Consider the following 142,251-nt stretch of genomic DNA (forward strand, 5'->3'; position numbering starts at 1 on the left):
AAGAGAGGAGGAGGAGAAAGAGGAAGGAAGAAGAAGAGGTGTATTTCTGTCTTTAAACACTCTGAAAATCTTTTGTAGAATGAAAGACTCTTCAAACACTGAGCCGGGTTACACGTCATCCAAGAACCATCCTCTCACTTTTCTTCTTATATTGCTTTATCCAGACTAGACATCCATTAGTCCCTCCTAATGTGTGTAACTCCCACAATAATTCATGGCTTTATTAATTTAAAACATAGCTACTAGCTTATATCTTCATTCCTGTGAAACTTAATTGAATTCTAGAATTGATAAATAAAGCCACCTAAACTCAACCGGCCACCCGTGTAAGTGCCTTCATAAACTTGAACATTATCAGACCAGAGCTATTTCTTCCATGCTCCTGCATCAGATCTGAGAGTGTCCCTCTCACTGAAATTTCTTAACATTACTCCATGGGCACTTTCAATTAGCATGGCTTCTTAGGAACTTTAGCAAAAGTTTAAACATTTCAGTGAAGCTTATTTATTATTTTTACCTATCACTAGAGATTAGCTTCAGCAATCACAATTCCCTTTAGTCATAGAAGCCTGGTGGCGAATGCTCAGAGCAGGCTGAGAATAGGACAGTAAGTGTAAAGGTATTTTCAAAGCATAAATGGGGTTAGCCACAATACAAGTGTGAAACCAAACATGTCAGTTGGTCTCAAACACCTCTCTGACTTCCATTTTGTAATCCTGGTTTATGTGTTTACTCTGAGGACAATTGAGTAGCTATGAAGATCTAGAACTACTTTCTAAAGGGATGGGATCCAAAACTAATTGGTTTGGAAGAGGGAAGGTGGTCAGGACTATGGGCCATTAGTGATCAATTGCCATATAAGTTTGGGGGTCCTGGGACTGAGCAAGGGGGAGGCCTAGGGAGCAGGAAGGGGTACGGCAGAGGGTAGGAGAGTTGTATCACTGTTCTTTCCAGGGTTAGCCTATGTCCTGTCTCCAGTCTTTGTTCCCATTACTAGTTTTTTTCTGGTCAGAACCAAAATGCAAAATGTCCACACGCCCTGTGCTTGATGTCTCTTTCTGACTTAGGAGACTATTATCATATGGACCAAAAAACTCTGTTTTTCTTCAGGAAAGCATTTCTAAGAATGCCCAGATCCTGCCTCTTACTGAGTGCACATGAAGAAAACTTCCTTTCCAGCAACTCAGCACATTTTGACTTGAAGAGCCTTGAGGAATGACAAATCAGATGAGCACAACAGACAGCCCCTGCCGCCCCCCCCCCCCATGCCGGGACTTTGGGGCCAGAGCAGGCCTTGCCTGGGGCATGCATTTTTCATCACCATCACGAATTTCAGTGGCTGCTGTCAGACAATAGCAAGTTGAGAATCTACGTAAACCTAGAGAGTATTCAGTCACAAGTTGGAATTTATAAGGCACGTTGGTATATTCCTGCTTTCAAAGTGGAATATAGGATCACAGATTAAGGACATGGTTTTCCTAACTGTTGGCCATAAGAGAACCTCGATGTTTAAGCTCCTAGTTAGTCATCAGGTGTAGAGAGATGAGCAATTAATCCTCACAATGTCATCTTTGAGAAGAACAATATGCATCGTCATTTGGGAGGGAAAAAATTACATGATTTATATGTGTTTACAGTGCTTAGGCCCAATGTTGGATTGAATTTTTATAGATGCTATTATAATACTCTAATCATTGCATTTGATAGGAGGAGTATAGATTCATTCATAATTCAGGCATTTTAAGCATCTATTATTTACAGTGTAAATTATTAGAGTTATAGCTTGGGAAGCTATAACAAATAGTATCAACTGGGTGCTTAAACAACAGAAATTTATTTTCTCACAGTTAAGGAGGCTGAAATTCCAAGATTGAGAGAACACCAATTCTGGTGAGACCTATCTTCCTGTTTTGCAGACAATCACCTTCTCACTGTGTCCTCAAGTTGTGAAGAGGGAGAGAGCAAATTCTGTGGTGTGTCCTCTTATACAGGCATTAATTCCATCAGACCAGCGACCTCCCCTTCTTACCTCTAATCTGGATTACACCCTAAGGGGACCATCTCTAAATACCATCACCCTGGGGACTAGGGCTGCAACATATAAATTTTAGGGGAACACAAACATTTAGTTCACAGCATAGAGCAACACGAGGCTCAAAAATGTGGCCACATGGAATAATGAGAAAAAAATTTTATATACTTAAAAACTTTAGAACCAAAAATTTATATTGTGTGTGTCTCCCTATTTTGTGACTCTAAAATCTACACTTCCAGAAATTTACCTAGAGATGGATTCAGACTTCACACACCTAAAAATGGAAGAAGAGAGTTATATATAAAAAGCACCATCTGCTTCAAGTAACTTAATATTTTGAAACTGAATCATCTCTAAATTATGATTAAAATTTAGTAGATAAAATGGATGACTAGACAGCTCAATAAATAAAATTTAGACAATTACTTATTCTATTTCATCATCCTTATCTGTAAAATAAGGAGAATACATATCCTACCTATAGTAAAGTATTGATACTAGTCTTAAGGGAATTGTTATAGTTGAAAAGGCTTGCCTGAATAAGTGAATGTTACTATGGTCTGATACTGCAAATATTTATGTAGCTGTAGGTGTCTGACACCCCGCCATATTCAAGAAATGCAAAATTAAGTAAAACATGAGTCTCTGCATTAAGGAGGTCACCATATGGTGGCAAAGATAAATCCATTCATTACTCTGAACTTTATATCATACTAATTAGGGTATGATGTAACAAATGTTATAATAAAGCTGTGTATAGGATACTAAGGAAAAACCACACACTGAGAATTTAATATTGGGCTGGGGAGCTCATCATTTGGCATGAAAATCTGACTGATCATTTGCTCAGAACTTCCACTTAGCTCCTAAATTTCTCGCCAAGATTCTCCTTGTGTAGCCTGGATTAGCTGCATTCATTTTAAAGCTCTACTATAGGATGCAATTAATATTTAGGACTGTTACATCATCTTGATAAATTGACTCCTTTATCATCAGCCTTCTTTATCCCTGGTTCTTTGCTACCTTGATATAGTCAGTCTAATAGCTTTCTGTGAATTTGTGTTATATGCTATATACTTTTCAATCCTTTTGCTTCTAACCACTTCATATTTTTCTATTTAAAGTGGGTTTTCTTGTGGCCAGCATATAGGTGGATATTGCTTTATAAAACAGTGTAGCTATTATCTCTATCTTTTAAGTGGAGTGTTTAGATCACTTATAATTAGTATAATTACTGATATGGTTGAGTTAAAATCTACCATCACATTATTTGTTTTCTCTTTGTTTCATCTATTCTTTGTTCATTTTCCCCTCGTTTCATACCTTTTTGCATTGAATATTTTTAATAATTTAATTTTATCTTATTTGTTGGTTTATTAAGTATAATTCTTTGCTATGGTTACTTTAGGGCTTTGATTATACATTTTTATTACACATTTTAACTTTTTACAGTACCCCTTCAAGAGACATTATATATATTCACCATAATGAGAATGTAACAAAATTATACTTCTGTTTCTCCTCTCCCAGCCTTTGTGCTATGATTTTCATGTATTTTATTTCTATATATGTTATAAACCCCACAGTGCATGATTATTATTTAAAGCAAAAATAAATGCAATACATTGTTAACAACACATTGTTATTTTGCTTTAGAAAGTGGATTATTTTTTAAAGAAACTTAAATAATAAGAAAATCATCTTTATATTTATCCATGTAATGATAATTTCTGGTGCTCTTCATCCCTATATGTGAATCTATGCTTCTATCTGGTGTCATAAGGACTTCATTTCAAATTCCTTATAGTATAGATCTGCTGATAAAAAGTTCTTTCAGCTTTTATAGTGCAAAAAAGTCTTTATTTTACCTTCGTTTTTGAAAGATATTTTCCCTGGATAAAAAAAAAAATTATAGGTTAATCGTATTTTTTTAAATCTTTTTTTTAAAAAAGATTTTATTTATTTATTTGACAGAGAAAGAGAGATCACAAGTAGGCAGACAGGCAGGCAGAGAGAGGGGGAAGCAGGCTCCTCACTGAGCAAGTCTTATAGCGACTGAGATAATGACCTGAGCTGAAGGTAGAGGCTTAACCCACTGAGCCACCCACGTACCCAATAGTATTTTTTTTTTTCTTCAGTACTCTAAAGATGTTGCTCCACTGTCTTTTAGCTTACAGTGTTTCCAAAAAGAAATCTGATAATATCCTTATCTTTCTTCCTCTTTTTCTCTGGCTGCTTTTGTGATTTGCTGTCTATCAGTTGGTTTAAGTGAAGATCTCTGCATGTTTCATGGCTTGTGGTCTGTTGGGAGTTCTGGATATATGTGTTTATAGTTTTCATCAAATATGGGAAAGTATTGACCATTATTTCTTCAAATAGTTTTTAGCCTCACCACCATGACTCATTTGAGACAAAGCTAATAACTACACATATATTTGGTTTCTTGAATTTGTCTCACAGTTGAATGATTCTCTGTTTATTTTGTTAAGTCGTCTTTCCCCTCTCTCTCTCCCTCTGCCCTCTGCTGTATCTTCAAGTCCATTAATCTTCTTCAATGTCTTCTTCAATGTTAATTCTGCTAGTAATCTCATCTGGTGTACTTGTTGTCTAAGCCATGGTAATTTTCATCTCTAGATTTTCAACTTGGGTCTTCTTTTTATATCTTCTATCTCTACTTAACACATTTAATCTCTCTTCCAGTTTCTTGAACATAAGGAATACTATCATAACTGCTTGAATGTCTTTGTTGATTAATTCTATCACCTGTGTCATTTCTGGGTATTTTGATTGATTGACTTTTCTCCTCATTATGGGTCATATTTTCCTCTTTCTCTGTATGTCTGGTAACTTCTGATAGAATGTCAGAAGTTTTGAATTTGACCACATTGGCTGCTGGGTATTTTTGATTCCTGTAAATCTTATTGAGCTTTATTCTGAATGTAGTTAAATTACTTAGAAACAATGTAATCCTTCAAGTGTTGCTTTGAAGTTGTGCTGGACTGGACTGAAGCTGCCTTTAGCCTGAGGTCAATTTTTCCCCATTACTGAGGCAACATTCTTCATAGTTCTCTAATTCTATCTGAATTAGAGTTTTTCCTCTAGGGCCTTAGGGAACAGACACTTTTCTCAGGCCTGTGTCAAGTCTGAGGACTATTCCCTCTAATCCTTTCAGGTGACTCTTTCTCTAGTCCTGGGTATTTTCTTCACATGCACACACTGGTTGACACTCAACTGCATACTTAAGGAGGACCTTCTCTCTTCAGCTCTCTTGGGTTTCAACTCTGTGAAGCTCTCTTCTTGCTGGCACTCCACATTGTAAATTCTAGCCATCTCTGTTTCCCTGGATTCTGAGCTCTGTCTCATTAACCCAGCAAAACAGTTGGGCTCTGCCTGGGTTCTTTATCCCTGTGCTGATGGAAAATTTTCTCATGTGGTAGCAAAGTTTCTGGGCAATCATCTAGTTCATCTCACTTCTTTCCCATCTCTCAGTGATCCTTCATTGCCTGACATCCAATGTCTTGAGCATTATTATTTCACACATTTGTTCAGACTTTTCCAGTTGTCTCAGGTAGGAGGGTAAATCTAGTTGCTGTTACTCTGTATTAATCAGAAATTGTAAGTCCTTGTAGAATACATTGTAATCACTTCAATATAAAAGTCACCATGGCAAGCCTTAGCATGGAATTATAAAACAGAAAACTTGACTTTATTATACTGACCAAAGAATGTAAAATACCAAAAGGAAAAAGAAGTTAGCCTTCCTTCTCATCCTCTAAGCCTGTCCTACTGAGCAGCTGAGGGCCATCAACAAGTCTAAATGAAAAACTGATATTCTAACTTCCTAAGAGTTGTGAATGAAAGTGCTGTGCAGTGTTGTTAAGGATTATCATTCTAGTCTTGGGAGGATAGCCAGGGACAACTGGTCTCCCTTTGTAACCCAAGAAGGACATAGTGGAAGGAGTCCCACATAGAATATGCTCCAGAGATATTATCTCCGGCTACTACATGGACAGGGATGAAGCCCCTTTGGCCAGTTGGATTAGACTAAGCAGCCTCGAAAACTCCACCCCAATTGTTCTATCTTTATCGCAGGGACAAAGTCTACTAGCTTTCTTAACCACAAAGGCTTTTCAGTTTCTAGTTCGTGTTAAATTAACACCTTGCAAATTAGAGCTTCAGTTTGGAAAGTATTTTAAGCATACTGGGTACAACAAAGTATAGTTCCAGAATATTATTAATCGTATGTGAGTGGACCAGGTAGAACATTTGAAATTAACAACATACTTTCATGAATATTCCTCAGTCCACTATCCCAAGAACCTGATGTCTTCCTTACTTTGTATATGTTGACACTTGAGATAATCTCTAAAGTCGCTTTAAGCACCACCATTCTATTTTCCTCAGATATTTGCTAGTCTAATCAACTTATGAGGAACTGAAATAAAAAGAAGTGACATTTAAAAGAATCTGAGTGTAGAAAGAACATTGAATTTAAGAACCAGAAAGACTTTCTGAGAAAAAAATCTATATATCTGACAGGTAACCTTGGGACTTAACTTCTCTAGGTTTCATTACTATCTCTGTTTTTTGGGTGAATACATCATCAGTCCAGACTCACCTGTGATGTGAGAATAAGTTCAATAAACATGAAAGCACATTGGAAGTATAAATTGCAATTTTCCAAGACCACCAAAGACGTTTCTAGAAGAACTAAAAAGAAATATTTATTGAAGATTCTAAACGCCAGAAACATCCAAACAACATAAACATTCCAACTCAATTGTTTTTATAATTGCCCATGTAAAAAAAAAATCACATAAAGGTAACAAGTGAAGGTGATTTGCTGTACTGTGTGGCTGTGGGAGATGTTCAGTGAGGTCACTGTGGCCAAATATATACCACAGAGCAGAAGATCACAGTAGCATCCTGTCCGTGATGTCACGACACAGTAATATTCATGTTGAGACAGTTCTTCATCATTTCCATATCAGGCCTGTTGTAAAATATTGCCTGCTATGGTACAACTGTTTATCATGTGATGAACCATTTTCCTGTGATCATCATTCAGTTTCTGTACATTCCAAGTGAATGATCTTCAGGGAACCTTTCGACTGGGGTTTTTCTACCCTTTGTCAGCCACCCTCTGCCCTCGGTTTTCCATCAAAGCAGAAATCTCCTAATTTTCAACTAGAAAGAGATCATGAAATGCATTTTGCATGTATTTTTTTCCCCCACCTCCACCCTGCTGACCAAGGAAAAGTTGTTGGAAAGAAAAGACAGGCGAATGCTCTCATGCAATCGTAACGATTGGTCTAAAGAAGAAAAAACTGAAAATCGTAGATGGTTTGATTGCTTTCTCTTCAGCTTGTTCATGAGGGAGGGATTCTGCTCTAGGGTTCGGGGGTGGGCCACACAGAGGACACCGCCCGCCTGAGAGTGATGGCAGCCTGTTGTCCAGGGAAAGAAGGTACTCCCCCACCACAGCTGGGCAAGAATTGTCATCGGGAACTGAGAGAACAAGCAGGGGATATTGGAGGGCTGGGCAGGCTTGGCAGGAACAAGAGGTTGGAGGGACTTCTGATTTTTTCAGGAAGATGAGATTGTTGGATTTGAATATTTCTGTAGCTGGCAGGGAACTGAAGCCCACTACTCAGGGCTAAGCAGGCACTGTGCCTCGTCCCCATGATAAGGAGGGTTGTTTGGCTAGCGGACCTTATCTGAGGGAGCAGGGTGGGCAGGGAGCTGCAGTCAGGCCATTCAAGGACTTCCCAGTTTCCCAGGGCAGAGCAGGTCTGACACACTATAGAGATGATTGAGACCCACTGACCCAGGTGGGCAAAGAAGCTCCTTGTCTGTAAATTATGAGTCATTGTTATAATCCATACCTCTTACCCCTACTCTTAAGTCAAACAAGAGGTCCTTTCAAAATTAGAGATAACAATTAGGAATGTTGGAAGCATTGTTGGGGCTGTTCCCCACCTTGCTCCCTTCTTTAAAAAAAGTAGAAAGGCCAGGGCTGTGTGATGGCCTGGAGCCTAAGGTTGCCCTATCTGCAGGCAAACATTCTTGTTAACTGTTGAGATATATGACTCAACATGGGACTCCCCGTGGGCTGGCCCACTGGAGTGTCTGGAACAAGGAAACAGAGTCTGTTGGTCTTGTCAGCCACTGGGAGCCATAACTTCGAAAAATAGAAGTCCAGTTGTGAGCACACTTAGTGAAAAATACAAAGTCTACAGTTAAATAAGGCATTTGTAACTGTTCATGGAAAGGAATTTTAGGGGAATGTATTGAGAATTGTTTTAATTGGAGATCCACATGAAAGGAGATACACGACATGCTATATTATAATAAAATTAGTAATATAATATCTGCACTACTTACACACTCTGAATGAACTTGAAACAATGTGAATAAATGAAAATCTTTTTCCTGTGCACAAGAACAGTGATAGTGCCTTATTTTTTTTAATTTTAAATGTTAAATGATGACATTTCAAATATAGTCAAGAGATGAAAATATGAACAGATACTCATAGACTGACCTCCCATATTAACAGATGGGAGTATTTTGCCTTCTTTGCTTCAGAATCAATTTTCTCTCTTCTTAAGAAAAGATTTTAAGAAAACATGAAGGACAGATGGAGCACCCTCCTCCCATCCTAACCTCTGACCACTTACGTATGTTTAAACTTTTATTATATAGATATATCCAAAAATCATATATACCATATTTTGTGCATTATATATTTATATAAACATTTATATAAACATACTCTATCACATGGTACATTTCTTTTTGTAACTTATTGTTCTTATCAAGATGCTTCGACTTCATTCATATTGGTATATGTAGATCGCTTGCTGCACTCTGAATTCTATAGTATTCTATAGTATTTCATTTATAGATCAGTTTATTTGCTCATTGGCCTGCTGTGATACTGTGATTTATACCAAGAAATATAACTAATTTGTTGTGCCATGGGAAGGACTAAGACGGCTGAAATTTAGACCAGAGAGAAGAAATATTATTTAAATGTAAAAAGAGCAATTTAGTTTTCCTTGTGCCTTGTAGAATTATATTTTTCTTGTAGAATTATATCTTTCAAATTATATCTTTCAAATTTCCTTGTTTCAAGAGTGGCTTAAGGTGAGGAAGAACTGTCAATTGTCCCTGACGTACATTTTCCTCTTTTTTCCTTAATAATAGAGCCCACTTTTTTTTTTTTTTTTTTTTTTTGCTGGGCTCATAGCCTCTTGGAATGAGGTTGTGTAGCTAGGTATGGTGAGAAGACTAACTTCTACTAAAGTAGAAGATAAACTTTCTCAGAAGTTTTCTTAAAGTGAGGAAGAGAACTCTTCTTTATTCTCTTTTGCACTGGCTGGAATGCAGACACAGTGGCTGGAGCTTAAGTAACTATCTCGGGCCATGAGGCAATAGCCCATGCTGAGGATGGCATGGAACCAGAAGAATTCTGTAGAACAAGGGTCATCAAAATGTTTCTGTAAAGGGACATATGATACATATCTCCAGCTTGGCAGACCATCCAGTCTCTGTCACAACTAGTCAACAGTGTCATGTTAGAGGGGAAACAGCCATAGATAATATGCAACGAATGAGTTCCAATATGTTCAAATATGTGTTCCAATAAAACTTTGTTTAGGGACAGTGAAACGGAATCACTTATCATTTTCATATGTCATACAAAAGTATACTTCTTTTGATTTATTTTCAACCATTAAAAAATATAAAGTGATTCTTAGGTCATGGGCTCACAAAACAGGCAGCAGGTTAGCTTTGGTGCGGGGTCTGAATTGCCAACTTCTGCTATAGGACCTTGTAGTCTCAGATTGTTTATCTTTAGTCTTTGTTTACAGGAAAGGGACAGTTTTGTTTTGTTTTGTCGTTTGTTTTTAAGATGTATCTGAGGTTCGTGGTGGAGGGCGAGGAAGAGGGAGAATCTCAAGCAGACTGTCTGCTGAGCCCGAGCCCGATATGAGGCTCGATCTCTCAATCCTGAGATCATGACCTGAGCTGAAATCAAGTCGGACACTTAACCGACTAAGCCACCCAGGTGTCCCAGGAGAGAGACACTCCTGCTGTTTCTGGGAGATGGAGTTTGCTGTGACTCAGCAGAGCTAAATCCCGATAATAAGTAGATGCCACAGCCCCTAAGCTTCTTCACTCCCCACCCCATGACCCACAGCGGTCCTGCACCTGTTTCCCTCAAGACTTCCACTGACTCGCCTTGGCTTCCTGTCCCGTTTCCCCTACATTTCACTGGACTCCCCACAGGCGCACTTCCTTTATAATCATTCGAACAGGGACCTGTGTCAGGGTCTGCTTCTGGCAATCCAGCCTTTGCGGTGGTAGCTGTCATGGCTCGAGGAATCCTTTCCTCAGGCTTTAATAAAGAACAGAAGCAGAAGGCTGCTCCTTAGAGAAAACCTAAAACCCAATGTTCTAAGCGTGGCTCGTTCCTAGTGCAGCTTAATGGCTGAGAGCTGGGGCTCTGGAGCCTCCAAGTTAGCTTCTCTGAGCCCCGAGATTCCTTACCTGTAAAATGGAGCTAATATTCCATCCCATTTAGCATGGATGAATGAATACTCGATAAAAGTTAATTATTATTGTCAATAATAACGTGTTGTCCAAGAGACGCAACCACTGCTACTTGTGAATTTCAATACAGCGTCTTCTTTGTAAAAGACAGAACAGCAAGTGGGACGTGCTCTGTGGGAAGCTGAAGAACTACGAGATGAGGGTTCTTTGTAGGGAATAGCTGAAGATTAGGACTTCTAAGTACAGTACAAATATAAAGTGAAAGACATAACCTGCTCTAAAACTTCAGCGACAAGTAAGGCAAATGGTTGCGCTCTGAAACCAGGTGCCCCCGGGGCGTAATCCCGAACGGACCACCCACAGATTCGCTAGAGGCATTACTAATTTATGCAATAGGGCTGCCAATGCTTCTCCGCTAAGGTGACTGGTCACGTTAAACAAAACTGCACAGAAAGCCCAAGCTACTCCCTATGCAGGACTTCGTATGTACCAGGCAACGGGCTATTAAATCCACAACCTGATTTCACAGATGAGAAGCAGGGAGACGCCAAACGGTGCTCGGGCACCTTGGCCCTGATGACAGATGGGGCAGTGGGGCCATTTCCCAGAAAACCTTTTAGGGGTAATCACTGGTTCTTTCCTTGGCCATGGAATTCCACCCTCTTGGGTCAGTATGCTTGAAACCAACACCCCCACCCCCAAACCCTCACTGGGGACCACAACGGAAATAAAAGACCTCGTTGCTGTTGAGAGCAGGGGAAACGCATGTCCTCTGACATGTTTTGCTCTGCTTGGTCCCAGCACGTCTGCATGGCAACCAGCTCCAGCCACACAGTCGGTCATAGGTATCCCTGCATGGCGGCCTGGAAGCTGCCAGTGTTTGTGTATTGCTCCTGGTGGAGACCGTGCTTGCCATAGCACAGAGCCCCTGTGTGGGGAAGGCAGACTGCCAGAATGCCAGGGGAACACAAATCCCTTCTGTATGGCCATGAAACTCACCAAGGAGCCTTTCTGCTCTGCCTAGGGAGGGAGGAGAGAGGAAAAAAGGAGAAACCACACGCTCCAAGGGATTCAATCAATATTTGCAGTCTGCCTGACTCACGAACTTGGTCCAACCAAATAAGAGCTACCCTTATTTAAGTATTTAATAAATGATCGATAGCAGGATTGTATTTCCATGAGCTAGAGGGTTCCAACTTAGTGGCACAGATTTTTTTTTTTAATTCAAACTTTTTTTTTTTTTTTTTTGCCACATTCAGCAATTGCTATCAGATGCTGAATGTCTGTGGTCACACACTCAGCTTCCTGTTTATAAACGCGCTCTGTTTTCAGTGAGTCAGCGGTTTTTTGTTCTGCAGAGGGGTATAACGGCCCTGTCAGGCCAAGGAGGTCAGAAGAGCTTTGTGAAGGGCTTAGGGACACGGGCCTCTGTGTTTCAGACCTCAAGGTTTATATGTTTGTGGCCAAACACAGCTTAAAGTTACTCTGCCCAGTGATTTTGGTAGTCTCTTATCTGGTTTCAAGCTGCACTGTTGTCAGAGATAAAACTAGATGCTAGTTAAAGTGATAAGGACAGATTTGAACCAGTACTAACTACTGCAGTAGGGAAGAGAGTTTGGTGTGAACTCAGCTTGACTCTATGTGTACAGAGGTGACAGGGCTTTTTGGGGAGAGAATGGGGGATGGGGAGGGGTGAGCTGGGCTTAGGGGAAACGAAAACTTACAGAGGGTTTGTCAGTGTGAATGGGATGAGGTCAGCTGGTGTGTTGAGGCAGTGATCCAGGTTAGGAGTCTGTCCTCCCCTCACTCCCCCTGAGACTGGGGGGCAGAGGTCGTATTCATCCTGACGATCTCACTTCAAGGAATGTGGAGAAGACACTCCTAAGTCTTCTGAGATACATGCCTACCGCAAAGGGACCGTGGAAGGACTTATGATGGCGAGCCCTTTTTAGTAAAAGCTCTGAGACAAGGTGGTCAGGATTCGGCTGGAATGAAGGGCCAATGCTTCTGAAAGTCTTGAATTTTCTCCTCTGGCAGGCAATTCAAGGGGACTAAGGTCATCCCAGGGATGTGGCCTTGAGCTATTAGACCCTGTGTTAGTGTCTGTTCAAGTCTTTAGAAGCCAAGGCTGAGGCCTACTTGAGAAGAGGGCTAAGAGGAGCCTACAATTTGGCCAAGGAGGGAATCTTTGTCATCATGAAGCAGGCCAATGTCTTTAGCCTCACTCACTTTCTCTGGTGTGCTACTCCCTACCTAAAAACTGGACCACATGTCACCCTCAGTGTGTCCCAGCCACCAGCTGGGTTGGAACTGCAAATGCCTAATCTCCTTCCAGGGAAACTGAGTTCTGGACTTTTCCGTCCCTCTTCCCCTCCAGCCACAGCCCACATTGCTCTGTCGGCCTGGATGTGGTTCTTGCTACCCTCTCTTTACATAGCTCCCCAGTAAGTCAACTGCAGCCACCTTCTGAGTTCAGTTTATCCCCATCTCTTCCCTGGAAAATCCTTCCCTGGTCGCTGAGAACCAGCTGTGGCACTCCCACACTGGGTGCTTCCCTCTGCAACTTTTATCACTCTGAGCGCAGAGCCGGCTTGAAGTCTTTGTCCTCAAACTCTATGTCATAGGAGGGTGGGGCTCGTGCTCCATTTATCCTTGCCTTTCCAGCATTCAGCTATAGTTGGTGCTTAATAAGTGCTTGCTAACAAGTGGATGGATGGATGGTAGCTGTCCCTCGATGCATCCTCGTAGCACTCTGTTCTTAACGGGATTCGAATCCCAGCTTCCCAACTTGTGTGCTGTGGGAGCTTGGGCAAGTCGTTAACCTCTCTGAACCCAGGTCTTCTGGACTGTAAAATGGATACATGACCACATCCACCCCACAGGGCTGAGAATGGAGTCTGGCACACAGGAAAGCTCAGGAAGTAGCACAAATACTATTGTTTGTTTTAGGGTGCCGTTAGATACTCTCTGCCAGTGATTTGTTGAGTGAATGATGATGCATCCATAATGTCCAGCATCTCAGCTGACCCCTAGTCCCTGCTTTCTCTGCCCTCTGGACAACATTTCAACATTTGCCATTACTGCTTTTGTTTTCCAAGTTAACAGGACACAGTGCTGCCCTGCCCCCCTGCCGGGCCCCACCTTGGCCCTATTGGCTGGTGTTCTAAATTGAAACAGATGTTACGTGGTGATGGAAGGTGAAGGGCATGGTTGGTATCTGGTTGGGACTCTCTGCCTTGAGACCCAGGAGCTCCCGTCCCTCTTTCCTATGTTCCTGTCTCTGATTCTCTCCAAATTGTCTGACTCAGGTCTGGCTTTCCTCACCTACTCCTCAACCCATTCTAATCTAGATTCTCTCTCTCTCTCTCTCTCTCTCACACACACACACACACACACACACACGCACGCACCAACAAAGCAACAGTAGCCAAAACCACCAATGGCTCCGTGTCGGTCAGCAGACCCAGGACCGTTTTAGTCTACAGCAGACCATCAGAGGTGTTGGCCATACCTCGCCTCTCAGAATATTCTCCTTCCTTGGCTTCTATGATCCCAGTTTCTTCTGATTGCCCCCTGCCTCTTCTGTCTCCTCTGCAGGTTTGGCCTTTCTTACCCAACCAGTAGGATCTCTCCCAGGACATGCCGCTCATGGCCAAGACTTCAAATACAACCCACAGGCTCATGAACCACAAGCACCCTCTTTTCTCACTATGTCTTGAGCCTATCACACTTCTAAGTCTCTGTTCAAATGTCACCCTATCAGAGAGAACTCCCCTGACCATTGGAACTAAGAGAGCTCCACACCCCTTCTCACCCTCTCACCCACTTACCCTGTTTTAATCTTCCTCTTAGCACATGGTACCACCCAGGAAATGCTATTTTGTTCATTATCTGTTCACCTGTACCAGTTGAGTAAGCTCTGTGAGACTTTGTGGCAGGTATTATTCTAGGCACTAGAGGCAGAGCAGTGACTAAAACATACTAAGGTCTTAGTGAATATTTGATAAATGGTGTGGGTAGAATTTAGGTTTCTAGCTACAATCCTCCTCCAAGCTCCAGAGTGATAAAATCAACTGTTGTCTCAACAGTTCCTCAGGATGCCCCAAAGGTATCTCAAACTCAGTCTTTCTAGACCAGTGCTGTCCACTATTTCCATGGTGGAAATATTCTATCTCTGTATGGTCCAATACGGTTCTCAACAGCCACATGTGACTACGGAACTCTTGAGATGTGGCAATGCTCTTTAAATTAAATAAAGTTTAATTTAAATAGCCACATGTTGCCTAGGAGCTACCTGTGGGACAATCTAGTTCTGGACTAAGCTGATGATCCTCCTCCCAAAACCTGGTCCAGAAGCCTCTATCTTATCAAATGGCACCACCATCCATTCACATAAGAAAGCAGAAAGGCAAAAGTCATTCTTGACTAGCTCCCTTTCCTATATTAACCAGAGCCGATCCTTCATGAAGTCTTATCTATTTTATCGACTTTTAATTTTTATTTATTTATAGTATTATCTATTTTATCTATTTTTATTTTTATTTATATTATATTATTATGTTTATTTATACTTTTGTTATTTATATTTACATTTTTATGTTATTTTATTTTTTATTTATATTATTTTGCTTCCTAGATTTATATTTTTTAATCTGTCCATTTTTTTTCCATCACTACTGCCACCCCAGAGGAAAATACATAATATCTTACTGTGACTGTTTCACTTCTTATCTTGAGTAAAGCCTCTTAAATGATTTTTCCATCCATTCCATCTTTCTCCAATCCATTCTCCATATTCTACAAGAATGACTCCAAGTGCATGCAGTGTACCCTGATCACATTACCACCACCTCTTTCCTCCCCTGCTGCTTTGGATGGCCTGCAAGTTCCTGCAATGGCTTGAGTCTTGCCCATCTTCCCTGAAGTGTGCCTTCTTGCTGGGCTCTAGCAGCAGTGGGCTTATTTCTGTCCTGCATTTGGGCCATTTTCCTTCCCACTGTAGTGTCAGTCTTCCCTAACCACTAGACAAGGTCAAACCCCTATCACATGTTCCCATAACACCATGTACTACTCCTCAGCCCTTTTATATTCATTTTGTCACTAATTATGTCTATCTGTCCCAGTGAAAAGTAAGTCTCCTAGAGCAGAGACCTCTTATGTCTTGCTGACCACTTAGTAGTATCTGTCTAATAGTAGAGGCTCCATGAATGTTGATGTGTAAATGTGTAGCCAGACCAGACATTCTTTCGAGATAATACAAGTTCTCTGTTAGTATATATTTTCCTGATGCCCCATTGAGTCAATGAGAGTGAATGCAGAATAAAAGAGTCTATTGGGTTTCTCAATGAATGTTTTAAACTCATAGCAAACACAAATGTTAAAGGTGCTTGAAAAGAGCTACTTTCTGAATCTAAAAATTCTAAATTTTCCTTGACTACCAAGGCCCGTGTTCTTTTTACTACTGCTGTGTAACAAAACATCCCAAATTTAATGGCATAAAATGAGAATTATTTTATTATGTTCATTGGTTTTGTTATGGGTTGAATTATGTTCTCTTCAAAATTCATATGCTGAAGTTCTTATCCTCTGTATATCAGAATGACCATATTTAGAGATAGGGTCTTTACAGAGGTAGTTGAGTTAAAATGAGGTCACTAGAGTGGGCCATTATCCAACAGGACTGGTGTCCTTTTAAGAAGAGGGAATTTTGAACACAGACATGTATGGAGTGAAGATTTAGGGAGAAAATAGCTGTTTATAAGCCAAAGAGGAAGGCCTAGAATATATCCTTCCCTCATGACCCTCAGAAGAAACCAACCCTGCCCATACCTTGATTTCAGACAAGATCTGGAGGTTTCTAGCATCCAGAACTCTGAGAAAATACATTTTTTGCTCAAGGCACTCAACCTGTGGTACTTTATGATGGAAGACCTAGCAAACATAAAGTTATGAAGACTTGAAGAACAGAGCACTTACACAGAACTTTCCATGTGGCTTCGCTCTAGGAACTCAGGGTCTTACCAGGGCAGTTTGGGACCTCAAGATCATACATGCTTCAGTGAACAAGGTAGAATTTTTATCATCTTTTTATGACTTAGTTTGAGACATTATCCAATGTCACTGTACTCTGTTATCAAAACACATCCCTAAGTCACCCAAATTCAAAGAGGGCAGTGTTAGACTCCACCTGCTGATGAGGTAAGATAAAGAGCACATGAGAGAGGAGCATGTGAAATGAGAGATATTGGTGCCACCATTTTGGAAAATAAACCGTCACTGCCCAGAACCTGAGGGAGAGCATGAGGCATCAAACAATAGATTGAAACAGACTATACACAAAACTAGTTTTCTTCTTTCTGAGGGAGAAGTTTTTCACCGAGAGGAGGGGAGGTAGAGAAGGAGCTATGCATGTGACTTCCTGAGAGAGGTGGTGAGGACCCCCCTCTTCTGAGGTAAAGCCCTAGTAGTGAAGTGAGAGGAAGAGACCCAGGACAGGAGGATGCTAAGGTAGAGGAGACCTGGGTCTTGCTGCTGATCCTATGGAGAAGCTCTGACCACTACAGTACCAGAGTGGTAGAACAAGAAAGCCTGAATGAGGTTTTGGGAATGTGGGCTGAGGGCAGCTCACATGGAGATCACAGAAATTTCTCTCAAGAAGTGTCTCCTGGGGCCAGGATGTGTGGCTCTACCCCAGTAGAACCAAAGACCTTAGCAATAGAGGCCAGCTCCTTGATATTTCTGAGTTTTTAGTGCCACTAACTGTGGGTTTTACAGAGACAATATTATTCAGAGGTTTACCCTGTTTTTCTTAAATTAACATCTGATTTATAAAGTTTACAAATTTAAAAAACCTGGTTCTACCTGTAGCTTTTAAGTACAGTTTGTAGATCAAGATTACTAGTCTTGCAAATATTAGTTGGGCAATTATTTTTTTTTAAGATTTTATTTATTCATCTGATAGAAAGAGAGAGAGAGAGAGATCACAAGTAGGCAGAGAGGCAGGCAGAGAGAGAGGAAAGCAGGTGCCCCGCCGAGCAGAGAGCCCGACACAGGGCTCAAATCCAGGACCCTGAGATCATGAGCCGAAGGCAGAGGCTTAACTAACTGAGCCACCCAGGTGTTCCATTTGGGCAATTACTTTTTAGGTAACTTCCAAGTGACTATGACTGGGCAATTGCTTTGCTTAATATTTGGTTTCATTTACAAATATTCAAAAAATTCAAATCTCTCCAGTGGCACTTATATTTGAATATGTTTAGTTTCACTTTATTTCCACTTCAGGTTTTTTAACTTCCCAAGAGAAATTGAACCAATTTATATGAATTACATAAACTTCAGTTGGTGAGTCAAAGTTGGGTCTTAACTGTTGTGGGAATATATGGAACAGAAAGATTCTCACTTAAAAATAACAAGTTAAAATCCATTACTTAATTATATACTCCAAATTGGAGTTATAAGGCTGACCTATTATTCTAATAGGCCTAGTTCCCTTAAACATGATGGGCACATGGAATATAAAATATTTTCAAAATACCTTAATGTAAAATATCAACATTATCACTGAGAGTCCTTGAACAGTTTTATCTGTAATTCCAAATCTTTTCAGTTCCACTGAGGAAACTGCTGTCTCACCCCAACCCTATTTAGGACTTGTTTCCTCAGCTCCTGGGTGGTCACCTCAGACCAAACCAGGGCCCAGATGACCTGGTCAGCGGCAGGAGCCCCTGGTGGGATGTATTTAGTTCTACTTGTAGTTGCTATGTAGTAGACATCATTACTTCAAGGAGATGACCTCTACCCTCTCAAGGTCAAGTTACAAATATCCTAATTCTTCCATCTGCCCAAAGAGATTGACATTCTTACTCAGGATTGTCACTTGATTGAAGTCCCTTTAAAAAAGACACTTAGATGGTTTAAGAAGCAAAGAAATGCAAAATCCAAAGAGGAACTAGCATTCTCTCACATTTAGAAGTTCTCTAGGACTAAGATTATAAAAATGCTCTCAAGCTGAGTTTTATACAGGCCTCACAGCTTCTCTGATCAGTCCTTGCAAGGTTTTTCCGCGGACACACGAGTGAGCTGTTTCTGTCTGTTCATGCTAGTCTCTATGGAGGACAATCATGGACCAAGCTGCCATGCCCCCGGAGCTCTGCTAGGCTTTCTGTCCCGGAGCCTTTGTCTGAATTAGTAACACATGCCCTTCTCTCATGCTGAAGCTGCCCCACAAAGGGCTCTAACTTGGAAAGGTGAACAATTTTTGCCTCTGGATCCAGATACCTTATAATGGGTAGAAGACACAATTGCCCATTGTTGTTGTTGTATATATATATATATATATATATATATATATATATATATATATATAAATGTTTTAGGGTTTTTTAAATTCATTTGAGAGAGATACAGAGACAGACACAGAGAGAGCACAAGCGGAGAAGCAGACTCTCCTGCTGAGCTGTGAGCACTACATGGGACTTGATCGCACGACCTGGAGATCATGACCTGAGCCGAAGGCAGACGCTTAACCATCTGAGCCACCCAGGCGCCCCCACAGTTGTCCATTGTAATCGCCTTGCCCCTCAGATTCCAGAACTGAAAATGAGACCCCTGGGCGCTTGGCCAACCCTGCATAAGAGGACAGGGTAAAAGAGTGAGGGACCATCTTGCACTGACTGCTTAACTCAGATAAGACTGAGAAAATCCAGAACCGCCGAGTTACCTTGACTGGGCAGGAATAAGATTTCTTCTACAGAGCAGAAGTCAAAAGCCAGATTCAATGACAGGGAAATAAAGCCAGTTTTGCACATTTACCTCTAAGGAAGGCTCCTTGGTCACATTCCTCACCCTTCCCGGGCCTCGCTTTCCACATCTGTGAAGTGGGGATGTTCTCTAGACCAGTGCTTCTCCAAGGTTGTGCTTGTGGTCACCTGGGAATCCTGTTGAAATGTAGATTCTTTCAGTGGGGATGAGTCAGAGTCTGAGATTCTGCATTTCTAACAAGCTCCGGGTTGTTGCTAAGGCTGCTGGCCCTCGGACTACACTTTGAGAAGCAAAGGCATGGAGGCACCTCTAAGGCTTGTTATTTTATGGTTACGAATTATCCAGGGAGAACAATTAGCTAACTGTCTCCTGCTAGAGACCAGCCCTGCAACACCAGAGCCGGCTTTTAAGTTAAGCCTCACATCTCAGATTGGAAAAGGAGAAATATCTTGTTTTTGAAGAGTAATCCACCTCTCCCTTCCTCCATGGCCTCCCATGGCTCCCCCAACCCTAATCCTGCCATTTTTGCTTTCTTATCAGTTGTATGAAATCCCTGGCAAAAAGAAAAAAAAAAGGACAATGCCACCAGAACCAAAGCTGAATGCATAAAAAGACCTTGAGAAATATGTTTGGGGGAGGGCAAAAATCTCTTTTTTGATAAACTTTAAATGAGTGATTAGAGAGAATGGGTGTGGGGACTCCTGAGTATTTTAGGGAAAACTGGGAAAATGATGAAATCTCAATGACACATGACACTAAACACAGAGACCACATATCCTGTTGACCAGTTCAGAAAATATGTTTCAGCCCACAATATTTAAAATAGAGATCCTCTCAGAAAATCTGTGGCGAAAGGTCTCTGCAAAGTTAGTTTGATGGAAGTTGTCAGTCCACTTCCCCTGGGGTAGAATATGTGTACTGTAAACACACACATATATTTACACACACACATACACATACGCTGTATGCTACACACACATCTACACCCAGATACACACTCATACTATACACTGTACACATGCATGTTTTTTAAACCAGCAAGGAACTAAAGAATAATAATAAAATAGATAACCGAGCAAGGAACTAAATTACATTAAAATTAAATAAACTGGCAAGGAAGTAGCAAGAATGACCAAGGAATGTCCTTTTAATAGAAGCTCCACTTCCTTCCTCACAAAATTATTGTGTCTCTTCAGTTCCCTTCCTTCTGACCACCCCAAGTGAGCCTGTGGGCTGCGATGCGCCCGAGGCTTCCTTCAATAAACCCCCCTTGGTTGGTGTTCCCCGTTAGACTCAGAGGCCCCATTCCAGGGCTACCAGACAAACCTGCTCTCACGATCTGAGCCAGCTCCGGTCAGTGTGAACCCAGACCAAGGTAAGTCACCTGCTCTTTGGATCTTGCATGAACTCTTGTGTGGAGATCACAAACCCATCCACCTAGCTTAGTGAAAGACCAAAGCACCCACACCAGAACTTTCCATGTGGCTCGGCTCAGGCAGAACGCTAGAGTGGGTCCCAAATAGCTCGTATTCGCTAAGGACACACACTTGAATGAGCATGTTCGTAGATTAACTTCTCGAATCTTCGCAATGACTCTGTGAGGTAGGCAAAAGTACTCATTTCCAGAAGTTTGTTCTCCATTAAGAATAAAGAGAGATGCAAGGCAGAAAGGATACATAATTTTCCTGACGTTGCTTCTGACATAAGTTGGACTAAAATCAAACCAACCAACCAACCCAGGACAGTGCCTTAGCACTTAGTAGGGGTTAGGAAAATGTTAACCGTTATTGTGAAATATCCATCCCTACTGGTCAACCAGCCTAGTAATAATGATTCTTTGAGGGAAGTATTGTCCCGTCACTTCCATGTGAAGAAAACAAGGTTCTGAGGAGGCTTATCACCTGCCCCATCACATCCTCCCACAGCGGCCGGATCTTTGAGCTACACTCCAGCATTCCTTCATGGTTCAGGTTGCCCATCTGTGAGGTGAACCTTGTGGCCACTCTTGCACGCTGGTCATCTTCCCGGTCAGATATGGACAGGCCGACATCCCGATTACATTCTGTTTATTCTCCCGGGAGCCATTCCCAAACCTCAGAGAAGAGAAGACTTGGGTTTCTAGCCACAGAAAGCTGTAGATATTTCCTTAATTTTGATTCTAATAGGGAATTAAATCTGGAACACTTGCCAGACTTTTTTATTCTTCCTCTTCTTAACTTTTACTCTTTATTTTCTTGGGATAGAACAATTATGCCTATCTAGCTCCAATCATAGCTGAGCTGAAATAACCTTCTGCCTTGTAACATTTTACCCATGGCCAACCGTCCACCACCTCATGTTCACTCTCTGCAGTGAGATAAGATAACTCACAATGCTCACAGGGCTTAGCCCTTCTGGCCATATCAACCTTTCTCATCTACTGGGATCCGGGATCTCTTGACATAAAATGTGTAGAATTACTGTTTGCAGAGCAAGTGAAATGTCGCTGGCATATTTTAAGGTTTACCCTCGGCTAGCAGAGAGAAAAACAAGTCCTCAGTCTGAATTCACACCAAGAACATTCTAAGGGTTCTGTATTGGTCCTGACAGCAAGTCTGCAGGACTGTACAGCAATGAGTGTGTTGTCCTCTGACCTCTGCTGTCTTGAACATAAGATTTACCTTCTCTGGGTATCAATCTTGTTCATGAAACCAACTCAACCCAAATGTTGCCCTTGAGCGAGGCTGTAGAAGGATGTTGAAGTAGATGATAGCAGAGGTTGCTTTCAGATCTGTTGATAAGTGCAAGATTCTGTGAGTGGGATGGATTGGTAGGGTTCTTTCTCTCTGTCATGTAGATTCCTCTGGGATGTGGTCTTGCTCTGTCACGGAACTGGGAATCATAGCAGGAAACGATGATTAGTTTGGGGGCGTTCTCATCTGCCCTCACTAGTCTTTTCTGGCTTTGAGCCTCACCCTTACTCCCACCACCCTCTGTGCTCTCCTTGACTTGCTTGCTGAACCTCTCCACTGCAAAACCCCTGCAAAGCAAAGGTCGAAACGCAGCTGACCCAAAGTGGTTCGAAGAAACAGGCACGATCTCAGCTCCTTGGCTGAGCCCGTGGCCCTGGGTTGAGCTACTTCGGATCAAATCTGTTTTTATTAAAGTATTAATGTATTTCTCAAGGTGTGCAGTGTGCCGGCAGGACATCTGAAACCGGGTGCAGAATAAGAGGGCTGCGTGCAACCGCATCTGTGTCCCATTATGCTCTGCGAAAGACAAAAATACAGCCCAAGGAGTCTAAAAATATTTCCTAGTTGTTAGCCAAAAATGCATTTATTCTTGGATTCATAAAAATGCAGGCCATGTGAAATATGTAGAGGGCATGCACTGTCATTGAAAAAAAATTGACCAAAGAAAGAGAAGAAAAAGTTAAACTTGAAAATCCTTTATTGAAATTAAAAGGAGAAGGCGGAAATGATAAGTCTTGGAGTATGACTGGGAAGCCCAACACGAAACACTTTGTGCCCATTTCTAAGGACCAGGCTGCCCTCTACTCTCCAGTCCCTCCTCAGGAAGGCCCTGAACCCTAGGCCAGGCTTCCCACTCTCACCACTTTGGGGCAACTAGGAAGGCTAGGCAGGAACCTACCCCAACCCCAAATCTCAGCATCTTGGTCTGTGCATTGCTTCTCAAAGCTCCTGGATTCGGAACCAGTTTTTTTTTCCTCCCCTTAAATCCATGGGGAGCTGGTATTTTTACAAAATAATGTAAGTTAATAAAAATGAAATTAAAAAGACTTATAAAATGAGCCCCACTCCTTTATTACTAGAGTCAACAAACACAAAATTACATTTCAAAAGTATTTTAAAGGGTGCCTGGGTGGCTCAGTTGGTTGAGCAGCTGCCTTCAGCTCAGATTATGATCCCAAAGTCCTGGGATTGAGTCCTGCATTGGTTTTCCTGCTCAGCAGAGAGCTTGCTTCTCCTTCTCTCTCTACCTGCCTCTCTGCCTACTTGTCTCTATCAAATAAATAAATAAAATCTTTAAAAATATATATTTTAAAAAAGAAAAGGACTAGGGGCACCTCAGTGGCTCAGTCTGTTAAGTGTCTGTCGGACTCTTGATTTCGCCTCAGGTCACAATCTCAGAGTCATGAGATCAAGCCCTGCATGGGGCTCCATGCTCACTGGGGAGACTGCTTGAGATTGTCTCCCTTTGCCCCTCCCCCAGCTATTTCTCTCTCTCTTTCTCTAAAATAAGTAAATCTTAAAAAAAAAAAAAAAGAACTAGTATAAAAAGTTTCTGAACACACAGTCACAATATCTGTACTTACCTCACATGGATCAGTCAGAACTGAGTGCCACACTTTGAGCAGTACTGGTCACCAAAGAGCATAGATCTGAGAGGTTCACAGCCCAGTCCAGCTCTCCCAGGTGGTAAAGGTGTACCCTTGGGCATTAATAAGCATTCTGAGCCTCTGATGTCTACTCTGCAAAGTAGGATGATACCTGCTTATAAGGGTAAGGAAGGATAGAGGGAACATGCCTGGAGGGGTGGTGTTTAATAAATGCTCTCATGGGTACCTGGGTGGCTCAGTCGGTTAAGCATCTGACTTTTGGTCTCAGATCAGGTCTTGATCTAGGGTCATGAGTTCAAGTCCTACACTGGGCTCCATGCTGGTAATGGAGCCTACTTAAAAAAAAAAAAGAAAAAAAAATCAAAGGGTGCCTGGGTGGCTCCTTTGGTTGAGTGACTAACTCTTGGTTTTGACTCAGGTCATGATCTCATTGGTCACGGGATTGAGCCCCACATGGGGCTTCATTATCAGTGGGCTTCTGCTTAAGATTCTCTCTTTCCCTCTCCTTCTGTGCATGCTCTCTGTCTTTAAAATAAATAAATGAGACCTTTTTTAAAAATAAAGAAATTTTAAAATAAATAAATAAATAAATAAACAAACAAATGCTACCAGGACATAATATTTCCATTACCACCTGGGTTAGTTTCCTATTGTTGCTGCAATAAATCACGAAAAATTTAGTGGCTTAGCACAGATATACTGTCTTACAGTTCTAGAGGTCAGAAGTCTGAAAGTCACTGGGCTAAACTCAAGGGGTCTGTAGGGCTCTGTTCATCCTGGAAGCTCTAAGGGAGAATCTGTTTTTTATCTTTTCTACTTTCTAGGAGCTGCCTGCGTTCCTTGGCTCATGGCCCCTTCATCTTGCAAGCCAGCAGTGTAGCATTTCAGATCTCTCTCTGACTCTGTCTGACTTCTTCAGCCTCTTTCTTCCTCCTTAAAGGACCTTTGTGATTACAGTAGGCCTTCCTGGGTAATCCAGGATAATCCCCTTATTTTTTTTTTAAGATTTTATTTATTTATTTGACAGAGAGAGACAGTGAGAGAGGGAATACAAGCAGGGGGAGTGAGAGAGGGGGAGAAGCAGGCTTCCCGCTGAGCAAGGAGCCTGATGCGGGGCTCGATCCCAGGATCCTGGGATCATGACCTGAGCCAGAGGCAAACACCTAACAACTGAGCCACCCAGGCACCCCTAAACCCCTTATTTTAAAGTCAGCTGATTAGCAAACTTAACTCTATCCACAACTTTAATTCTCCCTTGCCAGGTGATATCCATATTCATGTTCCTACTGAACATAACTCAAATTCCTGGGGATTAGAATGGTGACATCTTTGGGGGGCATTTTCTGCATATGTCATTTGTTCAACAGACATTTACTGAGTGTCACTTTGGGAAAAGTACAGTGCTGACCTGAGGAATACAACCAGACAGAAGACAGAGGTGGGTCTTGAGTTCATGGAGTTTGTACTTTAGAGAAGACTAACATCACACAAATTATTAATAAATACCAAAGAATTAAAGCATATGATGAGCACATTGTCTGGGAATCCTGATGTCAGTTGAGGGAGAAGTTCATTTAATATATGTCTAAAGATACTATTCCCTGTGTGTTAACAAAGACCTTAATGGAAAGTCTTATAACAGTTGCTTCAGACCACCTATATCAGAAAAACCTGGAAAAATTATTAAAACTGTCAAAATCTCAGACTGCAGAGCCCAGGAATTTATATTTTGTATGCATACTACGCACGTCATGAATACGATGATTCCTTCCCACATTACAATCTGAGAATCAGCATTTCACTTTCCAAACTGGGCTTGATCAAAGCAATCACTGAAGTCTACCACCCCCCTCCAGGCCTTCTGTGTCAGATTCTTCAGGAAAGGGACTTGGGAATCTTCATTTAAAACCAATTGCCTGGGGTGCCTGGGTGGCTCAGTGGGTTAAAGCCTCTGTCTTTGGCTCAGGTCATGGTCTCAGGGTCCTGGGATCAAGCCTCACATCAGGCTCTCTGCTCAGTGGGGAGCCTGCTTCCCCCCTCTCTCTGCCTGCCTCTCTGCCTACTTGTGATCTCTGTCTGTCAAATAAATAAACAAAATCTTAAAAAAAAAAAAATTGCCCTTCCCCCACCCCCAACATAGACACAACGGATTCTTATAATCAGACAATTTTGGGAAACACAAGTGTAGTGGAAAGAAATAACCAGTGGTCTGGGAATCAGGAAATTTAGCTTTTAATCCTTTCTTTTCTACTTTAGCAGATTCCTAGAACTCAAGGATCCACATTTATAATATTCAAACAGAGGTTTTGAATGGGACAATTTTGTCTCCCAGGAGATATTGGACATTGTCTGGATACATTTTTTATTGTCACAACTATGGAGAGAGAAGGCGAGAATGGGAGATGTGCTACTGGGAGCCCAGGGTTGCAGGGAAACCTCCTACAATGCACAAGGCAGCCCTTACAGCAAAGAATTGCCCAGTTCAAAATGTCCACAGTGCCAAAGTTGAGAAATCTTGTATTTAACTGATTTTTTAAGAATGTGTTCCCAGGGAAAATCTGTAGAGGAAAAGGAAGAGGAAAGAGAAGGGTAGAACGCCAGACAAGGGTGAGGAGCCAGGCTACGGCCTGTGGAGAAGCTCTGAAGAAGGCACAACCTCAGAGTTGTCTTGGTCAGAGGCAAGGAAGCTCTAGTATTTATACCCTCATAGGTCAGTCACTAATTGTGGACTGCCTCTATTCTAGTTCTCCACTTGTGGGCAAAGAGAGTATTGGCTCCAGTGTGAGAGCTGCCTTCAGCCAAAGACCCAGATACGGGCTGTTGGGAATGAAAGCATTCAGAAATCCATGGAGAGGAAAACAGTGAAAGATCCTTGAGGTGGAGGTAGACTATTGACAAAATCTGTTACATTAGAGCATGAGTTTCCAAACTTCTTTTTCACTACAAATCTTTATTAGAAAAAAAGCTCTTCTTGGAAGCTCGGTATATAATATTGACAAACACAGGGTTGCGTTGGTTGAGGAAGAGAGGAGTGGAGCCTGTCCCCTCCACCTCAATCCCCACCCCTTGTCAACTCCAGGCTCCACAGAGTTAGAGCTTCCTGGAGAACATTAGTGTTACACTGTGTAATAGTCTATCAGAGCTGCCACAACAAAGTACCACACAGTAGGGGACTTAAACAACAGAAATGTAATCTCTCAGAGTTTTGGAGGCTAGAAGTCCAGGGAAGGTCATGCTCTCTCTGAAGGCTCTAAGGGGAAAAATCCTTCCTTGCCTGTTCCTACCTTCTGGGTTGCTGACAGTCCTTGGAATTCTTTGGCTTGTAGATGACCTTCTTCTCCCTGTGTCTTCACATTGTCTTCCCTCTGTATGTGTCTATTCCCAAATTCCCTCTTATAAGGACATAAGTTATATTGGATTAGAGCCCATCCTATTGACCTCATATGTATTTGAGGTTAACATATTAATCTACAAATTTTGAGAGATGCAATTCAGCCCATTACAGACAAAATCCCTAAAATCATTTTATTATTAAGCTTTAGTGTCCAATATTTCTACATTAAGTGGCTAACTCATCCTTTAATGGTGTTTTTTGAAGATTTTGTGTGTTAAGATTAAGTGACTTGAACACTATCCTCCAGAGTTCTCATCCTTAGTGAACCCCAAGAGCACCTCAAATTGCTACCTCATTCACAAGCAATCCAACAGTCAAGTAAGAAGCCTGAGAGTCACCTACTCAGATGGACTGAGATGAGTCAAGCATTATTCATGAACATGAATAATACCACACACCAGACACGAGTCTCCTCACCGCTATTATCCCATATGATTTTAAACCACTCAGAAAGGTGCTCAGGGTAGGAATGTTATTCCCATGAGTCAGATGGGGAAACCAAAGCTCAGAGCATGACTTGCCCAAGGTCACATGAGGTCCAGCCTTCCACCACTCACTAGTGAAGCCTGGTGCTCTTTTTAATAAAACAAGCTTACCTGGTTTCTTCCAGCTAATAAGGAAAGTTTTTATAAAGAATGAAACCTGTGGCCAATGAGTAGGAAAAGATGATATAATGTTTTTGACTAAACCAAATTTTCCTTTGAAGAAAAATTAGTTTACATCTTTAAGAGTTGGTTGAAGAAATTTAACTTAAATTGAAAGCACATGAACTTAAATAGTGGGCTTACCATGTGCTAGGCACGATTCTAAGGGATTGCATGTATAATTTTTTAATTTTTACAACAAACATTGGAATAAGTGCCATTATTATTCACATCGCATGGATGAGGAACCAGATGAGAAGTCATTCCTGCTGGCACTGCTCCTAAAAGTCCCAGCTAATGGTAACAGCAATAGTAGTAAAGATATCTGAATTTCTTACATGCTTTACATACAGCTTTCCCTCTGAATATTCACAAGGACCCTGAGAGGTGAGTTTTTCATTTCCATTTCATGGATGAATAAATCAATGCTCAGAGTTCAAGTAGAATGGCATGATCCCATGGTTTATAGGTGATAGATCCCAGACAGGTCCATCCAGCTTTTTTGTTCCACTTTCAAAGTCTCCTAAACAGCTGGTCTGACATGAATGGCTTTTGTGTATAAGTTAGACCCCCTGGGAGAGGAATGTTAGCTCCAAGTCTCAAATACCTCTAGGGCAGTAAGTAAAGTATTCTTTTCCAGAATTAGGAAATCCCAAGGGATGGGCATTATAGCTCGACATTCCTTCTAGGCATACTTTCTAAGCTCATGTGTTTCTTTAGTGATTTTCTAGATTAAAAAAAAAAAAAAAGACAATATAATGTCATTATCTTCAGGCAGCAAGATGCTAAAGCATCAAATTGGCTTCTAAGTAAATAAAATCACTTACATTATAATTAACTGAATTTTAAACAACCTATTACTTGGTACATTTTAATATACTTAGAGTGGAAGTGATAATATGCCAGTAGCCACAGTTTCAATGTGTAAAACAATAAATAGAACAGTTTCTAGTAGATAAAAGGCATTCAACATATGCCATTTACGTGTGTTTACATATACTAACTCATTTCATGCGGAGGCTATCCCAAATAAAAAGCAGATATGGTCAGTTTTTTCTTCATTCTTCTTTTAAGCTCCTCCACCCATGAAAACTTTAAAGCTAGAATTTTGATATTTCCATAAAGTACTTTGTTTCTTAGCAAGAATGTTCTGAATAATATCAGCAATATAGGAAATGGATAAGCATGTCAGTGGGGATAGAGATCTTTATCTTATTCAATATTTTAATGGATAACTTGACAATTATTTTAATTAGGCAATAGGGAAACCAAGGAGAAATGGGTCCAAGTTATTTAGGAGAAGCTTATTCAGCTAAAACAATGGATTAAAGATAATTTGGTCAAAAGCAGACAGGTTAACTTGACCATATGGTCAAATGACAATTTGATAGTGAGCAAATATTCCCAACTCCAGAACTCCTTCCTCAGTTGGAGCAAATCTACTTGGTGGAAAACCATAATGTCCTTAGAAGAGAGGAGTTCCCAAGCCTTGTCCAGATGGTTGCTGTCTACTGGAATGGCCCTGGTATCTGCAGACAACCCTGGAGGAGAGTGTCTACTTTCCTGTCCCAGGTCATCAGGCAGGCCACTGTGTCTCAGGGTGCCGGCAAAAAAGATACATCAGAGAACAACAGAACAAAGAGAAGGAGAGGAGGGCGTCACTAGACTTGACATCTGGCTCATTGAAAGTCCTCAGGAAGCAGTTCTATCACCCACACACTCCTTACTTTCTTGAGAAGATGGAGGAATCAAGATTTATGGTGTCCCTGATGTTCTCCAGGACCCACTGGTGGCCAGGGTACATTTGATCCACACTTTGGTCTGCCCAAGAGTGCCAGTATGAACCCCAGACTATTCAGAAATTTGCCAGGGTAAAGCAGCATCCTTTAGGAACCAAAACAAAAAACCAAAAAACTTTAAGCTTTAATAGCAGTGGGATTGCTATTTCAAAACTCAGCATAAATATCAGCAACAGTGATGAAAAATCACATTGTTCCTTTGAAGACACATTTAGAAGCTTGTAAGATTTTCTTTTTTCTCCCTTTGTGGTGAGTAGAGTGACAGAGAACAGAGTCGTCAACTCATAAGCACCATTAATTGATTACATACCTATGAGCTATAAAGGGTTCTGTTTTTCCAAGGAAATGAAGGTCAAGGATCCACAAGATTATTTTAATATTTCACAAGAGCCTTCTCATTCCTCTCTTTCTCAAGAGCCTTCCAGGGGAAGGATTTTTCCTGAAATGGCTCTTCTGAAGTTGGATCAAAGTAACTTGATTTGTAAGTAAGGTTTAGGATTACTTGATAGACACTGTGATATATCAGCCATCTTCAGGAATGAAAACAGCCATTAAAAGTGCTGTAGTTAGAAGCACTCAGTGTCAAGCACTGAGATGAATTATCCAACACCTGACTGGCAAAGTAGACCCCATTGCTGGTGGGAAGTGAGCCACAGGGAAACCCTGGTACTAGGTAGCAATGCAATTGTTAAGACTTTCGGCCAAGATGAATTGGGATGATACACTGGTGGAAAGGAATTCATTAGGTGGAGCTATCATCAGGTATTTGAGAAATATGAGGGAAATAATATTTTTAAGGACAATGGCACTGGATAGCTATTGGTAAGCTCCGTGATCTGGAAAAAAATAATGAAAAGCTGAGTGTGATTAGCAGACAATTATAAGTTAACAGTGAATGTTGGAGAGAATCCTCTGGTAGCAGGTAAAGAGGTATAATCTCCTACGGTGCAGGGCTGAGAAAACTGGGAAGCAGCTGCAGGAATTTGACATAGTAGTTTAGTTTTAAGGAAGGTTAAACTCCCAACTAAGATGGGGCGCTGGTTGAAAAAGAATGGGACTTTGACACATGGAATAGGAACATCTGGGTTGATACCCTCCCTTCCCCACCCAGCACGGAGTCCCCAGATTTCTCCTAACCTTTGGAGACCGCAAATGTGGCACCATTGCTTCCTACTAAGGGATAATGTGCCTTTCTTGAAGGAAATGCAGAAGTCCCTTTCCTGGAAGGTAACATGCAACTTCCTCACTCCACAATCTGCTCCTACTCCCCTCCTGGCCACTAGATCAATAAATAGGATTAGAACATAACATGACTGGGTTTTTGGTTTTACATAGTGTATTCACTCCAGCATGCCCTCTTCTCTGAGACTGTTAATTCCCCTTCCACAGTAAGCCTTGGCAATATCTGGCCTCTTCGCCTCATTTCTTTGGGCCTTCCTAGCATCATGCTCAAAACATCTCCTAGGGCATTTTCCCATTATTTAGTTCTATATTCTAGGAGAGAGCTCCCAAATCAATCAACCCTCCCTCATCTACCTTTCTATTTTTACCCTTTATAGAGGTGACCTTCATCTTATCTCCATTTAATTCACCAGTCTGCCTCCTACAGAAACCAGATGGATCCTGAAGGATAACAGCGGATGGCAGAAACTCAACAAGTAGTAGTCCCAATGGCAGCTGCTGTGACAGCTAAAGCAGACCGATATTGCCCTATGCTCACAGTATATGTTCTATATTCTTTTATAATCTTCTCGAAAAGAGTTTGATGCTTCATAGTCATTTGGAATGTACACTGGTGTGTGTTCACTATCTTGCTCCAGGGTGTGAACTCTCCCATTTTCTCTTCAAATAGAGTCTGAAAAGACCTGTACATCCCCTAGAACATCATATTGGTTTACTCTATGGATGGCATCCTATTAATCAAACCAGATGAGCGTGATGTGGCCAGTTCATTGGAGGCCCTGGTGAGACTCGTGCACTCTAGAGAATGTGAGATAAATTCTTTGAATTCTAGGGTGAGTTATAGTAAAATTTTTAGGTACCCAAAAGCCAGAGGCCAGTGAGAACACACTCTCAAAAGCAAAACAAACAAACAAATGAACAAATACTTCCTGTACCTCCAGCATTAAAAAGTGAGTATAACAACTGATAGGCCATTTCTGATTCTGAAGGCAGACCAGTCCTCACCTGGAAGTGTTGCTGTAACTGGTAGAGCCGGTGACATGAATGGCTGCCAGCTCTGAGTTGGGACCAGAAGGAAAGGGCTTTGTAGTAGATCTAGGCTACAAGGCTAGTCCTGCTCTGTTATGAAGTGGGCTGCATCTCTCCTGTTCCTGTTTCGCTTTAGATGAGGAATTTAACTAACAGGGCTCGGGGAGGCAAAATGTATTCTCCTGCATTTCCTGGCAATCTCTGTGTTTTAAAGGAAAATGGGCCAGAGGATAGGTTCTGTTCTGTGACCACCGTCCCACCGCAGAGCCATGGTCAGCCAACTTCATCTTTTCCCTCCTTCCCAAAGCTTGCCTTTCTCACAAACACAACTTTGGAATGTCTGCTTGGTTTTGGTTTCTTCTTTATAGATGAGCCTCGGTGCTGTGTTACTATTATTCCCTATCTCAGCCCCTAATCTTGAAGCCCCGTTGCTGGCCTCCCTGGAGGCTGTCATTTAAATTGAGTGCGGAGTAAACTGTGTATGTGTGTTGGGGGGTGGGGGAGAGCATATTCTAGATGTCGCTCAATTTATAGTTTCCTCCTCTTTTGTTTTCAGCTTTCAAAATGGGTCTGGATATGGGAATTTTAATCAGAAAGTAATGACACACACTAAAGTTTGAGAATATATTTTGGTAGACTATCTTTAAAAAAGAAAGCAAAGCTAAAATAATGAACAAAACCCATGTTGGAAACCTGGAGAGAGCATATTTTCTCCTGCTAATGAGGAATTAAGGTGTAGCATGCAGTTAAAGCAAATTCCCCTTAATCTGCAGCGGATGCATTGTCGTCCGTTGGGTCAGTTTCTGTGGGCTGGCAGGTGGAGTTCTGGGAGCAGGGGAGCAAATGTGTTCCTGAATAGAGATGTGAATGATAGCTAGGTGGACGAGCCGGAGAGATCCCACAACCCACAGCAATCATCCCAGGAGGAGTTCCTATGACTGTTGCCAAGGGAAGGTGTGCATAACATAAAATATTATAATATAAATTTTATTCTATATACAGGATATATGAATCTATAAGTGAACAGCTGAAGCCAGAGTCATTATTACCAATAGTAAATGAAAAAAAGATCTGGATTTTACTCTCGAATTTCATTTGCCACGTCGTAAGTAGTCTAGTATGACCTAGGTAATATATGTCTATTTGCTCAGATTTATTGCTAAGGCAACAGTTTCCAATTCAGCAAGGTCTAAGAAATGAAATTTTAGAAGTGTTACAAGGAAAGTTTGGGCACAAGTTGAATTTCAGCTATGTAACTCAGGAGGCTGAGTTTGAAGCTGTTTTAATGAGGAGGGTCTTCGGTGTTCTTTAAGGAGCTGCCATGTATAGGAAATATTGTCTGCTGTGGTTGGGCTAGTGGTTGGGGGATGGAAGCAGAGCTGATCCAAATATTGCCTTAGAAAGATTGATAGTATTGGGGAGAAAGACCCTCTTCTTCCCTTCAACATCCATCTATCTGGACTTAGAAGCAAATTGACATAAACAGATTAACAGGAGAAAATCAGATACAGTAGCGTACTCCTCAAAGACATGGAATTCCAAAGACAATGAGGTAATAGGAAGTTTGTCTGAGCTAAGGAGAGGAGTAGGGCCAAGGCAGGCCAGTAGCAGGAAGGTTAAAGGAGATGTTTTGGAAAACAAAAGTTACCCTATTATTCAGTTAAGTTTTAAGTAAAGGCGGGTCTCTGTTAATAGCTTTCTTCCTGGTTCAGGTTCTCCTTTCCAATGTAAATTGAGGCTGTTGGGAACCTAGAGGAGAGCTTTTTCTGCACCTGCTGGGTTTTGTTTACTTTTAACTGAAAATAATGTTCAGGCCAAAATAGCACATATTTGGGGCAACCTGCCCTTGGCCCCTGCACTATCTGCTGAGAGAAAGGCCCCCTCTTTCCTTAGAGTTTGCCCTAGCTGAAGGGTGTAAGTCAGTGGCTGCAGAAAGCAAATTCTCTACCATGTAGTTAAGTTTTTCTAAATGAAAAACTAAGATCCAGTAAAAATAAAGCAAGAAGAGAAATGATCAGAAAATGAGTTCTGGTGGCATTATCACTGTCCCTCCAGAGTCTAGCACCAATGACTGCAAAATAATAGGTCAATAATATTTAGTGGAGGAATAAATGAAAATCTTAACAATTGGAACATATCCTAGATGTCTACGAGTAATAAAAATGAGAGCTCAAACCATGCTTAGGTATCCGTGTGCTTTCCCAGAGCCATGTTGTGCTTGTCCATGTATATACTTGAGTACAGGGCTAAGTCTAAAATCACCTGTCTACCGGACCCCAAGAGATGAGACTTCTTATCCTGCCCCACCCCCCCACTGGGCTCTATCTCTGCAGCTAGAGTACAATTAATTTTATCCACTGACTATTGCTGTGGGGGAACCGCTTTACTCCATTTGTCTACAAAAGAGACATTTATTCCTATACATTGTAACTCTTCCTGGTTTTGTATCCCTCAGTCTTTTAAAACTGCCTATCTCTGCCCCTGGGGATAAAAATATATTATATGTTTATAAAAAATAAAAAATAAAAACAAAAAACAAAAGACAAAACAAAACAAACACACAAAAAAAACAACTGCCTATCTCTTACCTGTGTTCTGCAGATCTCCGCTTAAAAGATTTTTTTCCCTAGGGAGTTTAGAATTCTACCCTTAGGGGAGATTTTGATATACATCCCAGCTGAGGAAATTGGCAAATATAGGAAACACCCTGTGGGAGAATTACCATAGACCTTTCAAACTACATAAATGCTAAGGTCCTACAGTGCTCCTTGCTACTGAGTTAGAATATGTGAGGGGCACCTGGGTGGCGCAGTTGGTTAACTGTCTGACTCTTGATTTCTGTTCAGGTTGTGATCTCAGGGTGCTGAGATCGAGCCCAGCATTGGGCTCCATGCTCCCTGTGGAGTCAGCTTGAGATTCTATCTTCCTCTCCCTCTGCCTGTCCTGCTTGTGCTCTCTCTCTCAAATAAATAAATAAATAAATAAATAAATACATCTTAAAAAGAATTAAGAGTATCTGGGTTTGAAGCATAGTGATTATTTCTAGAAAGCTCCATAGGTGCTTCTAATACATGCCCCAAAACTACTGGGATTTACAGGGTACTTGAGAGTAGAAGGAACCCAAAAGAGTTCCACGTTTCCCCTGCTACCAAACCTCTAATGCACCACTTAAAAAAAAAAAATTTAAATCCTTTTTAAAAAAGATTTTTATTTATTCATTTGAGAGAGACAGAGAGAGTGAGTAAGAGCATGAGCGGCGGGGAGGTTCAGAGGGAGAGGGACAAAGTCCTTGCTGAGCAGGGCGCCTGATACGGGGCAACATGCGGCTTGATCCTGGGAACCCGGGATCATGACCAGAGCCGGAGGCAGATGCTTCACGGACTGAGCCACCCATGCATCCCTAATACCACTTTTTTTTTTTTTTTAAGATTTTATTTATTTCACAGAGATAGAGAGAGAGAGAGAGAGAGAGAGATCGATCAAGTAGGCAGAGAGGCAGGCAGAGAGAGAGGGGAAGCAGGTGCCCTGGTGAGCAGGGAGCCTGATTCGGGGCTGGATCCCAGGACCTTGGGATCATGACCTGAGCCGGAGGTAGACGCTTAACGACTGAGCCACCCAGGTGCCCCTAATACCACTCTTTTTTTTTTTTTTTTTTAAGATTTTATTTATTTATTTGACAGACAGAGGTCACAAGTAGGCAGAGAGGCAGGCAGAGAGAGAAGGGGAAGCAGGCTCCCCGCTGAGCAGAGAGCCCAATGTGGGGCTCGATTCTAGGACCCTGAGATCATGACCTGAGCCGAAGGCAGAGGCTCAACCCACTGAGCCACCCAGGCGCCCCCTAATACCACTCTTAATGTTAAACTCCAGGAGCACAGTTCAGGGGGGCTTGGAAGAGGTGTTTTATCCCTTTTCAGCTGAGCTTCCACTGAAGGGTACAGATCCCAACATTCATTCCCACCGAGGGAAATGCCTTCCTTCCTGGCTGGGGTCCCTCAGAGAGGGAGACAGAGTCCTGGGCGGTTTGTGTGATGCCTGAGCGTTGGGGACAATGAACCCTCAGAAGACCTGGGACACACCTACTGTGCCCTCCTCCCTTCCCTCTCCAGGGCCTGCCTTCAGAACAGATTGCGCCAGTTCCACATTCCACTAGGAGGGAAGGAGGCACGTCTGAAGCTTGAAGCAGATGCACATTACACAGAAATGCAGCCTTACAGCCAACTTTCCAGGATGTTCCTTAGCAAACACTGGAAGAAAAGCCCTTGGCTGGCCTGCTCTGCCCTAACTGGGCTGAGGTGGAAGCAGCATGGAAACTCCAGAGCATACACTGAAGAACGTTTTTCATTTAAACTTCAGGCTTTATTTTAATTTCGTCTGACTGAAAAAGGGCCAACTGGGAAATAGGCTTCTTCTTTCCCCCTGAATATGGCCAGGGAAACTGGGGATTTGGAAGAGCCGGAGGGAGCAGTGGGCACATGGCAGTTCCCCGGGAACGGTTTGCACAGCTGCAAAAGGGAGTTTTCCGTGTGCTCGCTCCAGGGCGAGCCGGAGGGAGGCGAGGGGCTGACGTCAGCGGGGCCTCTGAGCCCGCGGACCGGGTCCCACACCCTCTCCCAGTACTCACAGAGCCCCCCACCACACCCTGGCTTTCCCTTCCAAACGTGGAGCTTCTGAAAGGTGTCAGAGTCCCGGCCAGGGAAAGGGGAACCGCAGCTGGGCAGAGGAGAGGGGGGCCAGCATCAGGGCCTGGAGGAGAGACAGCCTGTCATGTGGCACAGCCGGTTCTGAGGGGACCGGATTGAGTGTGTGGTGGCCGGACTTTTGGCGTCGGACCTTCATTTCCATCTTGCACTGCTTTAAGCTGATTTAGAAAGTCTCTCTTTCTTAAATAGGAATGTATTTTAGATGTGCAAAATCTGCTTACCATATTCTCCTGGCCTATTTGCCTCCAACAGATTTTGAAAGACTCCTTTGTCCTGATGGTGCCAGCTCCTAAGCCATCCAGAACGTCCAGTTTTCCCCCAGATCCGCATCTTGAAAAGCAAAGATTAGCCCAAAAGCATTTTCTTTCAGTGGAGACCGTCACATGGAGTAGACAGTGACTTCACGGGGCTAGTGTCTCTTTAACGTGGCAGTGGGCACGGTGGCAGGGAGGGGGCCCTTCCCGGAGAATGTTCTCAGCACTAGGAGCACAGACGTTTGTCTCCCTGGCCCCCGGGCTCCCCATTCATCTCTTCTCTGTTGCACCTCGGCCACTCATATTCGTTACTGATCTGATCTTCACCCGTTGTTTAACCCGCGAGACTCCCGATTTCCTCCTTTGCAGAATGAGGATAATTTCTCCCGTTACTAAGCTGCTATGAATAGAAAATGATATTGTGGATGTGGAAGTGCTTTAAGACGTTCCAAATGCTAGGTCAATGTCTAAACGTGAGCACAGAGAGAGAAATGCAGAGGCCAAGAGTTCAAAAGCACCGTCCACCACCTAAGTGCTTACCTGAGGTGATTTCAGAGTCCCCAGTCTTGCGGAGAGAAGCAACACCGGCTTGGGACACATCACAAAGTGATAAAGGAAAGATGCTTCGGCAGACATTGCCTCTTTGCGACTCTTACTCTCTGCAACTCACTGGCCAAGGACTAGAAGACCCTGGCTCTGGTCCTGCCTGATCCATTGCTCCCCACCGCCGTCCCCTGCTGTCAGACCTACTGACCTCCCTCATCACTGAAGTCAGGGCTGAGACTGGAAAGGAACTGGGGAGACACATTATCCACCAGCTAGTTGATATTTGTATATGTGGCAAGTATTAATTTCTATGATCTGGACGCAATTTTCTTACCATTTTCCCTCAGAAATCCCGTGCCCCAGTCAGACTGGAATGCAACATATTACTTGAAAATTCTACACGTTTTCAGGACCAAGGAAGGTGGGAAAGGAGGTTGGAGTAGAGGGAACAGCATGGCGAAGGCACAGAGGGAGAAGATAAGATATCCGAGTGAGGTTGGGGTGTAGGCTGGAGAAAGTGGGTTTCGAAAGGTGGTGTGGTTTGGATCGGTGGGGAGGACAGATAAGGGCAGGTATATAGGGTTTTAGAGAAGGGAGAGCTCTCAGAGCCTTTCCAGGCCAATGGCTTTTTGACTGTATTCTGCAAATTGTCAAGAATTGTACAGTGCGGGGCGCCTGGGTGGCTCAGTGGGTTAAGCCTCTGCCTTGGGCTCAGGTCATGATCTCGGGGTCTTGGGATTGAGCCCCACATTGGGCTCTCTGCTCAGCGGGGAGCCTGCTTCCTCCTCTCTGCCTACCTGTGATCTCCCTCTCTCTGTCAAATAAGTAAAATCTTAAAAAAAAAAAAAAGAAAAAGAAAAAAAGAAAAAAAAAGTGCTTTGCCTCCCGGAGGTCACCGTGTAAGGGAGTGGGGGCTTGGGGTAAAGAGAGCCCCAGTATGCGAGAATCTGTACTCTGTGTTGGTTGTCAGTAAAAAACCTCATTTTTCTTAATTCACTCTACTTACAAGAGGTCACATGAAGAGAGAGTTTTGAGTCAAAGAACAAGCAAGCAAAGAAGAATTGTAGGATCAAAGTGTCCAAGCCGGAAAAGGCCTTTGTAAGTGACTGGTGACATTTTAGTAAAATAGGTTAATCTCACGTACATCGCAAATCCTCACCCTGGAGCTCTTCTTTGCAGACCTCTTTCACAAGATTTCTTTCCTCCCATTCCTGATTAATGTCCAAAGATGGCATTCAAAAGGTTGAAAACGTGGATGGGGAAACAATGTTGGTAAGGCAGGGAACTGAGACAAGAAAGACAAAGAAGATGCCCGATGAGATTTAAAAAAAGATAAAATACAGCCCTTTCCACAATAGGAAGGATAACTCAGAGAAGTTCTTCAGAATGTAGACAAAGAGGGGAAAGTCCTGGGTAATTAGCATAATAATTGGACAGGATGGAGAAATCATAAGTATAGCTGATCAAAGAATTTGAAGAGGAAGGTAAACTTTCTCTGCACCATTAAAAATTAATAAGGAAAAACTGGTTGACTTAGTTTTAAAAAATATTATTTAACTCACTTTAGGGAAATAAGCTAATAGACACTGATAGAAACAGAGTCTTACATAGGTGGTTTGCGTGTAGAATAGATAGATACAAGGAAAAAAAAGGAGGAACTATCTTGATCTTTACCATCTCATTAAACACAGTTTTTAAAAAATACTGTATTGTTCTTAGTGAAGGGAGGAAGGGATATGGGCCTAAATGTCAAGTTCAAGTAAAATTACATGACACTTCCCCCTTACCCTGAAATTCTGCCCTCTCACACATACATGCATACATATCAACTTATAAAACTAGTAAGGAAGGAAATTTCCTTTATTTGGCAAAGAGAGTTTGTCAAACAGAGTACACATACCAAATGGAGCTAATGCTAGTGTGGTACATTCTATCGGAAGTAACATAATATGACCAACTTTATACTGTTATCAAATATTTTTGTGAAGGTCCTAAACAATTCAGTAAGACAGGGTAAAATATCAGAAAGGAAGAGACATAGGGTCATTGTTTGCAATATGGTTATACCTCAAAAGCAGAACTAGGAGAGTTTAAAATGTTCAGATAAGAGAAAAATATTTAATTATCAAACAGTTATGCATAAAACTGAAATATTTTAGAAATTCCTAAATAGTTTACAAAGTTTCAATAATAGTCTTATGCTATTGTTTTGGGGTCTTTTAAAAATTTTATTTTTCTAAGGCTTCCATGAAAAACAAAAGACTTAAATGGATTTTTATATTGCATTTCTGCTTAGGAAGAGTCAGTCTCATATAAATTTCAATTCTTTCAAAACTAATCTATAAATGTAACATAATTCTAATAAGGTCTTAAGAGCAATTTTTTTCTCTTTTTTTTTTGGTGTAGGGAAACTACACTGATTCTTTCATTTGGAAGAGTAAATGCATGAGAAGAGTAATGAGTAGAGATCTGCCATCCCAGATACCAAAACATACTTTAAAGCCACAGTAATTGAAACACTCTGGATTTGAATGATATAAAAAAAGAGATCAGTGAAACAGATCAATGACTTCAAACAGTCAGGCTTATCTGAAGCTACATGAATTCGGAATATGAAAGGCTGGCCTTGGACCTGCTGGCACCAAGCTGTGTGTTCATGATCATCCAAAGGGGAGTCACTCCAAAACAAGAGGCCAGGAGGGAGAATGGCACAGGAGACCTCCATCAACGAACCTCCCCACTGTGGATGAGCCAGGTTCAATAGCAGGATAAAGACTACAAGGCCCGTTGACCAGAACTCAACACAGATCCACTTTTTAAATTGAAGTCCCAGAGCCACAAGTCACCCAATGATAGTTATAAGACCAGCAATGAAGCAGGGGGGATGCCCTACCTTTCCTCTGACTTACTTCAGCGTTCCTTTGGAGTCACACTGTGCCTCTCAGGGGAAGTGGTACAAGCTCCCTGTTCAGAGCCATGTCCTGAGAGGCCCACTGCAGGTGGGGACACGAAGTGGGGTCTGCAGCAGAACTTTCACAGAGAAGTTGCATTGACTCAGTTCCTCCTGTAAGTTCCCAGTGCACTTGTGAGAGGGGACGCAGCTGGGCTTGGGCTGAACCGACAGTGTGGCCACAACCCATCCTTGGGTGTGGAAAGAGAACCAAGGTAGAACACACCAGAACTATCTAACTCAGTCTTCTCTACATTTGTGGAAACCTGATTTCCTGAAGAGTGGTCAAGTGATGAGTGTCACAGTTCTGTTGACGTCTTCCAAATGGTGGGCTGTCATTGTCAAACCTTGGTCATGATGTCCTTTTCAGGCAAAATGGCTGAAATAGAAGCCCATTGACTTGGGGTAGTAGATGCTAGCTGTTTCAGATGCCAAACTCCTGCAATCTCAGTTTCTTCCAAGAGCAGTGGCTTATGTTATGCTCACATAACATTTCATATGAGTTGGGAGGCTTTCCTCCATCTTGTACCTTTGCCATATGTATCATCTGATCTCCAAGTTCTCCTCTGCACAGCATGTGAAGGACGGAGAAAGAATATTGATCTGAATTCACTAGAATAGGTGTATACTCCACTTCTACTCACAGTCCAACGCTAGGTGGTCATGTGATCCCAACTTAAAGGTAAAGGAGGCTGGTAGTTGTTAGAGGAATACATGGGACAATCACTCTGTGCCAATCGTCCATGGCACACTCATAATACTGGGAATGTTTCACAAAATGTCAAAATGGAAGGACAGAACAATATAAAGAGCCTTTGAGTGGCAGTGCAAGTACAGGGTTCCAGAGCTATTTCTGCCCCTAGTTAACCCTTTCCTTCTCCATACTTCAGTGTCCTCATCTGTAGAAGATAAAATGGGGTTGGCTGACAAATGTTTTTCCTGGGTCAAGAAGATAAAATTCTATGGGAAGCACATGGATGATCTCTCAGCATTTCACCAAAGATTCTACACCTAGAAAGCCTTAACAGGAGTCTTATAGGAGACCAGAAAGAGGAATATGCCCCCTCAGAAGCCTATCTATAGACTGGTCTGTTGTTCATTCTCAGAGGCCCAGATTCCCAGGCAAAATGCCTAGCATGAAGGATTTCAAACCATTTCACGTTCATTCCTAATGTTACAACTGTAAAAACCTCTAGAAGGAAACTTGTAATTTTGCCTTAAAATGTCTCTGTTAATGCTTCTGAATGTGATCAGCTCTGATCTCTCCCTGGTATATTGGGGAAAATGTTCTAGGTCTTATAAGGCAAGACATTTAAGGGCACTCTGTTCTGAACTTAGCTCCCAAATTCTCCGTATTCTTCAAGGCACTGGAAGACAGTGTCAGGCCTCCCAGAGAAAGCCACAGTCCCTCTTTCTGCAGGGCTGGAAGGTACATTGCTCAGGGAGGGATCTATTCCATGTGTGGACCTAGCTGGCAGACATTCAGTCAGCATCTGCGTTTGGTATGGGCTGTTCGCTTAGGAAGAAAATTATGATTTATGCAAAAAGCCTAAGGCTAGAGAATATGGGGCCTGCAGGAAACACGAGACAAAGCATACACTGGGGGTGAGTATTCTAGTCTTCTTTGTCTAAATAAGATGACCCCTGAAAAGTTAATGGGACCTTTCCTTCTGAAAGTGCAGAGAATATCTCTGTGTCTCCTGTAAACTAGCCTCTCTGTCTCTTCCTTAAAGTGGGGTATGGGAACACCTGTCTCTGACTGACTTGCTCTAAAGAGACTAGAGCTCCAGACTCTTGCTCTGGGCTAACCTTCTGACTGCCCGGATCTGAAACCGTGTTATCACTCTGGAAAGCCACCCAGCATTTCTCACCCTCAACCTATTTTGTCATCAGGGCAGGTCAGATGGAAATTTATTCTACATGGAAACCTCAAATTATTTTCCCGTCTTCTAACCAATAAGCCCCTTTTCCCTCACTGCTCTGACCTAACAACCTTCCCCTCCCCTCCTCAGAACCATGCTGTCCCCTCCCACTCCTTGACTCGTCGCTAGGGTTGGTTCCAGCTCTCTATATGTTTCCGTAAGAACAGTTGTTTTCAATTACATTCCAAAGCCTGGGTGAGCATTTCTGAAAGCAGCTTCCTAGTTTTCAATTGGCCGTGGCAATAGCAGCCTCAGAGAAGAAAACTCTTTCCAGGAAGAATGCAAACCTCACTTACTCAGAAAGTAATTTGAGGCTTCTTTTTCCATCGCACAACAAAAAAATCACTGAGGGTTTTTCCACACTCTGTGTGGAAGTAAATGCATCAGAGGTCCGGATGAAGGGGCCATCACATAGACTTGTGGCTTCCAGAGCTGGCCTGAAAGCCAAGAAAAGCAGTAGTGAAGGTCCAGATCATTTCATACTGGAAAGAGTATGAAATGCAGGCCAAATGAGACCTTACAGTCTTCAAAAGTAAGGTGATCCTTCATCTGTGGCATGAAAAGAAGCTTGGAAGTGCCTGGCCAGAGTGCCGATTGATAGGAGACAGTGAGAAGAAGGCAGCATGATGGGACAGAGTAGGAATGATGGTATGTCAAGAAAGGGGGTCGAGGCCAGGCTCAGCCACAAACCATCTTGTGCTGGAGAACTTCCTTGTGTTTCATCCATTTTCCACCCTCTCCACCCTGCTGTCTGTCTTGAGAGGCTGCTCCCTAAGGGCTGAATCGAGAGCAACCAGGTCCTCCAGCTTCTGGCTGGGGTCAGTTGATGGCAGGTCCGGGCAGGAGATCAGAGAGAGAAGGTGGACCAGGCATTGGTTCCCCAGCTTTCTCCCCTGACCCTAGAAGGTGGACTGCTTCTATCTGCTGGAGGCATAGCGAGACAGCCATGTTCTCCAGCTTCTGGAACCTTGCCTTTCTTTTGTCCGTTGTGTCTGAGGGGAGTGATGGCTCTCAAAGCTCATAAGTCCTGAGGGTATTGACCCATATTTTTCATTTTTCCTGAGTCCTGTTCACATGTAGAGTCCATGATGCAATGCTTCTCAGTGCTGTAGTTTGTGTGTGCCTCCTGGGACCCTGAAGGCTCTATCACCCAGTTCAGCTTCATGGTGTTATTAGGGGTAGGGACTTTGCATCTCCCAGGGCCGCTCCATAGAGTCTCAGAGAGGAGAATGTTCCATGAAAGCAGTGACTTTCCATTCTTGAACTTGAAAACTGAGGTCCAGAGAAGTAGTCCATTTATTGGGTCTACCTCCCTTAAACTGTTCTTTGGCAGCCACCGGAGGGAGGGGGTGAGGGCATAGGATGACACGAGAACCCCCTACCCGTGCATCAATGACAGTAGCTCTGTTTTATCTGTTTAACAAAATCTTCAGCAGAAACAACAAAATGTCAGAGAATGGAGATGATGGCCACAGAGTATTGTGTGCTGAGCAGAAAAGCTGGTACGAAGACTGGAAAGGAATGGGAGCGTTAGTGCCATTTTAGTAGAAGAAACCGTATTCCTGGAAAAGCAGAAGGAAAGTGCAACGGAAGCATTTTGCATTGCCTGCCCGCCACCTGACTTCCTTTTAGAATCAACCAGTTCTTAGAGCGCTAGTGCGGAGGGGGTGCAATGCATCACCGACCACTGCGAACTGCGTTCAAGCAGATGCCTGGCCCAGGAGAAATGCATCCTTGGCTTGGCTGAGAACACGAGCTTCTTTCTCTGGAGAATTTGCGCCAGGTGACCTCCAGTTGTCATCTCATGGTGTTATGCCAGAGAGCAACGGTCACGTGGTACAGGCACAAGGGAGAGGCTTAGGCCTTCTAGAGGCTTCGGCTGGTTGAAGCAGCCGCAGAGAGCATCTTTCTTGGTTTCTCCATGTGGTCCCTTGTCTCAGCTTTTAATATCTGTGCAAACTCTGTCAGGCTTGCTCTTTTTCCTTCTGTTGGACTCTAAGAGATTTCCCGGAAATTTACTAACAAATGCCCTATTCTTCTGCTTGATTAATAAATGAATAAATAAATAGATGGAGAAAGAACAAATCTTCCTTATAGATGAATTCCACATGACATATGAAGATATTTCTCCTTTAGTCAATGAAACTTAAATTCCCTCCTTTTAAGTGTGGGCTGGACTTGGTGACTCCCTTCTAACAAACAGAGTACAGAATGGAAAAACAGAGCCTTTATAGTGAAGAAGCCTTGCAGATGCCACCATAACAGCTGATCAAGGTGAACAGCATGAGCGACAGTCATGTAAAGTTCATGTACTCCTGATATTTACCCCTTAAAGGGAAAAGGCATTTACTTCTGTGGCATTTTTGCTTTAAAATTCATAACTCTTATCAAATAATAAAAAAACAAGTCAGATAAGTCCAACCTGAGGGATATTCTACAAAATGATGGACCAGTCCTCTTAGAAAACAAGGAAAGACTAGAAACCACTCTCACAGATGAGAGGAGACAGAAGAGAAGTGACAACCAAAGGGAAAGTGGTTTCCTGATTTGTATCCTGGAAGAGAAAAGGGACATTGGTGGGAAAGCTAGTGAAATCCACGTAAGGTATTGTAGCTCAGATAGTAGCATCCCACCAACAGTAGTTTCTTACTTTTGATAAATGTACCATGGTTGTATAAGATATTACCATTAGGAGAAGCTGGATGAGGGTATATGAGGACTCTCTGTACTATCTCTGTAACTTTTTTATAAATGCATAATTATTTCAGGGGAAAAAAAAAACTACTGAGAAGTTCAATGAATCTTCAGGAGCACCAGAGGACCAGTTGTGGTGGATACAGATCCAAGAACTGTTGCCAAACCCACAGTGTTTGGCCCAAAGAACTGGACCACCAAAGACTACAGAGCCCATGCCGGGCAGACACGTCAGGCTTCACCACCACCACCAGAAAACTGGGCGCTTATGTGTCATTGCTGCCTCTAGAAACTGGATGTCACTTCTGCTACCACCATCTGTCACCAGAATGGAGTTGGGACAGCCCCTGCTCCCTCCTATTGCTGGCTATGCTTACACACTAGCTGCAAGGAGGTTGGGACTTGAGTATTTGACATTTCAGTTCTATCTCTGGAAAGGAGCTCTATTTCATAAAATAGAAGATTTCCCAGACATAAGTATGCTTACTGGCTGGAAAGAAAGATAATGTCCATTATGGTGAGTTCATCTAACTGGAGTGGTCAGACAAGGTCCGTTGGAGGAAGTAGAATGCAGTTAGGGCAATGCTGTAGTGAAACCAGATTTGAAATAAAACTAAACAGCATTTGGCACTCAGCCCTGTGGCAGAGCTGAGATTCTGATAAACAGAAATGCATCATTCTCACACAAAAGTTGTGGTGAACAAACAGTACATAAAGTATAAGAAGGAAACCACTTTATTTTTGTCTTCCACTGAACCTTTCAATCAACTCTGTGGGTCCATATCTACTACGTTTTCAGTCAAGGGTAGGAGAAGTTCTCAAGAATTTTCTAGTCACTCTTGAGTAATACACACAATTCTAGGGGTCATTTTAAGTCACAAATTATAATTTCAGATTAGCATTAAAATGTCAGCCTTACGTAATAGTCAAAATTTCAAATTTGCTTCTAAGTTGAGCCTTCTTCCCTTCCTCTGGTTTGGGCTTGAAGTCAAGGAAGGAAAGGGTTGCTCTTCCCTCACATCTGTTCTTCTGACTAATTATGTTTCAGTCTCCCTAGGGTTGAAGCACAGTAATGGTAATAGGTCACAGGAGCAGAAAAGTTTCTACTTATCTGTAAAGTTAGATTTTATAGTCTCTGTTTTTGTGCAAGTTTAAACTGACTTTTCTCATGAGCTTTCACGTGGTTCTTCAGAGATTTTTGGAGATCTCTTATCTATAACTCCTTGGCAGGGCAAATGCAAATCTTCTCTGGCTGGTCACTTCCTTTCCCCTTCATTTTCTAGAAATCTAGGAGTTCCTCAGCTTCTCTCTACTCAAGTCTTATGTTTCTAGGCCACCCTCTTGCATAGAACCTAAGATGACCCCAAGCCAGCTTGCTCTCTGGATCCACTTCTAGTCCCAAGAAACACTCATGTATTTACCCATTGACCTGACAGACTCTGGAAGGCCTGACCTCTATCCTCTCATGGGCACCTTTCCATTGTACAACCATAAAAGCAACAGGTAGTCTTTCTCTCATACTTTAGACAATTCTGTTCTCCTCAGATGCAGGGAACATATATTAAGCTCAATGTAGATCTCTTGAAGCCCTTTTTCCTAAGCTTAAGTTGGAAGTTCAGACACTTGCATCCCTTTTCTTGAGGGTAGAAGAAGGGTAAGACTAATGACCAGGAAAAAAAAAAAAAAGTTCTAAAATTCTTCTTCACCTGTTTCCAATTCCTGACTCTTTTCCACCCAAAATATAAAGGAGGAGTTTGAGTTATCTAGCCTCTTTTCTGTCATTTCTTTTGACAATATTTCAGCGTGGTAAGCCTTTTGCTTTCAGCTGTGGCATCTCTTCACTTGGTGTTTTGGCTGAATCTTCCCTTTTAACTTCTTGTGATGTTTGGATATCCATCTTCAAAGCAAAACAAAAAAAAACAAAAACAAAATAACTTGTATGATCCCTCTTGTATATTTCCACTTGCTAGAACAACCTGAATTTCAACAATCATCTGGGGTGTGCTGGGTTAGGGACAGCAGCAGACACAGCCACCTATGGTGTGGAACAATATATGGTCAACCTCTCCAGTGTATTTCTGGTGGATTCTCTTATCCTAGAGGCCTACTCAAATGCCAGTTATCTTTCCAAATGTGATCTGTGTACTACACCAAGACAAAATTTTTCTGCTTCTTCTTCACAGATTCAAACATTTTAAATGCCTAAATTCATTCTATTTCTATTCCATAGTAAAACCAACCTTCCTAGATAAAACTTGTTTGATTTCCATTCAATATAAATTCCTCTGTTCGAGCTCATGCCCCTGAATTGAGAAGCTTCTAGCAAGAGTACTAACAGAATGCAAAATCTTCAAAAAATACTAGCAAACTGAATCCAGCAATATACAAAAAAGATTATACACCACAACCAAGTTGGACTGGTCAGTGAAATATCTTTAAAAAAAATCAATTAATGTAATATATCCTGCCAGTAGAATAAAGGACAAAACCACATGATCATCTCAATAGATTCAGGAAAAAAAATGTGACAAAACTCAACATTCCTTCCTGATAAAAACACTCAACAAACTAGGAATGGAAGGGAACTTCCTCAACTTGATAATAGGTATCTACAAAAACCCTACAGTTAGCAATATATCTACCGACAAGAGAGTGAAACTTTCTCCTTAAGATCAAGAACAAGATAAGGAGGTCCACTCTCACCACTCCTATTCAACATTGTAGGAGATCCTACAAAGGGTAATTAGGAAAGAAAATTAAATAAAAAGCACCTAGCTTAGAAAGGAAATAAAACTATCTTAACTTGCAAATGAAATAATCTTTATGTATCCTAAGGAATCCACTAAGAAACAATTAAAGTAAAAATACTACAACAGACTTTCAGGTTGTAAAATCAATATCCAAAGATCAGTTTTATTTCAGTACACTAGCAATAAACAAAACAAAAATTAAATTAAGAATATAATTCAATTTACAATAGCATCACAAACAATAAAATATTTAGAAATGAATTTAACCAAAGATGTGTAAGACTTGTACATTGAAAGCCACAAAACATAATTAGGGAAAAAATAAAAACTAAAAAAAGACTTAAATAAATGGAAAAACATCCCATATTCATGGATCAGAAGACTCACTATTACTCAGCCATAAAAAAAGAATAAAATCTCATCATTTGCAGCAACATGGATGGATCTAGAGGGTATAATGCTAAGTGAAATAAGTCAGTCAGAGAAAGACAAATGCTATGTGGTTTCACCCATAAGTCAAATTTAAGAAAGAAGACAAATGAACAAAGGGAAAAAGAGACAAACCAAAAAATAGACTTTTTTTAAAAAAGATTTTATTTATTTATTTGACTGACAGAGATCACAAGTAGGCAGAGAGGCAGGCAGAGAGAGAGGAGGAAGCAGGCTTCCTGTCGAGCAGAGAGCCCGATGTGGGGCTCTATCCCAGAACCCTGGGATCATGACCTGAGTCGAAGGCAGAGGCTTTAACCCACTGAGCCACCCAGGCACCCTCCAAAATAGACTCTTATATACAGAGACAAACTGGTGGTTGCCAGAGGGATGGTGGGTAGGGGGATGGGTGAAATAGGTGATGTGGATTAAAGAGTACACATGATGGGCACTGAGTAATGTATAGAATTGTTGAATCACTGTATGGTACACCTGAAACTAATGTAATACTGTATATTAACTATACTGGAATTAAAGTAAGTAAATAAGTAAGTAAATAAATAAATACATAACTTTTTAAAAAGATACAGTAGTCTCTAAATTTATCTACAGATTCAATGCAATCTCTATCAAAATCTTTCTTGCCTTCCTTGCAGAAACTAACAAGCTGATTCAAAAGTTCATATGGAAATTAAAGGAGCCCAGAATAGCCAAAGCTATCTTGAAAAAGAAGAACAAAGTTGGAGAACTCAGTTCCTAATTTCAAAAGTTACTGTGAAGTTACAGTAATCAAACAAAGTGGTACTTTGTATGACTATGTATATTTTATATGTTATATATACATGATATATATGTCATATATGATATATATGTCATATAGGATGTATACATATATATCAACCAATAGAATAGAACTGAGAGTATAGAAATAATCTCTCATATTCATGGTCAACTCATTTTTGACATGGGAGTAAAGATAATTAAATGGGAGAAAGAACAATCTGTTCAATAAACGATGTTGGGACTAATCATGCAAGGCTCGACCTCTACTTCATACCATAGACACCATATATTAAAATTAACTCAAAATGAATCAAAGACATAATTTTAAGACCTTAAAGTATAAAGTCTTAAAAAAAAAAAAACAGAGACCTACATTTTTATCACTTTGAATTAGGAGATGGTTTCTTAGATACAAGACCAAAAATATAACCAACAAGAAAAAAATAGATAAACTTGACATCACAATTAAAATCCTCTGTGTTTTATAGAACATCTTCAAAAAGGTGAAAGGACAATCCACACAATGGGAGAAAATTTTTGAATATCATATATCTGATAAGGATTACTATCCATGATGTGTAAATAATTCTTAAAATTCAAGAGAATAAGAACAAATAACCCAATTTTTTAAAATGGACAAAGGATCTCAGTAGACTTTAAAAAAAAAGATTTTATGTATTTATTTATTCATTTATCAGAGAGAGAGAGAGCACACGCATGAACAAGGGAGAGGGGCAGAGGCATAGGGAGAAGCAGATTCCCTGCTAGCCCAGTGTGGGACTTGATCCCAATCATGACCTGAGCCAAAGGTAGATGCTTAACAGACTGAGCCACCCAGGCATTTCTTTAAAGAAGATCTACAAATGGCCAAGTACATGATTGCATAGCTCCATGAAAATACTACAAACTATTGAATTGTATACCTTGAGTGGATTATTTGGTATGTAAATAATATTTCAGTAAAGCTATTATTAACAAATGCTGAGGTAGTCTTTACCTTGAGAAACCATGAGCAGTGCTGAAATGAAATGCAGAAGAATGTTTGTAAAATATTACAAAATGCAGTAAATCTTGGTCTTGCTACAAGTTGCGGTAGATAAGTTATTGTTTCTTAAACCCAGTACAACCAGCAGAGACACTGCAATGAAAAGTGAGATTTTTAACTAGATGGTGGTTTGGTAAAGCCCTGACTCCTCCTTGGCTGATTTCAAAATCAGTGGGGTTAGGGTCTGTGGCTACTACAAGACCTCCGGGCTCCCAGCTGCAGGCCGACAGCACTGTCCCACCGGCCTGGGCTGTGTGAGATGAGGGGTCCCTCGGGGTGCAGGCCCTCAAGGTGATAACCCAGAACTAACTGTTCCTAAGGGTCCCGTGAGAACCATGAGGCGGCGGACCCCCAGCCACAGGGTCCATGGTCCCAGGGAACATGACACAAGGAGAACTGTATCTTAGCCTAGTGTCCTAGCCTGGGTTTCCTTAACAGCAAAGGCTCCTCTGTGAGCGGGAGCAGGAGTGAGGGCAGGGCTAATACTCGGGGCAGGAAGAGGGTACACACACCCTTATGATTTGTCTTCCACCTGCGGGACATTCTGAGACGCCCCACGGAATGCATCTTAGAAGAGTTCACTCCTGGGATGACAAGAAGACGTATTTAATCCCCAGCTCCTCTTCGCCGTTGGGTAAGGGCTGTCCTGTGGGGAATTAGCCTCCCACTTCTGGGTTGTGCCAACCCAGGTTCCCCACAGGCGTGCTGTGGAGATAGAGGGGCCCGGGAACACTGCTCATTCACTGAGAGCCCAAAGATGCCTGGAATTGGCAGAGCTGGGGGGAGAAGCCAAGCGGAGAGAATCTGAAGGGATGCTTGAGAGGTGTCTGATGCAATCATCCGCTAGGCTCTGTGAGGTCTCGGGATTAGCAGGGCCCAGTGAGGCATGAAACCATGGGTGCTTTGTTCAAAAATTATTGGAATTTCAAGATGGCTACAGCAGAGCATAAGGCAAGCCCAGGGCCCTCTTGAGCCCCGTGTGGCTTCACTGTTTGCCTATGCCCCTGAAGCTGGCCTTGTCTGGACTCTTAAACAGCAACTTACTCCTCATCCCCACGCCTCCCCCGCACCGCCCCATGCACACACACGCGCACACACACACACACACACACACACACCCAGGGACGGCCCGAGTGCATCTTCCTAAAGAACACCCATGCTGAGGAGCTGACTTTCCTCTTCCGTGTCTCTGTCTCTCCCTCAGCTCTGGCCACACAACTGTAAGCTCGGCCTCCATGGGGGTTCCTGACTCCGCTGGGGTGTGCTGAGGTTTTTCCAGGCCACGGTCAGATCTGGGCAAAGCAGAGAAGTTTTCATAAAGCTGCTTAGTATTTTTCCATAAAGTTCTTTATTATAAGGTTTTGTCCTTACTTAAGAAATGAAATTATGGTGATGGCAAATAGCATTTTTTATTTCGGCAAGGTATGATATTATTATTTTCTTTAAGTGGCAGTCTTTGGCCAATGCTGGACTTCAAAAGAAAATTACTAGCCTGTGAATGCCTGAGAATAATGGGATGGGAGGTGGGAGAAGGGGTACGGGTTTAAAATCAAAGACCTGGTGGATGTAGGGATTTGATCGTGTTGGGACAGGAGGGACACAAAGCAGGGTTTTTCACCAACAGTTCAGCACCCCCCATCCCTCACAAGACAGAGAACCGTCAAAACCCCTGAGCTCCAGCCTGGACCTTAGGAATGTTCCTGGTGGGCTCTTTCTTTCATCCAGTTTCTGGCCAAGGCTCTGTCCACCGATGAAGGGGAAAGCACTGCCTGCCCAGTGGGATGCGAGCACTGGGGCAGCTCCTCATCTTAAGAACACATCCCCTATCCTCCACTCACCCACCGAAGTTCCACTATCAGTAATGTGCGGCTTTCGGTAGAATGCGAGCCCTCTGGTTTCTTTAAGTGATTGAGTACATCGGTTCTTTAATTTTTAATTTATTTCCTAAAGATCTATTTATTTATTTGAGAGAGAGCACAAGCAGGAAGGGCAGAGGAAGAGGGACAAGCAGACTCCACGCTGAGCACAGAGCCCGATGCAAGGCTCGACTCATGACCCTGAGATCATGACCTGAGTGGAAACCAAGAGTCCAGGGCCTAACAGACTGTGCCACCCAGGTGCCCTGCATTACTTCTTTTAAAATGCACTAAAACTGTAGATAAGAAAATGTTTCTGTGGCAGTTAGTATGGTGCCTGGAGCACTGAGAATGTTGTACAAAGATGATGATAATTGATGATGATGATATTAACATCACTAAATCCTAGCAAAGCCCCAAAAGATAGGTGCTAATATTATCCCCAATTTTTGGCTGAGGAAACTGAAATTCAGAGAGGTTGAATAAGTTACTCAAAGTCACACTGCTTGGAAGTAGAGAGCCAGGATTAAAATGGATGCGAACTGTGTCCCTAGGCCTGCTGGGGCACCTTGAGGGACCGCTGGTGCAAGATTGGGCTGACAGTGCCTTTACCGGTCCAGTGAACTCCCCCATTCTCACTGTACCACTGGATGGGCATACTAGCTTAAAAGCACTTCAAGTGAAAACACGAAGCCCTTTCTTAACCTCTATTTCTCTTGGTCCTTCTTTTTCCATACCTTCCTCTCTCTTGGCAATCCGTGTGTGGCTCTGGAAGAACCTACTAGAGGAAACAAACCAGAAAGTTCCTCTCAGGACAACATCTTGCATCTGTAATATCTAGAAGCAGTATCTGATATTTAGTCTCATATACACTAGGTGCCTAATAAATGTCCAATCATGAGAAGGCAGCCTCTCTCAGGTATCTGTCAAGCAGTCAGTGGTGTTACTGGAGCTCCCTAGCCAAAGGCTCCATCACTGAGCATGCCCCACAGAGAGCTCTATGCCCACTTTCAACCCTACATCTCTCCCTACACATGGCCAAGCTCAAACTCATTACAATGTTTCTGAAATATGTAGGAGGTATTAGCACAGTCCCGTTGTCAAATTCAGGAAATGTCATCTGATATGTACCATAATCTACCATTACATACCATACACCCTCCAAATGTGTCTACTACAGTCCTGGAAATCTGAAAAACCAGTGAGTAAGGGTAGCACCTGTCCCACAGCATCTAATTAAGGCAGGACTCCAAGGAAGAGCATGAAGGTGGTGGACCAGGGTTCCTGAAAGATTAGAATTGGTCGATGCCTCCAGATATGGAAAAATGTTAGACCCTTCACTCCCAGCCCACCCCAAAGCATACCTTCTTTTAACAAAAATCAGCCATTCTTCTGATATTAACCTTTGACATTCATTTATTAAATCTCCAGTGATTTGTTAAGAGGCAGTGAATTAATTGTGACAGAGACTAGGCAGTTGTAGCTCTGTGTATGGGAGAAACCATTTAAAACTGATTTTCCATTCCCAACACTTTAATTTTCAACACTAAACAAGCATTTGCCAAAACTTTTTATTTCATTTTTTTTATTTGAGCCAGCACCAAATGGTAGGCATTTTTTTTTTTAAATTGAATCCATCTGTAAATCAGAAGAATATTCTAGATGCTCTGGAAGAAAACTTTCCAAGCTCTATTAATTACTGAGTCTTGACATCTGGACCTCTCGCTGATATTCCTGCTCTAGCAGGCACACTCACAAACAATGTGCAATATCATTTCAAAGCATCGGTGTCTGTTTCGTTCCAATATGGATACTAATTTTATTTGTTTGAAGTTGCAGAGTTATCAGGGAAAGAGGATGGGAAATCAGAATTTTTGGCCAGGTTGGTAAACCTAACTTCACAGATCTTATGGTCGAAGCAAGCAAGAGGCCAATGTGGTCATAGAGCCAACTCTATCTGGCTCTTCCTCAAAGAACAGGCATTCTCCTTGCCCAGCCAAGAGAGAATAATTCAGAGTTGCATCGTGATCACACCAACCTTGGGTTAAGGCTCTCGGTCCTCCTCCTTTCTAAAAGGATCAAATACAAAAACACTTGAAAGGGGTGACATATAACTCAGGAATACAGAAAGGTAGGGGAGAATCACTTTAGGAAGAAGAGTGGAGAAGTTTTCTTTAGTACCAGCTGTCCATAGCATTCGATCCAGGGCTCTAAGACAGGGGTAGTTATTTCTAGGCCTAAAGACGCGACGCTTCCTTTTATTCTGTAGATTATGGAGTCTGTTTCCACAAAGATCAGTTAAAATTGGGTTGGGACAGAAGACCAACCTAGAGAAGAAGAAGAGGGAAAGGATGAGAAAAAATTCTTGTGCACATGGAACACATCAGGAGTGTTAGACATCTGGGGACACTTCGACTTCATCTTTACCTTTGTAAATATACTGCCTCACTTTTTTGAATTTCCTCCTGATGTGTCCCACCTGTTAATACAAGGTAAAATCTGTTCCTTTGTCAAGGAATATAAAGAAATGAGGCTGCCTGCAAGTTTTGTTTGTTTTTTAATACAACCTCTTTTAAAAACATTTGCCAATTACTGTTTCAACCACATAATGGAATTTTCACTCTTTTATTCTGTTTTTAGAACATAGTTGCTGCTTAGAGTTGGTAATGGGTTTATTAATCTTTCACTGGGTAGACAAAAAGACCCTTCACTGTGGCATTAACCAGGGTTTCTCAACCCGGGGATTGTCGAAGTTTTAGACCAGAAAATTCTTCGTTGGGGCTGTTCTGTGCGGTGTTGGATTTTGGCAGGACCCTTGTCTTATACCCAGTAGCACCTGTTGTGAGAACAAAAAATGTCTCCAGACCTGTCAACTGCCCCCCCCTTCCGGGGCAATGCTTCCTTCCACCCTAGAAACACTAGCCACTGGCTTTAAGACAATCATTAAAATATGAAAAGGAGATATTAAAGTAGACACCCATCTGAAAGGTCAAAATTCTTATTTCCCAAGTGTTTCATATTTGAAGAGTATTTTAGTAGATCTTATCCACTGCCTCGCCTCCCCTGATTACATGGTGGACTCATCCACTGAAATCTGACTTGGTAGAATCCTCTCCCAGTCCCCGGAGAGATGAGTCATGAAATTCCATTTCCTTTTGCCCATTTCTCAGTTCTGGACTGAGACATAAAAGGGGGAAAATGTTTGAGAAGTCCTCCTTTTGTAAGATTAAAAATAATAGTAATTATAAATAAGTTCCTCTCTAAAAAAAAAGTCTTTTTGCCATATCTGGTTTTTTTCCCCACTAGAATGTCTGTCTTTGAATGTGAATATACTGCTTGGAACTTAAGCAGCCCCTCACAATCACAAGGAACTAAGGAAAAAACAAAAAAGAAGAAAGAAAGAAAGAAAAATTAAATGCCAACAGCTTGAGGAAGGTAAAGAAAGAACAAAAGAGCTTCAGTCCTTGATGATATCTTTGAACCACTGAACCAGCCTTGGAATGTCCACTGTAAGCTGCCTGTTAATTGAAATAATTCAACACTTTTTTTGCTTAGCCAAATCAATAGCTGGCAAACTAGGATTTGTGGAACTAAGAATAGTCTTTACATTTTTAAAAAGGTTGTTAAGAAACAAAGGTTGTTAAAAATAAACAGCCATATGGGACCCACAAAGTCTAAAATGTTTACTATGGGGCCCTGCACAGATAAAGTTTGCCAATCCCCAATCCAAACCACTCATAGCTAATGTCTTGTGATTTGCAACCCAAAGCATTCTTAACTAAAACAAGTACTCATATCTTCATTTTACAATTACAGAAACTGAAGCCTGAATCTGCCAATCGTAGGCTCAACCAGACAAGTCAAATACAAATTTGCCATTACTTCAATTCATTGTAAAGTTAAGCCAAATTGAGGCATCACAAAATATTGAACAGACTTTTCTATTTCTTGGGGCTTCAAATCATATTTGTACCACAGGTTTGATTTTACAAATCAGAATAGATAAAGCCTCTTGATGGAACACAATATGCTCAGTGAATACCTTCAAAGGGGGATCAGAGTATTCTACTATCTGGAGCACCAAGGCATTTCCTGTCCTAGGAAGTCAAACCTCGAGACCCCAAGGAGGAAAAGACATTACAGAAGTACACTAGGAATAAACCTGCTGATTTGATAAATCACCTCTTCTGCTTGCTGAAACAGTTCCTGCATTTCCTTGCTGACTCACTTAGAATGAATCCTTAGTGAAAAATATCCAAAGGCTTCCTCCATTAACTTTAGCACCCAAGTTAATACTGCTGATCCCAGTTGGACCAGCATGTTTGGTAGCACCTTGATAAAGGATTTGAATATTGACAAAATCTTATACTCAGAGTCAGGTCCCCAAGAATGCAGACAAAGCTCATTGTGGAGCACATCAGAGGAGTGTTGTATGAGTTACAATAAACACTTGCTCCCATCTCATCACGGCGCCATAACTGAGCACTGAGTGACTGGCAGGGCTGGGCTTTCCTCAGCTGATCGATCTAACATTTCTTTGACCTTATATCCCAGTGCCTATCCCAGTACAGTAGGTGGTCAGTCAGAACAAAAGCCCTCAGTCTACACCCAGTACTGGTTGTGCTTCAGGGTTGGGTTGGTTTGTCGGCAGAGCTTGACCATATCGGGATCCAGATTCATCCATGTCTCCCAAGGAGCACATTTCTCCACTGGCTCAGTGGCTGGAGAAACCATTTGCTCACTTTGTGGGTCCCTGAAAAGACTGACCGGGGGATTGCTGGAGCTTTTTAGAAGGGGTGTCACTGTGACAGTGGGAACGGTTCTGCTCCTTTCTGGCCTAGGACTTGGGGTGGTAGGTTCCAGATTAGTCTGGGGCTTGATAAGAGGTTTTGTCTTTTCTACCTTCTGGCCCAGCAGCCAGACACACAAAGCCACTGCAGTTACTATCAGCAGGAAGACCACCACAGCCAAGGGTACAATGACCATCAAAGGGTAACTGCTCTCCCTGGGCTGGGTGGGTGTTCCAGGACTGGCATTGGTAGTGTCCGGTGGCCAAATGACCCTGGTTGGAGAGGCCTTGCCATCCAGAGTAGGCTCTTCACCACGGTGTTGTTCCCAGGGATTTGTTTCCTGCTGCCTGGTCTGGGCCAGCTTCCCCAGAGTTTCTGTATTCGCCGTGGGTCCTGGGGAAACCACAGGCTTTCCCCGAGAGAGATCTGAAGTCACAAGGTTATGGGCAGTGACTAATAAAGAAACATCAGGGGTAAAGGTTTGCAAACATAAGGGGTCAGGTGGCACTATGCTGAAGGTGAGATGACCTATTGCTGGCTGTACCTGGTCTGCCCTGAGCAAGAAGGTGAAGGAGTCATTCAGCATATTGCTGTCTGTTAGGTTGGCATGTGCATGAAGCATCAACAACCCTTGGTCAATGTCCCTCTGAGAGAACAGAGTAGCATTTTCCATCGCTGTGCCTCGGCCCACTCTTCGTACAAGTCTCCCATGGACAGGGGGTTCGGTCACTTCAAATTTGGGATCACTGTTAGTCCTATTAGCAAGCTCAGTGGCATCAAGGTCCTTTCTTCTCAGCGGATAAACCACCCTGTTGGCGATTGTCAGGTTTGACCTAACACGCAGTAAAGGCTGCACTCTGATGTTCAGCATTTGTCCCGTCAGGTTGCTTTCTGGTGTAAATAGTGAGAAATACAGCTGGTCCTCTGAGGCCGTGAGATCTGTCATACGGTAACAGAGTCTTCCTGAATGCAGGTCTTCCTGCTCAAAGCTGATGACCACCTGGTTTTCAATAAGCAGAAGCCCATGTTGGAGGGGATTTGTCATCTTGTAAGTGATTTGAGGGCTTTTCCCATTGGTCATTGCTGATAAGTGAGTATTGGTGATGGGGACAGTTGTCTCGCCTTGTGGGAGAAGTAGGTCCGTGAGGTTCACAAGGGTGATGGAAATGGGGATGACATCCAGGTGGAAGAGCTTATAAAGTGGGCGGTGTTGGCCATCAGTCACACTAAAGTAAAACACACCTGAAGATGGGCTTCCGTCTTGTATAAACCATACCTGAGAGTTATCAATGTCAGCTTGCGTGAAATGGTGAACAGGTATGTCTGGATGGTGAGCCATTGCTAAAATGCCATTATTAGGATTACGGATGATCATATATCTGATCTCCTCTGGAGGACTGTCTAGATCTTCCACTCTTAGGTTTCCAGGTCCCACAACCAAACTATTCCCCTGCAGAACCTTCAACCGAAGCCCTTTTGTCTTTAATTCTGGTGCCTGGTCATTAACAGGGGAGATAGTGATGTTAAACATCTCTTCAAGGAAGTTGGCCTCTGGTTTGGTGGTGGATTTGCTCTTTTGTTTTGGCCAAACAGCAAAGGTAAAATTATCAGCCAGAGATTCAGAGTCATCGTGAAGGTATAGGATTCCAAATTTATTAACTATATACTGAGAGAAGTTGGGTTTTCCTTTGGTAATATTCCTCTCTCCAACCATGATGGTTCCATGGTGAGGAAGAGACGTAACCTGGAACCAGATTTCATAATAAGATCGCTGAGATTTGGGCAGTTTCAACAAGAGGTTAGAAGCATCTAAATTAGATTGATCAATGAGAACTTTGTCTCCCTCCTTGACAGCAGCTCCTGTGAAAATATAAAGAACATAGTGGCATTTCACTAGAACTTTCAGATGACACCTGTAAAAGCTCTTTCTCTCTCAAATTTCCCAATCCTAGTGGATTATTCTAAACCCCTGTGTTGCTCAAGATCCTGAATTAGCACTGTTACTCAAGGTAACAATGCATATAACAAATTGTATTTTAAGTATACATATCCTAACTATTAGGTCAGTATTTCAGGCAAGAGAATTCTAAAATATTGAGATTCACTTTTAAAATGTTAATTTTCTCACTTATCTACCACTGGACCTTCTCTTGCCGTAGAAACAGGTGCAGCTTTCAATACCCCTTTCCTTTCAGGAACTTGCCCTATTGTTATTTTCATTTTCTATAAATGGTTTCCAATCGTAGGCATGGTAAAGTCCCCATTTGGAGTTACAAATAAAATCCTTTAGAGCTACTTTTCCATTTTCCCCCTAACTACAACTATTAAAGCTTATGAGAGGAAAAAGAGCCTCAGAGAAAGAGCACACATAAAGAAATACATTTTTATAACCGTATACATTTTATTTCAAATGTTGATATCATGCCATTTCCAATTCATAAGGAGAATATTTATTTCCAAATTGTCCCTACTTTAATAATTACAGATAAGCCACTGACCACATCTTTTAGTGGCCTTACCTGTATTTGCAAGCAAACGACTCTGCCGACCAGGCTCGGTAATTTCGTATGAAATAGTAATACGAAACTCCTCAGGACCTAGAGCTGCTGGTGGGGAGGACGTTGTGAATGTGAAAGAGTCTTCTGCAGTCCAGCCGGTGTTCTCATGCTCCACATGCTGGTATAATATCAGCCGTTCACTGACCTGTGCAGACAGGAAGAAGAATCAGCCCCTGCCTTCCCAGATAATATGAGGACTAACACATATCCCAACTGAAGGAGATACAAGTTTTTTTCAGAGTTTATTCTCATGCTCAAATTAGGCACATATCTATGTAAACACAAGAACACTAACAATGTGGCAACCTATTTGTCGGTGTGAAACTCAGTGTTCAATTGCAAAAATGGTTTATCAGAGAAAGAAAACACATTGCTTTTGAGATATCTAAGGCTATGGTTTGTATATTATAGAAAGCATATAATGAACCTTCATTTGCCACTCTGATGATTTTAAAAACTATCAACTCAGAACCAATCCTATTTTATGTAATACTCCTACCCACATTGTGCTCAGTAGCTTATTTTGAAGCCAACCCCAAACACCGTTTTATCTGTAAATGTTGTAGTAAATATTGACAAAGATGGCTCTTTTAAAAACATAATCACAATACCATCATCACATCTAAATATTATCAACAGTTACTTAATATTATCAAATATTCAATTAGTGTTCAAATATATCTGATGATCTAGTACATGGTTTTTTGTTTATTTTACACAGTTGGTTCGTTTGAGTCAGGATCCTTAGTAAGTCCCCACAACACATTTGTTTGATGCTTTTCACAGGAGTCTCTTAATCTATAGGTTTCCCTTCTCTAATTTTTTTTTCTTGTAATTAATTTGTTAGAGAGTTTGGGTCATTTGTCTTACAGAGCTTCCTATATTCTAGATTTTGCTGGTTGCATCCCAATGGTATTGTTAAACATGTTCTTCTGTCACCTATATTTCCAACACACTAGTAGTTAAATCTAGAAATGTAGTAAGAATAAGATTTAAGTTTTTGTTAAGACCGTTTTACAGGGTGTACTTTATATTTCCTCTGCATCTCATTACAAGACTGCTTCTCTTTTGGACATGTTAGTATTAATAGTTGAATTCAAGTGTTGCCAGGTTGATCTATTTATTTTAAAGTTCCCCACCAGCCTTATCACCTGATAGTTTTATAAAGTCATTGATATGAATGCTTAAGTCCCTTATTTTTGCAGTGGCAAGGCACTGATATTTTTAATCATTCCTTCTTCATTCTTTTCTGGAATTCTTCTATAAAGAAGAACTTTCCCTCATCAGCTACTTTGCTACACTGAGGTACAGCATATGCAGGAAAAGACAGGATAAATACTCGATTTTTTTCCCTTTATACCAATTTTTAGAAAAATGAGTCCTGTGGCTCCAATATGCAAACATACCCATTGGTTTTGTTTTGTTTGTTTTGGGATTATTATAAACTCATGAGTTTTAATATATGATGTATTTCATTCCATTGCAGTTCTTACTCTCCTTGATGTTCAGAGTTTCCCACCTCACGTAGGGTATTTTTCAAGATTTAATCTAAGCCCCTGATGCCTGTTGCCTATCAATGTCTTGTCTAGCTCAACTGATAGAGATGGGCCCCACCCAGTGTTTTATTGTCCAGATCCCTTGTGGGTAGTCCTTCCCCTAACAATAGTGACTGAAAGTTCTAAATCTCAAACCACAGAAGGGAAGGCTTGAGATAAAATGTCTCACCCTTTCCTTCCAATAGGTCACTAAAATGTCTCACCCTTTCATTCCTATAGGTCACATCTTTTTCTGACCTGCCTTCTATGATAGTATCTGAACTTATAGGTAGGTTGTTTTCAAGGTGTTTATGTCCATGTCAGAAGGGTCTAGGATAAATTATCATAAAATTCACAGAGCAGTTGAGTTTATTTCATCAGTCAGTATTTGGAAATACGGTATTAATTAACAGAAGCTTGGTTGTGTACTGCTCTGGCTCAACACTGGTGCAATGGATGCACCTGGAATCAGAGTTCTAGAAAGGCTTTTGGTCTAGTGACTTTCCACAGAATATGAGCTTCCTGTTTCCAGAGTGTCCAAAAACTGTTGAATTTTTTGTTTTTTTCCTATTCAAGAGCAAGGCAAGGAAATGCTGTCATTTGGGAATTTTAAGGGGGGGAGAAAAAAGTATTGTTTCTCAACATTTCCTCATCAAGAAGCAAGGTCACTCATGAAGAATTGGTTTCCCCAAAGGTAATTTCTGGTAGTGACCACTGATTTGATTCCCTAGAAGTTTCTGGGGGAAAAATATTAGTTTATTTAGCAGTCCTACTATTTCTATTCTTAGCTAAAGAGTTATGATAAAATATTCATCATAAATGTATTCCTCTTCCTAAAAACAAGTGACAATGCCATGGGTTTTGGACTGGAGAGTGGTTCCTAAAGGTTCCCATTCTGCTTGAAAGAGGCATACTATTATAAGACAAGAGACATCCAGCTTCTTAATATTAAAAGTAACATAGTTTACTGACCAGAAGGAAAAAATTTTCTTGGAAGTGATCTTGTCCTTTGCTTCTTTGGTTTAACTAAAAATTAACTACCCCCAAAATACATAAGTTACTGGAATAATCTAAGGGTCTTGTGATGTCTACAGGATGAAGAATGATTGTCCCAGGGAAAGAATGGTTCTCAAGATGAGAGCAGTTGAGATGAAGGTCAAAAATCTGAGAGAAATTAATTGGAGAGGAGCCCTAACCATAGCTGTGTACTTCGGAAGACTCCTGGAGGAGAGGTCTGCTATCAGTTCTTTTTCCAAAAAGTCATTCCAAAAGTGAGAAATTGTGAATAATGCATTTACTCATTCTATGCTGGAGAGTGAGAGAATCGAATTAGATTCATCCTGAGTGTCTGAGCTTCAAGACTGGACAGCAGGTAATTGAAAGTGCTAGAAGCAAAAGGGAATGAGTGTGGCTATGGAATGTCAACCTGGCACTCATGCCCTGAAGGAGCTTTGGGGTGAGTAGAGTCTTTAATAGATGACAGAGAGCTTTAAAAATCAGATTCCAGGGGTGCCTGGGTGGCTCAGTCAGTTGAGCATCTGATTCTTGATCTCAGCTCAGGTCTTATTCTCAGGGTTGTGAATTCCAGCCCTGCGTTGGGCTCTACCCTGGGCAAGGAGCCTACTTAAAAATAAATAAATAAGAACCAGATTCTGAGGTGTGTGTGTGCGCATGTGTGTGTGTGGTGGCGAGGGCTGGAAAAGGGAGAAGAAGACCAATGCTTATAGGGAAAAGTGTAAGGTAAACCTCAAGAGAAGGATCTCAGACAGGATTAGGAATTTTGAATAGAAAGTGGCCTTAGAGTCAACTTCCAACAGCTCTGCATATTTCTGCTGTATTAAATACAGATAGATAAGCCACTTAGCTGAATACCTAGGCTCTGAGATTAAGGATAGAGGAGAGGAGAGGTTTTTATTTCCCACGGATTTAGATTAGCCCAGATATTTTCTCTTTTACAGATGGAGTCTTTCTGGAATGTCATTAGAAATTAAATTTTGTAGAATTCCAACTAGTAAATGCAGAAGGAAAAACAGAATGAGCAAAACCACCGTTTGGCAATCACTACAGTAATAAATATTTCACAGGTAAGAATCCAAAAATGATTGCTTATACTAGTGAGCTAAGTTGTGCTGAGAAACAGGGTATTTCAATAGTTCCAAAGTAGTTCCTCACAAAATACTTAATTACAGAAAGGGAAATAGTGAGTTCGCCAAGAGAAACCTGAAGGAGAGCACCTAAGTCGGGGACATCACCAGCGACAGGGCGGAGTGAGCACCGGTGCTTCCTGACGTGAGGCTGGAGGAGAACTCGGCGTCTCTCACGCCATTCCCACCAAAGCGCACAATCTGAATCAGACTGTGAGGAAATGTCCAATGAAACCACACTGAGGAACACTCTACAAATAACTGGCCTGTTCTCCTCAAAAAATGGCCACATCACAGAAGTCAGCATGACTGCAGAATGCTTTCAGATTAAAGCAGACTGAGGACACCTGAGAACTAAATGCTGTGTTTTACACTGTGGATTTTTTCCTTTAGGATATTCTTGGACATTCTTTTTTTTTCTAGAGGATATGAATTGAAACAACTTGTAAAATTTGAATAAGATCTATAGATTATATAATGGCACTGTATCAATGTTAATTTCATGATTTTGAAAATTATACTGTGGTTATATGAGAAAGGCCTTGTTTTAAAGAAATATGAGCTGAGGTATATAGAGATTAATCATGCCTGCAACTGGCTCTTAAAATTTCAGAAGTGTGTGTGCGTGTGTGTGTGCGAGAGAGAGAGAGAGGAGAGAGAAGAGATATGATAAAGCAGATAGCTAAAAGCTAACATTTGGGCAATAAGGATGAATAGTATACTTTGTACTCTTTTGCAATTGTTCTGTAAGTCTGAAATTATCTCAAAATAAAAAAGTTAAAAAAATAGTTCTAAAAAGTAAATCCCGTAGTGTTTTACTATATCAACTTCAGGAAGGGACCAATGGTTTCTTTTCTCTGATGACCAAGTATGTGCAGAATGACCTGAGTAGTCCTTTCATTTGAAATGACAATATGGTAACACCCCCTTGGGTCTCTGAGATCTCAGTCTTCTGGATTTCACATCCTTGGTTCCTACAGAATCACAGAGAAAAGTATTTGTCAGAGGCCAGAAGGATAGATTTGGCTTCAAGAAGGCCAGGGGCCCTACTGACTTTTCTGTGCTGGGTTAAAGTTTACAGCTGAGAGGCTGCTGAGAAGCTCAGAGAGGGTGGAATTAGGGAACTCCTCTCCATCCCCCCCAATCATTGGCCTAGTTGGGAGCAGAGCTGAGACCAGAAGCCAGATCTCCACACTTGAAGATAGGAACCCTTTCTCCTAGAGCACTGTATTGGACACTATTTGGCTCCAGCTGCCTGAATGATTACTCTTCTTCCTCCAAGGAGGAAGAGGACACACATTAATATAAAAATGGAAGCAGAGGAGTGTAGTAGAATTGGAACCATGGGTTGATCAGACCTACGTTCAAATATAAGTGCTTCCAACTTTCAGCTCTGTGGCATTTATGCAGGACATTTAATCTCTCAGAGCCTACATTTCTGCATTAAAATATGGAATAACATTTCACTTGTATATATATACTTAACCTAGTTGATCTTTTGCCATATTAACGTTCGAACCGGCATGCCCTGAGCCTTTCAAAGTCTTTCAGAAAAGTATCTAAGTCCTCATTAGCCAATTCTTTACTAGGACATCAGGATTCTGGTTAAGGTGGAAGGTTATACATATTTTTAAAATAAAGAACCATGGCATGAAAGTATTAAGCAATGAGAAATTTCTAAAACATGCCTAATAAAATAAATCTTTTCTCATAAAGCAAAGAAATAGTTAGGCTGGAATTTTGGTGCATACTGCAGAAACTTACTTCCAGTTGCTTTGTAAATAAGTATTAACTCATCATCCTATGCTTGACATTTCAATAAATATTTGTTTAATGAATAAGCTACTTAAAAAGTGCTTTACAAAATTTAATTATAAAGTATGTTTATACCATGAAACAGTAGAAACAAGGCGATCCAAGACATTTCTAACCCATTTATTTAACAAAAACACAAACAGTACCTTTTACTGAGCCCTAAATATGTGCCAGATACTCTGCAAGGCATATTATGTAACTCATTTTATTTAATTTTGTTTTAGGGGCCTTATTATATCCACTGGACAGATTTAAAAAAACCCTGAGGGTGAGAAAATTTAAATAATTCATTCACAGCCAACAAGTGGGAGAGCCCAGTTTTTAATCTAGTCCCACAGGAATCCAGAAGTCACGTTTTTTTCCACTGTACTCTCTTTCACCATTGAAAGCTCAATGAGATTCTAGGCAACTAAGAAATTCACAAGATATTTGCTCCAATTTTAAGGAGTTTAATAATGTAAAAAGTCAGTTGGTAGGGATGGTTAGCGCAGACAGATGCCATTTTGTGGTCTGGCCTGGCTAGGACGTAATCACCATTGGCCAGAACTTGTAAGGATTCAAAGAAATAGCTCATTTTATATACTGCATTCACTATAAAAGGAAAGCAAAAGAAAACCTGTGTTTTATATTTTCTTTTATACTATTGCCATTGTATATCAGGTACAAACTTTCTTGTAGGACTTTAGAGGAAAGAAGACTTTCGGGGAAAGGAGTTTCTACTTGGATCAAGGTTGAGGATAATTCCTTTCTGGTCCCAAGGTGACTAGCAGACAACTATTTTCTTCAGGCTAATCTCTTTAAAGATGAAGGCATTTTTATAGTTCCTCATTGTTTGATCACATGATTTTACACAAACCTCAGTGTTCTTCAGATTTTTTTGTGTGGGTCGCCATGATATTGTGTGTGTGTGTGTGTGTGTGTGTGTGTGTTGGCAAGATATAATTCTTAAGCATTCAAATATTACAAAGGGTCATTATGAGTGTTTTGGATGAACCTGGGGTGAAGTGGGAGCTTTGATACACCATCCTTGGTGGAGTCAACCATGACATAGAATCTGACCATTTTTTCCCCTCAAATTGTGTGTACATTCTGTAGATCCACAAAAGTACACATGGACAGGACTGAGTGTTAAGAGAATAAAATTGTCAGACCAAAGATGGCCAAAGATGGGCTAGAATGTTCTGGAGCATCTCTTCATTCTGAGGGTCTTTATAAATCCAGTTCCCTATGGTCCTGATAAGAACACAGAACATTAGTCTTTTATACAGATCTCTCTCATGGTGGGCCTTAAAAGTCAATCTCAGGTTTGAAATTCCCACTGAAGAAGAGAGTAACCAAATTATCTTGGTGTCAGCTGGGAAAAGGGACAGGGAGAAGGAAGACATGCAGCACGTTCACTTGGTTCTCCACAACACGATGGGTTTGTTAAAGGTCCCAGTCTCTAGACGGGATAATTGTTGTCCAGAAGAAGCAAGGGAAACTGAACTGGCCAAAAAGTCTCTATCGTGGGCAGATTTTCATTGAGAAAAGGGGCTGCAGAAAGCCAAACACTTCAGAAAGGTAAGGTCTCTAAGGTTCCATGTAGGTTAACCAGAAAGTCCTATAAGCTAACACTTGGAAAACCACAAGGTCCCGTGCTCCTGAAGGATGAGCTCAGGCAAATGACTCCTCTTTATGTGCCCTTCCTTACTTCTATCAGGGCTGGCACCATCATGTGTGCAGAGAGCAGTCAGGTCTGGAGAGCTCAAGGTTCCCAGAAGAGGTGAGAAGTCTGGAGCAGCCCAGGGAGTGGCAGCTTGGAGGGTGCCCGGGTACCATGCTAGAGAAAGTGGAACTGGTTAAGTCCTAGAAGTGATTCTCCTTAACAGGAATGGATAGAAGACCTAAGTTCCTAAATGGTGCTAATTGAAAATCTTCAGCTAGAAATAAGCAACTGAAAACCAGGTCCAAATAATTATACTTGACCCTCTATGACAGAGCCAATCTCCACATAAAAATGCTAGATCAGAAAGCTTTTCAAGGAGCCCAGCAAGATAGCCATTTATAGCCCTACTTAGCAGAAAGGTCCAAATTCACATTTATATAGAAGTGAACATTGATTCTCATGGGCTTTATGCCATTACAAGCAATGGAAACCTTTAATAAAACTACCAGTTGAGATTACAGAAAAGGTGATTCATTAGGAAACACCAGAAGGTAGTATGTGACATCTTGCTTTTTTATACACGAGTTTGGTAGGCTAAAAATGCCCCCCTTCTCCAAAAATATCAGATCCAAATCCCTTGAACCCGTGAATATTACTTTTTTTTTTTTTTAAGATTTTATTTATTTATTTGAGAGATAGAGAGTGAATGAGAGAGCACAAGCAGGGGGAGTGGCAGAGGCTTCCCCAGCAGGGAGCCTGATGCGAGCTTGATCCCAGGGATCCTGGAATCATGAGCTGAGCTGAAGGCAGACGCTTAACTGACTGAGCCACCCAGGTGCCCTGAATATTACCTTCTTTGGCAAAGACTTGGCAGATGTGATTAAGGATCCTGAGATTGGAAATTCCCCTGGACTACCGAGGTGGGCCCGAACTATATTCACATACATCCGTACAGAGGGAGACAGAGGGATATTTGATTCAGAGAAAAGAGGAGATACGAAAGTGAGCAATGGAGGCAGAGACTAGATGACAAAGCCACACACCAAGAAGTGCTGGCTGCTACCAGAAGCTTCAAAAGGCAAGGAAGGAATTCCCCATTAGAGCCTCCAGAGGGAGAATGACCCTGCTGACACCTTGAGTTTAGCCCAGTGAAATGAAGTCTCAACTTCTAGCCTCTAGAACTGTGACGTAATGCATTTCTGCTGTTTTAAGCCACCAAGTTTATGGCAATTTATGGCAGCAGCCACAGGAAATTAATACAAGGAGAAAAGAGAAACCATTCTCATGAATGGGAATTCATTCTATCTGCTTTTTCAAAGGAAGAGCCAAAGTTCTAAGAAAAAGAAACATATCTGGTTATTCGAAGCTACTGGGCCTGGACCCACGAGCCAAATTCCGGTTTGAACAGTGAATAGGTGAGCAAGTGACAACTGAATATTTCTATACGTGGAAAATATGCCGGCACATAGTCCAGTGAACTGTGATGGTAAAACCAAACTGCCACAATGACACATGGGTGGTGAATGTCCAAAATGACCACTGAGTCTAGTTAGCATGGAGCTTGCTAGTGAAGAGACCCCAAGAAACTGGGGGGCGAGGGGCAAGAGTGATCAGTAACACAAAGACACTGATCCTTCTCTGCTCTGAAAATGAAAGGGGCCAAGTTTAACGATCCCATTGGGCTCTCGATTAAGTTGCAAAAAATTAGTTTCTGTTCTATGGGAAATGTGCTCACAATTTCTTAAAACATCAGTGTTATCTTGTGCAACAAACTCGGACTCTGGGAGAAGAAGTAATGGACAGAATTCACAACACCACCCATGCATTGTATTATTTTCTAAGTGTGGCCCTGAAAGGCTGTGTTGGTTGCGTTGCAGTAACATTGACAAAAATGGATGATCGTTGTCTCTCCACAATAGCACAGAGGTTTAAACGCAATTACTGGCTTTATGGAAAAGAAAAAAGGCCAGACATCAGAAACCTCAAAACCAGAACACTTTGCTTTTTAATGATTCCAAACGATCTAAACATGCACTGGAATGAAAATCACTCAATTAGCCCTCGGCTCTACTTGGAGTGCTTTATAGAATTCAATTCATACTTTTTTGTTCACACATTCTTTGAAATGAACGAAAAAGCTCTAAAATTGTAGAAAGTTTTCATTTCATAAAATTTGATGATTCACCTTCTCTGTGTCTGTGTGTGTTTATTTCTTCAGGGTAGAAGAGAATGTTACTTGATTATCTTGGCAGGTTGACATGGCATGGCTCAAAAAAAAGTGAATTTATGTGGGATAAGAAGATATTTTGAGCTATAACATTACAAATGTATTCCTACAATTATCCCTACATGCAGAATATGATATTAAGTGTAATGGAGGGTCTAAATTTTTTTCACAAGCTATAACTACCCAGAGTCACTGATGAAAATGGTCATTTTTGTTTACCCATCAAAAAAGCAAGAAAGGGTGTAGGTTTTATGTGCAAAATGTTACAATGGCCTTGTCCCCCCAGCTGAGGATGGTAGAGGGCTGGAAACAATTTAGTCCTTTAAAGTAAAGGTGTGAAAGCAAACTCAACCATCAACTGCCTGAAACAATCTCTTAGCAGGTCATTGCTAACGAATCAGAAAATCTGAAATTAGAAAAACCGGTGAAGAACGCCAAAAGCAATCAAAGCCATTTGATTACGTGAACATGGCTGAGTAATTCTGAACTTCTTCTACAACTGAACTTGATTCCTGCCTCAGTCATATCTCTCTGTTCACCAACCAGATTGAAGGCTGATCTAAGCACGAAACACATGCTCAATAGATGTCTTTGGTAAGTCATTTCAGAGAAAAGGTTGTGATTATTTCATCACCTCCAAAATCTGTCTCTACCACTTCTTCTATGTCCCAAATGGTTCTGGGGAGCAACTGGGGAGAGCTGCTGGGGAGCAAATCTGAGCCATCCTGAAATGGCTGAGCACCAGCCAGGGTCCTATTCAATAGAGGCCATAAAATTGCAGATTTACATTCTAGTTGCACATGAAAAAGGAGAGAGGATCTGGAAATGGAAAAGCCAGGAAGGTGAATAATAAGTTTCTTCCTCTTCCCAAGTCACAAATAAAACTGCATTTATTTTATTTTATTTTATTTTTAAAGATTTTATTTATTTATTTGACAGAGATCACAAGTAGGCAGAGAGGCAGGCAGAGAGGGAGGAGGAAGCGGGCTCCCCGCTGAGCAGAGAGCCCGATGCGGGGCTCGATCCTAGGACTCTGGGATCGTGACCTGAGCCGAAGGCAGAGGCTTTAACCCACTGAGCCACCCAGGTGCCCCTAAAACTGCATTTTTGAAGACACAAGCCTAAACCCAATAGGAATGTCTTCAAATTAATGTCAGTTGTACTGAATTTATTGACTCCATTGCTATTGTATATGGAGTCATATACAGTGACGCCCCCCCACCCCATATAATGTACTGCTTTAATGTCTTCTCATTTTATTTTGACAACAACCACGTGTTGTTTTCATACTCAGAAACACACACACGTGGAAAGAGTCAGGGTTAGCACTTTGGTTTCTAGTTTTACCGTTTCCTCAGTGTACTCTTTCCTCTCCCTACATTATTGACATGTTTTGTGACTACTGAAGTGGAAGAGTAGTCAGGGTATTTCAATGACATTTATTCATAGACATTTAGTCAAACAAATCCTGCCAAACCCACCTCAACTTGGCCACAGCAGCTGCTCTGGGGAGGAGTCCTTCCCCTGGCTCTCCAGGCTCAGGTCACTTGGACCCTGCCCCCAGCCCTGGGGCCTCATTCTGCCTTCCAGCCTCTCCTCTGCTCAAGGTCGAAGTGCTCTGTCCAGGCATGAAGACCTGACCTTGGCTCAGCCCCCTGCTCTCATCATCACTCAGAGAAATGTGTTCTAGAACAGCAGGGGCTCTTCCCCAAAGGAAAAGGGTAATTAGGTTACGGGGTGACAGGCGAATGTCATCCTCTTCTGATGACCTCATTTCCATTCATTAAATCACTGTAGCACATAAGGATAAGGATGGCAGCCAATTCTGGTGTCCCAGAAAAATTGCCTTCCCCTGCGAAACCAGTCTTTTGACTACTGGGAGAGGCAAGGAGCCTCTCACATCTCCAAGAACACAAACACAGCAATAGCAGCATTAGCTATCATTTAGCTCAAGTCTGCTGCATGTGAAGCGGTGTGCTAGGCATTCGGTACCCATGATCCATGCTAATCCATATGCAAGCTCCTAGAAGAAAGGACAGCCTGGTAGATGCGAGCATGACCTAGGGTCAGAGGCCCCCGGGGTCCCATCCAGGTTCCGCGGCCCCTGGGCCGTAACTGTAGGCCGGTTGCTTAACTTCCCCCATGCTTGAGGATCCCCCCCGCCCACAACCGAAGGCCAGATGATGAGCAGTAAAGAAGAAAGTTTAGGACAGCACGTGGGACTGGATGAATGTTCAAAATGGCTTCCGTTATCATCATTACCGTTTTCCTCATTTTACAGATGAGGAAACTGGGGCTTAAGAGATATGTAGCTTGCTCTAATTCACAGAGCTAACCCAGATCTGATTTTAGGGGCCAAGGGACCTGTCCCCCGCCACAAGCAGTTAGCAGAAGATCAAGGAGCAGCAACAGGGCGCTCAATTCCCAAGTGAGGTGTTTGCCTCATGCTCATATACTACAGGCACAGAGAGTGTGGGCCCCTGAGCTGAATTTCTAAAGCCTCTAAGTATAGCTTAGATGCTGCTTTACGACACAGACTGTCCCGTCTAGGAGTATACTTGCATAAAAACCTGATACACAGTCTGGTGCCTTGTGTACAAGAAAAGGAGCCTGCCTTTGTCCTCTGTGACAAATGCACCAGGCTGGGCTGCGGGCACGGTGGGTGTTTGGCTTGGAGAGGGAAAGGCCTTGCATGTTGAGAAGAGCCACACACCTGGTCCATTCAAGAAGACTGATCTCCTCTCTCACCACGCCTGACTTGTGGCATGGCCCAGGCTGTGCTTCCAGACCAGCCTGCCCCTGTCTCCACAGAAAAGACCAACAGTTGGGCCCAAGTCTCCTGGCCCCGGATACCCCTTTGCAGGTCCTTTGCAGCCCTGAGCCCTAATCTTACCCTCCCTTGCCCCAGCCAACACCTGCCATTGTGAATATATTTCCTTGACATTTGCCTCTTGGTTCTTAAAGTGGAAGGAATCATGAGAGGAAAAAGAAAACCTTAAAATAATGGGATTTTAATCAATCAAGACTTTTATTACCTGCCCCAGAGTCTTATAACTAGTTTGGGGGTTTTAATTCCTGTTTATAATTGTGTTGTATTATAAAAGTAGTTTGTTTTCAAAGGAAAATGTCTGACAAACAGCATTCAGACTACCAGGCTAGCCCCCTCTGGTGGATTGCTCTGTTGTTCCAATTACTCAGGGCCTCCTCTCTGTGGATGACTAACCAACCTTCCCCAGCCCACTGACATCGGGTTTGCTCACGTGACTTTCTTCAGCCAATGAGATGTGAGCATAGGTGACACATGGCACATCTGAGCCCAACTTTAAGAGTCATCACGAGGCTCTTCCTTCACTTCATTTTCCCCTGCTATAAATACAGCCGCTGCCCAAGAGAGGGGCTGCCCTTTGACCTTGGGTCCTGGAATGAAGGAGAGACAGAGAGCAGACCCACATCCACCCCACAGACTGTATACAGTCTCCACTTTGTTACTGTTAGCCACTGAGAGTTGGGAGTTGTTTGTTACTACTGTGTAACTACTGGATGCTGGCTACCATATTCACTACAGCTTGGTTGGACCAAACTCATCTAAAAGAGCATATATTTTCAATGAAAACTAGTGGAAACTCGTGCTTGAAACAATCACCCTCTGAAAAAGTGGGTTTTGTTTTGTTTTTTAAAGAACTAGGGTTAGGGCCAAGGCATCTTTATAGGGCCGATATAATTCTTGTCATTATTCAAAATGCAAACTGACCCTGGGCAGGCTTTGATGCCTTTGGGCACATTAAGCTCCTTACAGAATTTAGTTTTCGACCTAATTTATTTTTATTTCCCCTAGAGCGCATCTGTAAACTAGAGAATTCATACTTCCTCTTTTCAGTGCTACACTCAGAGCTTTTGCTAGCCTCATGATCTGCTCCCTTAAATGCATTGCAGACAAAGGCAAAGACAAGGCAGAAGCCAAATTCAACTTTGCTGCATCGCACAGGAGAGAAATGGCTTGGAGGTTAAAGGCGGACATGTGGTTCAGTCTTGCTGTTTCTTCTAAACTTAACTTTGGAGTGATTATTCCTTAGAATTGTAAAGCCACAGCCAAACCATCAATGAAATCCATGTACACACTGTTTAAGAATGGAAAAAGAAGGCTGAATGGCATCAAGAATTAATTACATTCAAGAAGACCATTTGAGAATGTAGACCTGTAGAAAATAAAATCACATACAAGCACACATACCTAGTAAGTCACATTCCTAGGATGCAAAAGAAATATATATATATATATCAAAAGGCTTGAAGGCTTATCCATTTAAATAAAAAGGTAAGTGGATGGTGGTGATGGTAAAATGCTGGTGAAGTTTAGAACACATGGTTCTGGATACAGGTTAAACACGCACACACAAATTATGTACATATATACATGCTAAATAATGTATATAATTTTACATGTTAAATCTAGATGTACCCAGACATATCCTAAAGAATTTACTCCTGCACCTCTGCTTTGGGTTTCCTTTTAAGTCTGTTTTCATGATAAAAGGATTCCTTTTCATTTATTAGACACAGAGTTTGAAGTTGCTTAGAGTTTTCTGACAACTGTGTGTGCCAAGTGTTTGGTTTGAAAACCAGCACAGCTGAAATGGTCATTGCTTGGGCAAAGGGGCGCATCGGCCAGGCTTCACAGGGTGAAGACAAGCAAGGGGCCACCCCGCAGAGCCTGCCAGCCCTGCCCAACTCAGGACTCACCAGATTCTGAGTAAACACGGAAACATCCTCCGTGCTGTTGTCTGAATTGACTCGCACCAGCCTTCCGAGTCTAGGGGAACTTATAACCGTAAATGTTATAGTTCTGTTTCCTGTGCTGTCTGCGTCATTGGTCACAGCTCTCAGGTCCCCAGATGAAAGGGGCTTCGTGGAACCTAAGTGAAGATGAAAACATGCACTGATATGTGAAGCATATGAAGGCTGCCAGTTAACGAAATGATCTTTATAGACCCCTGAAAATTCTGGAAAACACATGGTTACATGGGGGGACTGGCTAGCACGAAACTGTACCTTGAGGGGCTAGTGATCCCCAAGGCATCTACTGAAGGATGTGATTTGCTCCTAGGGCTGGAGATGAAGGAGGAAAATCAGATGAGACGAGCTCTTCCATCCCGGCCAGTCCTGCATGGCTTACAGATCTCCAGAGAAAAGAAGTAATGCCAGTGTGTGGGCCCTGGCTCAGAGTGCAGGAAGGGGAGTGGCTGGGTGCCCCAAGAAAGCAGGAGACAGTGCCCTCCCCTGGGAGGACAGGTGTGTCCTGGTTGATGGTGGCGGCAGGTGCTCAGTGGAGTGTCCATCTGTGGATATCTGGGGGACAATTCACTCTTGAACAAACATGAGACATCTCCAGGGGACCCCAGACAGGCAGGTTACAAGGACACTGTGGGGAGGGAAGGGGCTGTGCAAATGCCAAGGGAGGAAGAACTGGGAAGACATGAGTTTGTGTGCTAATGCGACACATGTGGCAACTCAGAGCTAGAGAGCCTAGGGGACATTCAGGTTAGAGCAGTGTTTCTCAAACGGTCTGTGGTGAAGGATTGGTGTTTCCCCTCTCCCCTAATCACACCTCTAGTTTTATAAAATACAATAAAATGCCACAGCAATGTCAGATTGCTATAAACAATTCTAAATACTTTCTATTCTTACCAGCTCACAGATCAGAAGATCCGTGGACCACAGTTTGGAGGCAGAGAGTTGGAGCACATACCCCTTTAGTTCGCACGGGTTTGGGGAATGTCTCCAGCCAGAGAGGGTGGCAGGGAAGAGATTCTCATAGTCCTCCTGGTCCAGAATCTCACCTTATCTATTCCACGTTAGCCCTGGCTAAGGGCTTTATTATTATGCCTCGCACAGGTCGCCCTTGGAGTAGGCACCTGATAAATTGTTTACAAAGTTGAGTCAACCACCCAAGAATGACTAAGCCTCTTGAGTGACATTTGTTTTGGTTTACTTACCAAGCATCATAGCCTTAGAAAGTGAGGGCCACCAGTTACCGTATTTAAACCATATCAGGCTCTTAAAAGTGGGGACTGACTACATCTAACACAAGGGGAAGCCAGCTTTGGGTAAGATTTTCAGATGTGCAAGCATTGTTCTGAGCCTTCCATATGGAGGCTCCATTTAAAATGCCTAGCAACAAACGCAAACGTGAACAAGAGGACCTCCATCAGACTTCAAGGCGTCTGCTCAGCAAAGGAAACCATCACCAAAATGGAAAAGCAACTGATGGAATGGGAGAAGATATCTGCAAGCCACATAGCTGATAAGGGGTTAACATTCAAAATATACAAGGATCTCATCCAATTTGAGAGCAAAAAAAGGCAACGAGCACAATTTAAAAATAAGCCAAAGATGTGAAGAGCTATTTTCCAAGAAGACATAGAAACGGTCAACAGGTACACCAAAAAGGGCTCAAAAAAAAAAAAAAAAAAGAAAAAAGAAAAAAGAAAAAGGGCTCATCATCCCTCATCATCACAGGAATGGGAATCAAAACCTTAGTGGGGTATCACCTCACACCTGTCAAGATGGCCATGGTCCAAAAGACAAGAGATGACAAATGCTGATGAGGGATGTGGATAAAAGGGAAGCCTCGTGCACTGCTGGTGGGAATGGAAATTGCTGCAGCCACTATGGAAAACAGTATGGAGGGTCCTCAAAATATTAAAAACAGAACTACCATACAGTGCAGCAATCCCACTTCTGGGTATATATCCAAAGCAAGCAAAACCATTATCTTGAAGAAAATAATTATATATGTAAGTACATATATAATATGTATTATTCAAGCTTTAAAAAAGAACGAAATTCTTTTTCATTTGTTGTCATTTGCAACAACATGGATGTCTCTGGAGGGCGTTATGCTAAGTGAAACAAGTCAGACAGAGAAAGACAAATACTGAACGGTATCACTTACTAAAAAAAAAAAAAAAAAAAAAAAATATCTAAAGAAAACCAAAAACCCCAGCTGAACTCATAGAAACAGAGAGTGGAAAAGTGACTGCCAGGGAGGGGGAAATGAGAAGAGGTTGGTAACAGGTACAAGCTTGCAGTTATAAAATGAATAATGGATTATATAAAATGAATGAATAGCACTATACTGTATAGTTGAAATTTGCTAAAATAGTAGAACTTAAATGGTCTCTCACACACACAAAAAAGGTAAGTATATAAGCTGACAGATGTGTTAACTTGATGGGGTAATAATCCTTTCATAAAGGATATCAAATCATCATCCTATATACTTTGAATAGCTTCAAATTTTGTTAGTTATACAAATAAAATGTAAATCTGAAAAATAAAACAATGTGAAACAAAGCAAAATGTCTGAGCCCCTGGGATGGGCACTAGGTCCTGGGGCTCCGGGGGTGAGGCAGGAGTGTCTGGTAGTGTCAGCCTCAGGAACCCATTTGGGCCCCGGGTCAGGACTGCCTCGGCACAATTTTGGCTGTTACACACAAGTACTCAGGTGATGCTTGTAACTGCCTCCTACAGTTCTCTTACTTCTTTGCTGCTGAAATTTTTGCAGACACTGCCCTCTTCCAGCTTCTGGGGCTGGGGGCCCAGGATCTGAGGTCTCCTGGGGAGGCCAAGAGGATTCATTCTGTAGCCTCAGTCAGTGTTACATAAAGTCAAAACTAAGGCTCACTCTTTGTTACCTGCCAACATAGGCTTTCCTCATCCCGTCTGGTGGATCGTGTATTAATGTGTGCAGTCTTTGGACACCCAAACTTCTCTATCTTCAGCTTTTTTCAGACCTTGTCCCCAGTCACTGTGCCTTCTTAATTATCTCCTTGTTATAAAAGACTCTAACTTTTCACTATTCCTCCCTGTCCAGGGCTACCTTCGGCAGGTGGGGGATGGGAGGGACTCTTTCTTTAAAACAGCATCATTTCATTTGTCTTAGCCTTTTGGGGGAGAGGACCCACCAGAGATGTTCCAGGCCAAGAGTGCTTTTTTCCAGCGGGGGTTTATCAATCCCTCATTCCCATGTCCAGCTACCTAACCCACAAGGGTTCCTAGGGTTTAACTCCTAGTCAGCAGTCATCTGGGCATGCTCAGTCAGCAAGACTAGCCGGCTCCATGCTGTAACGGCCGGATGAACGTCTTCTAGGGTTCAGCCTAGTTCACAGAAAGCCAAACCTCATTTCCCCCCCAACCCACTTCATTTTATCCGAGCATTGATAGTTTCATCGGTAATCTCCAGGCACTTAATTTAGGAAGGATTTCTCTCAGGTACCACCCAGCTGAATACTCCATAAAGTAACCATCCTACAAGGAGTGAGGTAATAAAAGGGCTCATAACCATATGTGTTTGTCAAGCCCTCACTCTATATGCACCTCTTCGAGATTTGAGAAGCCAATCAGCATGTTAAAGACTAAGTCTCGGGGTAAAGAAATCTACTTTATTCTTCTTTTAAATCCAGCATTTCTCAAACATACTTATCTCCTCTTGTGTTTGTTTCATGAAAAGCAACCACCTCCGTCATGGTCACCAAACTAGAGGGCCTTGCTCATTTCTTCAACAGACATTATCAAGTATCTCGTACGAGACAAGCTGTAAGAAGGAATAGAGATATACTAGGAAGGAGCACGGACAGTCTTGCCATTCCTTTGGATACTTGATAATCCTAAGAAATACAGATTTGTTTCCTCACTAAGAAGGGATAACAAGTCTCTGAGAGGTTAAACGATTTGCCTAATGGTCAAATGTAGGTCTCACTGACTCCAAAATGAGCATTTTTGTTTTTATTATTTTTTTAAGATTTTATTTATTTGAGAGAGAAGAGATAGCAACAGAGATAGTGAGGGAGAGCACGAGTCAGGGAGGAGAGAAGCAGGCTCACCGCTGAGCAGGGAGACCCATGTGGGACTCGATCCCAGGACCTGGGATCATGACCTGAACCGAAGGCAGTCCTTAACTGACTGAGCCACCCAGATGCCCCTCAAAATGGGTATTTTTAAAAGTTGACACTATATCATCTACACTGTACAACTTTAAGCTCAGTGCTGGAATGATAACTGGGTTAGAAAATGGGATGAATCATTCAACAAACCCAACAGATTCTCCTTTCCACCTTCCGAACACGCTACCATGCCTCTTCCCTGGTCTTCACCTCTGCCGCCATCCTGTGCCCTCTGGTATGCTCCCCACTTTGTTGCCATTCATTGCAATACTACTCACTCTGCATGGGCAGCTCAGGGCCTGTCTTGCCAACTAGCTCTCCCTGACTATTCCAATCTATGGGGAATTTCCCTCCCCTGAACATGTATAGCTCACCAAGTCTATACCACTCACTGGACCCTTAGCATATGTTTTGGATGGTTAGTGTACTCTAGAGGGTAAGTCTCCTATTTCCTCAATTAGTAAGCCTTTCATTTTTTTCCCCAAGGCTTGACAATCTTTTCTTGGAGCTCTTAATTATCTCCCACTAAGTCTTGCAATATTCAAATCAGTGTTGCAAGATTTTTTTTTTTTAAGATTTGTTTATTTATTTATTTGACAGACAGAGATCGCAAGTAGGCAGAGAGGCAGACAGAGAGAGGGGGGAAGCAGGCTCCCTGCTGAGCAGAGAGCCCGATGTGGGGCTTGATCCCAGGACCCTGAGACCGAGACCTGAGCCGAAGGCAGAGACTTAACCCTCTGAGCCACCCAGGCGCCCCTCAGTGTTGCAAGATTAACGGACTAAAAGGTTTTATAAATCTCTGCTTTAAACTCTAGCAACACACTGTGATTTCCTTCTGCTTTCTTCTCTCCCTCCATTCCCACAAAGGACAGATGGCCCATTAGTGAGATGTGATTCCCTCTGTAGCATGCTCGAACCCCAGGGGGATTGAAGCAACACAGTCTGCTATGGATACCCTTCACCAGTCAGCTTATATTCTAGACCAGTTTGACAAAACTCTCAAGGTCAACCCCTCCTCAACACTCTTTGTAAAAGAGCCAAGCACCATTTGGATCGCACAAAAACTAGGTCCTAAGGCCACATGTTCTAACATGTCACAACTAAAGGTAAACAAACAAATGCATTTCATGGTAGCATTCAAGGTAAAAACCCGGTTATAAAACTTTCCGGGGAATATATTTTGCGGGAAGAAGTAGAACGTCCGTGCGTGCGTGTGTGTGTGTGTGTTTATGTACGCACATCTATATGCAAAATAATGAAAATACACATTAAGTAGCCATTTTTTCTCCATGCACACACAGAAAGAGTTCATTTACAACTGCAGTCCTCCTTACTTTAAAATAACAGTTTTTATTTTAAAGTTACAAAATGACTTTCAAATTTGGCAGGGATCAGAAGCTATGTTAACCTCAAAATATTCACCCGTTAAGTATTCTTATAAGTATTTTGGCTCACCCTACAAAAATCCTTACAGGTCTCAAGTCAGGGCCACTTATTTTTTTTTTTTTTCACGATTTTATTTATTTATTTGACAGACAGAGATCCCAAGTAGGCAGAGAGGCAGGCAGAGAGAGGGGGAAGCAGGCTCTCCACCGAGCAGAGAGCCCAATGTGGGGCTTGATCCCAGGACCCTGAGATCATGACCTAAGCCAAAGGCAGAGGCTTAACCCACTGAGCCACCCAGGCGCCCCAAGTCAGGGCCACTTTTTAAGACTAAGTCCACAAGGAAGGCAAAATAGTCCGGCCAAAGTCTGCCGGGCGGCTGGAGAGAGTCCAATTAGTACAGGATCAGTGTGAGTGAAAACAAATGTTGACTGACGCTGGGTTGCAAGATTTTCCTACTCCAAGAGAGTGAAACACACAAAATGTCTACGTCATCATTGCTGTTTATTAAATCGCGATGCATATTTTCCTGGTTGTGTATAACCATCCATCAATAAGATCAAAGAGACAAAATAAAAAGCCTCCATGATGACGGCATTCCCTGAGAATGAGTATTCTAAAAATTGAGACGGGCCTGGAACACAGACACGCCCGGAAAGGAGAGAAGCTGCTGTGATTCCAGCACCAGATTTGGGGGTTGGAGTTGGCACTCGCTCTTGGGGCTTATGATTCCTGTTAGTTATATGGCTTTGTAACTGCCTGAGCCCCAGGGTTTTCTATCAATGTTGCATCATGCTCAAACAGGGGCGATGCAACTTACTCTTATATACGTTATTTCCTTGAAATCCTTCATACAATCCAGTGCGGTAGACGCAAATGTAAAACACAACAGAAGCACAGGGTATGAATAGCATCTGGATGTCCATTCGAGAAGAGGAATAGATTTCCTGCTATTATGGTTTTATAAAATCTATTGTTCTATAAAAAGGAATACGATTTCCCTGATATTTCAGAACATATAGGTCAACTGGAGTCCGATAAGAGCAGCCAGAGCTGACAGCTGACACCTGCAGTCACAGAGGGAGGGGAGTACAGAGCCTCCCACTCCTCTCAGTCAAAGCTCTGCCGAATGGATGATCGAGGCAGAGGTCACTCAGAGCCTGCTGCCTGCAGGACCTGCCATGATGGGAGGGGGCAGTCCTCAGGGATGAGGGGGAGTACGGCATCTGTCATCATACCCCCACAACTTCACACAGCAGCAGGGACCAACATCCTCGGGCGGCCACTGTAGAAGCCAGCTGAGCAAGGCTCACTTGTGTCCCTGGAGAGAGGAGGGGATGCAGTCATCGGAGCCACACCCACACCAGGGACTTCCGAGGCAGAACCGAGTGGGCCCGCACCACTTGGGACATGAAGCTAGGAAAAGCCTCAATGACAACTGGACCCACTGACCCATAAGGTCCATTCCAACTCGAAAATCTGTGACTGCAGTTGTCATTCCCACCCCAACTCCGGTGGAGATTTTATCAAATGTAACAGCCACCTAATGGAGGTGCCCATGAAAATCCAACCTCCTTCCCACTGGCCAGGAGCTGGGGCTGGAAACAAGTCACAGCCAGGGAAGGGAGGGTAACTCGGAAACCAAGAATAACAGACCACAGGTGTTAGTTTGGGGGAAGCTTGGAGAAAGTTGCCACTTACTCGGGGCTGGGTCCAAATATTAGACAGAGGGCTAGGAAAATGATATGTTTTGCATAGTTCCACAAGAGTGACAAGGGAATTTGGGCCCCTTTCATATATTTTTCTTGCTGAACTAATGTTCAGTGAAACAGGTGCCAGAAACACAGAACTTCCTAAGCTGTAGTGGCTATAACTCTCCTTTAATCTAACACAACCGTCATCAATTATGAAACCAGACTTGAGCCAGAAGAGATGAAAAGTGTTTCATCTTTTGCAGATTTACTTTGATTTTAGAACACTTTTTTTTTTTTTTCTGGTAGATTACTGCCTTTTTCAGAAGATTGGGGTGTAGTAGTTTGCTTATTTTTAAACACTAAATGGCACCCTCGTTGCCTTGAAAAAAAAAAAAAAAAGATAGACACATCACAGTTATTCCCAGAGAAAAATTACGGAATATAAAAAGATTTTGGAATAGAAAAATCTGGGTTAACGTATCTTTAATTGGATTTTAATAAGATTTCTTTTCATGAGCTCAAGTGCTTTAGGCAACTAAAAATTGCAACATTTCTCCTCAGACACTGTGTTTCTGCTGAAGTTACAGTGATGTTTCTCCAGGTCTACCTTAGAAGGATGCGAGCTTTATGCGCCATTTACCGGTCGCACAGCTGAATGACATCATCTCTCTAAGCCACAAATCCCACCAGCTTCCTGTAAATGTATCACCTACCTCATGTGCGTGTAAGGAGTAAAAGACTAGTACTGTCCATGCCCAGCCCCGTGGACCTCAATTCTGGCTGTACTTCAGAACCACCTGGAACTCAAAAAATATGATGGCCAGGCCCAACAGGAGAGACTCGCCGTTCAACTGGGGTAAGGTAGGGCCAGGATGCAGCTGCTTTTAGAAGATTCCTGGTTGAGAACAACTGGGTTAGAGTGACCACGGAATAACCATAATGGATAAAGTGATTACTGTCTTTCTCCATCTCTGTTTGACTGGTAACACGTATCAAGTACACAAGTCACTGTGTAAGGGTTGGTTTTTTTTTTAAGATTTATTTATTTATTTATTTGACAGAGAGAGAGAGAGAGAGAGAGAGAGAGAGATCACAAGCAGGCAGAGAGAGAGGGGGAAGCAGGCTCCCCGCAGAGCAGAGAGCCTGATGCGGGGCTCGATCCCAGGACCTTGGGATCATGACCTGAGCTGGAGGTAGAGGCTTAACCCATTGAGCCACCCAGGCACCCCAGGTTTTTTTTTTTTTTTTTTTACTGTAATATAAATTTTATCTTTTTTCTATTCAATCTACCTCACTGCATTTTAAAAAAAATAACAAGTTTAAGTGTTTTTTTCTTTTTTCATTCCCCCTGCCACGGGGTAAGTCTTTCCCTATTCCTGCCACAAGGGCATTCAGCCAGAGGCTCACTTTGATTTTTCCATCTCACTAAACTGAGATTCTGGGCAAACAGCAATCCAGAGGCTTCAGGCCCCTGAAGCCAGCACTCAGTGAAATCCCTGATGTGCACATGGTTTCTATATTTAGAAAAAGAAAATCCAAGATCTTGATGATCACACAGAGCCTGGCTCTCCTTGCTTCATCAAGGACCCTAAGGAGAGAGTAGGGGAATGTGGATCATAGGCCTCCCTTCCCATGGCCCTTGGCCAGCGCCAGCACACCCTCTCTGCCGAACGAGAGAGGGGAAAGAGACGGGGGTGGACAGAGACAGCCTTGTGTTTGCCAAGTGCCTGCAAAGAGAGGATTCTTTCTGGACCTTTGTAACTGTTCTTGGTATCACTGTAAGGTAAACGATGACACTTTTTAACCTCGCAGGGAGCGCTTTCTAAATAAACTGAAAACCACTTCACCCCAAATGCGCTCAAGTTAAGATCTTACCTGGAGGGACGCCTGGGTGACTCAGTTGGTTAAGTGTCTGCCTTCGGCTCGGAGGCATGATCTCACAGTCCTGGCATCCAGCCCTGTGTCGGACTCCCTGCTCAGTGGGGAGTCTGCTTCTCCCTCTCCTTCTGCTGCCCTTCCTGCTTCTGTCCTCCCATACTCTCACCCTCTCTCTCAAATAAATAAGTAAAAATTAAGAAAATAAAATCTTACCTGGAAAGATGCTCAGTCCTCGGTTTACTTCTAAGCTAAGGGTCAGGGTTCGAGCGGTGATGCTAAAAATTTGTCGAGGTGCAAAGTTCAAACCATCGGTAACTTGAAAATTAAAGCCTCCTGACATGGGCCCTTCAAAAGAAGAATTACATTCTGGTCACTCTGGGTGTTGGGCAAAAGCCATCCACTTTCGCCCTCTCTCCCGCAAAGCAACCCCTATCAACTAGAGAAAGTGTTAATAGAGTCACTGAACTCCCCAAACCAAATACTGCCAAAATGTGATGCTAGAAGAACATTAATAAAGGTCTAAAATCCATACTTACCCGTCCCCCTTGCCCCATCCCCATGACTTAATAGAAGAAAGTGTTACCTCCAAGAAATTTAAAAAAAAAAATCTTTTTAAACATATTCACCACCTGCATTTTATTATTTTGGAATGCATGCATGTCATGTTCATGTACATACACACACACACGCACACACACACACACACACACACAAGCAATTTCTGAAATACTGATATGCCAAAAATCAAAACTAGGGGGAAGAAAATAACACTTAGCCCCTCCCTCCAAATAATTTCTAATTATTCACTGATCTCGAACTAGCTCTTTTCTCTAAGGTGGTAAAGAGCGGGGAAAGATCCAGGCCGGCTCTTGTTAAACTCCAGCAGGAAGAGAATTGTACTCCCACACTTCTGTCAAAGGGTTAGTGGTATCAATAAAGTTATAAATTAACTTATGCATGTAAGAGAAATTGAGACAGGCCCCCTATCGATCCCATTCCCAGGAGTGCTTTACCAGTCTGACTCACAAAGCACCAGGCGAGCTCATAATGTAGACAGCCTGATGTTCACATTCCCATCACCCTTTGAAAATGTTCAGCCAGCAGTAAATCTGGAGGCCCCCAGGTCTTTGCATCATGTAATGGGTAGAAATGTCCTCTTTGTTGCCTCAGGGACATGTGGCAGGGAACAAAGAAGGCAGGGTCAGACTCTGCAATTACGTACAAGTACTGCCTTAATAACACAATTTAATAAAGAGCTGGTCAATGGCTTGACAGCCTCTTGAGTTTCCGAGTCTTCACAAAAAAAGGCTACAGACTTTTAAAAAATTTCCCAATACACTCAAGAGTCATCGTTTTTAAAAAGAGAGAGAGAGAGAAAATTCGGAGTCAGCCTAATTTCGAACAGGGGCCCATGATCAAATTTTGTTTGTTTGCTTGTTTTTACTAGAAGTAGCACTCTGAAGTTGCATTTAATGAAACATGAGATGAGGAAGAGAATGCCTTCTGCCCCCAGGCACTTTCCACATTTCACGAATCCAGAAACAATGTGGAAACGGAATCAAAAGGGATCCTATCAAAATGCGTACTAGAATAGCATCCTGGGAATGCCCTAACTTATCAACACTATGACCTTAGAGAGGAAAGGAGGGAAACACGACAGGAGGGGAGACCTGCAGATTTTCTGTTGTGTAACCCCAGATCTTTCCAACAGTACTTTGCAAAGGGCAGCCTTACATGACATAGCCTCCCACATCTTGGTTTTATCAACCTACTTAGGTTGTTATCTGAAAAATGAGTTAGATGAGTGGTAGAGCACTTGGCAAATATAAATGCTAAGAGAGACTAATGAAACCAAAGCCTTTGTTTGGGGCTGATGATGGACAGATGTAGCAGGAGAACCAACTGGTCTCAGCAACAGCCTGGTCTGCTCGGGGCTCCAGCCACTTGGCGGGCCATTATGGCCTCTGTAGTCAGTTAGAGAATGTAATGGATTGATTCTCAAAGAGAATTACCTTTGACTTGCCTTCCTGCCTTTTTTTTTTTTTTAGGAGAAATTATTTCTTCTACCAGCCAAAAGTGAACATGGATCTGGTAGTGGACAAATAAATAAATCCAGAGAGCTAATTTTCATTTTAGTCCTACAAATAGCAAGTGCGCTTCTTTAACCTGCCCTGTCCTTCAGTGGGGGCGGCCGGCAGAGAAAGCACAGCTTCAGGGTCAGCGCAGCTTACTTAGTTCCGAGCCTTAGTTTCTTCATCTCTAAAATGGGGTCACTACTCCACATGGCTCAGAGGACTTGTGCAGAGTAAATGAAATGGGTCTCATGACTGAGCCGCCGGTGGCACCAGGGATGGCCAGAGACTCAAGGATTCCTTTTCCTTGCAAACTACATTGTTGTAGAAATCTGAAACTTCCCTTGGGGGAGTCTCCGGAGCCATTCTTTCCATTTTGATAATTCCTTAAAAAAAAAAAAAAATAACCTTACTAGGCCCTCATCTAAAAAGACTTGTATTGTTGGTATCTAATAATCAAAACCACACAAAATTGGAGGAAATTTCCTATTACTTCAGTACCTCTTTAAATGAATCGTATTTTATTAGTCAGCTCATCGGTACACATTTAAAAAATGAGAACATACCTACGTGGAAAAAATCACCCAGTCTAGAAACAAGACTTTGGTACCTATGTGGGGAGATTTAGTATCTCATCACAATAAAATTAACCCCATGGGTTCCCGGGCTATAGGCTTAGAACTACTAGTTGAGAGCATTCACATAGTAAATTATCTTCAGATTATTTGGGGATTCTTTGCATGAGCTGCAAAGATAATCAGGAAATCACTACATCTGAATTTAGAAGATTTTTTAGTCTTTATTTTCTTGAGTACATTTTTCTAAGAAGTTAAAAATGGCTGACCAGCTCTGACTGGTAGCTTTCCCATCATGCTCCCTGGCTCACAGCCCCTGCCCCCATTCCCTCGGCAGCTGGGGGAGTGGGCTCCTTCCGCTCTCCATCCGGTGACAGGGGCAGCCTGGAAACAAAGCCAGACTGGATCACCCCTTCCTCAGATTTACAGGATTACCGATTAACAGACAGAAGAAAAAAAGCCTTTTAATGTCCGGGTCTCTTAGGATTACAACTATCTTCATTCATTAGTTTATTCATGTGTTTATTTATTTAACAACTATATTTTGTTCACTAAAGTCTCCCTAGTGTCTGGAACACGACCTGGCTCATAAAAGATATTCAATATTATTTCATTCTTTCAACACATTTTTATTAAGCACCTGCTTGTTCTCCTCACTCTTTGAGGTGCCGAGAACCTCAGAGCAAAGGAAACAAAGATCCTGCTCTTGGTCACTCTGGTATAGAAGACAGAAAACAAACAAACAAACAAACAAACAAAGCAGTCTATGCTACAGTGGCAGGAAGTCAGGAAGGGATGGAGAGGGACAGAAAAGAGATGCTATTTTAATGGGTGGTCAGGAAAAGGCTCTTGGGAATGTTCTATTTGAGCCTAGACCTTACACGACCATGTGAGTAATCCAAGTGTGAGTTATAGGTACTCTCTGATGTTTGCTATCATCAGCCTTACTACAACGTGCCACTTAAAAAAAAAAATTATAGACCCCAGGAAGTCTTTAGATGACTTGTGGTTTTCAGTCGCAACTACTAGGTTTGATTATCATGTTAACCTCTGGTTGAAACATATTTTAGCTTCGCATTACTTTTCTCTATGACATACCCGTGTGTACAAACACTAGCTGGCCCTTGTTGATCTGAGCCTGGGTGAAGTTCTGGATGCTTCGGCTAGGAAAGGACTGGAGAGCCAAATGCCCATTGCTGGGTGGAGTGACCCAATAGGTGAGGTCCTGCGGGGAGGAGTCCTCGTCTTCCGCACAAAGGACACCCCTGGTGATCTCAGTTACAGAATTTGCCCATACCTTAAAAACAAGAGAAGCACAGATCTTGCAAAGACCATTTCTGATCATATCACATAAGTAAACCAGATAGTATGCTACTCTGGCCTCTTGCACAAAAATTTAGAAACTAAAGCAATTCGTTAGAGCTTTTAAAGCATGAAGATCTTCTTTTTTTTTTTTTTTTTTGAAGATTTTATCTATTTATTTGAGAGAGGGAGAGAGCATGAGCAGGGGGAGAAGTAGACTCCCTGCTGAGCAGGGACCGCCCCCCCCCAACCTCCCCCGCTCAAGCAGGGCTCTATCCCAGGATCCCAGGACCCTGGAATCATGACCTGAGCCAAAGGCAGAGGATCAACCGACTGAGCCACCCAGGCACCCCTAAAGCATGAAGATTGTCAATTCAAAACAGACACAGAATTAAATACCAGATGAAATTCAGGGCATGCTGTAGTGTTTGTTTAATTTTTGAGGTTTATAAGGTCTATAAGGTCTATAAATAAGGTCCCAATAAAAAACAGTATTCATAATTATTTCTTCAAAATTAATGATTTAAAGTGAATATTTATTTATATAAAGTATAATAACAATAAAAGCTGGTAGTAACCAAGCACCTTTTGCATGCCTGGCATATGCTAAGTATGGAAGCATAGGCTAAGATTCTCCATGGAGTCTCAGATCATCGTAGACCCTACCTCATAAGGTGGATTTAAGGACTGCTATTCATTATTTTAAGAAGTGGATAATTTCATCAGCTCTTAAATATTGCAATGCCTCCTGTGTGGCTAGCTCATCTACAACTATATCTGAGTAATAGTCTCTGTTTTCCAATTACATTTAAAATCTATTTCACTTGCCTAAACATCCTAGTTCCACAATTCATCATTTACTGGGCATCTATTATGTTCCGGTGCCTGTTCTGGGTGCCTGCAACCCATCAGTGAACAAAAGAGTCCTACCCTCACGGAGCCTACATTCCAACAAGAGGGGATGAAGGAGTACAGGGAAGAAACAACAGGCATAATAAAGGAATGAACTATAGTCTGTTAGAGGTTCATGGGCACCATGAAAAAATTTAAAATAAAGCCAAATAAGGGGCTCAGGAGTGGGAGAATGTTAAATCAGAGGCTCATTTGAGAAAACCTGGAAGGAGGTGAAAGAGGAGTCATGTGGATATCTGGGGAAGAACATGCAGGGAGAGGGAGAAGCCCTAAGGTGGGAGCAAGCTTCATCCACCTGAGGGCAGCAAGAAGGTCAGTATGGCAGGAACAGAGCAAGTGAGAGGAGGAGGACAAGAAGATGAGTCAAAAGTGTAACGGAAGGGCAAATCCGGCAGGATCTTGACGGTCACTGTAAGAATTTTGGCTTTTACTTGAGTGCAATGGGGCATCGTCATGGGGCTTTTGGGGAGAAGTAACTTGGTCTTAACAGAACCCTGTGGCTTCTGTGTCAAGAACAGACCATGGAAAGGCAGGGGTAGAAGCAGGGACACCAGTTAGGAGGTGACTATAGTAATCCTGGAGAGAGATGAGAGAAGAGAGTGGCCCAAATTTGTTGAGGTGGTAAGACGTGGTCGAATTCTGGGTGTGTGTTGAAGGGGAAGCCAACGGTGGTGGGGTGGGGGGGATCTGATGGATCAGATGTGGTGAGGTGTGGAAGAAGGCAAGGGGGCAGAATGGCTCCATGACGGGGACCTCAACACCTAGAAGGACAGGGTTACCACCAGCTGAAATGAGGAGAGCTGCGGAGGGGGTGGGTTCTCGAAGTAAGATCAGGAGTTCAGTCGTGAACATGTTGAGCTGAAAACAGGTACTTAGACACTGAATCCCATTTGAAGGAAGGAGGCTCTTTCGAGTTTCTATAATCATGCAGTCACATGGTATTTCACGAACACTAAAAATGGGTGGCATTATCACTCACTAAATTTTCACATTTCTATCTGTATTTATAAATGTCTTCCCTTATAGAAACACCATGCACATTTTCAAGCTTATGTCATTCTGTGCTCTCTGACTAGAACCTTATCATCTTCTATGCTTGATACCAACCTATTTAAAAATTCAATCCTGAGTGATTTAATAGTTACCTCTCTGATCTAAAAGACTGTTTTCTTTAGTAGCATAGGGAGTTTATGAAATATCTTAATTCATGCTCACTTATTCCTAATAACTATTTAAACAGAATTTAAGAAAGGAATATCAGAAATTATATAAGATTCCTAACTTTTCATGTGAGGCACAACATGCCACGTTAGCTATGTAACCTTGGGCACATGTCTTAATTTCCCTGTGCCTTAATTGCCTCATTAGTAAACTAGGAATGATAGAATTATTATATATAATGAGTGATTTAAGATATGTAAAGTACTTAGAACAAGCTTCACCTGGCAGATAGTAAGAATTCAATAACTATTAGCTCTATGATATCCCATATTCTTCACAGATTCAGTTCTGAGGATTAATATAATTTTTTTAAAACATTACTTAAATGTCATTTGGGGTGTCATGATTATGATTATTGGAACCGTTCTATAACATGCACGGTAGGTTTTGTTTAATCCTCTCCATAATTTGGGGTGGGCTAGTTCATCTGTTTCATGATGGTATTGTCGATGGATGTTCCTGTATCTTGGCTTTTGGAATATGGCCACTGAGGATTTTTCAGCCCTAAACTCTAAGGGCATCAATTCTTTAACAGCTACCAGAAATGCTCATCAACCTAATGTTCAAATCATAAGGTTTTGGTCTTCAGTTAATCCATGGAAAGGCTACAGTGTTTATAAAATATATAATTGGACTATTTAACAAAATTCCATGGCCACTAATTCTACTTTTCCACTTTTCGTATTTTAAAATCCATTCGAGTATGTTTTTTTCCTTTCTTTAAGAACTCACGCTGATTTGGAAACGTACTGCCATGCTTGTCTCGTGACTCTGAGATGCTCATTTTTTCCAGCACCATGCACACAAAAGCTGAATGAAGCACGTTTTCCACGGCAGCTACTCCTCTGTGCAACTCTGCTTTTGCCCCTTCTTGCTTCTGGAATATACTATCTTTCAAAACAACTGGAAAACCTGCCACTCAAAACAACAGCTAGTAACTTGAGGTCTTTATTTCCACTCCAACCAGATTTAGTTCAATTAACAGCCCCACTCTTTGGGTGAGGCTCGATTGAGAGCAAAGTCCTTGGCCATAGCCACTTCAGGTAGATGGGGAGAAGAAAAACAAAGATTGAAACTTGAATGTGGAATTCCAAGTAATCCAATGTCCAAGAGACATAACAGTTTAAGGAATACATACCTGAAAAAAAATTAGCACCTCAATTGGAACACATCTTTAAAAATTCAACTTTAACTTATAAACGGAAGGTCAATGGGATTGAGAAACCTAATTATAATCCAGTATAATCCTAATTATGATTCTAATGTTTAAAAAAAACAGACCTTTGTTTTGAGTTTCAGATGAGGAATGTGAAATGTTTATAAAATTACTATCCCACTCTCTGACCCTTCTAAGCTTCTGTCAAAATCTCTGGCTTTGCTGCCTTAATTCGTCCATGGTCCCTGGCTCTCAACGCTCTTTTTAGTGACGACAAGTGCTTATCAGAAACAAACAAATGATTCTATTTTTGGTATAAAAGACAACAACAAAATAAAATGTACAGTATTGAAAGCCAAAGTTGAAAAACAGGAAAATGAAGCCCTCTTGTGGACACAAATACATTTGATCAGGTATGCACCAAAATTTCTGGTGATGCTTGAATACAAAAGTACTCAGTAGAATATATTTCAGAGTAAAATGCAAAGGATTCATCAGAGTTGGTCTAATCCCAATTCCTAACTCCAGTTTGTCATGACGGAAATGATTTTCTGTACCACTGAATGACTTTGGAGACCAGCCAGCCACAGGTTCTGTGGCTAAATGAAATGTTTAAAGTACATCAGGAGAAACAAGTGTTAGGTTATGCTGGGACAGAATGGTTAATGTCCAGATTTCTGCCTTTAAACTCCTATCCAGAGTCTGAGATGCTATCAGCTGGTCTACCCACTAGGCTCCCACTTCCTTTTCCCAGGTAAACTACAGATAACCCTTCTTGCCACTTGCTCCAAGCTCTGATGACAAGTAAGGAGTGTGGGTAGTCATATGGGATAATCTGAAGGTCTTGAGAATGTTCTGTTTGAAAAGTCAAAGCATAAAATCCCACAACTATGGTGGTTAATTTTGTGTCAAGTTGACTAAGCTGCAGGGTACCCAGATATTTGGTTAAACATTATTCTGGGTATTTCCAGGAGAATGTTTTTGGATGAGATTAACATTTAAATCAGTTGACGGAGTAAAGCAGAATCACTCTCCCTTATGTGGGTGAGGCTCATACAATCAGTTGAAGACTTAAGTAGAAAAACAAAACGCAAAAACTGATCCTTCTGTGAGTAAAGGGAATTCTTTTCTGTCTGACTGCCTTTGAACTGGGACATCAGCTCTTCTTGTTGACCTTCATATGGGAACCCAGCCCTTGGCTCTCCCGGGTCTCTAGCCTGCTGACGAAGCCTACAGATCTTGGAATGTGCCCACCTCCATAATCACATAAGCCAGTTCCTCGTAATAAATCCAGATATATGTATTTTTACATACGCATGCAGTAGTCCACAACTCAGTCATGGTTTTGCTGTCAAGGAAGAGGAGGCTCAGAGAAATTTTGCTCAAGTTGAGCAATTTACAAACCTTGAACTCTGGTCTTTGAACTTTAACCCAGAACTTTTAAGGCAGAGAATGCGATTCTTACCAGATAAATAAGTGAATAACTGAGAGAGAGCCAGAGTCGAATGACCACATCCATTGAAACTGGGAAGTTGTACTCTTCTGGACTAGATCCAGGCTCTCCAGGGGAAGAAGGTAAGAATAAAGGAAATGGCCCTTGCCCCCAGCGACTCTTCCCTTTTTTTGAGAGAAACACTCAGGAATCAAGGATGCGGGCAGGGGTGGGAGCAAACTGCCTGAGCAAGCTCAAGGTTCTTGGCAGAGACTGTATTTCCTTAATTTAAAGAGAAGACGGAGACAAAGGCTAGCATACACACATTCTTCCTCTCACAATTTAATGTTCTGGAGATCTTAAATTGACAGGAATATTTCAATATAATAAAGCTATTATTAAGTTGATGGTGCCTCTTATAACGAACGGTGACTCTTATAACGAGCGGTACCTCAGAACGGAAAGCCAAACCCACAATTCCTTTCCAGAAGGAAGCCCAAGAGTTCACTGCTTTATTCCTTGGTCTTCCTCACCCACAGTGGGCTCCTGCTCTTCTCCCATGATCAGTCTACATTTTAGGTCTGTCCCCTGGATCTTTCTCATCCTACAGTTTTGCACCACAGGGCAAAGTGCCCAAATCCTCGGCTGAAGTTCCTGGGCGAACACGTATGTGTTCGGTACAACTGCTGTGGACCTACTCCCTGAAGTCCACATGAGCGGGAGCAAGAAGCCCCGCAGCTTTGGGGCTTTTTTCTTCCTAATGAAGACAGCCCTTGACCACATGAATGCACTGAGAGAGCTCGAGGCAGTCATGGGTAGCAGGCAAAGTGGCAGAGCATGGTAGTGAGACAGCCAGACTTTCCACTCCTTCCCCTGGTGCCGCGCTGGGCCTCGGTGCTCCCATGAGGAGGAGGACATCAGTAACATCTGGTGCTCTGTAGGACTGTGAAAATGACACCACTTCCGGAAGATGTCCAGTACTGTACTCCATAAGCAATAATAAATGTAAACTTTTATAACTATAATATAAAATAATAAAATAATATAAAAATATAAACTTTTATAACTGTGCTTAATAATCCTGGACACCTCCGATCCCTCCCTCGAGCCAACAATGTAGCGCTTAGATTGCTTTGCTAAGAATGAGTTCAGGAGATGGAAACACCCCAAGAATCTGTGAGAACAGAGGAAGGCCTACAAATGGGATCAACTAGAATGTCCAATTCCCAGGCTGTCTGGACAAGGACTGTGGAGTAAACGCAGGATAAAGTGACACGTTCTGAAGGTATCAACGCCCTTAGTTTTTTACTTAACCCATAGAGGCCGAAAAATGAGCCGAGCCATAAAATAACATAAAGCACTAAAAAGTCCGTTCCTAAATCCAATTATATTGAGCAAATAAAAGATTTTTAAAAACCCCAGCCTGTTTCCATGTTTAACAACATAAAGTTTTCTAGTGAAGTTAGCCCTGGTAAGTTCTATTCCTATCTACCTTCTGACTACCCAACTTCCTCTGGACTTCTAAAGAATCTATTATTAGCTAGTGACCCTCATGAGTGGTGTAAACAAGGCTGAAGTTGTCAAAAACGTGTGTGGGAAGATTTGTTTTTAATAAATTTCAAAGTGAACACCTTCAGATTCCCGTGTCTGGGCATACCCGATGAATGTGTCCCCTAGAGGCTGAAATGTGTGAAGGGTCAAGGATTCTTCCAGAAATGCAGCTCTCCTAAAGAAAGAAAGAGCCAAGGCAAAAGCCTGGTTTCTGAAACATGGGCCAGTATTGGTGGGAAATTGACAGTTTATACTTTCATTTACTCATCTGTTCAACAAATATTTCTTATTTATTATGTGTCCATCATTGCTGGAGAGAGCCTGAAAAGGAGCTTGGACAAGTCACTGGGCTCGTGTGCTGTCACTCTGTCCTCCCCTGTCATTCAGCTGTCAGGCAATTTCCTCATCTGTCCAAAGAAGGAAATGGTAACACATCTCTCAGTGAGCTATAAGCCCTTAGAGTGATACCTGGCACACAATTATGGCTAGCAATTATTTTGTGAGCATTTGCTATTATAATAGCTACAACTCTTCTCCAAGCCAGAACAAATTCATGCCCAAGTCCTTAGAAGAAGGGACAGTTAGAAGGAGTGGTTTAAGACCAAGACAATCTACTGGGTGAAAGCTTTGGGATACTTGAGTGTAAACTGACACAAATGGGTTCACCAGCATTGACATCAGTATGCTGGTGTGGGAGAAGATGGCGCCATAAGAGCCAGAGGAACTCCTACGCATCAAGCCCTTTGTGTGGCCAATAGAAGCCATGACATTGCTTCAGGGCCCCAGATCAGGACAGGAGCCAAATGGTGGACATCATGTGATTGCCAAAACATGTTTATCTGTGAATGCCTAAGAAGCACCCCCAGGGGATTCTCAGAAAAAGTGAAGGGTGACAGAAGTTCCCAGAAACAGCAAAATACCCTCACATGACTGTACAGTGGTTTTTTTAAAATCCTGATACTGCTATAAGCCTTGGAGTTTTTCAGTAATAATGCTACCATTTATTGAGTCCCAACCACATGTCAGGAAGTGTGGGAGAGTTTTACATCATTTTCTCTCTTACTCCTCACAACTCTGCTTCTATTTCCCACCACCTCAATTAAAGCGCACTGAAGGACTAAATAAATTGCCCAAGGTCACACATTCAATACCAGGGAGGTGATTCTCACCTTCCCACCCTAACTAGAAAAGGCTGTGCTTCGGGAAATACAGTGCAAATGACACCCACTCAAGAGAGACAACACGCCAGGAACTCAATGGGATTCCTCATCTCCCAACAGTTACCCAACAGAATGTCCCCATAAGAACTGCCATTTATTTAAAACCAGTAGGAATGTGTTAATCATGCATACATAGTCATATTATTTAACATTAGAAACAACATGAAAGAAAATCAAATGGGTAGTCCCAATGTTATTATGATAAATCAAAAAGCACGGAGCACCTACCTGAAGGATTTTGTTGGCTGTTATCACCGGAGCCTCATCATTTACTGATTCCACAGTTACAAAAAGAGTTCGGGGCAAGCTCTGTTTTCCAAGTTCTGAGCTATTTGCAAAGACGGTGAAATCATCAAGAAGCTCCTCGCTACCATCATGCATGTAGTAAATCAATTCATTTTCCACCTATAACCACCAACAACAAAAATCACCAACTTACTGAAATGTGATTTAAAAATATGAAAATATAAAAATGTGAATCAATTACTATAATCCCAATTTTTATGTCTCTCTAAAACACAGGAGCATGGGTTCATCCTAGGAGGTCTGATTCTGAGTGTAAATTATGATGGGAGGGCTAGTTTTCATGAAGTGATGCCACGTCCTAGGAAAAAGTTGAAAGAGGAATGGAACAACGCAGCAGACGGTGTAGGAAAGAGAGCACTGGACTGGTAATCAGGAGACGAGAGTCAAAGGCTATTTCTAACACGGAAATATGCTCTAGGTAAGTGATCCAATCCAGCTGTCCTTTCCATGGAACGGCACCCACTAAAATTCAGACTCTACTTGTTTACTTACAGTGACTAATTTGGAGTTGCAGATTACTTTGCTAGACAATTCAGAATGTTAGGTTTAGGCTCCGAAGCTCCTACCCTTCTACCCATTTGTTGGATTTTGTTGTTTGAAGACATCTGGAGTAGGGCAACTATTAAGTTACCCCAGACTTCTCTTTTCTGAACTAAGCATGCCTTATTCCTTTAACTGTTCTTTGTATGAGAGACTATACATGTAATCTCCTACTTCTGTTCCTCCTTCAGAACACACTCATTTTTTGGGTGCATCTCTTAGCGGATGCGAACCATAACTAGCTATCGAACTAGCTATAGAAATAGCTATCTTCTGTGGACAGAATATAGGAAAATATATCAAAATCAAATTTCTATCAAGGCAGATTTTCCTTACTGTAATAACACAAATGAAAACATTCACTTTTATCCCTGTTAGATTTCATTTTCTAATTTTCATTCTGAAATGGTTATCAAATGAATTAATTACTCCTCTTGGATTTGTAATAACCACAAATTTGATCAGAATGCCTCTCATGTCTTCAAGGCTCTGATGGAAAATACTGAAGAGCACAGGATCATAATTAGAGATGAAGAGAATTTCAAAGCTAGAAGGAAAGTTGGCTTCAGTGAGTCTGTGACTCAAACGCAAAATGGCAGAGAACTTCCAAAGCCCAACAGGAGTAGCTGAACTTCTGAAAAAGTCTCTGGGGTTGTGTTTGTTTTGATAAAATACTGCCAGAAATTTTAACAGTTCAACTTTGGCCGTTCCTATGGTGCACTTCCTTTGAGCAAATACTTTTGATCTTTCGGAGGTGCTTCTGACAAGAGTTGAAAAGTTCAGGAAGAGTCTCAAGGGAAAGTTGTGGCCCTTTGTCTACAGGTGCTATGAGAATTTCTTTGGAGTTCCGTGGGCAGAGGAGTTCCAGACCACAGGCCTGACCACAAGTTCTGAAACACGCTGTTTTAAGCTACTTGAAAACAAACACAGAAGATGGCATTGATCAGAATGTGAGAGAATTTGTATTTAAAATGCTTTAGGAACCTAGAATTTAATACAGGTTGCCTCCTCGGTACCTTTCCTGGAGAAATAGAGCATTTCTTCAAAGGAGTGGCACGCCCCCAAGTTATATGCCATTTAATATGTATTAACGTAAAAGTAAAGAGAAGATTTGGTGGGGGGTCGCTTATTTCTCAACTTCCAACACTAGAAAAATATATGGGGACCTGAAATTAAAAGATATCATAAACCTGTAGAAAATCTTGGAAGACTGAAAAGTGTTTGGTTCCCTCTCACCAGTCATGTTCAGGGCGGTGTCGTGCCTCTGCTCACTTTCTCCCTCCCTCCTTGCTCCCCATCTCCCCCGGGGTTAAAGGTGAAGTAGAAGACCCTCCCATGCTGGACCTCCCTAACCTCATTCTCAGCTGTCTCCCCTCCCCCACCTGTGGTCCAGCCCCACTAAACCCCTGGCTGCTCCCCACCCAGCTGTTCACTCGCTCTTCCCTCTGCCTAAATACCCTCCCTCCGCGTCCATGTGGATCACCCACCCATCCCCTCCTCCAGGTGTCTGCTCAGATGCTGCCTTGTCAATGGGACCTCCCCTGACCGCTTGATCTCGTACATACACAACACTGAAGGCTCTAGCATTTCCCAGCTCCCTTTCCTGCTTTATTTTTCTCCATCACACTAATCTTCACTCAAGATGCCTTCCATTCCACTTACTTATTTTTTCTATTGTCTCTCTCTGCCTCCTTCTTTCTCCTACTCGGGCATTACAGCACGGAGTGATGCTGGGTTTGTTCACCCTGTATCCCCACTACCTAAAACTGGCGTGCCTGACACATAACAGACACTCAGAAACGATCTGCTGAATGAATGAAGGGCTAACATTGCCACGGGCTCCTCCAAGCCACTAAACACTATAGCCACCAACTGTTAAGGGTTAGTGCTGCTTTACATGAGAACAACGATGTCGCAAAGCCTGGAGACCTTAGAGTCATACAGGAAGAGAAAGCATGAAGGGGTCATCTGGAAGAGCCGGGACCTTGACTGTGAACAAGGCTACACAATACCATAGATCCTAGAGGGAACATACATACTTGACATAGAGATTTCAACCAACTATTCTAAACACATACTTCATACAAAGCACAATCCATAATGAATTGGCCAAGACAGGACTCAAATTTAGTGCTTGGTCTCTCAGTTAGCATCCCTGAGGTAAACAGTAGTAAATTCAACTTGCACCAGAGCGAGTGGTCATCTTGGATGGTTTGTCCTGCCTTTGTGAAGGAAGCCATGATGAAGAGATGCCCACAGGAATTCACTAAAGGATCACCGTCCCCGGATCCCCAGCAGAGAAGCACTGATTTCCAAGGTTATTTCCAGCCCTCAGGATTCTCTGCTTCTAACCACGGCTCCCTAATGCCTCCTGGTTCAGTCTAACCCTCCTGACGTATAATTCAAGACTCTCCCCAGTCTGGCCTCAGTTCTCTCTGCCGCTCCTGAACCCACCTGCAAGTCTTGTGGGCTATTTCCCTGCCCCTGGAACCTACTCCCTTTAATGCCTCCGTATCCTTGGCTATGCTGTTGCCTTTGCTCATGTTGCTTTTTGTTGTTGTTGTTCCTCGTTTCTCCTCGGTTACCTCCCTGCTCTTTCCTTCTTTCCTCAAGTCTTGCTTAAGCATTATTCCCTCTGTGAAGTCTTCCCTATTCTCTTCAATCATAGTCAGACACGCCACTCTGCACTTCCTTAGCGCCACCGTGAGAAGGCTCTGCGAGGCCTTGGAAGGGTGTACTTAGAGCAAAGCTTGTGTGCCTATTGCCCCCATCCCCCAGCATCTCCTGAGGGCAAGGGGTATGGCTCCTTACCATGGCAACCTTGCACAGCAACTTGAACAGAAGGGTTTAGCAAATCAGTTCAAGTCCGTTGATAAGATGGAATCCTTAGAAGCAAAATAAAGCAGCCCACATGGGTTTATAGCTAACTGGACAAAGGTACCTGGAGATGCCAGGTTGGTGTTAATGGCTTCCAACCTGAGGAGTGCACATTCCCAGGAGCTTACACAGGAAATGGTGGCAAGCTACTTTCAACCTTGAGAAAGTAACGGACATCATTCTTTTATTCATGATAAGAAAGCCAAATGTCACACTAATACCAACCTAGCCCAAAGCAAAGAAAAATGACAGCAGCCCTGAGTGGAGCAGTTATTTTACGCTGAACGCCAGACTGGAAGTTGTGTCCTGCTGCTTGACTGTGAGGACTGGGCCATTCAGCCATTGCTCACTGCGCTTACGTAGGGCATGGCACAGAGTAGGCACTCTGTCAGCGTCTGTTAACTGAATAATGGAATGACTAGATGAGTAGACCCACTAACGACTAAAGTGCGACCGCGATAACTATTCAGGTGTAACACTTCGAGTGGGACTGACAGTGTGGACCTCCTCCAGCAAGGGGCAGCCAGGGTGGCACAAGGGACTAGAAACCCGTGACTTAGTAACCAAAGTGGGAGAACCTAGAGATGTTTCACCTGAAGAAGATAAAGTCCAAGGGAACTTGATAACTTTTTCTTTCAAATATTTAAAGAGATTTCAGGAAAGGAGGTATGACTTGTGCTGTGAACTATCAGAGTCAGGACTTAGAGAAGTGTCTGAGTGACTTCAGGACTAAAAGAGTTTGAAAGAACTTTCTAACAATTGAAATATTTTTAAACCGGAAGTGCCCATTGCATGAAGTAGTGAGTTTTCCACCACTGAATACACTGAAGCAATGGCTAGATAACCTTTTTATGGGGTTACCATGGAAAGGGCTTCTAGCATCTGTTAGGAGGTTAAACTAGATATTCTTTCAAGTCTCCTCACTCCTGAGAGTCCATTAATCTAAATAATGAATAGCATTTTTTTCTCTTATCCCACATGCCCAAATGTATTAACTAACTGAGAATTATTACCTGTTTCCTGGTAAACTTCATTAGCTGTACTCTTGGAAAATCAGAATTTTCAACATAACCATGTTTTGGTGGTTTGAGTAGAACAAATTCACAATCAACTCCCTCAAAATATTTGTTTGGGATTTTGAGATGGTCTTCCAGAAGTGCTTTGGAACCTCCTTCTCGGACTGTGAAATTTTGTACCTCCAGAGGAATCCGCTTAGGGACGATATCCACTAAAATTTCAATTCCATCCACAGCTTGGAAACCATTCACCATATCCAGCAAAAAACGGTCGTGTTGTTGGTCAGGAGCTGTCTGCACATAAAGAATAGCCCCATCATCAATTTCCTGTTGTGTAAAAATCAGAGGGGACTTTGCATCGGCACCGAAGCTCCCTTCTTCTGGTAAAGATTTCTGGAGGTTTCCATGCATCGGTGGAACTCTGACAGTGAACGTTGCCTCAGAAGTAATATTATCTTCATGGATAGTCTGGAGTTCATATATGCAATACACAGACACAGAAAGGAAAATAGGTCAGTACTCACAAAAGTCAAGATCCTTGACGAACAAAATGGTTCTCTATTAATGCCAAAAATTGTCTTAAATTACTATCAGGGTTGATACAGAGTTTAAGCCTGGGTCTGTTCTGGTGACCATGTCAATATTTGCATTTAGCCGTGGTTGCAAAGAAAAGTTATGGTCTACAACACTTGACTCACTACTAGTGCATTAACAAGGCGTCATTCACAGCAGCAAGACTACCCAGGACTCAGCCAGTTGACTTAAAAGAAATAAAATGGTGTAAGGACAAGGAATAAAAGATGGTTGAAGAAGCAGAAGTTGAATCACTTAAATTGCAAGACTTTAGAGGAATTTTTTCTCTCCCCTTTTAACTAGCTCAGCATTTTCTATATATATTTAATTTATTGATTCAGCAAAACCCATCTCAAAGCAGTCATTGTTACTGATTTAGAGTCACTGAACTACAGACGCCCCCTTGTGGTGAAACATAAACTCTCCAAGAGCCTAAAAAAGGACTGAGAAATGCTGGGGAGGCCCATTATTTCCTTAAGCAAACTCATTCAGTAAATGCTTCTGATTTGAGTTCACTTCCTCTTGATGTTATTGGCTGCATTTAGCAAACAAGTAAACTCCTTTGCTGTCCTGAGGGTAGATTTACAACAGCCTGTATTTGTGGCCAGCTGTCATAAATCATAGTTTACAAACCCTGTACAGGATTACCCTAAAACAAACACTCTCTCCTAACTGATCAGCAGGGCTTTGCCTGCTGGAAGCTTCTAAGTAGGAGCCCCAGGAAACCAGGTAGTTTCTGGTGTAAGGTCACACCCTTGGTATTCCTGTAGTCTGTGCCAGTTTTATCCATCCATTTCAGGAAACAAAATGAGGCTAATTCAGAGCTAAGGAAATTAACTGTGTAAGATAGCATCTTCTGCTGTTTTAGGAATCCTTTTCATGTTTAAGCTGCTCTAAATTTATATACCCTGCTTCATCACATCACAAATGTAACCCTGACCAAATGAAATATTGGTAGTGTTTCTATAAAAAATGAAAAAAAAAGTAAAGATCTCTTAATTTACTATAATATGTACATCATCTCCTAATTTCCAGTTCATCCTACATGAAACAAACATACATATTGTGTGCTGGTGTGCACTTGGCCTTAACGTAAGGCTTGGTCACTTATATTCCAACTATAGCACTATCAGTAGTGTCAGAATCATGAAACCTTCCAGCTTATCCTTTCGATGGCATTTACATTTGGAAAAAAAGTCATTCTGAATACCAGGGAGAAATCAACACAAAAATAGCTCTTAGAAGCAGATTACTCTGGGAGAAAGAGAATGCTCAGTGGTAGGACAGTTACCTACCTGGAGTCTTCCTCTATTCAGTTTTACTGGTTTTCCTTCTTCAACTATAAGGGTTTTGATGAGTGGAACTTGGGCACGATGTTGGTGGCTTTCCGAGTACACTCGTACATAGACGCCCACATCTATATGTATCTCCTTAACTTTCACTGTCAGGTTGAACACATCAGAGTTGCCGCTGCCGTCATGCCTATAAATCACATGTCCCCGCTTCAAGTCATGCTGGGAAAATGAGCGGGACACTGACTGGTTGACTAGCACTCCACCATGCTTTGGGGGCTGTAGCACGTGGAATTCGATCTCGTGGTCTGTTCGGACATCTTGGTTTGTGGTGACACTGAGGTTGGATGCTGTGAGGCTGCTGTCCTCTCCTCTTTGTACAACCAGCCCTGTGTTATTGGCTACCTGGATGTAGGGGTCTGACACACTGACTTCAAGAAGGGATGATGTATAATGGACACCATCTGTCACAAACAGCACAAAGCGGGCGGAGTCTGCACCCCGATGTCTGAAAAGCACTCGCCCTTCCCGCAGGTCGTCTTGCCTGAACTGGTAGAGTTTCTGAGTGACATCGCTGGCTCTCACCAGGTCCCCGTTTGGGATGCCCCGTCGGGTGTAGAGCAACTGGCCATCATCAAAATCTGAGTCGGGGTCATGGTAACAGAGATCTGCCAGGGTCAGTAGGCGCTGGCCATTCCTTACAACACAAAAGACTTTATCTACCACACGTACTGGTTTCTCATCATTTTTTAACTCTACAGAAATGCCAACTTTGATTTCTGTAGATAAATGTTCTGCGTCAAGATGCCTGACCACTCCCTCTTGGCCTGGTCCCATGGCGGAGGCCACAAGGAGGAATTCATCATGTTGGGTCTCAGAGTCATCGTGGACATACATCAGCCGCTTCCCCACTATGTCTTGATCAGTGAACGTGGTGATATTGTCATGACTTCCCGGAGGGTCTGAAAAGTTAACCAGTTTCAGCTTCCCATGTTGAGGACTCTTGGTGATTATATATTGGAAGGTCTGATTGTCCAGTGTTTGAGTGAATAATTCCGATTTCGTAATTAATTTCCCTTCTCCTTCTTTTACAGATAACCCTCTGTTAGTTACAATAATGCGGGTCCTGTCTGCTTCAAAGTTTATTCTGAAAGTGTAACTTTTGGATTCTATGTGCTTTGCAACAATCAAGAACCTAAAGATATCTTCTGTGTCTTCCCTAGGCCTCTCTCGTGGCTCATAACTTATCTTAGAGTCTGCAATGTCTTGCTGGCTGAAAACGGAGTTTGTTTTTAGAACTTTATTGCCAACTAGCAATTTTCCTTTCTTAGGTGGTGTCAGTAACTTAAAACGCAGTTCTTTCTGAGTTACACTCATACCCTCTGTCACAGCCTGCAAGTGGTCAGAGTTCAGTACTTGTCTGCTCAGCTTACTGACCTCAAGAGGAACATTTTTCAGAAGTACAAACTTTAGCCAGTGTACGGTAATGGGAAATACCAGCTCTTCACTGACTTTCCCTTCTATGTTCACTTTAAATTTAAAGTGATCTGTAACATTTTCTGGCTGTAGTTCTTGAAATGTGCTATGGTACCGGACCCGACCCCGATCAATGGAACGTTGAGAAAAGGTACTAACTTGTTTCCATTCACCCCTTGACCCCTGCTGCTGAATCTGACCAAATTGGGGTGGATGAGTGATAGCATAGCGGGTCTCCATCTCGTGGGGTTCACCATTAACCTCCACCGATAAGTTACTCCGTGTAATCAGAACCACGCCCCCCTGCTGGACAACTACCCCGGTTCTAAAAGCCACTTCAAAGTCCCAAGGAACAGCCATGACCCGTAACACTACGGTATTGCTAACCAGATCTCCATCGCTTGCTCTCAGAAGGATCCGGGAGTTCCGATGACCTCTGTGCACATAGAAAATGTTGCCATCTCTTAAATCCCCATGCGTAAAACCATTAATGGCTTTCCCAGGACCATTGGTGTTTTCTAAAAACCCAGCGTCTGAATTGAAGTTGCCAAGAACTGAGAAACTAAGACTCAAGGAATCTGAGTCAGGGTCTGACACGTGTATTACATTTGGAGTCAGTCGTTTCTTAGAATTCTCAAACAGGAGGAGCAAGTTTCCTTCAGGGAGCTTTAGGACCGGGGCATCATTTACTGGAAGGACAGTAATGTTAAACACATATGGAACATGTCCTTGCAGATACAATGGTATTTCCTTCCTGCTCTTGGATGAGACTGAAAATGTAAAAAAATCCCTAGGTTCTTCTGAGCCATCATGGACATACCAAATTTTCCCTTGCCCCAAATCTAGCATAGTGAAAGCCTCCTCCATTCCCTGTGCAGGCGGAACATCGATTTGAAGGAACCCATGCAGGGGCATTTCCTCTATTTTAAATAGTATTTCAGAAGGATGGATGCCCACATCTTCGGATGCCACAACCACGTTCATGTGCCTTTGTTCCAGTAAGGCTCGCCCACCTTCTTGGACCTCCAGGTTATTCAGACTTAAGAAATAGCTACTTGCCTGGTGAAGAAAAGGCTTGCGTGCCTCGGGGACCGTAGTGGAAAGGGGAACTTCTGAACGAAGCAGGTTTTCTGCTGTCGTTATGAAAGGGTTTTCATTATCACTACTCTGCAATTTACACCCGGAGGCTACATCTTTAGACACAAGGGCATTCTTTAATGCTCTCTTTTCTGAGTTGGCTTCCAAGCCTCTTAAGCACCCTTTGAAAGAGATTCCTCGAGGAGATTTCCTGGGCACAGAGGCAAGTTCTAACTTCTTAACTTCTTCTCCCTTACGGTTATCAAGACCTCCCACGAAGAGAGGACCTTCCGATACAAATGGTTTGCTTTGCAAGGGCAGCAACGCTCTCACCCCTTGCTCATCCACCATCAGGTCCAGATACCGTTCTGTGAGTCTGAGTTGAATAACATGCCACTTGTTGTCACTAACTACGCTTAAAGAAGAGAGCTGGGTGTTACTTTTGCTCCTTCCTACATGAGCCTTCAACATACCATTAACTATTTCCAAAGCAACAAAATTTCCTTGTCTACCTGGCTGAAACAAAAGCAAAGCTTGTTGACTTCCAGTCTGCAAAGCAAATTCCAACAGCCCTTCCCCACGCACCCTCCATTCTGGGAAGGTGACGTAGGATCTGGAGCTAAAGAAATTGATGGCCTCATCCTCTCCTGCAAAAAATTCATCACTGCATCCTAGTGACACCTCATACACCTTCTTAAAACCAGGGTAAGACCTGAGGGATGCGAGGATCTCCCTCTGGTTAAATACCACACCCTCCATACATCCACGGAAACCGGGAAGCTCTCCATCCAGGTAAGGGAGGTCAAGTTCACCATGGCTTGCTATGTAGATTCCATGTTGAAAGTGCAAACTGAGCGTCCCACCAGTGATTTGGCCAGTTGTCTCATAGTGTTTGTCGATAACCAGAGAGATAGTGTTTTTAACATAGTACAGTTCCACTAAATGCCAATTCAAGTCATCCACACGAAGCCTTTGCTCAGAAAGGAGCACTTGTTCACCTGCACCCAAATTCACCCTCACCTGAAAGAGAAAGAATCATAATTAATCAGTCTCATCTGGTAGTATCTTACTGAGAAAACAGGGCCATCCACAGAGAGAGAGAGAGAGAGAGAGAAACTTGGACTTGAAATAAATTTCCGCAGGTATGGACTACACAATGAGGCTTAAAAATTTCAGAGTCAGAATATTTCAGGCATGCTGGTAAAATCAGAGGCTATCCCAACTTTTCAAATGGTACACATTTTTATTCTAGTAAAGTAACAGGAATAAAATGGATAGGTATTTTGTTCTCTTTCTCTCTCATGGGTTTTCCTCCAGTAATTGAAAACCCACACGTTTTTAAAGATTTAAGAAAATCTTACCCGTAAGTTTCCTGATAGAAGTTCTATTATACAGTAGTCATTTTTCCCAGCTGCAAGGAAAAGTAATCCCTGCGGTTTGCTGGTTTGAAATTTTAATTGAAGAGATAACTCGGGCAAAACTTCGATGATGTTGAGCTCCACATAGCTTTCACCATAAAAAGATGCTAGGGGAAAAATTCAATAAGGAGTATAAATGAGTAAATTCATTACACAATGACAATTCCACTTTAGAGTGTCTTCTCCCTTCAGGGACTGACCCTGCTGAGGAAAGCTGCCCTGCCAAAGGCCATGGCCAGTTCCTGGGGTAGCCCACAGTTCCAATGTGGGTGTACAAAGGTTCAGTGTTCTCTTGCCCCAACTCAAAACAGTCTGATGGGTCAGTCTCTCTTCAGAACTCTCAAGAAGGGTGGTCAAGGCTTCTGTTGAAACAGAATTGCAAGTCTACTTCTCCATGTACCCAATCCCGCTTCCTTCCCTGTCACAGGGATAATCCCACACCACTGGTGGTGAACTGGTGTAAGAGGAGAAGGGACCACATTATTCAGCTATAAAAGATCAAGCCATGAAAGATACAGGGCAAATAGTAGCTATGAAGACTATGAAATTGGCTGTCTATTGCTAAATTTGAATAAAGCTTTGGAAAAAGAGAAGGAAAAGCTAGGAGAGATCTGCTGACAAGTGTGAAATCAAGAGGGTTTCTGTGGTAGCATATAGAGTCCCCCTTTCCTATAGCAGGAGACCAGTGGAAGGTAAGCTCCAACAAAGCTAAGATCCTGGCTGGGAAAGAACAGAACCTTGACATAAGGAACTGGAGACATCTGGGTTGATGTATTCAAATACCTTGGGTCCCTGGTTCTCTCTGGACCCTCTTAGCCTACAGAAGTGGCCTATTTCCCTATTAAAATTGGCGTGCCCTTGGCTGGAAAAGGATGCAGAGGCTTCTCCCCACAAGCAGCACTTGCCCTCTGAAGATACACCCCCATGTCTCCTCCTGGCCACTTGACCAAAAACAAAGGTTAAGTCACAACATAACCTGTGTGGGGACATGTTGGGCTTGATAGGGGTGGAAAAGGACCTAGACCCTAAGGTAGCTGTAGGACCTCTTCAGGTGTATTCTACTCCTGATAGCTTCCAGAACAGACATACGACTGAGGGTGCCTGATCACGGGGGCACAGCGTGAAGCTGGATAAGGAAGAGTTTAGATTTGGGGGAATTCTCCAAAGGTACTGGATGTAACACCCTGGCAAAGACTACCAGAAATGGTGTGAACTCACTGCTAAAGTGGCTCCTAGATGCATAGAAAATGCGAGACATTTTCTGTCTCACACTGTGAGACAGACACGACAGAATTACCATGACAGATGGATGAGAGAGATGAAAGTGGTACTTCCGGGATTGAGCATAAATAGGACCAGAAGGCACAAGCAAGCGCACAAGATGGCAGCCCAGAGCTCCATCATCACCCTTCTCGCGCCAGCACCTTTCCTCAGCTCACGCATATGGCTGCATGGGCGAATCCGTGGTGCCAGCTGAGGGAGAAACAGAACACCTGAGCAAGGTTCACCAATGAATCAGCTTCATCCAACGCGAGCCTGATGAGAACAGCCGCCAACTGCACCATAGCTCCCCTTAGCGGTGACCATGAAAAACAGCAGCAAGAAAAAATGCAAGTGGATAGAACTTTGGGTAGAATGCCTCATCATCCACACACACAGAGAGAAGTGGACTGAGGTTCAGATAAATAAACACTGATCGAGAGTGGCAAATGGCCTGGACAGATGGTCAAGAGCCCAGGATGCAAAAGACTCAAAGAGAAGGAACAAGGAGGTCTGGATTGATGCAGGTGACCTCTGCCCCCCCCCATAGGTTGGCACAGCAGGAAGCCATGGTGCCAGGGAGGGAGACCCAGTAGTCTGGGCTCTCTTACTGAGGCTGAATGCCCAACAGGCCTCCAACAGAGTCCAACACCCATCCCCAGTGTGTTACTATTCCTTGAAGAGAGACCAGTCCACTCGGTGTTGAGCTGACTTCAGTGAAACCCTTTCTTTTTTAGACTGGCCAGTGATTCATTTCAAAAAAATAAAATAGCCACATATTCTGGGTATCTATGTGCTTTTCTTGCCTCAGATAGCACCATTATATGAAGAGCTCACGGGGTGTTTAATCCACTAATAGGGGAAGCCAAATAACATCACATCAATCAAAGACATGTCCTTTACTCCAAGGAAGGTGTGGTAACGTGCCCAAGACCATAGGATCCACTAGTCCCATCATTTATTACACGGCTGAGGCTGGGGCCCCGAAAGAGTGCTAGAACAATCTGATGAAAGTACAGCTGAATCACCAGCGCAGAAGTGAGACTCTAATGGAGTGAGGGTCCGTCCTCCAAGACTTGAAGTGAAAGATATTTACATGGTCTTTAAAGATCTTTAAACACCTCCTGCTGTATCTCCAGGAGGTGTAATATGTGGGTCTAAGAACAAATGTCGGTCCCTAAGAACAGTCCTGGATAAGGCTCCTGCATGATTGTCTCCATCTCAGATTCTGCTTCCTGAGGAACCCACTCTTCAATGTCTGCTTCTCTGTTCCTACAACACTCTGCGTATTCCTTTATTCCAGCATTCACCATGTTGTACTGAAATTCCTTGCTTATTCATTGATCTTCTGGAATAGTCCATGAGTTTCCTGTGATCAGGGGCCATCTCTCTGTTTATCTTCGCCTCTCTAATACCTAGCACAGTGCCTGGCCACAGGGGGCATAACAGGTTCTGTTGGTAGCCCACTGAGATCCCTTTTAACAAGCTGGTATAACCATCCTCCCGCTGTTTCACTGTGTTATCCAGAAATTTCAGTGAAATTATACCCCCTGTCCTAAAGGGGGACCTATAGCCAATGACTGACTGAAACAGATGTATAAAATATGTAGAGCTCTGTGCTGCCATTCATATCCTAGAGCTCTCTCTGGGATCAGGCCAAGATTAGGTCAGGTAAACCCAGATCTTTGCTTGGTTTCTTCTCCTGCCCAATCCTGCTTCCTTCCTTCCAGCTCTCTCCTGGCCACCTCACTCAGCATTTTACTTTCACAAGAATCCCTGCCTGTGCGGCTCTCTTTTGGGAACCCAATCTAAGATAGGTAGCAAGCAAGCATTTAATGAACAAAACTACACTAACCTAAGAGACCCTCATTTTATAGTTGAGTAAACTCAGGCCTAGAAAAGCTTAGGGACTTATGTAGAGTCAACAGGTAGTTCAAAACAGAGCTAAGACCCAAACCCTGCATTCCCCACCTCAGATCCCCTGTTTTCACCAAGATAGAAGCTGATACAGAGACAACTACGATCTCTACAAACTTTCTCAGGTAGGTATAAAAACACTTTTCTAGTTAAAAAACAGCCATCAATAATTAAATTCAGGAAAACAAGAATGCAGCAATGAAGTAAAAAAGATGAAACAAGCATTTATAAGCCCACGAGCTCTCCTACCTAGTGTATATGGTCCTGGCCTTCTGGTTACTGAATCCCCTCACTCTGATTTTTGACCGACTTAGAGGCTGTATTGTTAAGCTCTCAAAACCAGGAAATGTTTTCTAAATAATAAAATCTACTGCTGAGAATGACTAAGTAATATTATATTTTCCCACAGTTCACCTTCCTGGCACTAAATCAATTCCAGGATCAGCTGGTGGCTAGAAATTTCCATTGCCTCAGGGGAAAATCAAGGAAGCAGGTTTAAAACTTCTGGTCTGACAGCCTGAAGCCAGTTGCGTCCTCACAGATCTCCAAATGGATCTCAAATTTTATGGCTTCTAGTAAGTGCCTCAAAATAACTATAAGAAGGCAATCGAAACACAAGAAAAACTGGGTCACAGAAGAAGAAAAGTGATCTCCACCTACAGCAAAGGAAAAGGTGTGATTATATAGGTAGGACAAGTCAAGATGAACAAAAATCAGAACAACTTCCTGGTTTTATGTGCTTATGTAAAAGGTGACATGGCTGAATGGAAGCCAAAGTTTGGCAATAAGGTGGGTAAAAGACTTTCCAGGGAAAAGTAAACATTTCTATTTCTCTATCATTTCTCCTGTGGTGCGGGGTTGGGCGGGGGGAGTAGGTATTTGATTCATTTTATTTACCTTAGAAATAGTTACTACTACCCCCCCCCCCCCAAACTACAATTTCCTGTTTTTGTTGGTTGGATTCCAGTTTTGCTTCTTTGGGAATACTCTGGTTTACTATTTCTTGAGCACCTACTGTGTGCCAAGTACTATCGGGAGTTGGAGGCAGGAAGTTACTGAGACTAAGGGGGTTTGCGGGCTCTCCGAAGAGAAAGCTGCTCGGAAGGAAGAGTATATCCAATCCAGGCAATATTAATTGGGCAGTTGGTACAAGAGCGGCTTGTTTGGGGCCCCGCTGGGGTAAGAAGGAAGGAGCCCTGTGCCTAGGAAGTGTCTCTCCCTAACAGAGTAAGTGGCCCATCCGACGCGTACTTCCGCTGTCCACAAATATAGCAAATAAACCACAAACATGGGGACTGAAAGGTGAATGACACAGACTGCCAATCAAGCAATTAGAGTGCCTGGGAAATGGAGAGCACAGCAGAGGCTCTCGGCCTAGCCCAGGGGGTGGATGGACTGAGGGTGTTTCCAGCAGCAAGACAATGGCTTCCAGAAAGACCTAGTGAGGGACAGATATGAGCAAGAGGAAATAAACGAGGGGAGAGATAGAGAAAGAGACCAGGGACTGTAAAGATCCAAAGGGGAGAGAGAGAGGAGAGAAAGAGACCAGGGACTGTAAAGATCCAAAGGTCCAGTCTGGCTGAGCACAGTGTGTGGGGAGAGGGGGCCCCTGGGGGCGGGGGACAGCCAGGGTGAGTGCTGCAAAGTTGGGGGGAGGGGGCAAATGGTGAGACTACAAAAGGCCTTCTCTGAACTGTCAGTTTAAATTGGTGACTCCTTTCGAGGCCCTTATCATAAGCTCTAGTTACCTTCTTTATTTGCTTCCTGGGTTATTACCCAGCTCCAATCCCACACCATCCCGAACAGAATGTGAGGTTTTGAGGGCAGAAGGCTTGGCTAGTCTTGGTCACTGCTCAGTCCAAGATGCCTACAGGAGCGTCCGGCACACCGGAGGCACACCATAATGGCAACTTTGGAAGCCAAGGGAAGGGTTCAAACTCGGCTCAAAGAGAGCCATAAAAGGATCAAATAGGGAAATGCCGTGCCCAGATTGCAATTTAGATGACTCTGGCTGAAGGGCAGAAAATGGGCTCAAAGGCAATGGTAGGGAGTAGGGAAGCAGGCAGGGGGAGAAGCAGGTGGGTTCAAGAGATATTTTAAAAGCTGGACTGTCTAGGAGGGAAGGGAAGAGGTCGGGGGGCAATCGAGATGATTTTCCGAATTTCCGGCTGGGTATCCACCTACTGAGAGAGAAGTTTCGGTTTTGTTTTGCTTTGTTTTGTTGGCACATATATGATGAGAAACTTTCAATGATTGTTTGGGGAGTAAACGGCTGACTGAGCAACCGGATTCCCCACTGGCAGAGACCCACGAATGGGGTGGGGTCGCCTTACAAACCAGCTAAGAAGGTTGTAGCTTATTCTGCACACTGAGGGGAAGATCACAGTTTTTAGTGGGGAGGAGACACATCAGTTCTGGATTTTAGAAAGATCGACCTGGTGAGTGTGTGAGGGCAAAGCCAGAGTGAGATAGAAACTAATCAGGAAAGTACTCCCAAAAAAGAGATTTCAGAACTGTCCGCTTTCCCTGAAAACTAGAGCTGCCTTTTCATAATAATCCTATCGTGGACAATTTTATACTGTACGTTTTTATGCATCGCCTTTCTTCCAAACATATTCTAAAGATGATATATCATAAGTGTAGAAGCTTACTTTGAAAATTAAAATACAAAACCACAAAAACAAACTTCTCTGTTAAAGCGTTTGCATTATACAAAGTCCTAAGCTGAGGTGCTAGGGAGGGTCAACGTTATAAAGCAGCTCTTCCTCACACTGACCCTGCAAGGCGAGTCACTGCGCTTGGAAAGAAAAGCCACACTTTCACCTCACAAATCTGCTCTGAGGAACGTCTACAGTGCTTTACTGTGGCACTGACGTTGCATGCTTTATCAAACCGAGGCCAAATATTTATCAAGTGATATCGAACCATCCAGAATTCATTCTGAGAAAGAAGAAAACTTCCAACTATGAAATTAAACATTTACCACGCCTGAGAGGCCCAACCTCCTCGGTTCGTTAAAAGCAAACCCAACAAGGGACGTCCTCAGAGTCTCTCCCACAAAACTCAGGTCCACTAATACAGAAGGCAGGTGACAGAGTCAGTGAGCAAAGAGGTATTGGCTCCGTGGTCGCAGGATGGGCAGTTGCTTAGTCGGCTTAGGGGGTGACAGGGGCCTCTGGCACCACATCTCTCGGCCAAACGTGTTGCTGGCCCCATGGGAGAGGGCGGGGAGGGAGTGGGCTGCGTGGGCCACTGGGACGATGCAAATCTGGGGTCTGCAGGTGGGGCCAGAGCAATCTGGGGCCTGGAATTCTTCTTGCAGAACGGGACTCACCACATTCTCACTTTTTGTTCCTTGCCCAAACATGAATCTCCATGCCAGCTGCTCAGGTTGCAAAGAGAAACCCAACCCATGCCCGGCGCTGAGCTCCTCTGGGGTGGGGGGCATTCTCTGCCTTACAGCTGCTGCCTAAGGTCACGCAGACGGGGGACCCGCACCACTCCAGGGGGAGCTATTCCTGTAGGCTTCGTAGCTGCCCCTAGCACCGCTGGAATGAAGCGGGGAGGCAGTCCTGACCCCTAGCTGGGTGCTGGTTGAGCTGACAGCGCCCTCTTTAGTGACACAGAGCCCACATCCTAGCTTAGAAGCACTGCATGCGGCCCTTGTGAACAGCTGTGTTTGTTCCCCTGCCCCTCAGTTCCTCTTGCTGTTGCAACAAGTTACCTCAAATGTAATGTCTTAATATGACACCAATCTATCGCTTTACCATTCTGGGGACTAGTTAGTCCAAACACAGGTCTCACTGAGCTAAAATCAAGGTGTCTGCAGGGCTACATTTTTTCTTCTGGCAGTTGGAGGAGAGAAATCGGTCTCCTGGCCTTTTGCAACTTCTAGAAGACTGCCACATTTCTTGGCTGGTGCGCCCAGCCAGCAGTCACATCACTCCAGCCTCTGCTTCCAACACATCATCTTTTCCCTCTTACAACGCCCTGTGTTTGCTTACGGCCCACACAGATAAGCTGAGGTAACCCCTCAGCTCAAAATCCTTAATTGGATCACAGCTGGGAAGTCTCTTTTGCCACGTAAAGCAACATATTCTCTGTTCTGGACATTAAGAGTGAACTTGCTGGGGAGCTGCTGTTCTGCCTTCCACAGCCCCCAGGTGCATTGGGTCCTTCATTTAGGTATAGTCTAATGTATAGTCTAATGTAAGGTATAGTCTAATACCTGTCATTTCTAGGTATTAGACTATGTGCCAGGAATACGGAGGGGAATAAAGCAGAAGCATTGGGAAAGGCCCCAGAAGTAGAGGTTATGAGTCTTGGTTGTGCTTTGTATGGACCGTGCAGCTCTATTTTTAAAAATATTAATGACGGTATTTTAAATAAAAGAGATTATAATCGGGGCACCTGGGTGGCTCAGCGGGTTAAGCCTCTGCCTTCAGCTCAGGTCATGATCTCAGGGTCCTGGGATCGAGTCCCGCATCGGGCTCTCTGCTCATCAGGGATCCTGCTTCCTCCTCTCTCTCTGCCTGCCTCTCTGCCTACTTGTGATCTCTCTCTGTCAAATAAATAAATAAAATCTTTTAAAAAAATCTTTAAAAAAAGACAGATTATAATCGAACACCTGAATTTTTGGGCTTCCCTGCATGAACTGGAGGGGTACCTGTCCATTCCCACGGGGGAGGGGAGGGAATGGGTAGTGAGTGGGGCTGGGGCCACCAAGCTGGGTCCCTTCCTGCCGCACCAGCTGGTGCTTGGTTCACAGCGACACACTGGTCATGGTGAGCATTTGGGTCCGGACACCACAGCCTTAAGCAGAAATGGCAAAGTGGGAAGAAAAAAAAAAAAGAGAGAGAAAAGAAATGGCAAAGTGGGGTGCCAAGATATTCACTGTGGAACCTGAAGAAAATATTACAAATTCACAGCCTGCTTTAATCTAAAAAAAATAAGACTCTAGAACAATAAGAATTCTTTATTCGGCTCTAATTTACAGATTGATGGCTGTCCTGCCTCAGTTGCCCAGGTGAGACCAGGCATGTGTCTCACCTGCTGGGTACCAAGTCTCTCTGAGGGTGCAGTGGGAACTCTACAGGACAGAAAGACGGACACCGATGCCTCCCTCTCTTTTCCATTCACTGACACACCACACGTGGTATGCCTGGACAACTGAGCTTACAGTTGTTATTTCACTATAACTACACAAATCCTCACTAACAGGATCAGTTGCTCTTTAAAATTCCCACAAATAAGCCAGAAATTAAAAATAGAGAGAAATAATTCGAAGACCAGTAAAGGCAAAAGGAACTGGAAGGGCTGGCCTTTCTCCTCTTCCTATTCAAGTTCTTCATCAGCCCAAAGTCAAAGCAGTAATATTCTAATGAGATCTGATAAGAAGGTCATCAAAAATTGTTGAACTATTGACAACATGAGTCTAGTGCTGAGTACATGTTGTACGTGGAGAAAGTAGTTAGTGATAGCAGGATTGATATTTGATTTGCAAATAGGGATATGCTGAGAGCCAACGCTAAGACTATTCTTATTGAGACAGTATCTGTTTACCAGACAAAGTGGCTCCTTGCTGTGGCAAGACTCTCCAAGCTGAGGACACAATCAGTCCCTCAAGGACTGAGAGCAGAGCTCACCTACGTTTGACAATTAGATTTCTTCAAAGCAACAGGCTGAATCATCCAAAGAAGTCAGAAAGAAACCTAAAATTAGATCCCACATCTAGCTACTCAAGAAGATGTTCTTCAAAGTGCCCCAAAACAGCTTTTGATGAGACCACAGTATCCAATATTTGGGCTGCCATTAGAGCCACGGGTGAGGCAATACGTTAAAAATACAAGAGTCCTCCCTTACCTATGATTTCAGTTACCCATGGTCAGTCATGGTCCGGAAGCGGATGATCCTCCTTCTGACGTATCTTCAGAAGGTCAATGGCAGCCGAAAGCTACGTTACAACGCCTACGTCATTCACGTGGTTCATCTCATCACACAGACATCTCACAGCACCATGAGAGGGGTGAATGCAGTATAATAAGATATCTTGAGAGAGTGAGACCACGTTCATGTAACTTTTAATAGTCTATTTTTACAATTATTCTCTTACTATGCCTAATTTACAAATTAGATTTTATCACAGGTATATATTATAGAAAAAAACATAGTACATGTAAGGGTTCGATACTATCCATGATTTCAGAATCCACTGAGGGGCCCGGAATGTATCTCCTGTGGGTAAGGGGGAACTACTGTATATGCTATGGAATTCCAGAAACGTTTCCTATCTGCATTCTGTACCCCTCCATGGGTGTCTAATCCATTGGCTTTTAGCCTCATACCCAAGGTAATCACACAGGTGATGAGGAAAGAGGGTAATGAGTAGAAAAGGAGGGAAATGAACATTACTGAGCAGTTGTCTGACAGTAAGAAAGTCTTACACAGTATTTTACTCGAGCCTCTCTGAAGAAGTCAAGTATTTCAATTGCACAGATGCAAAATCAAGACCTAGAGAAGGAAAACTAAGACCTTCCCAAAGCCAGTCTGAGAACACAAGATGGCACCCGGGTTGAAGCCCTAGTCCATCTGACTCCAAAATTACCGACTTGGCCATCACCCTACACTGACCACTGGTTCAATCAAACCATTCCCTGCGCTCCCAGATCTCCCTGTTCTGCAACTGGAACCTTGCCTCTCAAAGCCACATCAAAGCTTCAGACTGCAGCCCCAGACCTCCAGTACTGCGTGCAATCCACCCTTAGGGCCATGCAGGAATCAGGGAAGGGGGAGGAAGATGGGAGAAGGTGCTTGGAAGGGCCTACACACAGGGCAGGGGGTGGGGGAGGGAGTGCTGCCGTCAGACCCCAAGCAACTGGGGTAAGAGTGAAGGGTCCATAGTACAAATGCCATCCTGGCTGGAACTCGACTCCCAAGCTCCTCGTGAAATCACGAGATGGTATAGGCAGCAATGGCACTATTTTTCTGTTCTATGCCTAAAATGAAGTAAATAAGCATTCAGATTTTAATCCGAATCCTACAAAGAGATACAAGGCCTTTGATTTATAATGTTTTATCTTTAAAAAGTCTCAGAGGACGTCTTTCATTAAACTACACTAAATTACAAGGAGCCAAGGAGGGCGAGAAGGCCCAAGTGCACGACTGGTTGTGTAAAAAGTCCCAATAATTAGCTTTCATTAGTAATCCTTCACTCCTGGAAAGCGCCATGGAAATGCAAAGCATTTCCAGTGACTGAGGTCCAGAAAATGTAGGTGAACTTGTGGAGGTACTTCTAGAACAACAGGCCAGGCCAGCAACCAAAGAATTCCGGGACGAGTTTAAGGCCCCACAGGCCGGCGCGTCGGGAGGGGCCCCCACCCAGGGACTCCCCTGGGCTCCCCGGAACTGGCGGGGCGGGCCTCGCGCGGGTGCGTGGGGTGGGGTGGCTGGAAGTTAACCGCGGCGGCGCCCACACCCCCACGCGGGGCCGAACAGTCTCCTCCCCGCCGCCCAGCCCAGGGACATCCGGCCCCGGAGCTCGAGTCGGGGTCGCCGCGCGGCTTCCCGGGGCCCCCTGGAGTCCCGAGAGGGCCCGCACCCTCCGCTGGCAGGCGCGGCGCGGCCGGGGAGGGGACGGGGAGGGGAAGTTGGGCGCGTACCTCCGAGCGCCCCGCGCGCCCCGCAGAGCCCCAGGCAGGCGGCGAGCAGGACGAGGCGGCGGGCCCCGAGCGGCCCCATCCCGCCACGGCGGCGCCGCGCCCGCGCTCGCACCCGGGCGGCGGCCCAGCTACCTGCGCCCGCCCCTCTCCGCCTCGCGGCCCGGGCTCGCAGCCCGGCCAGGGGGCGCCGCCTCCAGCCAGCGCGGGGGGCTGGGCCGGGGCGGGGAGAGCCATTTGCGACCTGCAGCTGTTGGCGCGCCACCGGCGCCCGCCCGGGCCGGGCCTCCTCCTCCTCCCAGGCCGCTGGCGAAACCGGGCCGGGGCGGTGGGGGGACAGGCGCCCAACGAGGCACCGAGGGCAAAGGGTTCGTGGCCCCCGCTCAAGCGGGCGACAGGTGTGGTGAGGTGACATGGGCCATCAGGAGGTGGTGACAAAGAGAGGCGGGGGAACGACTAATGGAGGAGGTGGGCTAGTTCCCCAGACCCGGCTGAGGGCGGGGGGCGGGGGGTTGTTCTGCCCTTTGCCGTATGTCCAGTGTATACCCTGCGCGTTAGCACCGGCAAATATGTGTTGGATGAACGACTCGGAGTGGGCGGTGATAAGATGACATAGTCTTTCCTTATCAAATGTGAACCTCGTTTGTATTTAAAGGACGGTCCCCCAGGTTTTTTCATTGGATTTTTTGGAGGCTCTGTCAGAGGAATTAATCAAGGCCCAAGGGTCGTGTGTGCAAAAACTCACCTTGTGGTTTGGGCCACATGTTCACAGGAAGAGCCTCCACCCGGGTATGAGGTTTCTGGTAAAATGGACAGGACCAAGATCTGACAAGAACAGGATTTGACCAATAAGAGCCAAGGGCCTTCTAGATCAACTTCTCTTTCCTATGAGGTTACGGGGCTCTGTTCTCTGCAAGGCTGGGGTTTGACAAAATGCTAACAAAAGGGCTACAAGGGCAATCAATGCCAGTGACGGTGTATTCCTGATAAAATTAAGGATGACTTCATATCCCTTTCCTTTCCTTTTTTAGTTCTGTAGTAAAGTGGGGTTTTGGTGTGTGTGTGTGCGCGCGCACGTGCGCGTGTTTAAACACAGAATCCAATTTGACCTTTTTGTCAGCAGACAATCTGTAATTTGTTTTACTTGGGAGCAGAGGTGTTTGGCCTGCTGAGCACCTCCTCCCCCCTTTCTCCTGGCAGCCTAGCCCTGCATCTCTAGGGGAACTGCTTCCTACTTCTTGCCCCTTTTCTGCCTCCCACACGCTGGCTCTGTCCTACCAAAGCGTTAGAGGTCACATAAGTCTGCCTGGGGCTGAGAAGCCAGTTCAGCTCCGACTGGACCAGGCATGCAGAATTTCTCCTGGCAGCCTCAGGGATGCACATAAATTTAAAATATAGGCGGTGCCGAACCAGATTCTCCAGAGAGGCTCCGGTGTGCACCAAGGACGCTTTATTCAAATGTCACCTCTGGTTAAGAACACAGGCCTGGTGCTTTAAGAGATCTGTGTGCAGATCCCAGCTTGGGTACTAGTGACACTGGTATGTGACCTTGGGCAAATCTCTCATTTGTCTTAACTAGGACACAACTTACTTGTGTGGTTTAGCTAGCTCATAAGGAGTGATTGTTGAGCATGAAACCTGGTACAAGGTAGGGAATCGCTGGCACTCTCATCATACCTGGGAGCCCAGTCTAGTCTGTGGGGCTTCTCTGGCTGGTTTCTGAGCATCCTTGGGAGACACACAGTCCTAAAAATGAGTCATCTTTGATCTGTCCTTCAGGATGAAGGACTGTCTTATTTTCCTTCCATGAGCTTAGCCATATGTACTGCTAAAGACTACTCATGTTATCCACAGAACAATTCTGATACCAGTTCTAATGTGTGGGCTTTTTCCCCTACCACCAAGCAATACTGACACCAGCTGGGTACCACTGGACTCAGTTCTGGCACTATCTTTATGAGATTCCACAGGTTAAGGACTCAGTTACACAGGACCGCCCTCCAGTTGAGATGCTAATCACAGGTCCAGATTGCTATGAGGCCTTCTGACTGGTTATAGATCAGAGGCTCCTGAAACTCCCCTACTTGGGATCAGTTAATTTGCTAGAGTGGCTCACAGGCCTCGGGAAACCAGTTTACACATTAGGTACTGGTTTATTATGTTGGGCAGCAGGAATTCGTGTTCCCTCAAAGGCCCTTGTAACTGGACTAAGAACCAAATAGACATGAGCTAGATTAACAGATTAAATTCAGATTTAATAGGTGTATATACGGGGAGTCCACAGAGACATGGAAATTCCAAAGACAGACAAAATGAAGTAGATATGTCATTCTGAACTAAGGAGAAGGGGGTAGAGATCTGGGATTTCAGAGGAAAGGAGACAGGTGCTCTTGTACCCCTGTATCCCAGCTACCCAGAGAGAACTTGGAAAAAATCAACTTGTAGTGATTAAGTTCTAGAACCTAGGTGAGGTTGGGTGGGCTGAGGTCCCGAGCCGATGACCAAGAAATAATTCTTGAGACATCTTTGGTACTGTTGGGTCCCCCAAAAATTGGGTACCCCAATAATGGGTCCGTGATTAAAGGAGCGAGACTGATACAAAGCGAAGGTCAAGCAAAGCTTTATTTCGCGCCAAGCATCAGGAATCAGACCTACCATCAAACAGACTGGTCGGAGCCGCCCCTCCAGAGAGGATGACCCCTCCCTGCTTTCCAGACTAACTTTTATAGAGCAAAGGCCATGTGGTTGGGCCTGGCCACACACAGGTGGCCAATGAGATTGTAACACACACACACAGGAAACTCCACAGTGACGCTAGGCGACAAATTGAATTACAATTTACCCTAGTAGACATTTGAACCAGCCTATCACACCTTGGTTAGGATTGGTGCCAATGGCTCCCAAAGAGCGGGGGCCCATACTCCTTGGTAGCTAGGAGACAGTATGCCCCCCCACGGATTGAATACCTCCACCTGGCCTGACCCACCCTTGTACTTGGACTTTGTTACCTGGGACTGGTTTCCCGGACTTGCTTTTAAATAAGTTCCCCTGGGGGGTGGGCAAGGTCAATTTAAGCTTTACAGCAAAATGGCAGTTCAACCGGGGTGGGGCCGCTCTTGCTAAATAGGCCCTTACAGTGCAAAATGGTGGTTTATTAAAGCACGGAGACAGGACCTGTGGGCAGGAAGAACTGCTGCCCCGGGTTGTGACAGATGGTAGGTTATGTACCTTGCGGTTGGGGGAAGGTGAGGGGAAGGGAGGTTTCATATGCTAAAGAGGGCCTACAAAGTGCTGGGATACCAGTGGCACATGGAATCCTTCCAGTTTACCAGCCTAGAAACTCTCCTTTTGGGTTTTCGTGGAGGCTTCATTACATAAGCATGATTGATTAAATCATTGGCCCTTAGTGATTGGATTCAACCTTTAACCCCTCTCCCCTCCTTGGAGGTCTGGGGATGGGACTGAATGTTCCTACTTTCTAATCACACAATTGGTTCCCTTGGCAACCAGCCACTACCTTTAGTTTACCCGAGGCTTTCCAAAAGTCACCTCATAAACATAACAAAAGAGGTGTTTTTGTTTTTGTTTTTAAAGATATTCTCTTCACTTAGGAGCTCCCAAGGGTTTTAGGAGAAGCAAAAAAATAAGACAAAATATTAATTTCTTATTATAAATCATAAATCACACCACGTTCGTAATTTCTGGCATTACCCCATTGCCCATAGTAGTTCTGATTTTTTTGAGGTTGAAGAGTCCTAGACCCCATGGGTGGGAGTCCCTGTAGCTCTGGCTCTAGTTGCTGTGGCCAACACTCAGAGGTTAAGCCTCAGCAACAAGAATTATTCTATTTGGGTTTTAATCTGAATACTGGTTCACTCAAAAATAAAGGTATAAAGAACAGAGAATAAACAGAATATAAAGTTCAGTGTTCACTGAACTCTGTCTCCTGGATTCAAAAGGCACAGGAAGATGAATTCAAGCGTCTACTGTCAAGGTTGTGGCAAGGTAGAGAGAGGTGTAAGAAACATACAGCAGTAGTTTTAACAAAGGTAAATTAGGGCCTGGGCCAGTCTACTGGGCCCAAGATCCTCTTCTCTGAAACTTTCCATGACGCATATACTTTTGATGACATGACTGGTTTGAGCGGTCATCTCTGATTTAGCCAACTCCACACCTTCTGACCCCACAGAATAGAGCCAGGGTGAGTTCCTGATCTAAAGGGCAAACAAGAATATCAAAGGTGATACCCTCTCAAAACTTTCAACCAAGAGGAACTAAGAATACAATGAATTTGTGGCAGTTACGGGGCCAAGAGGTCATGTGGAGATAGCGCCTTAGTGAGCACCAACCAAAGACCCATGTCTACTGAAGTAATGGAAGAACAGAGGCTATGAGCCCAGAGAGAAAGCCACCTGCGTCTGTCTCAGTGTTTGCAAGAGGAGATTGGTCCCATGTCCCAGAGAAAAGCTGATTATGAGGGACAGCCAGAGCCACAGGCAATAGCTGTTAGTGGTTTCTCATTACCATGAAACCCAGATATGCCTCCTGAATTTTGTTTCCATGAAATTCTTCTGAGCTCTTCTGCTAAATCCACACTTTGCTGGAGCTAGTATACAACTCTAGCTTCACAAATCCAGGTGTGCATGAATGATCATTTTTCTTTATTTTTCCCAAACTCAGCTTGCTTTCAGTTTTGACTTCCCAGTTTGCTGTGGTGTATCTCAGTCAACTGAGGTTTTTGCGCCTGCGTCTCCCTCCCTAAGTTGTGTGGAAGTTCCGTGGGACTTATGTATAGTTCCAAGACATCAGGGGAGACTGAGAGAAGAGGCATGGTGGTTCGCTGCTCCTCAGTGCCCTTGTGGGGGTGACTTCTGAGACATTCCTCACCCCATGTGGCCTTTGGTTGTCAGTCTACACAGGCTTTATAGAGACAGTCTCAATCCCCCATGAATAGCTCTGTCAGAAACTTTTCTGTTTCTCCCAAGCCACTCTGAATGTTGTCAGCCAATCTGGGGCGGGACTCTTTGTGAAGCTGGGTAGGGCCTTGGCTGCCAAGACTCAAAATAAGCATTTTCTCTCCTGGTGTCTTACTGTCTTCTTGAAGCCCATAAAGCTCCATGTAGGGATTGTATGGCTTCCATGGGGCCCTGCCTTCCTTTAGGATCCACCAATGTCACCATTCTGGCCACTTCCCCTGATTATCCTGTCCCCCAAGGCAGGAAACCCTATTCATCTCAGTCTGCTGGGTGTTGAGAGGAGCATTATATAGACCAAGATGGAGTTCAGCCACTCAGCAGAATTGGATATGAAATCATGCGTGTGATTATTGAAAAATAAAGTTAGCATTCTTATAAATCTGAGATGCAGATCGGGACTTGTATCTGCCATATTCAGGAGCCCATCCAGGAGTGCTGAGAACTCTTATGGAACCCAACCTACTCCCAGATTAGTTTGAAGGTGATTAATTTGCAGCAGTTTCTTTGAGGCAATGGCTCTGATCTCAGCGGCGTTGATATTCGGAAATGAGGTGAACTCTGAGAAGTCACTGCTAACTTTAGAAACACCAGTCTTCAAAAGATCATCTCTGGATACTTGAAATCTCTTGGGAAGTCAAGAGAAAGAAAGAAGAAAGGGCAAATGCAACTTTGTGTGAGTTTGCCACAGAGATTAAATTCTCTGAGTTCTAGAAAGCTGCCTGAAGAAAGTGAGGGCCTCTGTCAAGGATTCTGAATTTCTCAAAGAGCAGAACCACCAAGCAGGGGGAGCAGAGGGATTCCAGCCAAACCAACTACCTCCAACAACGAAGAGGTTCTTCTTACCTTGCAAAACCCACACAGCTAAAGCCATACTCCTATACCACAGTGGCCTGGAGCTCATGCAGAGTCTCTCATCCAGGCCAGTGGAGTGCTCGGCTCAGCCTAAAGTGACTGTTTCAAGATAGATGTTCTGAGTAGAAAAGGGGAAATTTCTCCAAGTGGGAAAAGGCAAAAGGTTCTTGCTCTTCCTTGGTTGTAGAAAGATAAACACTTGATGGGAGTTTCTACGTCAGAGGAGAACCCACAGCTAATAATGTAGAAGCTGAGGCATGTTTGCGGGTGGTTGGCGGGGAGAAGCTTGGAAATTGGGGGACTGGAGCTGGGCCAGTCTGTCAGGAACCTAGGCCCATTCGGCCTTTTTCCGTGGGAGGTCAAGAACCCCCAAACCCAAGTTTACATACTAACTGTAAGGAGGGGGGGGCAACACAACTGAGCAGCAGTTGGGTAACAGCCCCATGATTTGTGGAGGTGGCTTTTCATGTAGGTTCTATAACCTCTGACTGGGTGAGTGGTGAAAGGTTCAAATCCCAGGTCCAGCGCTCAGTAGGGCAAGCGATTTAACCTACATACCTCGCTTTAGCATCTGAAAAATGGAAATGGTGAAATGAGACCGTCTACATAACATGCTTGGTCCCAGATAGGAAGCAGCATTTGGACTGCTAACTATACCTGCCCTTAAGCAAAGTGAGCTCTCCCTTCCTTGAAAGATTCTGTTCAAAGACGTGCAAAGACCAAGGGCAAAAGGAAACAGGTGGGTGTGGAAGGATGCAGGGATTTGTTTCATTTAAAAAAATTACTCCCCTATACTAGTTTGCTTGCCAGGAACAGAACTCCACTGAAGAGGCTTTAGATAGAACAAAAGGCCATAGATGATGGACGCGAGGGGGAAAGGGCCCTTTTTGGGGTTCGAGCTAGACTTTGACAAATGGGTTGATGGAAATGTCATGAAAACCCAAGATGAAGGGGACTCAAAGGCCTTCAGAACTGTTTTTCTAGAGTGAGGACAGAAGTCAGTTGACCACGGGTTAATAAGGAAATGAGGGTTGTCCCAGAAGCAGTCAGTGTGAAGAATTTCATTTCAAAAATCTCCATGTGTTACCTGCCTATCCTTGTCTGTTTCTCTGTCAGTAACAATGAAGGGATGGGAAAAATTTTTGAAATCACGTGACTGCGCGCAATGATTGCGGGGGGTGATGTGTGTCCCACCACAGTCTGCATTTTGAAACCTATATTAAAAAGAACGAGAAGGTTGGGTTAGCTGGTCTCGGAGGTGTCTGCCAGCTCAGACATTCCATGCTGCCTTGAACAAATGGACTTTTACAGAGGCCTTTCAGCAACACAGAGCACACAAAGCCGGCTCTTGTCTGTGGCCACAATGGCATTCTTGTAACCTTCCCACAAGCGGTGAATCCTCTTCTTCCAACTATACCATTTTCTGCTTCTCATTCAGAACCAAGACTCCACCAAGCCACAGACTTTGATGTGAAGTCACCCACCGAGTAACAGGGGGTCCCCGTGACCAGCTCCAAGTGGGAAATTCTCCCCACAAACCCACCCACAGGGCTGGTGTAGAGTCAGGCCCCGTGTGAAAGCCCTGCGTTGAGTCCCCAAGCTCCAGGGTAGTTTATGGCCCCTTAATATGTCCACAGGGGGCGTGTGGACCCCTCAGCAACTGGGAAACCAGAGTGTCACCACCACCCACTGAGCAGCCCCAGGGACTCAGACACAATACCGACAGGCACCAGGCCTCATTAGGGAAGACACATTTCTGCCAAACTTGCATTTCTAATACAAAGCTGTGTTCTGGTAACCCTAGTTAAGGAAACATAAGAAACCACGAGCAACTATTTGGGGCTATCTGAGGACAAAAAAATTGATTTTTAAATTGTTGAATTCTGCTTTCCAAAGACTACTGGCTGCTGTATTTGGCCTCCCCCTTATGGAAGTTATACATGTGACTGAGTTCTACCTCCAACCGCAACTGGTGAGCCTGGAAAGATGAACATGACCTAAGGGGACCCCTTGGCCACGGGGCTCCTGCAGATCCAGAGCCCTGAGTATTAAGTCTCTTGCAGGCAAAAATAAAGAGCCTCACCCACTTTTTCATAGCCCCTTCTCAGCTCACCTGCCTATGGTCCTGTGTGTCTGGTGCCACCTGCAGGAAGTAGAAATGGCCGAGTATTCGATATCTTCCGGGATTAGTTCATCCTAACTGTACTGGTGACAATGACTTTGGAGGAGACCACACGTGAGCAACCTGAGAGATGCCAAGAGACCGGGGGTTTCTAGTCATACGGGAGTTGAGGAAGTCCCGAATGTTTATTACAAATGCTCAACCGTGCTAAAGCCATCCAAAAAGAAAAAAAAAAAAAAGTCAAGTGAGATAAAGATGAACACCATCCAGTGGTCCTGCCACTTAGATAAAGCTAATTTTGATGAGCATAGCTCTAATAACTCAGTGGGAGACAGAAATTGTAGTGCCCTTAGTGGGCGGAACACAAAGAAGGGACATCATGTGTGCATCGTGCTTCAAGAGTTTGGATGGAAGAGGAGGAACGAAGTTAGAAGAGGAACGAGGGGAACATAACATCAGGAAAGGGATTTGTAGAATTAGAGCTTGCTTTTAGATGGGGAAGAAGGAGAGATGGACGATCCCAGGAGAGGGGATGCTAGAAGTGGGCCCCAGAAGAGGCAGGAGGAAATGGGGTCCAGACACAAGTTCACATTGATCTGGAACTAGAAGAGAGGAGGGGAGGATGAACTTAGGCATATGGCAAGGTATAGGTCAGAGCACTGAGAATTGAGCTTGGGATGAAGGGTGAAGGGTGTCTGCTCTGTGTGGATGGGTTCCACACGGGTCAGAAAGACTTAGAATAATCCTTGGTGTGATCCTTCTTCTCTCTCCTTTTGGTGTAGGCAGGTTGGGGCTGAGGACCCAGAGGGAGCTCTCCAGGACCAGCCAAGAGGCTCCCTGGATTCATGCAAATCAAACTCGAGCCAGAAAACATGAAGACAGGGTACACTGAACAGCTCGAGTGGCAGAGAATAGTACACAGGCTACCTGGGAGACTCAGAAAGGAAAGGAGAATGAGTCTCTTCACTGCTTAGGGCTAGAAGTTTATATTGGAAAGGGGTCCAGGGTACGTGTTCCTTCAGGAATCTAGGGTCGAATCTGATCAGAGGTGAGGGACAGGTGCACAGTAGGTTTTATTTTATAAATCATTGAAGGTGGGGGTCACTGATGCCAGTGTCAGCTAGGGTTTGTTCAAGGCGAATGTTCTGGAAAATGTTAAGGATCCGGCCCTTAGATGTTATCAGGTGTTTGAAGCCTCAGAGACACTCAGAAAATGATTCACTTACTGGCTTCCTCCTTTGAGTAGGAACATAGTGGTTTTTACTCAGATGCAAGGAAAAATATAGAACATGAGTAAATAGGGTCTAGCAGGAAATGGCAGAGATGGACACTTTTTTTTTTTTTAAGATTTTATTTATTTATTTGACAGAAAGCAGCATAGCCAGAGAGAAAACACAAGCAGGGGGGCAGGAGAGGGAGAAGCAGGCCTCCTGCTGAGCAGGGGGCCTGATGTGGGGCTCGATATGGGGCTCGATCCCAGGACCCTGGGATCATGACCTGAGCTGGCTTAAAAACTGGGACCTGCAGGCGCCCAAGGGGGAGCCTTTCTAAGATGGAGTCCCTTCAGGTTCCTTATCTTCCTTTTGTTACATAAAATTGTTTATATGTACCTTGACATTACTCCCGGTGTGTCCAAGATAGGCCTGGTTTATGTCTGTGGTCATGGTATAATTATTTATAGTAACAATCCAATCTCTATAGTGTCCCAGATGCATCAATAAACCATATATATTTGAGAGAGAGGCTGGTCTTTCTTCACTCTGCACAACTGTGTTCTTTCCTTCCGTGGTGCAAACTCCTGCCTCAGATCCAGAGGAAGTCAAGTATAATACCAACCCAGTGTCGGCGCTGTTTTAGGTGGAGTAGAAGGCTAAGTTTTCATGACATCTAAAAGTTCTGATGGTTGGGTGGCATGGAGACAAGGACATCCATCAATGCTGCTTCTGTAACCTATGCCTAAGGAGACAAGAAAAGTTTATGATTTTAGAGATTTCTTAGGAAAAAAGCCAACATCCTTACAAAGGCCTACAAGGCCCATATGACCTGTGCTTACCTCCAACCCTCCACTGTTCCCTCTTGTTTACTCCTCTGTGGAAAAGAAGATGGCCTCAGAATTTATGTGAGGATGACACTGCGGGACGGACAGAGGGAAGTGACTAGAAGTTCAGCAAACACCACAGCCCAGATCCTTAACACATCAAAGTTACAGACTTCATTTCATAGCCTAAGACAGACCCCAACCACCACCGCCTGAGAGTGCCAGAGGAGGTCTGTGGGATTTCTGTGATACACAGACGGAGGCCGAGGGACCTTGGCGAAGGCACGGGAGGGGAAATCTAGGGATCACGAGAGGATGGGGAATAAGGTAGCCCTAAATTAGCAAACATCAAAAGCCCACATGGAAAGAGTGGCGATTGCGTGCTTTTTCAAGAGATTACCATGCTTCCTAGCCAAACAGCAAGCTGTCATTTTACTACACTTTATCTCCTTTCTATGAGTAGCAGTTTGTGAAACCTAAAGCTCTAGGGAACAACAAGACACCAGATATGTCTAGGGTGGGGTGAGAAGGAAAAGCCGACTCCACACTAGACAATCACCCTATCTGCGGACATTCCCTCCTCAGGGGCTTGATGCTCCCAGTTTCCTCTGCCCAGATTATGTCTGCGGGTCTGTGCTGAAACATCCTTCGATGGGTCACCTTTGGAAAATAACTCCTCATCCCACTTAACCTGCTTTACTTTCCCCCCATGGCGTCTATCACTGAAACTGGTATTTATTGTCTGCCTTCCTGTACTATGATGTGGACTCCAGGAGGGAGGGACTTGCTTTGGTCATTGCAGCAGCCTCAGGATCTAGAACCATGGGTTTTTAATGATGATATGTTGAAGGAATGAGTAAATAAACGAAAGAGTAGGTTATTATGAATATTAATACTGTGTCTGTCTTCATGGAATTTTGGTAAGTCCTCATGATCCAGTTGGGGAGATGTTCTAAGAAAATAAGTGATTCTTGATTCTCACAATATGAGTAGGTGAGTGGTCTCTTTACCACTCAGGAAAATGTATTGGGCAGGAAAACTATGCTCAGTTTCTGAAATCAAAGATATAAAAAAAATTAATATTTAAAAACAAAAACCAGGGAGAGGAGGCATTATTGTCAAACCCATGTTTCGGATTGACCTTGAGATGTGGAACAGCATTTGCTCAAAATCATCCAGCCGATGAGTCTTAATCTTAGGATTCAGTCTTCTGACTCCAAATTTCATCCAGTTTCTATAGCTGAACACACCTCCCTTTCTATAACAGAGAAGGAAAACTCTTTCTGGCTACCTCTCACCTGGTCTCTCATCCCAGCTCCCCAATATCTGTTTGCATCATGGTCACCTGTCACCACATCCAATGGCATGTCTCTGTTCTCATAATATCCTACCTTTGGTAGCATTCAAGTTGATTATTTCCTCCTTGAAGCATTTAGTGTTCCTGGCTTCCATCCAGCACAGCCTTCTTGGCAGGCTCCTGGTACTCCAAGCAATCTCTGCCTGCCACCAAACCCCGGAGTTCAGCCCTTCCTCCTCCTTTCTTCTCCATCTGCAAACCCTTCCCTATCCCCTGGTTTGAGGTAGTACATGGAAATGACTCCCAAATTCATATCTCTAGTTCTGAAGATACCCCTGGGTTTTAGCCCTACTCGTGTTGCCAAAAGCCTTGTTATGGACTGAATGTTTGTGCCACCCACTCCCCATCCATGTGTTGAAATCCTACTCCCCCAGGTGGGACTTTTGGGAGGTGATTAGGTCATGAGAGTGGAGCCCTCGTGGTGGGGTTAGTGCCCTTATGCAAGAGACCTGAGAGCTTGTCTTCCTATCTCTGCTCTTGGCCACGTGAGGCTAGACGATGGCTGTCTGTAAACCAGAAAGAGAGCCCTCACCAGGTTCCAGATCTACTGACGCCTTGATCTTGGACTTCCCAGCCTCCGTAGCTGTGGGAAATACATATGTATCCTGTAGGCCACCCAATCTATGGTATTTTGCGATAATAGCCCGGGGCTGCACAAGGAAAGCTTACTTGCCTCCCCTCTCAGAGGTAGAATAGACATCTCAAAATTAATGTGACAAAAATAGAACCCTTCCTTTCTGGCCCCCAGCCTGGTCCTCCCTCATCTCTGTATCTAAAACCACATGGACCCAGTGGTTCAAGTTCAACCTTACGAATCAACTTTCATTCATCTCTTCTCCTTACATCCCAAGTTCTGCATCTCTCCTTCTAAGCATGACCCGAATCGGCCTGCCTCACTCCGTCTCTGCTGCTCTCACTCCGTCATCATCTCTATGGCCTAGCCCCAGGGGCTGGAACAGTGGCTGGCACATAGCAGGTACTCAATCAATATTTGATGAAGGAATGAATTTGAAGTTTTTTGTTTTTTTTTTTTTCCAACTTGGAGTTGCCAGTTTGGTGATTTCATGGGTGAATACTAGAGAACCAGGAATTCCTTCTGCAGCAGAAATTAGAGGCCCTGGAAAAAAGTTAGACATCAGTGAGGTGTACCTACCATTACACCAAAATGCCAGCCCTGCCCTTGCTTCCCTGGGACCTTTCTGTTGCTTTGCAATCTTCATGACTTCTCATAATGAAAATCTATGCTGGAGATAAGACCTGAGATTTCTCACAGGGAAATAGAAATCAGCCTTGGCTTCTTCAAGGATTGTTCTCCCAGAGCATTTGGGAGCGAGACCTTAAAATGATGGAAGAAAGTTAAAGCAGATAGGTGCCAGTGGGGATTTTCTTCTGTTTCTTCTAAGAGTTAGCTCTAGAGACTGAGCGCGGTGGGAGGTGATTCCTTTAGCCAAAATTAGATTCCTGGTGAGCCCATCAGCACAAGCCACCCAGAGGTCCCTTATAGGTCCCACAGTTGCCAGAACAGTTGCTGAAACTGAGAGGGGGCATTCCAAGTGACACCATCATGATGTATCTGCATTTCTCTGCATTCCCTCTAGCCTCTAGTCCCGCCCTCTCTCCTTCCTATTCAGGAATCGGGCAACAGCTTCTGTTATTCTATCACAAGAGAGAAAGACACATATCTAGAGGGAAATGAGATGAAAGAAACTATGGGATGAGTGAGGACTTTCCCTGTCTGCTAGTAAGAGGGTTGGGACCCAAAGCTGAGTCTCTCTAAAACCAAGGCCCTTGGCGCCATGACACGCTGGCTCCCATGCTTGCAGCCCTGAACCAGTCACTTTGCTAGAACATTCACAGACACCGGCAGGGGCTTGGAAGATGTCACCTGATGAAGCGGTATCCAGGAAACAGCTGTGACCCCATCACAGTGTGTGTTTTGGGGGACCACTGCTTGGTGCTATATTGAATCTTGTAGGATCGGAGAGATCCTCCTGGTGGTGACTCACCCCACTACTCATTTCACAAAACGTGGGGGATCCCCGTGTCCCTCCTCCTCATGAAACCTGGTTTCCCGACAGAGACTTTCAAACGAGAAGTCTTGCCCAGCTCCTCACAGCCATCGACAGGCTGCTGACACTGTTGCAAACCGGCGGTCTGCGTTTGTTTGACCATCAGCAAACGTCCGGTTCTTTTTTGGTAGATATTGGAAGCTCATCTTTTGGTGGTTCAAAGTCGGGGGGCCAGGGTTGGAAGACACCACCTACACCATAACCCACTACACGGTGGTGGAACGAGAGGGATAAATTCCCCCCAAAGTCATAATTTAGTCCCACAGCCTGTGGAGGGGAGAAGAGGCCCGTATCTGTCCTGGTCACACAATCACGCTCACAGGAATGAGTGGGCACCCATCTTCGTAGTCAAGCCCAGTGATAACGTCCTCCTTCTAGCCAGCAGAAGTAGGTCCAAAGGGATTTTTAGATCTGGAAACCAATTATTAAAATCCTGGGCTTTGCAGAATTTTAAACACCAGTCATTCAAGGACAGTGAGTCTTAAAAAGAATCCAAATCAAACTCTATCTCACACCATGAAACTTAATACTTATAATTATCTGACATCCCTTATGCTAATTAACATGCCTTTTAGGTTTTATTTCAGTAAGAGTCCTTTAAGTGCCCTGAAATCGACTCCTGGGGTTTAGATTTCTGTTTAGCATTCTGCATGAATAACCCTGTGATTTTCAAAAAATTATTAATCACCTCTAGAAAGAAGCTTGGAGTGAAACTTTACATAAAAATTATAGTTTAGGGGCGCCTGGGTGGCTCAGTTGGTTAAGTGTCTGCCTTCGACTCAGCTCATGATCCCAGGGTCCTGGGATCCAGTCCCACGTCAGTCTCCCTGCTCAGCAGGGAGTCTGCTTCTCCCTCTTCCTCTACCCCTCTCCCCTCCTTGTGCTGTTGCTGGCTTTCTCTCTCAAATGAATAAATAAAAAAACTTTTAAAAAATCATGGTTCATACAAATTATTTTAAAGTAAGTTAATCTAAAGACAATATAACATTGCCTCTGCTCCTACTTGCCAGGAGTAAACCCTAGTGCCCTTCACTCATGGGTAGCCATTCCCTTCCTTCCAATGTAAAGCAATTAGCCATCAATTTCTCCATTTCTCTCTATTTCTTGCTCGCTCATAATACTTCCTCCCCCTTCCCTTCCCTTCTCTGTCTCTGTCTCTCTCTCTCTCACACACACACACACAAGCACGCACGCAGATCTTCAACTTCACTTCTCTGCCTGAATGGGAAGGAACAGAGGAAATTAGGCAACAGTGTGCTCTTTCGCCGACCTCTGTTTTCCTGGCTCAGCAAAACTCGTGATTTAGTTCATTTACTCTCCATGGAGCATTTTCCAGAAACCATAGGGAACGTGAATGCTGGGCGCATGACTGGAAGGCTCAGAAAAGCCTATTTGTGTGAGTTTGGGGTTTCAAAGCCTGCAAAAGCTGCGGTGTGAATGGCACAAGAGTGATCCCCCCTGCGCCCAGTATGGACTCTGTGATTGAAGGGAAGTGGCTTCCTGGTGACACACTCACCCGGTAGGGCCCCAGGATAAAGGCTCAGAACTTTACTCCCTTCCCAGTCACATGCCCTCCCCAGCAAGCCGCTGTGTGGGGGTCACCTGTCCCTCCCTGTCATGCCACACAGCATACCTTACCTAGCACCCCTCACCCAGCCCCCGCCATGAGCTCTGTTGAGTCCTGATGATTGGAATGCCCACATTGTTATTATAAACCACGCAGTTAGATCTAATATTTTAGAGAGCCTCACGGCATCTTGCACGGGGCAAGTCCTTCACTAATATTTGTGTCCATTTTCTCTGTCATTTACTCATTCACTTATTCAATGATTTTTGGACTCCGGATGGAATATTCAAAAGTGACACCAAAGGGGCAATTTCAAGGTGGATTAGATCTTCCATGTTGAGCTCTGTTCTCTGGGAGGATGTATTTCAGGTATGTAGAAAAGGCATGCTGGTCAGATTGTGGAGACAAGAAGAGTTTGATGGGAAGCTGGTTCAGGCTGTAAACTAGCCTACCTCTCTTCCCAACATGTCTCTTGCATCGATAAGAAAAAAAAAATTACTAATAATAACAACAAAAATTAGTATTTGAGAGTGTTTGCTTCTTGCCAGATGCTGCTATGAGTGCTTTTACTCATTTAACCCACATTATAATTTTAAAAGATAAATACTATTAATATCCCTTTTTTATAAATCCCATGGGGCCTGGGACTCTGCTGTTAGGGATTCATTTAAACCACATCCTCCTTCCGGCAATTCCCTCAATTTCAATGCACACGCTCCTCAGTGTGACAATGTGATGGAGTAGTCCAGATGAAGGACAAAGCTTCGTGTAAATTACTTTCCAAAATGCCTCCCCTCCTAGAAGTGTGCACTTCTTGCCAGAGCTGGAGGAGTGCTCTGAAGAGGGAGCACAGGCAAGTGCAGAGACGGGGAGTGGGATAAACACCTCCATCACATCAGTCTGGGAGGCCTGTCTCTGGGGTTTAACCCGGCAATGACCGCAGATGTGGACGAGAACAACTTCTGTGTCTTTTTAATGCATGGACCCCACACTAAACAAGAGTTTGGGGAAAGGGAATCTGAGCCTTAGAACAATGGCCTACCATGCCTAGACCCGACATTCAATCCACTTTTGGTTGTCAGGTGAGGGTGATTTTGTCTCCCAGGGCACATTTTGCAACATCTGGGGAAATTTTTTGTCGTGACTTGTGGGAGAGGAGCCGGGGTCGACCAGTATTTCGTGGTTAGAGGCCAGATATGCTGCTACGCATGTGACACTTGCTCAGGACAGCCCCTTCACCACAGAGATGATCTGCTCCAAAACAGAAACAGTGCTGATGTCGAGAAACCCGGTGAATCCATCTGGGGCTGCACTTGTAGGGCTGCGCGCACCGCGGGGAATTGATTAATCGCCAGCCCAAGTCCCAGGGGCGCCCTCTAGTGGCCATTGCGAATCTCCGGCGCCTAAATCCAATGGGTGCCTCCAGGTCTCCATTCTTTATGGAATTGCTGCAAGGGGGTGTCCTATCCCTGACAGGTACTGTCCCCTCCCCCACGCACACGAATTTACCTGACAGCGTGGAGCATGAGGCTTCTCTCCTCAGGAGAACTCTCCTCTAATCCCGCAGTCTGTTAACTTTATGGAAACAGCTTTGTGTGACAAGATAGACACAAAGGTTTCCTTTCCTGAAGTGGGAGCACGAAAACCAGGGAACTCTTTCTCTTTTGTGCCAACTAAATAGAACAAGTCAGTGCGGGGCCTTGTACTCCCAACGCAGCAGAGAGGAAACTTCGTTGCTCTCCTAGGAATATTAATGAGCTTAGCAACAACAGCAACCTCCTTCTGGCGTCCATGAAACCAGCGAACCTCCTTACTTGCGCATACATCTCTGTGACACCCTCTTGAAATTGATCCTCCAACCTCAAAACAATAAAGGGGCATTATTAGTGCTTTTCTTTCTTATTTCTGTAGTTTTTAAGCTCTTAGATAATTGCTTTGATCCTTATGTGAAGTTTGCATAAAATGCCAAAATTATTGGGAAAGTGTAAGCCTGAGACTCATTCTAGGTCCTTTTCTGACTGACTCGGGTGAAGCTATGTGCTCTCCCAGTCCCCAGACCATGTCCACATAAGCCAAGCTAGGCTTATGCTAACTTCTTCTGATCAAACCACTCAGCCTGCTAGAATTGGTAGGGCTAGGTGTGGAGGGGGGTGTGCCATGCTTCCCAGCCTCTAGAGAGCTGATCCTTTCAAGTGACTAATAAAACACCCATGCAACAGCGATCGAACTATGCGGCCACAGCCCTGGGCTTCCCGGGTCTCATATCAGCCGCCTCATCCCTACTGTGCTGGGGGTTGTGAAGAGGTCTGGTGAATGGTTTGCCAAACTGTGGAAAGCTCGGAATCCATCTACTTAGAATGCTTCAAAGATTTTACGTTCAAAGGGAGCCTTGAACAATAATGACCCAAGTGGTTCTTTCATCCCAAGCATAACTTGACCATGGACACTTTAGAAGAAACCAAAGAATGAAGCACTGTATACCAGCTTGTAAAGTATAAATCATTGTGGCTTCTTGAGACTGTATATGTAGGAGGAAGAAGTCCTCATGATGCTTAGTTTCAAAGCACTTATTTTTTTTCAAGGTAAAATATGTTACTCAAACATCAACTCAACATGAATCTCTACTTATAAGAGCAAATTCACCCTTCCCATGGGAAGGTTCGGAGACCCCGTCAACCATGCTCTGCAGCACCCGACAACACGTCTTAAAGTTTTGTCTTGGCGGCAACAGGTAGTGAGGAATAGCTCTAGTGCTCAGGGAACAAAAGCTAATAAGGGAGAATTTGGATAGTCATCTTCAAAGTTAATAGACCTAACCGATAGCTTCGATCATTAGAAAAATAATCTCTCCAATTCCCAAGCAACAACATTTCTGCAAGGGCTGTCGTTAGAATTTAGGATCCTGAAACGGGATGTGCCACTTGAGGGCGCCATCGGGTTTTAAGAAAACTGCTCCGTTGAAGTGCGGAGTTCTATGAAATAGGACTGAGTTTAGGTCTCACTTCTAGGAAACAGAAGGGAAACTAATCTAGTCTCTTTAGACTCAAACAGCATTAACCAAGATTCAGTTGACAAGCTCTAAATTCCCTTTTTTACAAAGCTGCCTTTACCCAGCCAAATGAAATAAAAAGGGATACTGTGTTAAAAGATGCCCTGTGTATTTTTGTAGAAGAGACAGTTGCTTAAGATCAACATTCCAATGGCAAGTGAGAATAATAGTGGGAACAAATTGCATAATACGAGCCTTCTGACTTTAAGCTGGAAATCAAAACTGTTCGGTTTCCATGGGGAAAACTTTGCTTTACTTGGGGGTTTGAAAACTCCCAGAGAGAAGAAAAGCTGCTACAGGATCTCAGCTTCCTTATCAGGCTTTGTCTGCCCAACGCAGGTCCTGTTTCAGCGGGGACCAGCAGGAGAAGAGAGAGAAGGCTGGCATTCCTAAACACGGTGCTGTAGAGACCTCCTGTGGGAGAGAGTATTGTGAAGGCTCTAGAGTGTTCGAGTTCAAGAAAGTATCAGTGTTCACGCAGAATTTTCAGAATGAGATATCCCGTAGGGGAGTCGACCATTAGAGAGAGTTAAAAAGAACAGAACAGAGGGGATTGATCCCAGTTGGAAGTTCCTGTCCCTGCCTTCTACCTCGCCCAATCTAGCCAATTTTTGGTGCTCAGTGTGAGGTCCATGCTCTCCGCGGAGCTGTCTTTTATTTTTCCAAATGATCATTTTGTTTCTTAAATTTTCTTCTGCCATTATATTGTTCTCATTGTTTCATATATGAAACCAGCCTTCCCCACAGGACTATAAGACCCCTGAAAGAAAAGGAACAAATACTCTATCTTTGGAATTCCTATGGCCCAGCCCAGCAACACGTCAGGCACATAATCAATGGTTTCAAATTTACTGAGTTGTCTAAAGAGAAATAAGAAGATGGAAAACGTTTCCTACCACTTGCTTTTCTTTAAAGGAAAGGAAGGTGATTACTATTAGTGAAAAAGCTTGAGAATGTCAAAGACTTGAACAGAAATATGGATTCAAGTTTAAAAACACACTCATAATGGACGTTTGTCCTTCTTAATGTCTGCCTAGTTTGCCTAGTCCCCCATCCTGTATTTATGAGTCCATGTTTTTTTGTTTGTTTGTTTTTTTAGATTCCACAGATAAGTGAAATCTTACAGTATTTGTCTTTTTCTAACTGACTTATCTCATTTAGCACAAAACCTTCTAGGTCCCCTCATATTGTTACAAATGGCAAAATGTCTTTCATTTTTACGGTTGAGTAATATTCCACTGTACGTGTGTGTGTACACTGTGCACCATAAATAAGTCACAAAGATGAAAAATACAGCAGAGGAAATATAGTCGATAATATTATAATCATTTATAGGGTGACAGATGATGACTCTGCTTATCCTGGGGACACTGAGTACTGTACAGAATTGTCAAATCCCCATGTCGTATATCTGAGACTAATATAACATTGTGTGTCAACTATATTCCAATAATAAATATTAAAACATATACACACACATATTAAATTTTCTACCCCTGAGGCTGCTGCTGCTGCTGCCTTTTTTTTTTTTTTTTTTTGAGGTAAATGATCCTATAACCATGCAACAATCCAAGAGCTGTGTTTTAGGAAAATGAATCTAATAATATTGTAAATGTTAATCAGAAGGAGGAAAAACTAGCATCTAATACTCATTATTATTTATCAAATGCTGACTGTGTGCAAGCCTCTTTATTATCTTTAAGCTCCAAGAATCTTGCTTGGAGAGAATTAAGCAACTCATCAAAGGCCTGGAGCAAAGGCGCGGTAGAACTGAGATTCAAGCTCTGAGTATGCGATCCAAAGGTTATGATCCTTTCCCTATGCTGAGGCCTGTCTTTCTGGCATAACGGGCCAAGCCAGCACTCAGCCTGGGCTGGGGGGAAATGGTGATGAGATGTGGCCGCAACCATCCTCTGCCAGCTCAGCCTTCGTGGGTGGCGTGAGCACCGGCCCATCCCTGGTTCTATCAGGGGTCTGGGCTCCAAGCCTTGCGGGGGTTGCTGTGTGACCAGCTGGAGGCCTCCCATCTCACTGTGGTCTCATCTCAGCACTGGCCAGCCATCTGGAGAGCGGGGATCGCATCCAACTTCCCCTGGGCCTTCCCACTTCCAGCAGGGCCTTGCCCATCACTGGCACTCAGCACGTGTGGAATTGAACCTTCCAGAGGAGACAGGAAAGTCCTACCTCCAGTTATGGCAGTAGGGCTGGAAGGGAAGCGTGGATTCCAGTGCCAATACCAAAAACATCTAGAATTAGCAGCAAGTACATGTGAGAGTTAGGAAGGCTTTCACGTGATTCTAAGAGTCTATGTCCAGGAAAAAAAAGCTCCTCAGAGGAGAGGTGGTTAGAATGGGCGGGGGTTGGGCATGACACTCTTGGAGCATTACACCGACATCCCAGACGGAGTCCTCTGTCCCAGCTCAAAGTCTTGAGACCGGCAGCTGGGAGACCAATCAACTGGGAATGTGTATTCGGAAGCTGTTCTGTCCATCCTGGTGGCCGTGACCTAATCATCATCCAAACTTTCGCTGCTTTTCATTTCCTCTCATGCCACACTACCTGCCTAGAGGCACCATTGTTTTTCGTCCTGATTATCGTGGATGCGCCTTTCCTGGTTGCTGTGTTTGCACTCCCGGCTCACCCCCGACCTGTGCTCCACACAGCAGGTGACGGGATCCTTCTAGAATGGCATTCAGTTTGCTCCTCAGCTAAAGCCTGGCCATGCTCACGCAAGTCCTCTCAGAAGCCTGCTTGGCCCCACCTGATGGGCAGCAGCCCCTTCGGCATCCTCAGACCTCACCGTCCATCAGCCCCTGCTCCGCTGTCCCACCTCTAGCAGCACCAGCCTCCGGCCCGCCCCACAGGTCCCACCCGCACCCTGGGCATCTGCCCGCGGCTGCTTCTCCTTCTGGGAACCTTCCCTGCTGCTCATCCCTGGGGTTCATTCCTTTCCCTACTGGAGGACTCTGCTCAAACGTCATTTTCTCCTTAAAGCCTCCTGTAACCCCTCACTTTCCAGTGACAGTAACCCCATCCCAACCGACTCCCCTGGCCCTATATTTCTTTTTCCCCCCTCCCCAGGGCTTATCACTCTCTGCCATTCTGCATATTTTCTCTGATTACTAAATTTCTGTTAATTGTTTATTGTTCATATTCTGACACTAGAGGCTGTGTGCGTGTTTCAGGAAGCATTAAGAACGCTGCCTGACGCGTGGTGGGCGGTCAGTGAATGTTAGTGGAAGGCATGTTGAATTATTGGTGCAGACTAATAGTTTTAGCTGAGAGATTGCCAAGGGCAAGCACGTAAAGAGAGGAGAAGCGACTTGGTTTTGTTTTGGTTTTTCCCTTTTCAAGTTTTCGTTTAAATTCCAGCCAGTTTTAGGAGACGGCATGAGAGATGGGGACTTTGAACCAAACTTGGGCACAGAGCGCCCAGGTGGGCGGTCACCCACAGTCTTACAGCTGAGCTGGGACATAAGCCTCTCCTCTTGAGTCCTGGATCACCTGTTGGTCAAGACACCAAGCAGCTTCATCTCTCAGAGACTGGAAAACCCACTAAGAGTGAAAGCGGGGAGGGGCAGTATCAACCATGGGACATCACGTGTCAGATCCCGGACGCCTAGGAGAAAAAAAATTTAGGATAATTTTTTGGTCTGTGGCAGTGGGGGTTACTTTAAAATAAGGCAGGAATCGAACGGATCTCCAGATGTGAACTGTCACCAGAACACGAGATAATTTATTGAAACACAGCAGTAGCTTTGCTAAATTGTCCCCTGGCAGCATGGAAAGCTCAGTATACTTTCTCCAGGAGCTTTAACTGCCACCAGAGATGTCTAAAAGACCCTGGGTTTGTATCACCTGATGATGCAGTGACCATCCCGTTTCCCCTAGCTTTCCCTTATAAGTCTTCTGTTATTTGCCTGGAACTTTGACTGCACAGTCAGGGGGGTCATGTGTCTTGAATCAGGAAACATGGTCTATTGTCCTCTGTCCAAACCCACAAGATTATTTCTGAAGACATCAGCCCATCACAAGTCCCTGGAAGCTTGGTTCAGTGAAACAAAGCTGTGTGGTTAATTGCCCGTGGCCCTCCAGACACAGCTGGCAGGCCCAGGTTTCAGCCAAGCAGCGAGACTCCACGGCACATATCTGCTGATTAGCTCCGCAGCCAGGCAGGAAATTGGAAAGCCAAAGGGCAAAAGCAGATCTGTGGAAAATAATTGCCCGCTCATCAGTGACTCTAGATATGAGAAGACCTCAGAGAGCATCATTACAAAAATGGCGAAACCTCTGCAGTTGTCAGCAGCGATTCCATGCCCCAGTGTCCTGATGTGCGATGACCATTGATAAAATCGTCGTCATCGCCACCATCATCAACAGCCTCAGGAGCAGAATGTATCTGTTAAGTTCCCACCGTCCGTTCAGTGCTACTCGGACCATCCAGCAAGCATTCCGCCCAGTGGCCTCATCATTTAGATGTTCACTGAATAATCCAGAATTGTTGCCCAAGGCTGATGCCACCTTTCACAGAGGCCAGCTGCCACTGGGCTGATGGGTTTTCTCATAGTTGTTGTTTTAACCTTTCCGATATCATGATTCATGCTCTCATCAGGCAAAGGCGACTTTGGATTCCCTGCCTGGGAAGAATAATGAGCTAAACTATCTGAATAGTATTTTTATGAGTATGAACCCATTTGTTCCTCACAAAAACTCTGAGGGGCAGGTGTTATTTTTTTTAAATAATTTATAAGTGATAAAATGGAATCTCAGGTAGGAAATGTGGCCTATTGATTCATAGTCTTGGATAAGTGGTAGAGTCCATGTTTAAGGACTCTGGGAGAAAAGAAAATTCCAGAGACCTCTAACCTTTCTAGAGGAGAGCCTTAGCAGTTCACAAAGAAAAAGAGAGAGCATGAACTCTTCACTTAGAAAGATATTGCTGACACCTCTGTGTTTGTGTGTGTGTGTATAAAGGGAATGAGAGAGACAGAGAGAAAGACAGAGAGAGAATGAGAATGAATCCACTCGTGCTGATTCAAGAAGACTGAGCTCAGGAAACAATGTGTGTTTCAGTACCAGGGCCGAAGAACAGGCTGCTCACAGGGTCGCTGTGGACAGAGCCCACAGGGCCCCGCTGATGGGTAAACCAGGGAGCCCGAGGAGCTGAGAGAATCAGAACAGATCCTACATCTGGAAGGGAGAGAGTTCAGTCTACTTGATTATCTTAAATTTAAGGAGCCACAAGTGGCTACTGAACTAGAAAGAAGGGACCAGCCATACAATCATTTCAAGCTCCTGAATGGGCCTTGATTCTGGAAGGAGAGTGAGAACAAGGAGTATCTGGAAATGGCTGCACAGTGCAGCAAACCTGTGTGAGACTATGTGACAACAGACCCCACTCTGTGACACCGTGTGACAACAGACCTCGTTCTGTGACACTGTGTGACAGCAGACCCCACTCTGAAGAGTTGTGCCCCACTCTTTCTTACCTGAGTGATGGTCTCTGTTGCTCCTGCTGCTCCTGCCTGGCTGTCCCCTGTCCCTTCACCTCCTTTTGCCCTTGAACTTGGCTTGATTCTACTCCTCATCCAGTACCAACCTAGACTGGACTTCCTCACAGAAACCTTCCCACTTTTTGCTCCTTGTGCCTTCTAAGACACCATATTTATAATTTCTTCTTAGGTTCCCTTGTGGAATCTGTGCCCCATCAGAGCAGAGGCTCTGCCCCTCATGTCTAGTAATGAGCCTCCAGCTCCTAGGAGAGAATCTGGTACAAAGAAGGGGCTCAGTCAGTACTTTTTAAATGGAATTGAGTGAAGATTTTGGATTCATGTTAGTGGACTCAGCAAATGCTGTGATGCAATGATGAGATGATGCTATTTCAGAGGAGAAACATGGACGGAGGCTATTATCCTTGGGGCTTCATCTTTGAAAGTACTACTTTCCTTCTATAGCTTTTTCTTGTGTTGGTTAACTTTCCAGTGTCATCATATTCTGGAATTCATGTCAAGAACATAGAACAGATTGACTTCCCCTCGGGGGCTACTAAGGGATACTCCATGTTTCGGGAAGATCTATTGCCTTGTAACAAACCACCTCAGCACTCACTGGCTAAAACAACAATTATTTATTCTTTCTCGCAATCCTTGAGTCAGATACTGAGTATGGACTTGCTTGGGCTTCTCAGCTCCACAGGGAATTGGCTGCTCAGCTCCACATGTCACTGACTCAGCTGCCTCTTGGCGGCAGCCAGGCCGAGCTTTATGGCCCAAGAGGGCGTCACTCACAGGTACATGTGACCACGTCCAATGTCGGAAGACCTCCATGCTCCTTCGTGTGGCTTCTTCCCCCACAATCTCCTATGGCAACCTAGACCACTTCTTTACAGCATGGCATCTGGGTTCCCGAAGGAAAGTAAAAGACACTGAGCTCTTTAAAGGTGGGTCTAGAATTGACTTCTTTAGCTCATTCTATTGGCCAAATTAAGTTACAAGTCTGACTCATACGCCAGTGGAAGGGAAATGGACCTCATCTCTTGGTGGATGGAGCAGCAGTTGTGAACAGGGAAGCAAGGAAGAGACTGCTTCCCTAAGTGGAGACTCTCTGCTACACTTCCTATTGTCACACAGCTTTAAGACCTTCCCCTAAAGCAAACTTCTCCTTTCCTCATCCCCCAATTTAAGGCCCAATCTGAGCATATTAACCTTCTTTGGTGTTTTAAGTCTATTTGCCTTCATATATCTTAAAGGAAAATCTGATTCTCAAAACATAAACAAAAAACCAAATCTGTGTCAGGTGACCAGATTCTTGACTCTAACTTGTAGATACACCTGCTTGCTGAAAGTCTCCTGATACTATGTGGAAAGGAAATGACATGGATCAGCTGCATTCAGATTCAGAAAAAAAGAGAGAGATGACAAAGTTGAATCTGACTTAGGGGCTGTATTCTATGCCCAAGTCATTTTGTATTTGCAACCTGTTTGTGCTACTGAGTTAATGAGACTCTTTATAGAGACTTATGAACACTGAGTAATAGCCCCAAAGATCAAACACTGTGGCCACCTCAAACACCAAGCCAATGAGCACCACAATTGGTGGCAACAGAACGTGGTGCCTCGTGCCCCCAGATGTCAGCTCCCTGAAGAATGCTACTTGCAGTGTAGCCTCCAGTAAATCATTTCCTGAGGATGACTTCAAATCACAGATTGAGAAAAGGGTTGTATCACCCAGTGAATTATCAAGCTGCTCAGGCCAGCCCATGCCTCTACCTACCCCCTCTCTGGTAGTGTCCATACCACTCAGGGTACCTTGGAAAGCTCCTAAGTTCTGAGTTCAAGACTCATCATTGTTGTTTGCTAATTGTGAGGTCTGGGGCTAGGTGAGCCTCTGTGTCCTCTATGACTTCCTTGCAGGACTAAGGCTAGGATCAAATGAGAAAATAGATATAAAAAGTAATTTGCAAACTGCAAAACATTTCTACTTCTGGTATTTCTTTTAATTACAGCCTCTCCTAGCATATAGACATTCTTAGCCACAGTCATAGATGACCCAGGGGACTAATGTGTAAGTGCTTCCTCTCCTAGTCACTGTCCTAACTCTACATATTAACACTTTTTCTCCTCGCAGTAATTCAAAATGTATTAATTATTGTTCCCATTTGACATATGACTAAATAGAAACATGGGAAGGATAAGTAGCCCATCCAGAGTATTCTAGGCAGAAAATGATAGAGCCTGGATTTGAATTCTGACAGTCTGGCTTGAGAATTCATACTCAACCACAAAGTCACACCATTTCATCATCTTAGAAACCATAATTGGTCCAGGAATGGGGCCCTTGGTCAGTGATAATTAGAGCTGTTTTGGCACTGATATGTGGACAGAGAGAGAAGGAAGGTCTCTTTCTGCTGGAATCAGGACAGCCTGGAGGCAGTGACAACTATTTTCACTGACACACAGAAAAAACCCTCTGCAGAATGAAGATCTCATACAGGGTATATTGGTCAGGGAACCTCCTCATTATAACAAACAATCCAAGTAAGTTTATTTTGGGCTCTCCCAATGCTCCAACACCAATCATCTCGAGTGAGCGGCTCACCTCCAAGCAACAATTTGCGACCCATTTTCTATCTTTTTGGTACTGAAAAAATGAGATGGCTTTCTGTTGTAGCATGTCATTGGGTCCTTCTGGACTTAGTTCAAAAGTGTGATTGAATAAAAGACAAAGGAATATGTGTGGGTAGAGAATTCAACAGCCGGACTCAGAGTTCTCCACTATCTTATCCCAAAAACAGATGTCTAAAGAAATATCTAAGGTCAGAGAGAGAGATTAACAGCTGGGTCTTCCCTTTCTTTATATCTCATGTCCAGACTCTCCTTGCTTGCAAATTTGAGCCACTGTCTCCTAGCAGTGGATTGCTAACGGAAGCAGGTGTGGGGCAGGCATTGCTGCCTTAGAGGATTAGATGCAGGATTCTGGCACAAAGGCATACAGATGTCTGGAAACAGAGGCACACAAATAATTTTACTACTTTTGTTTCATGTTAACAAGCTGTGTTGGACATACTTTGTAGCCAAAGGCTGAGGTGCTCATTAACATGGTGAATAAGACCCAGCCCCTGACCAGTAAGTGCATGAAGTAGATGCTGTATATAAATGCTTAAATGTGACCAGTCTACAGTAGATGTCTGGGTAAAATGCTTGAGAAACCAGGAGGTGAAGGAGATTAGTAAAGGCCTCGCAGAGTTGTCCCCAATAAGCCTTTATGCATCTGTGAAGGAAATCCATGGACAAGAAAGCTTTGGGATAAGCTCCTCGATGTCACACCATTCCAGAACTGAAGAAGGCTTACCCCCAAGGATCCGACAACACTGGCACTTAGCTCAGATAATACAAAGAATCTAATATCCCTCTGCTGCATCATTAATATCAAAGTGTTTCCTGAGGAAAAGTACAGATCAGAGTCAATACTCACTGACTCCTGAGCTTCCCTGAAAGCCAAACTCTTCTGGGACCCTTTCCTTTTTTCTTTTCCTTTTCTTTTCTTTTCTTTTCTTTTCTTTTCTTTTCTTTTCTTTTCTTTTCTTTTCTTTT

At 43.4% G+C, this 142,251-nt stretch overlaps 1 protein-coding gene across 2 annotated transcripts; it reads right to left on the reverse strand.

The window, feature by feature from the left end:
* Positions 1–55,063: 55,063 nt before the first annotated feature.
* On the reverse strand, positions 55,064–120,967 carry LOC116864169 (chondroitin sulfate proteoglycan 4-like). Of its 2 annotated transcripts, XM_032851473.1 has the most exons (11): positions 120,949–120,967; positions 115,875–115,954; positions 104,241–104,404; positions 100,330–103,899; positions 98,459–98,929; positions 93,951–94,127; positions 86,027–86,225; positions 82,495–82,626; positions 73,125–73,297; positions 58,980–59,163; positions 55,064–58,320 (listed from the first exon to the last, which is right to left on the reverse strand). In XM_032851473.1, exons 2-11 carry the CDS (start codon positions 115,891–115,893, stop codon positions 56,273–56,275), a joined length of 7,137 nt encoding a protein of 2,378 aa, XP_032707364.1. In that variant the 5' UTR covers positions 115,894–115,954; positions 120,949–120,967; the 3' UTR covers positions 55,064–56,272. The 2 variants fall into 2 exon arrangements, with proteins under 2 accessions (XP_032707364.1, XP_032707362.1); XM_032851471.1 differs by lacking the exons at positions 115,875–115,954; positions 120,949–120,967 and adding an exon at positions 115,133–115,228.
* Positions 120,968–142,251: the final 21,284 nt, after the last annotated feature.

Source organism: Lontra canadensis, unplaced genomic scaffold (assembly GCF_010015895.1).
Source record: "Lontra canadensis isolate GAN:19392208 unplaced genomic scaffold, GSC_riverotter_1.0 scaffold5, whole genome shotgun sequence".
NCBI lineage: Eukaryota > Metazoa > Chordata > Mammalia > Carnivora > Mustelidae > Lontra > Lontra canadensis.

Bases quoted from the DNA above. Each gene is read 5' to 3' on its own strand.
- LOC116864169 (XM_032851471.1), bottom strand. From the start codon at position 115,211: ATGGGGCCGCTCGGGGCCCGCCGCCTCGTCCTGCTCGCCGCCTGCCTG. The intron at 103,900-104,240 runs GTAAGATTTTCT...TTTCTCTTTCAG, and splicing joins TTCTATCAGGAAACTTACGG to GTGAGGGTGAATTTGGGTGC. The intron at 86,226-93,950 runs GTAGGTGCTCCG...CTTGTTTTTAAG, and splicing joins CAGCCAACAAAATCCTTCAG to GTATGGGCAAATTCTGTAAC.